This window comes from Ammospiza nelsoni, chromosome 3 (genome assembly GCF_027579445.1).
Source record: "Ammospiza nelsoni isolate bAmmNel1 chromosome 3, bAmmNel1.pri, whole genome shotgun sequence".
Classification (NCBI taxonomy): domain Eukaryota; kingdom Metazoa; phylum Chordata; class Aves; order Passeriformes; family Passerellidae; genus Ammospiza; species Ammospiza nelsoni.
In genome coordinates, this window is record NC_080635.1 from 60,786,795 (window position 1) to 60,901,012 (window position 114,218).

At 39.5% G+C, this 114,218-nt stretch overlaps 2 protein-coding genes across 4 annotated transcripts in view; one reads left to right on the forward strand and one right to left on the reverse strand.

Moving 5' to 3' along the window:
• Nucleotides 1–16,739: 16,739 nt before the first annotated feature.
• Nucleotides 16,740–85,086, forward strand: ARHGAP18 (Rho GTPase activating protein 18). Of its 3 annotated transcripts, none has more exons than XM_059469092.1 (15): nt 16,740–16,869; nt 46,308–46,507; nt 48,746–48,981; nt 51,718–51,790; nt 57,645–57,823; nt 60,015–60,180; nt 62,880–62,971; nt 65,214–65,291; nt 68,043–68,202; nt 70,830–70,912; nt 72,135–72,341; nt 73,110–73,256; nt 78,688–78,812; nt 80,041–80,102; nt 82,728–85,086. In XM_059469092.1, exons 1-15 carry the CDS (start codon nt 16,790–16,792, stop codon nt 82,817–82,819), a joined length of 1,980 nt encoding a protein of 659 aa, XP_059325075.1. In that variant the 5' UTR covers nt 16,740–16,789; the 3' UTR covers nt 82,820–85,086. The 3 variants fall into 3 exon arrangements, with proteins under 3 accessions (XP_059325075.1, XP_059325076.1, XP_059325077.1); XM_059469093.1 differs by lacking the exon at nt 16,740–16,869 and adding an exon at nt 26,476–26,650; XM_059469094.1 differs by lacking the exon at nt 16,740–16,869 and adding an exon at nt 46,847–46,907 and having other exon boundaries at nt 46,409–46,507.
• Nucleotides 85,087–114,016: 28,930 nt separating this feature from the next.
• Nucleotides 114,017–114,218, reverse strand: part of LAMA2 (laminin subunit alpha 2) — a 335,803-nt gene continuing 335,601 nt past the window's right edge. Inside the window, exon 63 of the mRNA XM_059468183.1 lies at nt 114,017–114,218. This exon is cut by the window's right edge and continues 61 nt beyond it. Within this exon, the coding sequence (XP_059324166.1) occupies nt 114,122–114,218 (97 nt within the window). The 3' untranslated portion in view covers nt 114,017–114,121.

The following is a 114,218-nucleotide window of genomic DNA, read 5'->3' on the forward strand; positions in this document are numbered from 1 at the left end:
CACCATTACAAACTCAGTTGTTCCATCTTACGTTTTATTAAATACAAATAGCATTTCATAATAAAACCCTGTTTAACCCTCTTTAATGTATCCATGTGTTACATATAGTATAGTCTTGTTTATTTTTGCTTCAGTAAGTACCCAAAGAGCTGACAGACATTGTTCTGCACCAGCATTTTACTTTCAATTCTGTAGTTAGGAACAGCAAGATCCAAAACTTGTCATGAGGAAAAAACCCAGGCATTTGGGGCACGTAAGAAAAATGAGTAAGCACTGCATGTTATGACACTCTGTAATCACCACTCTTGGCAGAAGGCCAAGCATGGAGTTCATAGAGGCTTTTGAAGCTACTGGAGCTGGAGAGTCCTGCCTTGGAGCTGGATATCAGGCTGACATCTCTGCATTTCCTTACAGCTGCTACTTTCAAGACACAAAAATACATTTTCCTCACCTTTTCCCTGAGTTTCAAATTGTGGCGGTGCTTAGGTGAATCTTGGAGTTCCAAAACTCATCCGTGAGAATCAGATTTGAACACTTCTGGATCACAGTCCCATCATAGGTGCTGGTTTGACTGACAGCTACTGGTATGCCCACATATATTGAATACATTTGGTATTGGAGATAAAAGCTTGCTAAATGACAAAGTATTCCTTGGAAGCAGAAGGCTGAGCTTTTTTTTTTTAAACACAAAAAACTCATTTTGGGCTGGTGATACACAGAGTAGTGACCGCTGTTGGTTGTGAAGCTGGAGAATTTAACTGATGATCTTGTCCTTTATGTGTTTTCTGAGTTTAGCTTGGGAACACAGTGGAATTCAGACATGGATGAAGGGGACAAAAAAAAGGGACACACTAAAAATCAGGCAAAATTAGGCAAATAATTCTCTACCTTTCAAAATTATGAACTTTATTTTAATTTCAGGTGAAATCCTTTGGATAGAAAACACAGATGTCAATATTTACAAGAACAATGGAAGCTACAGAAGACACCTGGTTTGCACCTACCATTACCCAGCACTGTGTGTACGTGTGCTGTAGATCACCCCAAGGGTACAAATCTCTCTGATACACAGGAAAGGGGGAAAGGATTATGTGATTGTCGGATTAGGAACTATTTTTCTCTGATCCAGACAGTTATTGTGAACAATTCTAATTATTGGTGGCAGAAATACTCAGAGTCATCCCAGAACTTCCAGCAGCAGAAATCCCAGCTTCTGGAGAAAATGGACTTTGGTTCAAAGTCTCCTAAAATTCACCACCTCTAGCCCAGTAGCTGTTGAAAGGAAGGTGGTGTCTGTTTTGCAAAACACAAAATATTGTGACTAGCAGGGTAGAAAGGAAAAATGGTCCTGCTCTTCTGTCTGCTCTTCCTATCAGATATGCCCTCTGAGAAACAGAGTTCCTTAATGTTTGCAGTTGATGGTTCCTCAGGCTGGAACACCCACCCTGTGAACTGGCTGCACAGAGACTGAGCTTCTCACTCCTTTCTCTGGAATTGGTGCTACTCTTAATTTGTAATTCAGAGGGTCTTTGAACCTACTCTTGTATTAGCTAGGAGCCATGCTGAGATTGTTAACTTAGCAAATCACTTGGTTCTGCAGTTCTCCTTTGTATTATTAGCTGCTTCCCGTGATGAGACTTCGCATGCAAATACAAATAGTTGGAGCAAAATGAAAAACTCTAAGCCCTAATAGATAAAGTTAAATATTGCAAGTATTTTCATGACACTGCAGAATGTATGAATAATGATCAAGTGTTCAGGAATGAAATGGAAGGAAACAAAATATGGAATCCTTTGCTAATATTAAAGATCTGCTATGTAAATTGTATTTAATACCATCTTCAAAGAGGTGAGCTCTTGGGAGTATTCTCAAGGGAATTTGTTTTATTTGCTCCATCTACCTTGGTTTAATCTGAAGTAAATAAAGTTTATTTAAAATATGTTCTTAGTTTTCAGTCCTACTGACTCAAACATAACACCAAAATGAAACAATCAGCAGGACAGTCTTTGGGCACCAGTATGAGCTGGATTATGAGCTCTAGAAATGCCTCCAAATGTAATTTTTTGAAGGATGTGGATTGATAATATATACTGACATTTTACAGATTTCAGTGAGAACAGATTTTTTTTAAGGAAGTTTTCTAATCCAGATGTGTTCTAAATATTTTTACTTTTAGCCATAGCAAAATGCATTTGACAGTTTTAATTCATTATCTTAAAATACTACTTAGAAATTCAGAGTGATGCAGATGTCTTTCTCTTTGTCCACTGACATTTTTGATATTTACATTTCCAGTCAGGGCGTAAACACAACAGTTTCGCTGACTAAAGTGCACTGTTAAAATTTAAATGCATGTTTATTTTGTGAATACATAATTCACTGAATTAAGATAACACTGAACATCCACTATGAGCAGGGAACTTGGCTTGCAATTTAGAAAGGGGCCTGTGTTCTGCAGATAAGTACACTGTCAGTGTTAGTCTGTGTTTAAAATGTTTCAGCTACAGGGCTTAGAGTTGAAGAATTGCTTCATTTCTGCAAAGCTGGAGCAGGCTTCACAAGATCCACGATTGGGAATGAGTTCCTGAGAACTGCTTGTGACAACTGCATGTTAAATGTGATCCCGATTTCCTTGAAAGGTGATGGTTTTAAACCTAATCAGGAAGTTGTATCCTCAGAAAGTTCAATAAATTCAATCATAAATTAAATAGGATGTGTTACCTTTAAAAGAAAAAATAAATAATGCAGTATAATAAAGATATTTTTTCTAGTGTCTTATAGTGAATAATAATTTCTATTTTTTGTCATTTGCATGCATTTACATTACTCTCATTGTAGCAAGGAACAAGAATTATTTTAAATTCTGGCCTATTTGAACATAAAAGTAGTTCTACTGGTTTGGACAGAAAGTCCATCTCCCTGGTATCCTACTTGTTTAAAAGACACGCATAAAAGAGTTTTAAGGAAGGGGCAATATTCCCAATGCTCTCACCAGCTTGCAGCCATATGCTGCCAGGCAATTCCTGAGCCAGATGTTCTTTCTGTGTGTTTAGCAATAGTCCCTGGATAAATCTTCCACAAACATGTCTGGTCTTGCCCAGAACTCGTGTAAGCTTTCAGCTTCACCAGCATCCTGCAGCCAGCAATACCACTGTGCAATGACACATGACGTGGAATGCCACCCCCTCCAGTTTGTTTTGAGTCAGTTTCTTCATTGTAATTACTGTCAATTCCCCTTAGTGCTGCTGCTGGGAGAGACAGTGAATGATCCATTGATACAACTCCTTTTTTCTCCCTTGAGGTTTGTGTCTCAGTAATTTAGTTCCCTGTGTTTACCTGTACACCACCTTCTCTGCCCTCTGTAAGTGTTTGGTGGCTTTTAAAAATTGATCCTATAATTACAGTAGCCTGCAGTCAAATCACTAGGATTGCTTGTTTTATGAGCCAGGTATATTCAACTAAGTCCTGAATTAGAAATGGTATTTAATATAGTTTAAATCTGAATATTGTTTAAACATAAACACAGCTTCCATTATATTGTGTTTGGATGTTAGGGAAAATCAACCTCTTAACAGAAAACGTGATCTGACTGTACAATTTAGGCCAATACTTATTTTATTATTAATGCACATTGTTTGCTTCTGTAAGAATACGTTATGCCAGAAGAGTTTGCCATGTTAAAAGTCTTTCTGATATACATCAAGCATAGTATAGTAAATGCTACTGGGAGATTAGTAAATATATTCCCAGTATTCTTCTGTACTTTGCAATATATCTATAATTTAGGAATGGTGCTCAATCATCTATCCCAACACTTCTGCGCTTTCAGACCCTAAATGTGAATAATACAAAATCAAGTACACGTAGTGGGTCCTTGCAAAGCAACTGTGATGAAGCTTTATTTAAAATTTTGTTCATGCTTTTCATTAAAGTACTTATCTGCAGCCAAGAGAATAGGAAATTAGGTTGACTAAAATAGCTACAGTAGTCTACACTGAATAGTTAAAAGTAGGGAATTCTACTGATTAAAACAGGGTACTTGAAACATGGCAACATCCTAAAGTTATAACTATTTCACAGCTTGTTGGCAGCTACAAAATTATGTACCTGCTTCAGGGAGAAAATCAACATTTCAGTTTTGCCCATGTGAATAGTATATTAGGCAGCACTTAAGACATTTTAAACTATTATGGTTATATATTGTAATATATATTTCTTCATAATGTTGCAGCACACATTATACATTGGGCTGAATCCTTGTAAAAATATCTTTCTGTGATTTCTGTAATGAAATGCACTTTGGATAGATAATAACCTGATGCTTCCACAAATAGATAACTCTGAAACTGGGGCTAGGAAAAAGCAAAATATTCAGTTTGAAAACTGCTCCTATGAGCATCTGCTCTTAGAGTAGCAATAATCTTTTATAGCAATTCTGGCTTAATTTTTAGTGATGATCCAAAGCAACTAAAGGGAAAAAAAACAGGCTAAGGAAAAAATTAGAAAAAGAATTATTTTGGTGGGCATGCAGCTTTTTTCCCCTTAACTGTTCATTCATGGCCAGGATCCCCAAAACCATCAGAGAGATGTGGTGTTTGTGCTGTTGCTTTGATAAAACTAAAACTAAGATGTCTACAGACTAATTTTTCTAATTTTTGGAAGTGCTTTTTGGGCTTTTGTACTCTTGAAAACCAGCCTATTTCAGTGAGAAATGTGGATTTTTAGAAATAATAGTTATACTAGGAAAAGCCCTACTGTGGTTACAATAGAAAAGCACTTTACACTACCACAGCCACCTAAATACCTGAACAGGTATTAAAGGTTACAAGTACTCTTATATTGATAAAATTTATCAACACTAGTATGTTTTCTCTGTACCCATTCTGGAAGAGTCTGGCTGGCCAAATTAAAGTGTAGAAGGCCATAGTGATAAAGCTTCCATTCCAAAATTCTCCTAATTCCTTTGGGATGTGCACAAAACTTGGGTGCTGTTGACAAGTGCCCAGCCTGAACTGTAGATATCTTTCTGAACATGAAAGGGAGAGGGAGCTGACACCTGGTCATCCCATCATTTTGGTGGGAGCTGTGCAGGGAATGATTGTACACAAATTCTTGTGGAATTTCACACTGCTGTTTCATTCTCCTGTCTGTTCTGGGATTTTTTACCTGAAAGAAAGAGTGCTCTAATTTTTTGCCATAGTGCTATTTCCTAAAAGACCTCTCTGATACTAAGAATGATGTTGAAAAAAATCAGAAAGCGATCTAAGCAAAAAATGCAAAAAGAAAGCAGAATGAGGGAATAGGAATAGGTTGTCCTATAATTATCCCCCAATGAAAAACAACTCCAACAAGCAAACAAACCACAAGCAAAAAGCAATTTAAATACTTAAAACTGAGAATGTTTTATGAATCCAAAACGCAGACAGCAAACAATTCACTCATGGATCTATTTATTTGTTCCTCAGAAGAGAATTTACAAGCCCAAAGCCAGGCTGGTGGATCATCCAGTTCAGGCAGCACTGGGCCAGGGGCCTGAAGGCTTGGTAGCAGCTACCCTGGTGCCCAGCTCTCCTGCATCACTTCAGAGATGAGTGTAAAGGAGCCCAAGTGCTGCAGCAGGCGCTGAACTCACAGGACAGGAACTAGGGCTGAAATATTAGTCCAGGAAAATCAGAAGAGGCTTAGTCTCTGACTTTGGTGGGGTCATAATTTTGCTTCATGTGCTCTGGCAGCAGAAAAACTTCAGTATTCTACTGCCCTGTCATTTATAACCTCATTTGCCAAGTCTTTTTCAGGCTTTGATGAAGTAAGGCTACCTTCTTCACAAACACTGATGATCTCAGCTATGGAATGATAAATTTCTTGTTCTACAATGCAGGCATTTACCTTATAATTTATCCATTTGACTTTTGTCTATTGACATCAATCCTTATCATCCATTGCCTTAAGAAGATGGCACTCCTATTAGACATCTAGAAAATTTGGAGCACTGGTCATTGTATTCTGCATATATGGGGAATGAAGGAGAAAAAACCATATTTGTATAATAGTTGAAGTTTTCTTGTTTGTGGCCTGTGTGTGGGTTTTGCCATGCTTCTGGTTTGTCCTTCACCTTGCAGCTTGTGAAAAGCAAAACACAAACAGGATTTTCATATGAGTACTACTTGATTGTTCCTAACCTGTTCCTGTTAGCTAAGCTAACAGAAATGTGATTTTATTATATTTATCAATAACACTTATAATTCTGAGAAAATTGTAGAGACTTCTGGAGTGGAGGTACTTATGTATAGCTGAAGCTTTTGTACATCAGCCAGCAGGTGATGAAAAATCCTACAGATTATTATCCTCTTGTACTTCTGTAAGATGTTCCAAAACATAGGTAAAATAATTAGGTTCTAAATCCCCTCAAGAACAGAAGAACTCATGGTATTACATCTTATTTGTAATATTTTCCACCAAATTTTGTTGTTATTCACGCTTACATACAAGGTGAGTCCTCTTCTCAATGAAAATTTGTGAAATACTCAAATTACTCTAAGTGCTCACTTCCTGTATTTCAGTTTTAAAGATGGTAGAAAAGGTGCTTGGAAAAAGTGGTGAAACCAGAAGTTTATGCAGCTGATTTATTATACTGGGAGTGTTAAACTGCATAATTTCTGATAAAGAGATGCTAGCCTGGCTGGAAATTATGTGGTCCTTTAAAAATGTTACTTTTCATTAACACAAAATGCAATCCTCATCTCTTTGCTTCTGCCCGTCTCTCATTCACAGTATATAAAGTAGCACAGCACTGTCTTTAATGGTCAGGAAAGAATAGAAAAGAGATGATGATGATTCTTAGATATTTTAAGTAATTTGTCCCATGATAAGAGATTGATGGGGTCATCTAAATTCTGAGATGGAAATATTACTGACCAGATTATGGTGCCTTCTGCCAATTTGTTTTTATATTTAGTAAAAAATACTCTGCTCAGAGGAGGTAGTTGTCCCGCTCTGCTCTGCACTGGTGAGGCCTCATCTTGAACACTGTGTATAGTTTTGGGCACCACAATATAAAAAAAGATCTTAAGCTATTAGAGAGCATCCAAAGGAGAGCCATGAGGACGGTGAGGGGAAGCTGTATGAGGAAGGCTGAGGTCACTTGGTCCATTCAGCCTGGAGAAAAGGAGACTGAGGGAAGACCTCACTGTAGTCTGCAGCATCTTCATGAGGGGAAGAGGAGGGGCAGGCACTGTGGTGGTCAGTGACAGGACCTGAGAGAATGGCCTGAAGCTGAATCAGCAAAGGGTATGGTTAGGTATCAGGAAAGGTTTTTCACCCAGAATGTGTTTGAGCACTAAACAGGCTCCCCAGGGAAAGGGGGAGATAGTGTATAAGGGACAGTGTGTTGCCTGATTCTGAGAACTGCTTTCTGTCCCTGAGAGAAATGCATTCTTCCACTGATGCAAGTTAGTAGCACTGCTCCCACTGATTTTTCAAGTGCCAAGATGAAATCAAGGGCAGCCAAGAGCTGCAGATGGTCTTTCTCATCAAAGACCCAACACCAATGCAGCTGTACGTTGTTAGTGCTCACTCTGACCCCAGTTCCCTATGGCAGCCATATGGCTTGGAACCATTCCCTGCTGCTCTTCCCTCTTGCAGGACGCACGTGTGTATCCTACTCTGCACACCAGCCCCACTTCCCGGGACAGTTTTGTCTCATCCGCTACTGTTCTGATTTTGCTTGTGACTCTATTAATTTATCCCAGTGAATCTATAATTATCTTTGTTAGATTAAAATTTCAGGAGACTTGGTCATAGATGTCTCCATAATGTTTATGTTTACATATATGTAAATTTGCATTACTTTCCACATATGCATCCTCATTGAAAAGTTAATTCAGCTTCCCTCTTTTTTTTCCTATTTGGACATACGGTGAACAGTATTGTACATAGTGTAAGTTATTAAATAGTAAGATACTACAGTAAATCAAAGTAAATCTAACCACTATAAAATAAATACGTTTTTTTGGGGGTGAATATCTTCCAAGTGAACTGCAAATGTTATGTTTTTCCTGCAGAAACTACACTGTAATATCTTGATGTAGGCAAATGTTCAAGTTTAGCCTTCTGTAATTCCAGCAACTGCTTCCAAAATACACAGCAGTGGTAGAATATTCTTGCCTTTTAATTCTGCAGCTCTGTCTGAACCTTGCTCTAAAAACCTATCACAATTTCTTTGCAATCAAAGATGAGCAAATTAGTGCAAATATATTAAATCTAGTCACTTGTTTCTGTAACAACTGTACCCTTAGAGGACTGAAGCCCTGAAGGCTACAGATTTGACACTTTGTTTAAAATTATTTGTGACTTGCATGTGTGGCTATGCATCAGCCTAGAGATAATAATGAACTTTACAGTTATTGCTTGGTACATGGTTCTACAGGATAGCTGTAATAGTGCTGTGAGTTTTTATTGGTGTATGACTGGTATTTTTTTAGCTTTCTAACTGGCTTTCAGCCAAAAAGAAACAAAACCTCAAATATTAATTTATTGTACAAATTTTTGCACAGGTATTCATGCTAATTTTAATTTTAGTTGTTATTCATCAGAGTTACTTTTGAATACCTATGAAGAGTAAATAAAAAGCATCAGAAGGACTATCATAAAGAATATTTTTTCTCGCAGCTTACATTTGTAAATTTTTTGGCTCAAAATTTGTCCAATCCTTGTTACAATAATGTTTCCAATCCCAAATATCATATACTTACATTCATTTTAAAAAAAATTGCAAGTGCTAAATGTCATTGTCAGAGCTATTTGCATAAAACATGTCAAAAAATTGTTTGTATGAAATGCATGAAACCTCATTAAATAGATAAGACAAGCAAGAATGTGAGAACTTCCATTCCTTCTTTCTGATTTGTCTATGATATTTGCAGACATGGTTTTAAAAGGTATTGTCTCATTAAGATGGTATATCTTGGACTGTAGTCGGGACCTGACATCTGGTTAAAGTATGGTGGCCTTCTTTTGGATTTAGTATTTCTGGTAAATGCTGTTCTGAGTTGATATGAACCATTTTTAAAATCCATATTGAAGTTAGAAGATTTTTTCCATTCAAAATAGCAAAAATAAGACTGACATTTTGAAATATTCTGTATTAAGAATGGCTGGATTTGATTGCAGTGTAAAATGTGAGAGAAAGAAACACTTTTCAAATATTTGTTTGGGATGAAAGAAGATGATGCAAAATGAATATTTTTGTCAGTAAGAAAGAACTAAGAATATTTTGCATTGTGTTAACTTTAAGTTTTACTGGGTATTCTTCAACCCTTAAAGACAAGTGGTTTTCTTTCTCAGAGCCCATGACTCATACAATTGTTCCTTTCTTTGTTCTGAAGCATTTTTCCTCAGTGCATAATGACATTTCTGGATAGCTCTGGCTTGCTCAGCTTAGGATTGTGTCACAATTTTCATGAGCTTTTCTGACTGACTAAACTCTCCTCCTTTGTGGCTGTTCTGTTTTATTTCACCAGATGTTTTAGTGCTACAACTTCAGCTGTGATCAAATCTGCAGGCAACAGCAAAATTAGAAGGGTAAGGAAGAGAAGAGCTCCCAGTCAATGTGCTGACTGACTTAGTTAACACGTGTGGGAGAGAGCATGGTTTCAACTTCCTAGCCAGATTCAGACTGAAGAAAACTATCCCAAACCCTACTGAAGCCTGGGCTAAGATGGGGGGCGGGGATGGTGGCACAGAACCTGAACCCAAGCCATGGACACAGCCTGTCTGGGAAGTAACAAATATATTTATTTCCAAGTACGTTCTGTGCACTTGCTAGCCCCCCTAATCTTTCTTGATGAAACTGTAGCTGATGAGTTCATCAGTTGTTACATCCCAAATACTGGATAGAGGGGTCTATTTCCTGACCTAAAGAACAAAGGGGGGGGGAGAGTGTTAGCTACTGGAGTCTTCATCGCTCCTGCCTCTTCAGAGGGTTTGGTGTTGGATGCAGTGTCCAAGAGAAGAGACAAACCCAGGATTTCTGGCCTTCATGACAGCAGCCTCTCAACAAGAGAGTAAATGCCCCCTTCCATTCAGAAGCATAGCACATTTCTCTGAGGAGACCTTTCAGAAGGAGCTTCCTCTGTGTGCTTGGATGTGCAAGCCAGTCAGCAGGTCTGCTCCAAGTGTATCAGACAGTGCATGATGTTCAGATCAGTCTCACCAGTGTCAGAAGCCATGTGAAAAGTTGATGCTTTCCACAATACTGTGCCTGTGATACAGTCACAGAAAGTATCTGTGATGTACAAGGTCCCAGTTGCTCTACAGAGTTCAGGGTGCTTCATGCTCAAGAAAGATCAGTTCAAATTGAAACAGATGCAGAGTCAACAAGGACTCAGGAGGATGGAAGATCTCCCTCTGAAAGAAAACCAAAGTGTGTTTAACCAAGAAAAAAATCTTTTTTAAGGGTTATACAGCTGTCTTGTATAAATGTCAAACATGATTGAACAGAAAAATGAGATACCAGTCTCAAAACTTTTTTTTTTAACCCATCTTTATTTCAATTTCATATGCTAGTAGAGTGTATCTACTGCAGTGAATCCATTCAGTGTGCACCACATTTAGGTAGTACTTTGGGAGAATTAAGAAGGGGCAAGGTGATTATATTTGGGAAACACAACCACCATTTCATAATTAGTGATGTATGTGAAGTCATTATTTATAAAATCAAAGTTGTGTCAGAAGTAGTTAAAGAAAAAGAGGTCATTCAGAGTTACCAATGAAAATCTTAGTCTCCAACACTCATGCTGACTTCCCCTTTCCCAAAGTGGCATGAAACATCAGTTATGGCACTTAGTTTTCTCCAAAAGTCCTACACCTCATGTGGAGATTCTATAAAGTGCACTAGATTTATCATCTGTTTTCTATGCCTATGGATGCAAAAATCCATGCCATTTTATCCCTATTAAATCATGCACCAAATGAAAGTAAATCTAGTGATGTAACGGGAAATAATTTTCTGCATTTTTTGGTACCTTTCAATGTAATTGAACATATGGTCAATGCTCCTCATAAATAGCTAGATATTATTAGCCCTCTTATATGGATTCCCTGTTACAGGGAAAGGGAAGCAAGAATTGATATGAGGGCTTGTGCAAGGTCACACTACAAATAGATGTGGATAAATTACTTCTACAGAAACAGATATACCTCTGTGAGTAAAATTCAGCAGCTGTCTGACCATGAGTAAAAACATAAGGCAGATGAGAACCTCAGCCGCTCAATCCCTGCGCTGTGATTTACATAAGGTAAGCAGATGGGCAGCAACGGGCAAGATCTAAATTTCTCCAGAGAAAGCATTCAAGAAAAACCAAACAGGATAAAATAGAATAAATGCACGTGCTCATTAGTCTTCATATGGATAATCTCAAAAGCAGCACTGGTAGTTACTGTTTCACCTTTTGCGAAGTCATGGAATTAAAAATTACCGAGGCAGCCACCAGAGTGCACCAGATACATTTTAGAGCAACTCACAAGAAAAGTGAACAACCTAAGAACTGTTACTCCCTTTTCTTGCAGTCTTCTTTTTTTTTTGTTGTTGTTGTTATGTGAAACGAATCATCAGCTCTTTAAATATGCATGCAGAGGGCAGCGAGGAAGAAGGTGAAGACTCAGAAAGTCAGGAAAGCATCACTGCTTTCTGCGTACACGTGTGACTTCATCCCCACCTTTGCCATTTGGGGATGTGTAAGATGATCTGAAACACCTCCTACAATCAGTACTGTACATTTTGAACTACTGACTGCTCCACGCTGTGTATGCCATATGGTGCACGTTGTAACTGAACATTGCTTCTTCCATATTTTGAAGGGCAACATAAAAGCATTAAAGGTGAAGTTTACCAGACAGTTGTGCACATCTGCATGTGACCTACTCATGTAGTCAGTCTTTCTAGTCAGTGGAAATAAACGGACAATTTTGGCTCAGGATTTGTCTTTATGTGCTAAGGTGGAGGTCTAACATAGGTAAGAGCATTTTACCCTCTAAAAGATAATTTCTTTCACGGACTTCTAATGGAATGTAAAATCAGTTATATAGCTCTAGGCATTAAGAGTTAAGTACCTGTAATCTACATTTTGTATTATTCCTAGCATTGATTATTAACAGCTGCAGAACACTCTTCACACATGTTGTTCTTTAGGTAGTGGAGCAGAGTAATACATGAAATGTGAAACGCAGTAAGGGTTAGATTTCATCTTACAGTACACAAACAATGTTCCATTTAATGTATTTTCTGGCTTCTGGCTGGAACCCTGGAAATATGATTTGGATAATGGAAGTGCTGCCATTTTATTTCAATGTGAATTAGGTGAGTGAGCTGGTGAGACATTTTCTGCTCAGTTTAAAACCCATCTGAGCAAATGCTGGAATAGATAATAGAAGGGAAAGGTTGAAACTCCCCTGCATTAAAAATATGCTTTAAAATCCAATTGTACTTCTACTTTAGCACTACAGTAGTTGTCAAAATGCTCTTGGACATGGGGATTTCTAGATCTCAGCAGGAACAAATCCATCTACTGCCAAGTCAGCCTGTGAATTTAAATTTGTCAGCTGACCTGTTACTATTTCCTCTAGCCAATTCTTCTCAGTGGGTTGCATTTTTATCTGCTGATAATTAACATATCATTAGGAACCGGAATGTGAAAAATCACTTAGCACATTTTTAAAAAGAATAATCATATATTTATACAAAATATGAAAAACAGTGTGATTTATTTTTTATTTGGGAAAATTTTAAAAATGAAAATAAATAGCTTTGCAGTGAAGCATCAAAAGCACATGTTGAACACATGCCTATTCCAACCCTGTAAAGCAGTGATGAAGAATGGCAGTGCTGAGAAGTTCTCTTTTTAGCAGTTGTTTTGCAAAGAGAGCACTAAGCATGAGAACCCTGCATGGTCTGCTTAGCTTTGGTGAGTGAGTATGTTGAGTATAAAGGCAGTGCATGACGTCTTAATCTAAATATTTAAACTCCTTCAAAGAGTCTTGGATTCTGTAGCAAGATAGACTGATTTGTAATGTCCTTTCTCAATGATACCCTCCTTTTAGCACATAAACCTGTAAGCCTCAAATGGTGCATTCTTACCTAGTTGATTATAGGGCTGTAGAACAGTTTGAGTTGGAAGTGACCTTAAAGATGATGTAATTCCAAACCTCCTGCCACCAACAGAGATGCCACTCACTAGATCAAGTCCCTCAGGGCCCCATCCAATCTGACCTTAAACAATTCCAGAGATGGGGCATCTACAAACTCTCTGGGCAACCTATTCACCACTCTCTGAGTAATGATTTTCTTCTTAACATCTAATCTAAACCTGCCTGCTGTCTCTCATTGTCCTTTGTCCTGTCTCTATCTGCCTATATAAAAAGTCCCTCTCCCTGTTTTTAAAAAGCTTCTTTAAGGTACTGAAAGGCCTCAATGAGGTCTCCCCAAAGCTTTCTCTTCTCAATGAACAACCTTACTTTCCAAATAAGTATGCCTGGACCTTATTAAGAACAAAAATATTAATGACCATTAATATATTAAAGAAGTTAATGACTATTTAGTCAGAGTTAAGCAGAAGATATACCAGTGAGAGAGAGTAATGATATTTCTGTCAATTTACAGCAATGATACATCTGTAGGTCAAAATTATCTGTCTGTGTCTAGTGTAACCTAGGAATCATTTAATCAAAGAAAACCTTGCTGGTGGGTTTGATCCTACCAAGTAGAGAAAAAAGTGTCTAGAGTTAGCTCCTAAATTCACTTCTATGTTTGAAGTGCATCATAATAAAGACAGATGTGAGAAGGGAATCAATATCTCTTGGTGGTTTTATCACTAATTTCATCCCTAGTCTCATTTTTTAATAGGACCTTTTTTTCTTTCTAACTCCTTTTCTCATTTTCCTTGTTACATGCTTATAAAAGCCTTTTTAAGCTTTCTTACTTCTTGCTGTCCAGTTGACTGGTACAAACTCATTCTGGGTTTTGCCTCTCTTAAACTCACCCCCACCCCCAAACAAGGTAGGTTCTTCCCCTTCTCCATTTGCAGCAAGATTGTCTCTTGAGCAGCCCCTGGTGACACCATAATGACTACATCTTGTTTCTGCACTCTTCTTTTTCACATCGTGGCTGCAGCTTTGTTGTGAGCTTTAATGATGTGTTTTAAGATGCTTATCAAAGAAAAAGCAGTTTACATTTTTGTTCTTATAGCACATAATAGATATAGTTTGGGCAAAGGGCTTTGGAAAGCACTCATTAGACATGGAATTCTCTAAATATTTTACTTTTATTTCTATTTTATTTTAGTTATATTTTAAAGGAAGTTTTATAGCTAACTGTTTGGCATGCAACCAGTTAGCTGAAGCTTTAGACAAGGCCAGGACCTAAGGACCCTGGTATTTATGTTTGGTTTTTCTGGTTTAGTTTAAAAGGAAAGAAACGGGTCCTTCTGAAAGTAATTTTGCATTCTGCCTATGCTGTTTAACAATTGAGCACGTGTGCATTTAAAGAAAGAGACAAATGCACCAGCAGATAGGAGTGCTAACATACGTTAATAGGATGTTTTCTCACCTCATGCTGATGTATTTCTAACTTGAGCTGTGAAAACAGAAGTCTTGTTTGCATGCTTGTGTGAGAAGTTAGGCTAATTTTTGCCTTTGGGACACAGCATGAGATGCAGAGAGAGTGCAATACCTTTGCAATGGGAGTACAGCAAAATCTTTTCACAGTCCTAAGTTTTGCAGTGGTTTCATGTCCTTGTTTTTGTGTGTAGGTACATGCAGACAATTTGTCTCGGTGCTTTTGGTGCATACTGCTAGTTAAACTGTTGTAACCATGGTATTAAGCTATTGCTGAAGCTGCACTGAAGCTGTGCCTTCTCTTTTACCCATTCCGTTTGCAGAAGGAGAACATCTGTGGAGGTGAGGCAGCCTCTTTCCTATGCATTGTAAATATTAAAAATTTAAGGAATCACATACTTAAAAATTGACCTATTCCTTTTTCTAATTTATATGCAAGTTTATTTGTTGGTACTAATGTCATTGCAATAAATTGGGTTTTTTAGATTACATGTGAAAATTTTGATTAAAAAATAACAATACAAAAGATATTTTAACCAAAACATTTTGGCTAGCTGCCTACACATAAAGCATCCAAGAAACCACAGAAGATGCAGGCTTTATCAAAACCCACCCCCCTTTCAATAGTTCATATGGTTTTAAAACTAAGGCAGCACGTGACCCTCAGGTGTGTGAGAAATTAAAAGGGAACTCTGTAATGGTTGGCCTATTTAATGACATCCAAGTTTTCCTGTGCTTGTAATGTTGGGACTCTTCTCAAAATTTAATGGTGACTTTACCCTTTTTAAAGGAATCGGGGCTTCCTGTTTGGCGCTCTGTAGAAGTCCATCATCAATGGCAAAATTCTGTTTCTCTGACTATTGTCTCTCCAAAGTCACCAGCTGTAAATATCAAGGACTCAAGAGGACAAACTGATCTTGCTCAAACATGACCACTGTTTGCTTCTCTGCTGGGACCAACTTCACAGTGGCCGTAGGACACTTTGTGACACTTTAGGATTTCTGTGCTGCTCCTGCATGGCAGCTCTGCACTGCGGAACAGCTGCACAGAAAACTGCGTGGTCCATCCACAACCTTGCATGCGGCGTTCCAATTTAGGTACAGGGTTAAAAGAGCGAAGGTTCAGAACTTGATGCCCACGCACTTCAGAATACCTCACAGAGCTCAGCACCAAGCTTGGCAGATTTTAACTGCAAGCAAAGCAGTTGCATGATTTGTTTGTTTTGAAAGGAAAAAAAGTAAACACAATGCAAATTACACTCATCTCAAGTGAAGCTGACCCATTCACTTGTAGAACAAACTGATAATAATTCAGACAAATCATGTGCATATGTGAACGAGGGCACAAATTACAAACATAAATAGCGTATGTGCATTTACATGTTGCCATGGAAAAAACCAAACAGGTTTTGGGTGTTGCGTTAGAGGTCTTGCCTACCAATTCAAAACTAATACCAAGGCAGTGAGTCCCATCTCATCAGAGCCTGTGCTGAGGCACAGAAAAGAATTTGCCCACCAAAAAGGCCGACTCAATGCAATTGTGGAGCTAACATTGTCTTATTTAAGGCCTAGAAGGTCTGAGGCAACTCAGTCAGCAGTGTCCTTGCTTGACATTATCCCTTGTTGTGATTTTTATTATGAGAACCTGTTATTTAAAAAAAAACAACCTTTTTTTTTTTGTGTGCGTATGAAAACTTAAAGCAATCACCAGATACTCTTGCGATTCAGTAAAATAGATCATGCACAAAGCAAACGCTGAACACATTCTTTTATTTTTCTTATTGCCGCACACGGCAGCCTCGAGGCGCGGCAGTTCTGCCGTGGCAGCTGACCCAGGCCGAAAGGGCAGCGACTCTTCATTAATTGACGGATGTCTGAGCGACACCTTCACACCATCCCCAGCCTGCCCGGAGCACGCTGGTTCCCCACAGCCCGCGGCGTGAGGGAGCGCACAGAGCCATGAGGCGGCCCCGGTTCCCGGCGGCCGCTCGCTCCCGCCGCCCTCTCCCGCGGGGTTCCCGGGCCGGGAGGAGGCGCACGGCCCCGCCGGGCCGCAGGAAGCGCTGCCGTCACCCGGCCCTGCCCCGCCGCGCTGCCGGCTGGAGGCTGGGCCGCGCCGGGCCGCAGCCGAGCCGCCCCGCTCCGCCTCGGTGTCTGCAGAAGGGATGCGGCGGCGAGCGCCATGAGCTGGCGGTCCGGCTCCCGCGCCGTGGTCCTCACCGCCTACCACCCCAGCAGCGGGGCCGGCGACGCCCCCGGCGGGTGAGTGGAGGCTCGGGCGGGCGGCGAGGAGGGCAGGAGGGCGCTGCCCGCGGCAGGTGCGCTCGGCGGGGGCGGCTCCGGCTGCCGCGCCGCGGAGGAGGAGCGCGGCCGGCTCAGCGCGAACCTGTTGCGCGGGAGAAGGTGTTTTCTCCGGCCCCGGGGATAAAGGGTTTCCCCGGGTCTGCGCTGTCCCGCAGCTCCCAAAGGGTTTTTCCTTTGTTGGTTAGTTGGTTTGGGTTTTTTGTCACCCGTTTCTGTAATAAGCTCCGCGCGTCGAGGAGACCCCAGGAGTTGTGCTGGTGTGCCGAGAGCCGAGTGCAAACAGCGGCCGCCGGCTGTTGTTAAGGCGTTTGTGTCCAAGAAAATCCCGTGGCCGCCCGGCTGCGTGGTCGGTGTTAAACCCGAGCTGTTCTGGCCGGAGCGGTTTAAGGCTCGGAGCGGGGAGCGTTTGGGGCTGTCCCGTGGCCTCGGCGCGCTGGACGTCAGTGGTTTTGGGATCTGGGTGTCCGTGGGACGCTGTGCGTAGATTTTCCTATCATCTACTTGTGGTTTACTACTTTGTGTCTTTGTAACTTGCCTTTTTTTTTTTAATTTAAAAAAATTAATGTGATAAACGGGACGAAGGTGTAGGCAATAATGAGACAAACTTTTAAAAGCATTTGTCATTGAAACTGATAACGGACAAGAAGCCGGTTTCACATACACGAGGGCTGAGGACCTACTAGGAGGTGACTCACAGCACGTGTGATATAGGCAGAAGTCACTGCTGGCTTTTCCATGGCAATGACCAGAGGAACTTCTGTGTAAAGGACTGACTTTTGTCCTTATGGCCCATTCAGTCTTGCCTCTTCTTTGCTGAAATTGTCAACAAAGGTCCCATTGATAAAGATGGGACTTTTAATAATGCTGAGAAGCCAGCTGAAACTGGGAAGGTATTGAAACTGGCATACTGTTTCCATGTGTGCATAGGAAGAGCATGTGTCATCAAAGAGATTCTAGTCTGATTAAAAGAAGGTAGCAGGCAGTACAGTGGGTCACCCTGGAGAAAAGATAAAATGCACTGTGACCTGTCACACCAAGAGTCCACAACAGGAGCAAGGAGTGAACTGAAAAATTCCTCCTACCCATTGTTAGAACCACAAAGTTCTCTTTTGGTTGAGGTACTTCCTTCTCCATGACTAATGTTATTTATCAGCCTCACTTGAAGTCCTGATGTCACCTTAGCTACACCTGTAGGGCGCTGCAGACCTGGCCATTTTCAATGGAATACAAAATAATGAATATTTTTTCAAAAAGTCACAGAATCCAAAAACTTCTCTGTTATTGTTTGTGGTGTTTCTTTGCTTCAGATAACTCCCATCGAACTCCCCATGGATGTGGAGAGATAAGTTAAAAAAATGCTTTCCCTGCTCCTTGGGATCACTTTTGAGTAAAGATCTGTGTATCTGTTATTATTGGTTCCCCTTTTTTTACATGTAGCTTTCTGGACACATGGCTCTAAGCAGCAGACTCTTGTCCCTAGAGGCCTGAGATACATGAGCACAGTCCCTCTCTGTGTGTTAGGAAACCTGTCTCCTGTGCTAATGCCACACCATTAGGAGCAGCAATCTCGTGAGATTCCAGCTCCTCTGCAGCTGCTTCTGCTGATGGCCTCCTGGGTAAGCTGGGACATTGCCAAACGAGTATAGCAATCCTTCACAAATTCTTCTGGTTTGGGATTAAGAGAAGGGGAAATGAATGGGAAAAGTGGTCTCATTTCTGTAATTATAGCAAACAAATGGGCATGTTTCAGCTGTGCAGAGCAGAGGATTCCCACAGTTAGTTTGCCCATGTTCCACCACAGCAGTAGTACAGCTTTCCAGCCCATGTGCATTTGCCACTTAGCTCATTAAACTAAAATCGTGGAATACCTCACTGCCTTTCTGCTGTGCCACTCTAAATTTGAACCTTAGGTCTGTTTCTCCTGTTTTTATTAACCAGAATCTGAACTCCATGCTCCTGGTTGACCCACTCCGTCCTGCTGTGCATCCCCAGCGTCTTCCCACTTCTGAAGCGAGGGAGATTGGGAGTATTTTCATGGGAACAGAGAAAGAGGGGAGTGGCCACTTCTGGTTCTCTTTTGGTCTTTTTAGAAACAAACAAACAAAACTTTCCTGAAATGTTGTAAGGTTTCTGTGGGATTTCTCTCCCATCCACTCCCTCCAGTTATTCTAACTACATTCTTTCTTTGTCAACATTCCCAAGATTTGCAGAGTTGCATGATACTAATAATGCCCAAACCCATATAATTCTGAAATATTTAATGGAAATAAGTTCTTCTATTAGGCTTTTCATAGTGTGCAAGTGGATCAGTTCTGCAGTCCAGATTTTGTATTTTGCTGTTGATGTGAAATTTAGCTTATTTTGCCTTTTAAAAAAATAACAAAATTAGAACAACTTTCAATATCTAGGTTAGCATCTCACTACTAATTTGAAAATTCTATAAATTTTACCAGGGATCAGAATATTAGGAAGCCAATGTAATACGGTACCAGCTGAAATGAAGCAGCCCTTTTGGAAAGAATAATAGAGAAACTATGCTGAATTATTTTTTTCATAGGCATTTAAGACAGTGTGTGTTAGAAATTGCTTTATCTTTGTAGGGAAGCATGACACTGGTTCCTCTTGGAAAAAGCAGTATGTTGGCAGTGTTCCAGACAAAGTGACATCGTAGGAAAGAAAGAGCTATTCTTCCTACTCGTTTTTTTCCTTTGGGCATATGAGAACTCTTGCTTCATAAGACTTAAAATTTTACTGATTTAATAGATTGTTGAGCTACTTGTCTATTCTGGATTTTTTTGGCCCTTTAAAGGCACAATAAGTCTATGAAATACTTTTTTGTAAAGGCTTACCGTACCATTGGTTCAGTAGGCTAAAATCTACAACAGCCTCAGAGTGATTACTTCCAAGTTTGTCAGTTTAGGAATATTGTCTTAACAGTAATGATGCATAAAATAGGATCAGAAGTGCTGTCTTTGCCGTAGAGAAGTTTATTTTGCTGTAACATAGCAGTTAAAGGATTATCTTTATATGGTGTAGATATTGGTTGTGTGTGATTTCTGTGGTCTACCTAAATATTTATTAATATTTATTAAGTTTAAAAACTTTCTTGGAAAAATCAAAAGGCACGATACACAGTATCAAATTCAAGTTTAATAACAGCTCTCTTTTCCGTATTTCCTTAATTCACTTACTTTGAAGTTTTAACCTGTTAGATTCAGCAATGCCCTATTGGCTGTCATGCTACTTGCATTTTGGTTACATCTCCTTTTCTTCATGGTTTCCATGCACAAAGTTTTAAATAATTTCTGTCTTTTTATGGGTTTCTATTACATGGGCTGGGGAAACCAAGAGTGAATCAGACAGGTTTCAGTCCAAAACTGTTTCAGTGACTGAGTGTAAGCATGTCACCCTTGTACATGAAACATGCAAACCTGTAAGCATAGGTTTGCAGTGCCATTTAGGTTCCTCTGGCATTTTACCCCGTCTGCTATGGCAGAAGGCACCACAGGTCTGTGTCATATTTGCCAGCCACATGTAGCTGTTTTCGATAACATTCTCTTCATATGGCTGCGTGGGCTTATCCTCAGGAATCAAATGCCATCCAGAGAGTCTTCTACAGGACTGTTTCTGTCCTAAGGAGTGAGTGGATGTGTGTGTGTGTGTAAACATATGTACGTCAAAATGTTTTTTGAATGTGATTATAAGGCTGAGACCAAGCCTGGAGTATTCAGTGCATGAGGAGTAGATTTATAAAATCTACTTCTGCAATGTGCATGCAGAAGTAACTGAGCTGCACCAACACACCAGTGCATGAGGCAAATAAACTTCTGCTGCGTGCCAAGCCTCAATTGCAAAGTGAGTAATAGATAAAGGATTCTGAAGGTGTTGGCCACTGAAGGCAGAGTTGCTTTCTCTCCATGCCTCTCTCCTGTTTGGGATGCTGCTGTTCCGTGATGTCTCCTGTGCTGCACCAGCCTGTCATGTGAGAGCCTCCCTGTATCTGTTTCCAGTGAGTCACCCAGCTTGCTCACCAGCATGAGTGCTTCTGCTGCCGCTTCAGTGCACTGCATTAACTTTCACTGGAGGACCGGTTTCAGTTTGGGAGCTTTGCAAGCCAGTGCCTGTTTGACTTCCTATGTTTCCAAAGAGCTTGAAAATCTTCATATTGCTGATAATTTAAGAAAAAGTCCAATGTTTCACAGATCCTAGGACATGGCTGCTCTTCCTCAGAGGCTCTGCAGTTCTGTGCCTTCTCCCTTCTTTGCCTTTTTTAAATCTTGCCTTTGGTTTGCTGGTACTCACTTGCAAAATGAGAACAAGTTGAGTTTCCCTGAGATGGAACTAAACCCTGGGCCAGTTCTGGAAAAGAGTGTTGTAAGAGAGGAGATTGCTGCCGCCTCAGGTCTCCTCTCTTCAGTGGCACCTGCTATTCAGGGCCTGCAGCCCTTGAATTTCACTATCCTGCTTTTGTTTCTGAATCCACCTGATTCTGGGAGACACCAGCTGAAGCTTGGGTCTGTATAGCAGTGAAACCAGGCAGACTCAGTTGGGTTTTGTTGTAGTGAAGTGCCTCTTTTTGTGGGTTACTGTATAAGTCTGCATAAACAAAAGTATTAATTTTATATATCTTTGTAAATATGGGCTTTACAGACTTAGTAGTGGTAGCATGCATTCAATTTTGGGGATGAGCAAGGGACATAAAATATTTGATGTTTTCTACAGACAGCCGTGGTCTAAATACCTCATTTGCTGTTTGATCTCTTAGTGAGAAACTCAAATTACAGATGTCCTTTGAGCATGAAAAAATAACAGACTTCTGCTGTGAACTGCCCACAAGATAGGCTTTTTCGAACATTGACCATAATAGACATTACAGATCAACCATGCAAGTGGAGTTTATTCTTTCCTTACTGGAATAATCTGCCTGATTTTTTGTTCAAATGTTTACTCAGTTTAATCTGAAGTCTAATAGTTGGTATCTTAAGCCAACAAGAAATCTAGTAGTAAGCACAAAATCATGCTTTTTTCCAAGGTCATTTTCCATCTCCTTTATTTCAGAGAAAAGTTTTCATTCTTTTCCCCTTCTTTTCCTACCAGTGACTCACTCTTGGAATTGAAAACCAGTGAAATTCAGTATAAAGGAGTAAAGTACTCTGAGGGATACATATAATGCTCAGTGTACAAGCAGCAAACTCACAAGCTGATTACTCACAACTGCCTTGAGTTGGTGGAGCATTTTACAATTTCATTTGCAATCTGCTTGTACAGAAGGGATTCCAGGTCCCTGCCCCTCTCATCACAGCAATTGTTGTTCCTAACCCCTGTAACCTTTTGTGATGCTAGTATCTGGATGGCCCTGACTGTACCTTCCATCTGTTGCTTTGCTTCTTAAAAGCAGAAGGAACTATCTGCAGGGCAGAGATCTGTCCCATTACAGCTGACTTTACAAAACCATCGCAGTCTTTTTATCTGCTACAGGTTTTGCGTAAGCACAGTCTTCATCTGAATGCATTAGAAAAACCTTTCCTGCCTTGGGTTTGCCTGCTAATTTGAACAGAGTTCGTTGTCCAGGGCTTACCAACATCTTCAGGTAGAGCTGACAGGCAACAAGGCACGAAGTTGCTTTATTTGGAATTGCTTTTGTGTCTTTTGTACTTCATGCATATTCTGCCATATAGTCCACTTCATGTGTAAGTATGGATAGTATGGCAGACCCTTAATGTGTTGCTTGGTTACTGATGTATTAATCCCAGTAACTGGATCTACTGACCACAAAATGTGGTATCCCAACATTTCCTGCTTCCTTGATTCTGGATTCCTGCTTCATGGGGTTCTCCATCTTCCAGTTTGCTCCTTATTTCTGCTTTGAATTTATCTTGCTCCTACCTTTGGTACTTGCTATGTCTTGCCAACCCATTAGAAAGCTGTCCTAGTGCCTGTTACCTATAGTCAGCTTTCCACTCAATTTTATCTTGGTGTGTGGAGCAAACAATTCTCTTTGAGCCTTTGTTTCTTCAGGCTGAAGGTCTTTTTTGTGACACTTTTCTTCATCATTTTAGCACCCATCTTTACATTTGCCCTCCTACTTTGCTTGTCCTCCCCCCAGCCCCCAGCAGGAATTATATGCAGTAGTACTTCAGTGTCAGTCTTGTGAGTGTCACCAATACAAGTAAAATCACTTCTTTGCTGCAGATTACCACTTTAGCCAGTTCTGTATACTGCAGTCATGTCATCTTGTTTTTCGAAGAATCTTGGTGAATTCAATTTCCATGTCATTTTTGAGTCCTAGATCTGCTGAAGCTCTTTCAGTGCAGTCCTCATTGTGCAGACATGGTAACTGTGTCTTGCACTGAGACATCCATTCAGCAGCTGTCAGGGTGATAAAACGTTATTTCAACAAGCCCAGTTCTACAGGTGACTTAGATTATTTTATGTTGTGGGTGTAGATTTGATTTAATGTCCTTCACTATCAGGGCAAACAATCTATTGAGTTCTATTTTGTGTTAGACAGACCCTTAGATACAAACAAGAGTAACTCTGCTCAATCAATAGAGCGACATACCATAAAAGAGGGAATCAGGGCCTGTATACAGCCTTTCTTTTTTATTTATATTATCTCATACAGAATATGAGATGTCATGGTTTTCTAACTATTAGGAATGGGAAACAAAGCCTTTTGTATATTTTTATTATGTGCCTTCTCTTTTTTTGCTTGAGTGTGTGCAAATATTGATGATACTGAGCATAATGCAATATAGTACTAGTCTGCTGTTATAAACATGCAGACTTTATGCAAAACTGGAATGGAACTGGTCAGCAAAGTGGCAGAAGAGCTGTGTAAATCTGAACTCCAGTGTTCTAAGAGTGACATAGTAGAATAGTTAATTGTTCTCTAAATTCTTTCTCTTTGACGAGCAGAATTGTTAAATTTGTTTTTGAATAAGACTAATGGTATTTTGAGTCTGCTGATATTGGCACTAGATAAACAATGTTATAAACTATTACTATTGCCAATATTTTACTCTTGTTTTGTAACTGGCACTAGTGAAGCAGGAGCTGAAAGCTGTAAGGCTTTGAAAGGTTACTCCTACATGTTTGGGTAACATTTGTAGTGCCGGCACCCATCTCTATTGTGGGTGCTTTTTTTCTTTGGAATTACTAAAAGTGCACCTTAGGTTTTTTTTGGTCTCTGAAAGGCTCCAGCTGAAGGGAGGCTGTAATTACAATAAGTGAGTGATACTGCGAGCTCCCCGCTGTGAGTGGTGTTGCAGATTTGGCTGTGCATGACTCACTGACTGTCATTCCAGACTCCTCAGTAAATCTGCTTTGCCAGGGGAAGAAAAATACCCTGCTCATAAGCTTTGAGTACTCGCAGTGTGCCAACAGGCTATTTTGTGAGGGCTGCTGGTTTTGCAGTGAACCTGCCTTAGAGTCGTGGTTTCAAAATAATGATATTCAGGCAGAGAATTTAAATACTTAGAGCCAAATAAATAGGCAAAAAAAAAAAAAAAGGGAGGGGGTGTTGTTTTTTAGGGATGTGTAAAAAATAGACAGCTTTGATTAATTCCTTAAGTACAATTTTAGCCATCATTTTTCATGAGCAGCTTATGGGATGGGCACTTCTGCACTCCCAAAAAAGTTGAAGCTATGAACTTATTCCTTGGTTATTGTTTTGGGCTAGCTGTCTTGTATTACAGCAGAATAAAAGCATGCACAGATAGAGTATGTACCTGCATTTTCACATGAGGGTAGGCTGCTCATTATTCTCTCTTGTTCTGTGACTGTTCCCTGCCTTCCCTGATACAGCATCCCAGTCCTGTTAGACTAGAAATGATTTTTTGATAATTTCAGATATTTTATCTGTCATCTTTCTTCAACAGACTTCCTTCCTAGGGAGGCTTCTTAGGCCAAAGGATGACAATAAAAATATGTTAAAAATGTTTCCTTCATAGGGCCCCCAGTATGCTTGGGAAACTTAAAACCATTTGGGGTGAAGTATTTGCAATGAAGTATTTGAGTAGGAGCAAATCTGAATGTTTTTAGCATACTTAGAATAGTGGTTGAAGGTACAGCATACTCGAGAAAGCAACAAAGTAAGAATAGCGTTGTCTTCAACAAATAAATAAATAAAGACCTTGTCATGCACACTCACTGCCCAACTGCAGCAGAACAGTTAGCACTTTTGCTTGATTTAGCACCAATAAGAATTTCAATTTATCACTCCTCCAACTCCTTTTTCTTCCAGTCCAGCAGTCCCTAAACCACCCTGACAGGTTTTACTCTGGCTTTGGGAAGTCAGATATTTTGAATTCATATCCCTAATTGCAAAAAAGGAAAATAATTAGGATGAAGTGTGAGGATTGCTTGGTCAATGTTCAGCAGTATGTGTTTAGTAAGGTACATTGCCCAGTTTTTAGTGTTTTTACTCAGTTGATGGTTTTTAGCAGATTTTTATGTAGTTGTTAGAACTACATAATGTTGGGACTCAAGGGTACTGATGAAGTATCATCTGTCAGAAATTCTTTACCTTTAATATAGTACAACAGCAAGGTCCAGGAGTATACTGTATCTAGAGGTAACAGGGAGCTTTGCTCTGGATTAAGAAAATGCAAGGTTAAATTTTTAGCTGCACAAATAAAGCAAAAGTTCTTGTAGGCTTGAGGTAGCCCAAGAATTCATGTAGTAATTATGGTTATAGCTGTAGTTGAGTCTGTGATTCCAAGTACAAAGCAAGAGGCTTGGAACAAGAAGCTTTGGCTACTGAACAGAGAGGAAGCTCTGTCACTGCTGTCACACACACAGAGCTGTGTCTCAGAGGCCAGTCACAGCAGGACAGGACACCAGAGCTATGGTTACCACTTGCCAGTGGAAGATGCTTTCTGTTTCTGCAGTTGCTAAGAGGGTGAGAGGTCCTACAGATCTGTAGTGTAGCTTCTGGAGCCTCTCAACCTGCTTGTCCTTGCCACAGCCAGATAAGGAAATGCTGATAATGGTGTTATCATTATGGGAGTGGTCACCAGCATCATTATAACTCCATCCCGAGGGTGGGTTTTAATGTCCTGCTAAACTCATTTGGGTGGCTTGCCTGTGTTATCTTCTCCTGAGAAGCCTGCATTTCAGGTAGACTTGAGGAAGGTCTTCATGTTCGGTTGAAAAGAGATAGTATGTGACGAAACTTTTGCTTTCCTCTCAGAGTGTTTCCTAGGGTTTGTTCTGAACACTGCACTGTTTGATGTGCAGTGATGGTGGCTGCAAGTCATGGTCATTGTAGGTTGAGATAAATGGGTGCTGAAATGCATTGTCATTATATGCCAAGAGTTCTAGTGCCATTACATTGCAAGGGTTCCATACTGCTAGAGTTTCATGCCTCCTTGATGTTTCTCATAGGCAGCTTCTCAAGGTACTGACTCTTCCTTGTCCTTGCAGCAGCCAAGTGACTCCAGTTCCCACCAATCCACTCTTTTATAACACTCTGCTGATTGGCTACAGCTGTGGCCTGTTAAAGTCAGGCCTGCTCCCAATCCTTAATAATTGGCTCCGCTGCAACTCTTTAGGGGTAAGAGTGTATTCTATAACATCTTCATTTACCCATACTGTATCACCCCTACAGAAAAGATTGGGGAATGCCCCTGGAAGTAGAGTTTCTTTTCGTCTCTCACTTGGAACTTCCTAATATTTTTATTACCCTGACTGGCATTTCTGAGTTGGCTGAAGTAGGTTGAGCTGGATTAACAAAAAGGTAAACTAAAAGCAGTAATTTTTGCAAGTTGTTTCTGGACAGTTTAGTCCAAATCTAACTCAGCAAGTTACTTCATCAGTGATAGTGTTGGCACAAGGGGAGTGAAGGAAATTCCCAGGAAAGGAGGGTTTGCCAGAATTCTCTGGCAGTAGCCTACATCTGTGCCAGCTTCATGTGCTCTCTGTGGGGCTGTGATTTGATAAGTTAACTCATTTTTGTGAGTCCTGGTAGTGGCTATGGCCACATCCTGTGAGATGCTTGTCTGAAATAATTTAGCTCCATTGGTTCAGTTTCGTTGAGAAGATACTTGATGTCTTAACTTTGTACTGGCAGGTTTTTAGTCAGTTCAGGTACAACTTGTCCTTAAACAACCACTCTAAAGCTGGTGCTAGATTCATCTCCAGCTCATTTAGTCCTGGCTCAGGCTGTTCAGTGTTCAGTTGTGCACGGCCTTTGCCTGCAAAAGGCAGGCTGTGATGTGAGAACAGATCCTTGGAGTCCAGGTGCATTGCACTGGAGGGAGCACCTGCTCTCCTGCTGCAGAGCTGCTGATAACCTGCCTTTCCCTCGCTGCCTGCACGTGTCACATGCAGCCTGCCTCACCAGAAAAAAAAACAAAAAAAAACAAAAGCCCAGCCTGGATTCGCACAGACTCTAATGAGGTAAATAAAAATGCAGTTTCTAAATTAGGGTTGGTCATCCACTGATAAGCTCTTAAAAGCTTGCTGATCTGTGCTTTGTTTAAACACACCTTTCTTTGCTCTGAACTTTGCACTAGAGAGATTGCTTTGGTTTCTTAGTGCCCAAAGTAGTGCATGAAAACTGTATTGGGAATGTCTCATTCCCAGGATAATCAGAATAGCTTGCATGATTATCTATAGGAAACACAACCTAACTTTCAACTTCAGCAATATTTTCTGGTTTAAGAGTAAAAAAGACTAAGATATTAAATATCCAGGACATTTTACAAATACAAATAATTGATAATACTATGTACTAATGAAAATATCCAGGCATCTGTCCAGTGCCTGCCTTCCCTTTTCTGAAAAGGGTATTTGCATGGTGATTGTTCTCCTTTGAGGTGAAAGCTAAGCAAGGGACTGTATTTGTTTAAAATCCTTACTGTGGATGGATTTACATCTTCCTTACAAGAACAAACTAACACAGAGTCTTTTTTTTTCTCCTAGTAAGTAGGAGCTGCTTATGAAAGTTTATGGGGAACGATGAGCTTCATGCTGTGAAAGCTGCTATTTGGTACTTTGGACTTGAAATTAGAAAACAGCTTATGAAGATGTATGGTATTAAAATTCATGTGATTTGTCACAGTGTTTAGGTTTTTTTGGTCTTACTTGAGTTTTTGAAGCGATCATTTCAGAAAGGTTTGTCATCCTCTATTAGGGAATATAAGGAAAACATTAACGTACATATTTTTGCTCATGTCTGTTTGCAGAACTATTTGATATGGATCTCAGTAAACACAGACCTCAATATGCTTGTTGAAAATTCTTTTTATTTCAAATATATGTGTCAACTTAATCTCTGGCATTCAGATCAGGCATAAATTGAGTTTTGGTTGTATGATTTTGCAGAAGTTAGCAGGTGAGAGTTAGCTAGGATGAAAAAATGCATCTGGAGCCAGACTGTTGTGGTCAGCACAGGGCTGTGCCAGTGAGAAGTGGGGCATGGGGCAGGATGGAACAAGATGAAGTGGGGTGACAAAGCACCCAACATAAACAACCTTAAATGACAGTTTTTTCAAACCTTTCAAACTGTGTACTGTAGTCTGAGCTTGTGTGTAAATGTTTGTAGGCGCCTGGAACCAGGTTCTTGGCTATCTTTTAGCCACAGCAGTGCTCCTTGCTTATGAGTGCTGGGTTTCCTCCTGGGAGACAGGTTACTGGGCTGTGCTGAGTGGTGGCACATCTCCCCTGCACTGTGCTCAGACTGTAGCCCAGCACCAGCATCACCCCATCAGACAGCTGTGTAGCTGTACTCATATGAATTTGAGCCTAGGCTGACAAACCTTTCCTTGATCCTGCCTTGGTGTTCAGCCTTCTGATTTCATTTTTTCCCCCTGTGTGTGGGAGGGTGTGGGCACAGCCTCCGATTCTGGACAAGGTTGGTGCCTTTTGTATTGTGCTCTGTTATGTTAGTCTCCTGAGGTTTTTTCGAGCACCTATTTCTTTCTCACCCTCCAAGTTGTCACATAAATATAAAAATGTATAAAGTATAAAAAAATATAAAAAACATAAAAATGTAATTCAGGTTTGATCCAGAGGAGCTTCAATATTTAATAAGTATTTCTTCAGGTAGACTATCTTGCACGAATCACTAGGAAGAGATACTGTTCTTATTAAATGGAAGAATCAAGGTTACATCTGCTGTCCTGGTTTCAGCAGGGAGAGGGTTAATTTTCCTTTTAGTGGCTGGCACAGTGCTGTGTTTAGAATCAGTACAAGAATAATGTCAATAACACACTGATATTTCAGTTGTTGCTCAGTAGAGCTTACTGTAAGTCAAGGGCTTTTCAGTTTCCCGTGCTCTGCCAGCGAGCAGGTGAGTAAGAAGCTGGGAGAGGGCAAGGCCGGGACAGCTGACCTGAGCTGGACAAAGGGATATTCCACAGCACAGTGTCATGTTCAGTAAATAAACTGGGAGGAGCTGGCCAGGAGGGGCTGATCACTGCTCAGGCATGGGCTGGGCGTTGGTCAGTGGGGGGTGATCAGCTGTATTGTGCAGCACTTGTGTTTTCCATTGTATTTTTGCTCCATTATACCACCGCACTGTTGACATGAGAAAGTATTCTCTGTTTCTATTTCAGTTGACATTACCTTACTTTTGAAGGACTCTGGAATCGCTAAACATGTTTCATACTTATCCTTCTTTTTTTTTTTTTTTTGTGCATTACTTTTTTTTTAATTGAAAGATGCATTTATGCCAGTATAGTCTTTGCATCCTTATGGAATGATTTTCTGTTTGGTGTTAAGAACTTTTAGTCACTTGCTTGTGATTTAAATTATAGCAAGATTCCTCTGAGGACTGATGAAATTGATCTGAGTCAAAATATTAGTATGAAGTTAGATTTTTTTACTTAAGGTGGAAAATTGAAACTTTTTGGGTAAACATATCCCGAAAGCATAAGATACTTTTGCAAGTAGAATGAATACTTTGCCCAGTAACTAGTAAGGGAATTGTAGTATTTTAAAGCTTTGATTTTTATTGTTAACTATTACTTTGATTGTGTGCCTTGTTGTTAGCTAGCCAGAGATGAACCTTTGTCCCATTTCAAGCTGCTGCTTTCACAAGAAACCATTGCTAGTACTTTAAACAAGGAAATGACTTAAAATAAGTCCCAACCTGCCTTGTCATCTTCAAGAAAAAGACTTTAATTTAGTGATATGTGAGCTGCCCTGTGGCTGACCTCACTAGCTCTGGAGGTGTAGAGCATGAGTTTCCCAGGTCTTTTTCCTGATCCCTTGGTACGATGTATCCATCACTGATAGCAGTCTGCCTGGGTCAAACAATAGCTTGGCAGTTTTACCTCAGGAAGTCCACCATCACCAAAAGCTTTTCTAGCTTTGTGAGTCCATGTGTCATCCAGTTGGCTTCCAGCTGGCTGCCATCAGAGAAGAATGTGAGAGTGGGACTACAGTGAGTTGTCATGGTATGTTCAGCTGTTCCATGCTGCTAACAGGAGATTCATATCTATTTAGTTTCTTAGTGAGGAAGCTTGTGACCCTAAGAGCAGAGGAGGATATTGCTTTGTGTTTTTCCATTACTGAGGATCCCTCGTGCCACAGGTTTTGCTTTCTCAGAGCATCTGCTTTGCAAGTTTGTCACCAGCCTGCTGCTGCTGTTACGAGATCTTCATAACACTGAGGAAATTGTTAAAGAGATATGAGGAACATTGTTAAAGTTAAGGAGATATGAGGACCATGTCTTGCATGTTCCTTCAGCCAGGTACACCAGGGTCTGCTGGCCGCTGATTTCCTGGCTTGATAGTTTGGAAGAAGGGCAAGGTGCCTGGCATATCCAGTTATGGCAGGCTAGTGGACAGATGTGACCCCATATACTGTTGTTCCTTTAAAGGATGCCTTGCAATAGGATGTATTAGAATAATAATTACCTCTGGGATTAAATGGGATTAAGGAAAAACTAATTACAAGGTTCATCCCAAGATCTTTGAACAGTTCTGGGAACTCGAGTCTTCTACTATGTCAAGATTATTGAGCACTGATTTTTGGGAAGTAAATTACTCGAAAAATGACTGTGTTACTTTGCATGTCTGCTGGGGGATGAAAACCTAGCCATTGGCTGGAGGCACAGTGCTGAGGTGGTGCTGATGCTCTTTCCATGGATGTAGACCTCTCACTGTCTCTGAATAAAGAATTGTTCTCTGCTGTGGCCTCAGAGAGTTAACTTTTGTGCTGGGCTGGTGGCATGATTCAGTTGTGCGTCTAGTTGGCTCTGCTCAGTGTTACCACATGATCCTCTGCGAGTCCTGGTAGCAATTTCCCATTTAATCTCCTAGTAGAGAGACACCTTTGCCCTTCCCCGGGATTGGAGTGGATGTACAGCAGGCTGGCTGCCTTACTGCTTGTGCTGACTTGGAGGAGCCTGCCGGTAAGGATGGGGAGATCCCAGGGTCTGGCGTGTGGTTGGTTGGGGTGTGGATTTAGGCTGCTCAGAGAAGTGTTGGCCTTATGTGAGGTGACATGGCCTGGAGGTGTTGTGCTTGGGAGCACCCCTGGGGCACTCTGAGGTTGCACAGGAGTGAAGCTTGTGTGACAAAGGAGGAACTGGAACTAAAGCACTGCTTTGGCACTCTTGATGAAGAGGCAGCTTCATTACTTCATTATGTCATTGTTTAAAACAGTAGGGTACGTACTGGTAGTAAAGGTCATATTTATTCTGAGAGGGCATTGTACAAATAATTCTGATTTACTTCCCAGGAGGTGCCATGAGACAACAAAAAAGGGAAAATTTAGTCAGTTGCCTAGAGGGCACAGTCAATGAAAATATCCCAAAGTTCTTCACTGGACCTTCCTGACCTTCAAAGATGGAGAAGATTAGAGCGTGTCTGGTGCAAGCACTCAACAAGGGTGGCAGAAGCTGTACAGTACACACACAAGTTTTGCATTTAGGGAACTGAGAATTGAGAAAATAGTATAATTTAGGTATATGGGCGTTTGTTCTTCTTTGAAAGTCTCCTTCTCATCTTTATGTTAAAATGTGTTGTAAATTTCCTGTTACAGAATTTCTACACCGATTGCTATTGCTCTGTTGACTTTCATTGTATGTTTTAAACTACTTTCATGATGACAAGTGTGTGATTCCATTTCTGTGTCAGTCTGTCAACACTTCTATAGTTCTTTACAAATGACTTTGTCCAGGTGCTTTATTTTGGCAAAGGAATTATTCTTTATCCTGCAAGATAGAATTGGCTACTTATATGATCAAATATTTCTTGTATCCACATAAAATTTTAAGGCTGCAAGTGTGCATTTTCAGTGCAGGCAGTATTAAAAGGAGTTTACTTTAATACCTCTGGTAGGAAGGGACTCAGCTGTGTCACCCTGTCTGAGCTTGGAGGATGTATTTGTCCCTGAGCTGTGGCCTGGAGATGTTCAGTCCCCTCATCACCTCCCTTCGCTGTTGCTATGGACTGATTCCCTAATTTTTAGGGTGTATGGGTGCTCACTTCAGTGCTGGAAAGCCAGCAGGGTGCTGCCCAGGGCTGAGGACAGGACAGAGTGGTCAGGCAGTGCAGCTGGGAAGCAGGGAGTGAAGGACTCAGGGTCACCCTGCAGCTCCTGCTCTGGTTGGCCCCACACCTGGTTCCCTTTGCTGCCTGGAAATGTCTCTGCTCTGTGCACCAGGGTCAGGCCCATTCAGGCTGCCTTCCCTTCCTCCACCCACTCACTCCCTGCCCTTTCCCCAGATTACAGGCTTAGGTCACTGTCATAATACGCTATTTTCAATTTAATTGAAATGGAGTTTTCATATATGACTTAATATTGCAGGCAGCAAATGCTTTATTTCCCTGTGTATGTATTGTATCATATAAGAGCATATGGGATTCATTTGTAGATGTGTCTCATAATGGGAAGTGCAGCTATCTAGCATGAGGAGCTTGGTCCTGTAACTAAAAATCATGGATAGCAATACTCATGAGTGCTTTAACATTGCCCTTGTTTTTCTGTACACAGTGGCAAAAGAAAATATGAATTTGTGTTTATAGAAGCATCTAAGCATCTGCATATGGACTGTGCCTTACTTCAGGTTTAATGTGCTAGATGTGAAGTATTGTATTTCATTTTCCTTGATTATTACTGAGATCTGTAATTGTAGCTACTTAGTATTACAAATAGGTGCTATTTTTGCCCTCTTTATGCAAAGGAATATGTCTGAAGTTAAAGGTGGGGATAGAACCTCTAGATTCATGGGGAATGTAATTTTTACTTGCATTTTTTGCTGGCAGTTAGCCCTCCACTGAAGTATTTTGTTTGGGAATGCACAGTAAGAGTTATGGCTGATATTAATGATGCAATGATGTTGAAAAGCCAGATTCATGGTGTCTCACACAATGGATCAATTTCTTTCAAAATAGACTGATATCTCTTTAGAACAGTCATCATGGAAAATGTTATCAGCTGAAAAACCACGTAGGGCACCGCATGTTAACTTAGAAACCAATATCTTCATGTTTTTAAGATGCTGGTAAATAAAGGGATGTTGGTTAGGGAGGAAAACAAAGAATTTTCCTAAATAATTTGTATTAAGAGACATCAACTAGATAATTTGCAAAACTAAACATGGACTTTTTTTTTATTACTACCTGTATTTAATATCGAAATACCAGAATTCTTGCAGATTCCATCTGCATCCTCTTTGATGAGTGTAATTTAAAGTAAAGTTGGTAAAAGCTCTTTTGGTTTGTTTGGGGGTTTTTTTCCCTTTTTTTGTCATTTTACTAGCAGCACTTTTTCTTTTCAGCTGCAGAGCAAGTAGCGACTGTCACATTTCTCTTTCTGACCAGACTTATACAATCCCTCTTGCTGCCTTAAAATATGACAGCAGTCTTCCCTAACTGTGTTAAGTTTTGATGCACTTTCTACCTAGGTACCCACCTGGAATGGAGGCTGCTTATACTAAAAAAAAAATCACATTTAAGAGTAAAGATTAAAAAAATGGAATGCTGGTAGTGGAAATGAGAAACAAGGACTACATGTGTGAAACTGTGATCAAATAATAATTACATACACATGAGATGGGTTTTTTAGGGTTTGTTTTTTTTTATTTTGAATGGTTGTTTCAGTTAAATGATCAATATTTAATTTGGATGTTTTGTGTATTTTTCTCTTAATTTCCAGTGTTCGTTTCATGTCTGTTTTCCCTCTGTTATTTGGTTTCTATTATGTTCTCTTTCCCTCCTTGCCCCTCTCCTGGAACAAAACCAAAGTTCTTTCAGATCCTTTTTGTTGAAGTTTTGGTTTTGTATTCAAGCCCTGGAGCTCACAGCTTGTGGGCAGGTATAACAGCAGTGAGCCCTGTGGTAGGCTGCCTTCCACATTTGCCCACAAACACATCTGTGTATCCAGACTGGTAGCTCTGCATCTGTATTTGTAATTTGTAGGTGAAGGGACATAGCTATGCATACAAGTACCAGCAAAGCTTTGCAGGGGCCTTGGTTGAAAAAAAATACACATTTTTATGTCTTTCTGCTGATGTTGAGAAAACAGATGTAGCAACAGAGGGTGACAGAGAGAAAGAAAATCTGTGATTCCGAGCTGCTTCCTGCTTGCTTGGCTACCTACTGCCATTTAACAACTACCCAAGAAAAATTAGGAGGAAAGGAGTATATTAATGTAATTTTGGTTTGTTTAATGAGTTCCTTGCTTGTTCATAGGATGAGAAGCCTTTAGAAGTGCTCATTAGCAGAGGTAACAGAGCACAGGTTGGCATGGGTCTGCAGTACCCTTCTGCAGACAGTTCAGCTGTTGCAAATCTGGAACAGGTATTTCCCAGGAATATTTGCTTAGAAGAAGGAATTTGATAGGGAAGGAGACGTTCCAGAGACTCACAGCTTTAGCCGTTGCCCTGAAAGATAAAAAGTCAAAATTGCCACTGGATGCACTTTTCAGCCTCTTTTCTTTTGCTGAGGTGGGAATGGGCTTCTCCACTGCCCTCTTTGTGCAGTGGGTCTGTGGGGAGGGTGTGGAGGAAACAGCTGGATCAGGGCACATCTGCATTGCCCTTTGCTCCTGCTGTGGCACACCCTACCTGCCTGCTATTAAAGGAATTTCTCAGAGCAGGTTTGCCTCATGTGCAGAGGCGTGTGCAGCATTGTGTGTTAGCTCCTCTGGCAGTAGGTGAAATCCCAGCCACCACTTTTGAAGCTGTTGGCAAATGCCACTTTCCATATGCTGAGCCTGAACTAAACCCAGATGGTCCATTCCTTGCAGCATCCTTGAGGCCTCCCTCTCTCCTACCCCTTTGCTGTTAAGCATCTCTTTTATTTTTTGCGTCTGAACAGACCTGTATCCCTCAGAATCCTTGAGTGCTGCCCCACCTTGCTCATGCTGCTCTCCTCAGCCCTTGCTGCATCCTCCTCTCCCTCCCTTGTCCAGCTTCTCTGAGACCAGTTTTATCTGCTTTGTCTTACTAGGTCTTTGTTGGTGATTTGTTTGGACAATGAAAGAGGTTTCCTTACAAAACCTCTTTAGATTCCTTCATGAATTTCCTCCTTTGGGATTGCTCATAAAAATTCATTTACAATTTATTCTGAATGTAAGGATTATATTGTAATAAATTGCTTGTGAATGCGTGCCAATTCCCTTCAAGCATAAACAAAATTACTGAGTGGTGCTGTAAGCCTTATATTGGCAAGTAACAGGGTTATAGGCCTAACTAAGAGGTCCTTTAAAATGGTAAGAGCTAATGATTTTAGAGAACTAATTGCTTTTAAGGGCACAAAAGTAACTCCAGTATAATTTCATGGCTGTAATGGTACTTTACTAAATGGTCTTCGTATTTGCCAGGATATCTTAAATTGGGCTTTGTTGCCATGCTTATTTTTTCCAGCGTGAAAAGAAAAATAAATTATTTAAATCTTTCCTCTCTGCCTCTCAATAATGGAATTACAAATACTGTATCTGTTTCACTTCCTAGTTTATTCTCTTTGATATTGGTGGAGCTTGAAGTGGTCTCACACAGGCTTTATTCTCTTCTTTGGGGTAAGATTAGTTCCAGTGGTTTTCTTGGAAGATTACAGAAAAAAGTGTAGTTTTAAAATGTGTATTTTACGCTTGAGTATTTTCCCAATAAGCAGCATGAGGGTGGTTACAGGGAACGTATTTTGCCCACATTTTTGTCATTGATATAGATTGTAGAGAATTAAAAGAATCAAAATTACAAATGAAAACAGCTGTGCCCATATGAAGCCAGGTGATATAGAAGGCATTTGGAAGGAATGAGAAAGGTAGGTCAGTTGACCATGGGACAGAGCCAAACATGTGACAAAGGAGATTCATATGAGGCCCTTCTTGTTCTTATTTTCCTAGCTGTAGGCAGTTTTTCTTTTATTTAAACTATAGGTTTAAACACAATAAGGGTTGACTATAAGGGAAATATAATGAGCGTTTGTTGAGTTTGGAAATTGACTTCTGTTTTCATTCAGTGGGACTTGGGACAGGGTGAGCCGTCCCAGCTTTTCCAAAGGTGTGTGTGACTTGAAAACCAGATCCTATTGTGGTGCCACTTTTGTGATTTTACCTAAACAGGTTATCCACATTCCATTGTCCCCTTGTTTTCCCTTCTGGATTTTGCTCTCCGGGAATAGCTGATTTTCTGAAATACATGATTTGGAGCAGAAATGGATAAGTATGTGCAAAAAATAGGAATGTGAATCCTAAGCCTCTAAGAGTTTTCATTCAAATGAGAATTAAGAGGGTCAGAATGTCAGGACCTGAGACAATTCAGTTGACTTCATTTTGTACAGAAGTAAAGCCAAAACCAATTTCTCCTCTTCTCAGTTTAGCTAGATTATGATAATTTCATTGTAAGTCTGATAATACATTATGTCGTAATGTTTTGGGGTTTTAAATAATCTCCAAATCTGAGTCCTTGAGAATCACCTTTTTCTAAAAGAAACAAGCAGACTTCTGCATATTATGGTTGTAGAATAAAGATAAAAGCATGCATTGAGTTGAACAGCTTGGATGCTGGAATGCAGCAGTACCCCCAAAACCAAGGAAACACAGCTGATGCAGTCATTTTGTGGGGAGAGGCTTTATGGCTGTACTTGTCTGTCCTGAATTCTTTCTCGCTTTGTGTAGAGTGGAACAAGGTCATGTTTTCCCTGAAACAGCCTGAGATGGCTTAGTGAATAACTCCTTTGGCAACTGTCCAGATGTGTGGCTGTTATAGTTCTAGCACCTCTTTTCATTCACATCTTACTTGGGGTGCCAGTGATCTGTAACAGAACCACAGAATCACAGGATGTGCTGAGTTGGAAGGGTCCCACAAGGATCATTGAGTCCAACTCCTGGCCCTGCACAGAACATCCCCAAGAGTCACACCATATGCCTGAGAGCATTGTCCAGACATTTCTTGAACTCTGTCAGGCTGGTGCTGTGATCACTTCCCAGGGGAGCCTGTTCCAGTGCCCAAACACCCTCTCCGCCCTGGGTGAAAAACCTTTTCCTGATATGCAAACTAAATCCCCCTGACACAACTTCAGGCCATTTCCTCAGGTCGTGTCACTGGTCACCCCAAAAAAGAGATCAGTGTCTGCTCTTGTTCTTCCCCCCACAAGGAAGTTCTAACTGGAATGAGGTCTCCCTTCAGTCTCCTCCAGGATGAGCAGACCAAGTGACCTGAGCAGCTCCTCATGCAGCTTCCCCTCAAGCCCCCTCACCATCTTTGTTGCCCTCCTTTGGATGCCCTCTAATAATTTAATATCATCCTTATATTCTGACTGTGAATATATTCTGATTGTGGCTGAAAATGCATACAATATTCAAGGTGAGTTTATTATTCATTTTAAATAGAGTATGTAAATTTATTAGCTTACCATAATTATAATTTATGTCATCGGAAGTGGAAAACAGAGCCCCAGTGTAGGAACATGAGGTCCTGTCAAAGGAAATGTCTTGAAATATTTTAATCTTCTTAGAAGTGCTGCATATAGTTCAGGCAGATTAAGTTTTGGCATTGTACCTGGAATCTGCCATTTCTGGTGCAGTGGATTAGAATGTTAAGTGTAATAGCCTGTGCCATTGCCACAGTTTCTTTCCTATTTTCTTCAGCAAGCGGGTGGGATTAGGAAAGTAGTAAGGTTATGTGCATGAAGGTAAAAAAAAATCTTATATAAATAGTAATGAGGATGTGGCTGGAAGCAATATGGTATGTATGTATACATATATATATATATATATATATATATATATATATATATATATATATATATATATATATATATATATATTAAACTTAGAGTCTGGCAACCCTAACTTTGGCCTGCTTTGTATTTATTATTCATGGAGAGGTTTAAAATGCCAGTTGGTGGGGTTTTCTGGATTTTTGGTTTTGTTTGGTTTTGGTTTTCTTTGTTGGATTTTTTTTGTTGTTGTTGTTGCTAATCTCCAGAGCAGTTTTGAGCAGGTATTAACAGCAGCTGATGGTATTACAAAAAATCCTGAGAGACCTGATTCTCTTTGCTCAGCCTTTTTTTATGTTAATTTAGAAACTGAGTGCTGTTTTATACCTTCTCTGCAATCACTTTGTACTCTTTGGAAAAACAGAGCTTTGCCTCAGTTCCTACTTCTCTGGCTTTTCTTTGGAGCTTAAGGGGGATTTTGGGCAAGTTTGATTGCATTTGACATTCAAAATGTTCCATAAGGTTACAGAGTAGCCAAAATGAAATTATTTAATGTGGGAGAGAAGGAATGCTATGTATCGCTTCATGAAAAATACTGTTAAATTATGTTGCTTCCTTACTGTTATTTCTCCATGCTCTGTATGATTCTCTTGAAAAGAATGAATTGCAGTAGAGTTTGCAGTCAGTCATGGAAAGAGCATATGTCACAAAAGGTAGAAAAGAAAGGATGCAGCTGTTCCAATACGTGACAAGATTTAGGAGGTAGAATGAAAAGCAGCCATACAAGCCCAGACTGAGGTTTCTCTAATGCTTGTAAAAGCCGTGAAGCACTTTAAGGGTGGTAAGAAGTATTTTTACATTGTTCTGGACACCAAGAGTCCAGACTTGGTCTTGCTCAAGGTTTACCTGTTTTTTATGAAAGGTTATGATACCAGCTTTTGTTTGCAACGGGAGGTTTTAACGATCAATTAAATTTTAAAACTCCTTTTTTAATATATCAATTCTTGTAAAAAGATGACATTTTCATTTTCAGAAAACAATTTATTTTAATTTAGATAGTGTCACTACTCTCTGGCTTTATGTAAAATTCAGTTGTTGTAGGACAACCTGCTTTGGTAGCCGCACCAGTTCCAATTTGATTTGTTTTTTTAACAGAAGAAGGCTTTGAAAAATGTTAAAAACTCCACTGCAAAATGGTAGATATTGTGTGAAGGGGTGGTGTGTCAGAAGTGTCTGAAACATTGGGTTGAAACCACTAGGATAAGTGATTTGGTAACAAAAACACTCTGCAGCTTTTCCTAGAAATCATGAAAAATCAGGATGCCCTTCTGGTAGGTGCCATGGCTGTAGGAAAGTCTGGCAATCACTTCCCAGGTCAGCGATCCAGCCAAGAATGGGGGAGCTGCAGCCACAGGTAGCCATTGGATTAGAGCTTTCTTGATTAATTCAGTTAAGAAGTTTTTGCATCTTGTGGTGCTGCTTGGGTTCTTGAAAGGAGGGGAGGGATGGGGAGAGCTTTGGGTTTAGGAGCTTGACTTATTCCCACACTTCTTGTAGCTCAGCATTCAGAATGAGAAGTGAGACAGGAGAGCACACAGTTTTCCTCTCCTTGTCTGCTTAGTTGTTTAGATTAGACAGGACTTAAGAAGTCCTGTATTTATGTTTAAGGGCACAGCGTCTCATGGGTGTGATTGCTCAGTAAATAGTTTTCAGAATGAACCAGTACTAGTACTCAAAGGCATTTTTTTGGTTGTTTCAATTTAGCTAGCCTTTGTGCTATCCAAACTTAAAATTACTTACACAGATTACTGTACTTTGTAACTCCTATGTCAACAAGATTATTGTTCTTTGAGAGTGCTGTTTTATTTATAGCCACAGTGCTGGAGTCGATCACAAACCCACAAAAGCAATGCTTCCTTTTATCTGTCTTGCAGTATGCCATGGGGTCAGATCTCAATCTTTAACACTCAGTGGTCCAGTGGTGAAAGGCTCCAGAGATCTGAGAATTCTGCTTGTTTCTGTCCCTGTTTACACCATGAGTTTGAGCAGCTGGCTTCACCTCTCTTTGTGCCTTGTTTATCAGGTTAACACATGTGTGTGTTGGTGTGATGTCCAGAAACAGTGAGCCTCATTATCAGCTCAATTTGTGGCTGCAGTAATACTGCTAAATAGCTTTTTTGACTCTCTTTGTATGGACATTTCAGAAGTTGCTGCAGTAATGTAGCTGTACTCAGATATGTTTTTGTTGTTTTGTGTACCTCTTAAGTAAAGTGGTAGTTTGTTGCAGTGCCAGTAAATGTGTGTGAAGGGCAGCAGTGCTCAAGATATTGCCTGTACAAGAATTCCAACCACAATGGTTAATGGCTAGGATTTAAAGACACTTTTAAGGCCAAACATTGTATTTTCAGTGTACAGTTTAAGGATATGTAATAGTTCAGTTTGACAAATAATTACTTGATGTTGTGGTTTATGACCAGCCAGCAATCAAGCACCACTCAGTCACTCCCTGACCAACAGGACTGGGGAGAGAATTGGAAGCATAAAAGCTAGAAAACTCATGGGTTTGAGAGAGACACAGTTTAATGGGGAAAGCAAAAGCCATGCGCACAAGCAAATAAAAACAAGGCATTAATTCCCTTCTTCCTATGGGCAGGTGTTCAGCCACCTGCAGGAGGGCAGGGCCCCATCATCTGCAATGGTTACTTGGGGAGACAAACTCCAAACTATCTTGAAAGGTTATATTCAGATGCAAAATTAGTGGTTACCACTACAAAAATGATGAAGATTATATTTTTTCTTGTTACTCACTCTTTTAGAACACAACATAGTCCTTCAAGTAGAAAAATGGGATTAAGGACGAAATTAGCTTTCTGCAAAGTGAATTTATCTGAAATGCCAGTGGAAGTGCACCTTAAAAACTTAGATTCATCTCTAGCTGTTGTAGTTTACACATGACAAATGTCAATTATGAACTGCTAAAAAGGCAGTGGAACAGACGGGAAATACAGTTTTCACAGGGAAGAAGATAAGGAATAAAGACAGCTGCACTGTTATAAAATGATTATTGAGGAAATCAAAATCTGGGTGACAGAACTGGAAAAAAAAGCACAATTTTATCATGGCATAAATCAATGATCAATGTAAAGAGTCATATTTTCTTAAAGGCCGAGAAAGGACACAGTTGGTTACAAAAGGAAAGGCTGTAAAGAAAACATATGGAAATAAATCCCCATAGACTGATGTCTGCAGAGCAGGTATTTGTTTCTTGCAGCCCTGATGGTGAGGGGGATATCTCCTCTTAGCTCACCCACCCCTGTCAAGTGCTGTGGTATATTTATAGAGTAAGTATTGCTTAGTATTGCTGTGTCACTGCAGCATCATCTCATATGTGTCAGAAGTAATTTACATAGTGTGGTATGTAAATTACTCATGGTTATTAGAGTGTTCTTTTGCGCTGCTTGCATCTCCCCAATTTGGGGTTGTTGGGGATCTTTGAATGCTTCCAAGGTCTTCTTCACATCTGAACTTTTCATCTTTGTCTTTGGAGCATGCCCGGCTATGATGTTCCTTGGTCTGTCTGGTCTTAACCAGCCTAAATTCTTTGTTTTGTGGCAAATTGGCTTTGCCCTTGCCAGTTGTTCATTAGTACTATACTTACCTATCTCTAAAGCTATCCATCTGGTGAGTTTTTTCTTATTTTCTTGTCTATTCAGCATTAAGAAACTAGTTAACCTAGCCATTACATTGTATAGTAAGTTACTTATATCAGGTTATATAGGTATTAGGTTGTATATATATATAAAGAGTCATGATTTTGGTTATATTGATATCAGGTTATAAAGATATATTAGGTTATACTGATATCTTATAACTCAAACTATATAAGCACTTTGATCTAAGTTATATAAGCATCAATTTGTGCACAGGTCTTCTCCTTTAAGTGCTTGCCACAACATGAAGCACATCAGTACTTAGTAAAGTAACCCAAATCTGTTTTTTTCCCTTGTAAATGTAGTGACTGGTGTTCGTTACAAGAATTGTTTTTAATGGCTTCCTTCTGGAGGACCTGCAGTGCTTTGTCTTGCATCCTTGATGTTTCCAATAAAAAAAGTATCTCTGGTGGGTGGGAAAAGAATATTAAATCTGGTAAAAGACTTCAATAACTATATTGAAGAATGAGTTTTATGCCTGAGGGCTCTATTTTGTACTGAGATAAACAGGCAAAAATCTCATCGGCTGCAAAGGTCAATGTCTGAGTATCAGAGGTCAGAACTGACTGTGCCGTCTGGAAATAAGAGTATTGCACTGCTCCCTGTAAAGCTGTTTGAAGAGTAAACTATTTTACAAGTAAGTGGAAATAGATGTTAATAAGGTTTTAATGGAGTTTGAGTGTGTTGTTAGTTACGACCTTAATAAAAATACGAGTTTTCTGGGGGTGATGAAACTGCTGGTGAGTAAGCTTGCTATTTAGTAATCTGAAATGCTTAAAAATTGCTTCAAGTGACTGTGTGCATTAACAGTACCTTACATTTTCTAGAGGGAGAAAAGGAGATCTCCTTTAAGGTCCTTGTGAAAAGCAGCTGCTTTTTTCAAATTTTAAGTACATAAACTGGACACCTGAAAACAACAATGTACTGGAGAAGTAGCCTATTTTCTCCCACTGCAGTAAAAGCTTTTTTTTTTCATGAGCCGTATTTGTTTCCTACTGATGGTTTTTTGGAAATCACTTTTCTACAAAATTTCAAAGTTTGTACCATGGGGCGTTTGAAATACTTCTAAAATAATTTTTTATGAGCCTGTACATGTGACATTAATTATATTTTAAAAGATCTCTCAGATTCTTATATTATTACTAAGACTGATTACTTTTTCCCTTCTCTGTGTTCTTCTTGTCCTTAACTTTCCACCTCTGCATTGCTATTGTGCAATATACAACAAATGCTTGCTGAGGATAAGTTTGGAGAAGGATTGAATTTTATGGAAGGTCACAGCAGAAAACCCATATTCTTCCTCTTGTCAACAGATGTCTAAAAATAAAAATATTAATTGGCAGCCTATTTTCCCATATGCTGTGAAATTTTAAAATTATTTTTCTCATCTACACCAAGGTAGATCAAGTATGAAGACTGTCCTCATTATCTTCAAAAGGTTCTGTTCGTACCTTTTTGTACCCCTGGGAAGATTCATAGGAGAGACAGAGATGAAGATGCCTGGAGCCATGGCTGTGTAGATTATGCACCAAATACTGCTTCACCAATATCTTTTCTCTGGGGCAGTACGCAAGGCAAGAAACCTTGAACCAAGTGAAGTGAAAAAAGGATCTGATCCAGCTCTGTCCGCTGGAGCTTTAGCAGTTGTTCACTCTGAACCTGAGCCTCTGTCTGTCCCAGCCCACAGACATGTACTTGTGTCTATGAGCAAGTGCAGATGTCTTTGAAAAGGTTTGCAGTCTGGATAGATACTGGGGATAGGGAGTTGGTTGAGTCTGATGAGGGAAGACAAGGAATCGGTGAGTGGAGTGGGAGTGGTGTGGCACTTGGCTCGTGAGGAACTCAAGCTTTGCTGGAGCTGGGGTTGAGGCTGGCAGCTGAGAATGAGCCTAAAGCAACACAGATATTGAAGGAGAGATTCCAAGTTCACAGCAGAGTGGTGAGGTTTTTGTATGAATATTTCTCATCAGGATCCCCTGGTCATTGATGTTAAGCCTCAGAGGGCTTTCACAAGAAGGCAGTACTTCCTGCTCAAAATTAGGAGTTGCTGTATTGGTTTGTTGATGAGGGGTGGAAAGGTCCGGCCAGGAGGAGCCTTGCTAGAAAAGCTGCTTACATTTGGTGGAGCAGAGGAGCCCTGTGACCAGAGCCTGAAGGGCAGGATGGTGTCTCTGAGAGTTAATGGAGTGTTTGTGATGTACAGCAAATGTTCATAGAACCCTGAAAATGGCCTTGAGTGCTCTGTGCTGAGTGTCAGCTCTGCATTTCAGGACACAGGCGTCTTTGTTAGAGACAGAGCTTAGTCTGGAGAAGGTGACAAGCCTGGCTTTTATAGAAGGACTGGAGTAGCTCTGCCCTGTCAATGTGGCACAGAGCCACAGCATGTTGGAGTCTATCCCACCTCAGCCTGCCAGAGCTCCTCAAAGTGCATGCTTGTAATGCATTAGTCTGTTAAGTTTTATTTTCTCATGGTGTGTGGTGGTGGTTAAATTTCAGCTGAGGTGGATCAGTAAGAGCAGGTTGTTCCAAAGGTAAAAGGCCACCCAAGAGCTGCTGAGCAGCTCCACAGGGTTAAACTGAGTGACAATAAGCTGCAATTTGACGTCCTTCAGACAGCAGTTTGAGTGTCCAGAGTGTATTTTTGAGAGAGACTCAGTCTGCTGTGAGCACCTCCAGCTGAAGGAGAAAGGACAGCTGGTCAGAGGCTGGGACATCTGTCCTGCTTTGACCTCACTCAGCACCCCAGCTGCCTACTGGGGACACTTCTGTGACTCCATGAACATCTTTCTGCAATGATGAGGGCTGAGTTCACAGCAGCACAGGTCACACACAGGACACGCCTGGCAGGAGAAGTTTAAGAACTGAGGTAGCTGCGCAGAGAAGTTGTCTTTCTTGGGTAACGTGCACTGTGAGCATGGTGGTGTTATTGCCATTGATGCAAAAGCGGAACAGTCCTTAATGGTTTTGTTTGTTTTCCCCTCAGCTTTCAAGTAAGGACAGGTTAAGCAGTGGTGTTGAGGTGCACATTAGCTTGGTGATTAATTGTCATTTATTAACTTGCACTCGGATCAGAGACACAGGGTGTGTAGAAACTCGGAGTTCTTCCATAAGGCTCTTTACTTTTAAAGGCAAAGTCCATATGGTTAGTATTATCAGAGAATCAAGCATGTCTGGTGTGAAAGGATTTGTGGCTTGGACACACAAGGAGCTTATCTTCAGAGAGAAAGGCATGGCTGTTTTACCTAGGGGCAGCTGACAAGCCTCAGTTGTCCTGAGATAAAATGTAAGGACAAGAAACTTTCATTTTAATACTACATAAACTTGCCAAGTCAGTTAGATAGGAAGGTAGGATTTAATTTACTATGTTTACATTGTGATAAATCCACATTGCTTGGTCTTTGATATGTTTTTTTCTCTAAGAATGAGTAGTATTTATTACTTAACCTCAAACCGTGTCTTCTTTTTTAGAATGAGGAGACAAATTCAGACATATAAGACTCTGAAGCTCTTCCTGAAATACAAAGCAATTATTTTTTAATAAAAGGAAGAATTTTGGTACACATTTTGATACTACGGCAGTAGTTTAGAAAAAAAATTACTGAAAATCATCAATGTCCAGTCTTACCTCTACAAAAAGTAGGGATAACTCTGAAGTTAAATCAGATACTACTCATGTAATCAACTGCTAATCTGAATCAGTTTGTGGCTTTTGATTTGGTATATTTAACTGTAAGGGTGACCTGTAACTTCAATGACATCATTGCAACCTGTGTCCTTTTTTAGCTGAATTCTTTACTAGGTCACTGATCATTTTTGCCAGTGACTTAATGAGGTCAAAATGACACCTAGAAGTTTCAGCTTGTTGGTTTCTTTTTTGTAGCTGCAGCTATATTTAAGGTGAAAGATCCTTTTGGGAGCCTTTGCATTGTACATTTTGCAGGGTGAACCAAAAACCACTAACTTCAAACTGTAAAAATGGTAAGCTTTCAGCCAAAGAGGCAGCAAGATAGAAACAAATAGTTTCTATGTTCTTTATTAAACATTTGGGCTCACCAGTTTACTTCACAAACTGTAACTGCAGTAATTCTACATTGTCCTTTCTAAGCTGTAATTAAGGTCATAGATAAAAGAGTAAGTATTAACAAAAAAAAAAAGCAGAATAGCAAAGGGAGACAGTAATTGTACTGTTAGGGTGTAAGAATTTACTCAGGCGGAAATGCACTTTTGAAAATTTCTTTAAGTGATGATTCTGGGAAGACATGTGCCATGAATTTTGTGGACTTGACTGTTGAAGAGTTGAAGGTATATGTAATGAGGATTACTAGAACTTGGATTCATTTTTTCCTTTTTAAGACGGACTCCCGTACTGTTCCAGATGGGGAGATAGAGCAGAAATATTAGATTGAAAATATATTCCAGATACTAAAAGTAATTTTTAATATCTTGGTTTGCTTGTTGACAGTGGTTTGTTTTGATACTTTGACACAACTCATTGTGCCTTTACACATATTAATACATCCTGTATCTTAAGATGTTACAAAAATTTCTTCTTGATTTACATTTATAGCCGTCGGTCTGGACAGTATACAATGAACCATGACCATTCCAAGAAGATCCCTGATGGAGCATCGTTTGACCGCTCAGGATCCCAGGACTCCTTGGATGAACTGTCTATGGATGACTACTGGAAAGAACTTGAAAACATCCATGAAACCAGAGGAAATAATCACGAGGAACGAGTAGCACTTGTAGTGAAAGAGCCAGATGGTAATGAAATCTGTTCTGTCAATGTTCATCAGTTTGCTGATTTAGGGATTTTTCTTCAAGTCTTATTTCAAGAGATGGCACCTACCTAAGGCAGATCAAAAAAGGAGGTCACTTTCCTGAACATCTGCTTTGAAAATTCTGTTGCTTCTGCAGAAACAGACAGTGCCCTGACAGACAGTTTTATTAGAGACAAGTAAAAGGCTGATTTTTCTTTGAATGGTACTTGCAGAATATCAGAAAGGTGCCTGTGCTTGCAAATCACAACAGCTGAACTATTTGCAGTTTACTGTTGGACTAACTTACCCTTTTACTCTTTGTGTATGTTGTTCGTTATTGTAGCTATTGGGATAGAAACCTCACGCTTTAGAAGACAAGCCAATGATTAACTGATTTAAGTTTAGTGAGTAACTTTCTATGCTTGTAACTATTGTGATTGTTCAGTTGTACTATTTGTGTTTCTCAGAAGCGTGAATTATGGGCCACTCCTTGGGGCATGGTCTTAGAGGTTGGGCATTTTTTTTTCTTATTTTGTTTTTGTGTCCTCTCAGATAAATGAGGAGTAATGTCCTTAATTTAAGTTTTCTCTCAAAAATTATTTTTTAACAATGCAGTAGCTGCCTCTCTCCCATTCTTACAAGACCCACGTTATGTAAATTAAAATGGTGAATTTTGTGTTTTGATATGGACTCCACATGAGTGAGAAGAATAAACTTTCAAAGGGATTTGCTCTTCTGCCTCCCTAAGCACTTTGAAAAGTCACTGCTCTGAGGAGCATAACAACGTGGCCCCTGGGGAAAGCAGCAAGGCTGCCAACCCTTGTGACTGGGGAGCTGTGGGCTTTTCTTATGGAGCCATGGGGCTTTGTCCAGAGCAGCAGAGCCCATTGTTCTGCAGTACACGAACCTCTTCTCTTGCTGCAGCTCACTGGTGTGGCTGTGCCTTTAGGCTCTGCACCCCCAGCCCCACCACTTCCACTGGGTTTATATGGAGCCTTCTTCCTCCTGGTTACTGCAGGTGACTTTGGCATGAAGCCCAAGTGAGTCAGCCCAGCTGAGTTACCATCTCAAGCACATCTTACCGTGCCCACACCTTGCCTAATGTGCAGCCCCTCTCTTGGGCACAAGTACTCCTGAGCCTGTGGGATGCTGCAGCTGGCTGATGGACCTGCCTCAAACTGGCCAGGCAAAGGCAAGGCAGGGGAGAGAGGTTGCTCACAGCTGCTCTGGAGCATGGGTGTAACCCTTTTTTCCAGCCCTGATAGCAAAACCTGAGAGTTTTGTCAGAGGCTCAGGATGTGGCTGCACACCACAGCAAAATTCATACTTAAATTTTGGTGTCTGTTTTCTGGATGCTGTTAATATTAAGGTGCCCGCTTGAACGTGCTCTGGGCACAGTGGTAAAATGCAATCAATAGTGAAGCTGACATGCCAACTTTGGAGTATTTTTAGATATCTGATAAATGGTGAAATAGTGCTTGAAGGTTTGAGAGATCTGTTGGCATTCAGCACAACCTCAGCTGCTACAGACAGAACTTAGTGTTTTATAGAAAATATCATTAGCGTGATACAGATTTCAGAAGCAGAAGTTTTGCCATTGGTGACAATATTTAATAGCTTTCTCTTCTTTCATGTGCAGTGATCTGTCAATAAAGGATACCTTATCAGCTCTAAGACTAAAGCAAAAATTGTTCTGTGGGCTGTCATCAGGCTGGAGACCATGTCATAAGAACTGATGAAAAAATAGCATTAAGGTGACTTGTGTAGGCTGGTTTGTCCTTCATTAAATTGAGCTAGTGGAAGGCTGTAGGATTAATGTATCAAGAAAAGTGGGCAGAACCATGTCAGTAGGAGAGCTAAAAAGATTGAGTATTGAACTAAAAATCAGTGGAGCAGCAATGATCTGGCTTTCAGGCTTCCCCATACACATTTTTATTTAGGTAGATTTATAAAATGGTATATGATTTTAATGGAAGTGCTGTAGATTATTGTAAAGATTGCCACATAGCAATCTGTATTGGATTAACTACTTTAAAGCTTTGATATCATATATTAAGCCTTTTGAGGCTCTTTAGAAACAATAGCTTTTTTCTGAGTCATGACAGTGTAAGTAATTCTTAATTGTGTATCCCCTTGGTACTTTTCTGTGAATTATATTAAGTGTGTTGTGTCATTAAAATCCAATGTGCTTGGCAGTAATAAAAAGCCAACGTTTATGCCTTTTTCTCTTCAAATTGCTCAGAGGGAGAACTGGAAGAAGAATGGCTGAAGGAGGCAGGTTTGTCAAATCTGTTTGGAGAGAGCTCTGGCGACTCCCTGGAAAGCATGGTGTTTTTATCCACGCTGACCCGAACCCAGAAAGCTGCCGTGGAAAAGCGAGTGGAGACCGTTACACAAACCATGAGGAAAAGAAACAAACAGCACCAGATTCCTGATGTCAGAGATATCTTCAGGCTACAGAATGACTCAAAGGGAAAAGTGAGTTCCTGTCGGTTGTTTTGTTTGATTCTGGCAGGGAGAAGAGAGAGACACGTACAGATGGGGGGGAGAGCAGAGTGGCACATGAAAGGGATATTTCCAGAAGATTTGGGTCTAACTTCACTGATTCCCAAGGGAATTTTTCACTAAATTTTCAGGGATGGTGGTTGTCCAGATTCAACATTGCTTTAAGCAATTTTAGTATTTATAAAGAAGTGTGTAATTTGCCTCACCTTAAAGGTGATGAATAAAGGAATCACTCATTTTAATTGGAATTATTTTTCACATGGATGTGAAACTCATCACAACAATCATCCAAAGAGCTACCACAAGCCTACTTTTACCTTTGGGTGATTACCTCTTACTTACAGGTGCTTTTGTTTGTTTGTTTGTTTGTTTATTTATAAAAAAGGGTGGAAAATGGAGCATTAGCCTAACCTTCTTGGTTTTGGCTAGGTCTTTATGCCTATCAGCTGGGGGTGTAAACCCCATACTAACTGCCAGGGCCTATGTATGTGTTAAACTGTGTATGGGATGCTACTCTGACAGGCCCTGAAGGGTCCCTGTTTCCCATCATGGGATATTGAAGAGAATTCCTTTCCCATATGCAGGAAAAGGGAAGGAGGGAAATGGAGACTATGATTAGAATCCCTTTTCCATGGAGAGGGGTGTGTGTCCTCTCTGCTCCCTCAGAGCACTGAGATCTTCAGCCATAAGAATGAGACTTTATGGCATGACTGGGTTACGTGTCCTCAGCTCTGTCCCATGTTCTCACTGCTGATGTTGTCTTTCAGTGCAGTGTTGTGGTGATGGAAAGCATGGTGAATTTTGAGGGCATTTAATTTCCTCCTTCCCTCAGCAGCTTCCTCTCCTTCAGCAACTCTTTCTAAACTCAGTTGAAGTGTAGTGGAGGAAGTGGTGTGTTCTGGAGGCTCAACTTCCCTTTCACTGTTCTGCTTTGCCTGTGGTTGCAAAAGAGATATTAACTCCATAAAAGCTCTCTGAGATCTGATTTGTAATTGACTCTACCTAAAAATTACAAGATCTAATAGCAGAGCAATTTAGGTAAAATATCATGTAGCTTAAAGCAGTATAATTTCTCTTTTTTTTTTCTTTTATTTCAGTAAAGCACAAGAAATATTCATGTCCCTGTATGTAAGCTACATACTGTAATGTTTGAAAATCCTATGTCGCAGTGTTCAATAGATTTTTCTTCTCTTAAACTACATGTTTTGATATTGAAGACACCACTGAGAAGAGAAATTATTTTAGGCATTTAAGGTGTATAAAACAAATGGTTGTTTATTAAATACAGAAATACTGGGGGGGAAAACATCCTTCTAAACTTGTCTCCTTGACAGAAACAAATAATACAAGTATAGGTCCTCAAACGTGTACTTCATTCCTTTCTCCAAAGCAAGATCATTGTTCAGACATCATTGCTTGTGGCTATTCACCAAATCTGTCACCAAAAGGCTGTGGGAAGTAGCTTCCACTACCTCCCTAGGTAACTAGTCTCACTGCTTTGTTACTCACCCATCATTAGAAAGCTTTTTATATAACAAAAGAGGACTGAAGCCACCTGCAGCTGTATGAAGTCATTCCAGTTTAATAATAGCCTTTGAAAATCCTGTAGCTTCCCTTCATCTGGAGGAAAGCAGGAGGAAAGGTAAAACAATAGTGTTGATGTTTTGCATCAACACAACAATTGTGTTAATGTTTCTCCTGAATTTCCTGCCCTATTCCCAAAGAGAAGCTAGACTTTTGGTACCCTGACAGCTTCCCATTCTGCTTCTGCTGCTTTGTGAAACAGAGATTTTTTTTTTGGGCAATCACGCTAACTTCTTCCTCCTATCAAGATACCTGATTAAAAAAAAAAAAAAAGAAGAGAGAAGTGAAAATACAGATTGTGCTAGTAGGATAAGTCTTTAAAACTTGCATTTGTCTTCTCAGTAAGTATGGAGTTACAAATTACTTGAGTAAAATACTATTTGAAATACAGTGTGCTAAACATTAATTGTTAATTTGAATAGCCAAAAAGTAAAAATGGTATCTGGGTAAAAATGTATATGAATCTATGTGTACCCATATATATATGGGCATAGATTTTCTACATGTTCTGAAATACTTTGTCTATCGTTGGTGTCATCCAGTTCACAAAATGTCACATCTTGACACTGGGAAGGGCAGCATTACAGAAAGGAGAGGATGGTTCAAATCCCTTCCTGTTCTTCATCTCTTCAAAGTGTCCTGGTTTTGTTGCTGGAAATCTAAGCTGTAAGCACAGATAATGTCAGGCTGCCCTGCAAAAGGGATGGGATTGCTCTCTAGGGGAGGTAACCATGTAAGCTTTTTCAAGAGAAAGGAATTTGGTCTGAGTCAGTCAAAACATCATCTCCAGATTCCCTTTCCATATCCTTTCTAGTGCAAACTACAGCTTCAGGTCAGACTGCATTTGCTTATTCTTTGCCACTCTGGAAAATAAAGTCATTCACCCATGCAGCCTTCTAGGAAGAAGAAGAATTGATTTAATTACTTCTTTTTTTAATTTCCTAGGTTTCAGATCCCCTTAGACTTTGGCAAGGGGTTTTCTTTTGAAACACAGAGATGTGCTTTTGCACGTCCCTGAATTGCAGGAGTGTGTGTTTGTGTTTTAATCCTGCACAGAGTCAAAGGAGTTTCTACACCCATGCACTAGGTTTTTATAGGCATGCATATTTATTGTTCCTTTCTTAGGTCTGTGATGGAAGTGAACCTTCAGCTGTGAGAACAAGTGAAAACAAAAATGAAACACATGATGGAACAAAAGGTAATGTCAAATTGCTCTCTATTTTATTTGTTTTTCTTTTGGTTTGTAGATGTTCAGCTACACAGGATAGTAAATGGAGCCATATTATAAGTAACTTTTCAGCAAAATAAAATGAATTTATAATGAGAAACCTTTTCTGGACTGAATTGTTGATGTGTAAAATTTTAAGTGTGCCTGTAGGTCGTGTCCTTTGAGCCACTGCGAAACCCAGTTTATTGTCAGGGATCAGCTTATGATCAAGCTGTCTGGGAGAAATCTTGTCTTGCAGCTTATGCTCAGGTTGTTTCTGATCCTTAATTTATTGCTTCTGGTCTGTCTCTGCTGTACAGTACAGGAAGTGAAGGTCTATGCATAAACTCATCAGTGCATACAAAAGAATAAAACCGAATTGACTATAAGCAAAAAAAAAAAAAAAAGAGAACTGTGTGGACTCAAGCATCAAAAAAACCTATAAGAGCTAGCTATATACCTGTAGCTCAAATTAAAGGAAAAACAGGAATTAAAGAAAAAAGGTTCTTTACCTTTTCAAGTAATATGGAAATGAAATAATGTTCTATATGCCTAGGTTGTGTCCAGTGGTGTGTGCTTACAAATGAGAGGTGCAGTACCCATGGAAGACCCTTTCCTCTCACTGTCAGGATAGTGCATCACAGAAGTCCTTAGCTGACTCCGTAGTTTGTATTTTGAGCGTATGATTTCCGATGAAAGACTTCGACAGAGCTTTCTGCTGTTCTTCAGCTCCAGTAGTAAAAGGATGGCTGTCCTGCATCATGATGGGTTTCTTCAAAGTAAGGGTTGCACTGTGTCTATTGTACCACCCTACACACCTCTGTATCAGGTTATTTAAGTTTTAAGATGCATATATTTAAGTTTTAAGCTGGCATCTATTTAAGTTTTAAGATGCTGCACTGTTACTCTGCTTTGTTTATATGTTGGGGTTTTTGCTTCTTCTGGAGGACTGGATAGCACATGGATGCTACACTGAACCCTATACCCACACTAAGCAGGAAGATCAAGTTACCTATTTCAAGTTAGTTAGCTGTAATTAAGCCACCAAATAAAGTTCTGCTTCAGTTCTAGAATACAGACCAGCAGCATTTTGGAAAAATTGCTACTTTAGAATTAGACTTGGAAGACAGCAGTGGACAATACAAAATGTGCATGGCAGTTGAATTGGGAGACATGAATATAAACCAGTCCTGAATAACACTGAATCTGTGTGTTTCCAGAACTGTATATTTCCCTCCTGCCCTCTCAGCAAACCTCACTCTAATAAGAACAGTAAAAAAATTGGGAGGACTGCCAGACTGCTGGTTCAGCACAGGGGAAGGAAGAGATGCCTGGTGCTTGTGTCAATAAACTTCTCTGTAGGATTCAGAGCTGGAAAATTACCAAGCAATTATTACAGAGTTTTTTATCACATCTGGTTCTTTCTTTCCCTGTGGCCCTGATGAACCCTTCAGAAATGGGAAGTTCTGAAAGGCAAGTCCCATATGCTACTCTCCTCAGCACAGATGGTGATGTGGATGGCAAATGCAGCCTGCTGACATCCTGATACTCTCCTGCTCCAGTCACTGTGCTACAGTGGGCTCTGCTCCCAAGGATGGAGCAGGAAGGAAAACTCAGTTCCATCTGCAGTCCAACCATGCAAGTTTGGTGGTGTTAAAAGCATGCATCTGGTTCAGTGCTGTGGTATGATCTGTCCTCCAGAGTAGCCAGTTAGTGTTTTACAAACAGTGAATGAATTTAAGGCAAAAAGTAAACAGTGCCTGATATTTCAGAGGTACTAAATATTTATGAAATAAATCCAAGGGCATTATTTAAAATGGAAACCCTCTTTGACACAGAAGTAGTCCCAGTTTTACCTGAAAAAATATGAACATTATCTCAGACATTAAAGACAAAAAGCCTAAATTGAGACATCTTAAAATTGCTATGGTAAAAAACTCTTTTTGGCCATACTCCCAAGGTGATACCTGTTCCTAATGAGATATTTGAATGCTGCATTCCCAAGTGCTTCTGCCAGACTGAAGTTGTTAATTATTTGCCTTTAGAGCATGCCTGGGCTATGTGAACCCGTTCTCATTTCTCCTTTCTTCTCCTTTCTTCTTCTTTCTGTGTCCAACACACCTTGTTTCTTGACTAAATAATATATGCAAACTCACAGAATAATAAGTGCCTTTGTTTCATGTAGGTATGGAGTGTGTCTACAGGAAACAAAAAGAAAATTCGGAATAATGTTCTAAGCTCTCAAAAGGCATTATCATTTTAACAATCCATGACACTCACTAAAGGCCTGCAAAGCTAGGAATACGTTCAATAGATATAAAAGAAAAGAAGTAATTTTCTTTGGAATCCTTTGAAAAGGAGTAAATAACTGTGTTGGTTGAGACCTCTGAAGAAATAAAAAGAAAATAATAAAACATATGAAAAGCTAAATACTTATTAGCTGAAGTAGGGGAGTAGCAAAAGTCAGTTTACTATGACTGCAGTTGTTTTTCTGAACTTAGAATTTGCTACAGGGGAAGAATAATAGATAAAACCTCTGTATAAGGGCAGCTTGAAAGCATAACAATCTACAGAATGGATGAACAAATTGTGTGTACCATGTGTAATACAAGGGTAAAGACCAGTAATGTTTGCTTGGGAAAAAGTCTGTAATCTGATGGTTTTTAATTAAAGAGGTTGGTTTTGCTTTTCATTTTACATGATAAATGAGGATCCTATAGCCAAAGTAAGGTTGTCAGTGAAATGATTACAAGTTTTTTTATTTTCAATTTATAACCATCTATGAACTAACATGTTAGAAAAATGCTTCGTCAGTCAAAGAAAAACATCATTCTACCTCTCCAGTTGTAAATTAAGGTCTGTCAGCTTAGCTTCGTTGGTGTATACTCAAGATGCCCTTGCAAAATTGGGATATAGCACAGTTGATACTTGCAATGTTTCCTTGTTTTATTCTTGAAGAATTCCCATCATTTTATGTAATCGTTAAATAGCTCTGTGAACTAAGGAAGGAGTACAGAACTCATGTAAAATATGGTTTCCACATCCTCATAGACAATATTTGCATTTTTTTGCATCACACTTGCATTTCTCTCATTAAATATAGCATGTGGTTGGCAGGTTGGCAGAGCACCAAGGCTGCTTCCTCTTACAGCTGCTGCCTAGTTCAGGGATGTACTACAATGGGAGCAAGGCTATACAACCAAGAAAAGACTCCCCACAACAGCAGCACTTGCAGATCTTTAAAATGTGCAGAGCACTCCTGAGACATCTGCTTTACATGACACCTTGGTAGGACCAGAGGACTGAAATAGGAGCTACTGCTTTTTGTTTGTTAACATCAGATCCCTCCTAGGCTGGTGGGAAGTATGTAGGTCAGGTATAGGCCACATTAGCATGACAAAAGTTTTGGGGGGGGCAGGAAACTCTTTTCATTCAGTATGGATGCATTGAACAGTTTACATAATATATAGGGATATAGGCAGGGATGCCAAGGAGCAGAGTCAGGGATGAATTTGACCTTGGGTATGTTTGGTTACTGAGGACTCAGATATCTCTTTACCAAAAGGAGCAGCTCTAGTTTCAAGATCAGCTTAATCTTTAGCGTATGCCCTAGGCATTTTGGGGTCTGTGGAAAGTGAGCAGAAGCCACTCTGGAAAAAACAAGTGATGAGTAACACACACAACTGGCAGAATACGAATATGTTCTGTTATGCTTCTCACAACATTGGTTGGTTGTAAGTAGAGTCAAAGTATTAACTCAAATCCACCTTTTCTCCCTGAAAGTGTCTCAGTTCAGGTAAGTTCTTTGACGTGGGAGTGGTTGTGTAAAGCACTGTGCCTTACCAGAAAGTGGCTGTGGTGGCTTCAGCCATTTGCCTGTCAGGTCCCCTGAGTCTCGCCCTGGCTGACTGAGGTTATTTTCAGGACTTGATCTAAATAATGTAGGCAATAGTTTGGTGTTTTTAAATAAGATGCAAATATAATTTAGAGAAATAGCGAATTGCTGTAATTTTTTTTTAACTTCCTGATTCATATGTTGTTTGAATTGTGTGCTTGCAGCTCAGTTCTTTTACAGACCACTGATACCATCAGTGTATTTCTTCCCTGACTCCTCTTAATCAGCCTCTCTGCAGGCTTTTCCCTTCTTCAGAATTAGCTTTTGCTGTACCTGTAACTGTTTTCTGGGAACCTTTTTCTGTCTTGGCTTAGGGTAGTTACTCTTGGCCATACAAAAATTTCCCACAGCGGTGTAAAAAAATTAGTTTATTACGTTGCACAACGTTCTTACACCAAAACATATGCATTGCTCGTGGTTCTCCTTCACAACTCATGCCCATTTCCATCCACTTTTCTTCCACTTGTGGTGCATTAGCTTTGAACAGGCTGCAGTCTCGTGTGAGTAGGAGCCAGTGGCTGAATCATGGTCCCAGGTCTAGGGAAGTGATTCTTCCTCTGTACTCAGCACTGGAGAGGCTGCACATCAGTTTCTGTGTCCAGTTCTGAACCCCTTGATTCAGGAAGAACACTGAGGGGCTGGAGCATGGCCAGAGGAAGGTAACAGAGCTGGTGAAGGGTCTGGAGCGCAAGTCCTATGAGGAGAGGCTGAGGGAGCTGGGGGTGTTTAGCCTGGAGAAAAGCAGGCTCAGGGGAATCTTACCTCTCTACAACTGCCTGACAGAGAGCTGTAGCCTGGTTCGGGTTGGTCTTTTCTCCCAGGCAGCAACAGGACAAAAGGACAAGCCTCAAGCTGTGCTAGGAGAAATTTAGGTTGGACATTAGGGAGAAGTTCTTCACAAAAGGCTGATTAGATATTGGAGTGGACTGCTCAGGGAGGTTGTGGTGTGGAGTCCCTGGAGGTGTTTAAGGAAAGACTGGACGCACCGCTTAGTGCCATGATACAGTTGACATGAGGGCGTTTGGTCATAGATTGGACTCCGTGATTGCAAAGGTCTTTTTAAACCTTATTTATTCTGTGACTTTACTCAGAGAACGATGGTGGAGAGACTGAAAGCTTTCTTAGACTTCTATGCTTTTTATTAAATGCTGTTTTTTTACTGTATAATTTTCTTCTTGCTTCTTTCACAATATGTTTTAACTTCAGACCAAAAGCAGTGGTTGCTTTACTGTGAAATTGGGAAGCTTCTTTTTCTAAAGCAGAACAACCTCTCCCTTTTTTGATTCTTCATTCCTTTAACAAAAAATGTTTAAAATTTGTCTAGCGTTTGATTCCTCTAAGGAACAAAGACAAGTAAGGCTATTGTTGTGTACTTAGTCCTTCCCTGTATCATGGAAACATGTCCAAACTGTTTTGAGGAATCTAGACTCTTAAGATTGAGGTGAGAACAGGAATAATGGAACAAAGATGATCTGTGTACTCTCTGTTATTCTCAGATGTTAATGCTTTGGGTCATGGATGACAAATTCTCTATTGCTTTTGAAATTTTAACAGCAGAAACATTTGCTGATTTGTTTGCAGGGTGTTGCAGTCTTTGAGGCTAGAAAGTGTTTCATGGCAAGAAACTTCTGATGCCAAAGCTCTTTGGCTTTGCTAGATTGTAGGAGTCTGCGGTTTGTTTGAGGTGGATTCCTCTATCTTTTCATAACAGATAAATAGGAGAGAAAACCCCATGCCTTGGCAAAATCATTGAAGAAAACCTACAAAAGTTGTACCCTTGTCAATAGCTAAATTTTCAACTGGCATAAAAAATACAGGAACAGTGACTTTGCATTCAGAATGTCCATTGCTCGTACAGCATTAATTTCTGCTTGGTTTAAAACTTACTCTCATGCACTGAATGGTGCTCAATTGTGCTGCTGTTGATTTTTAGCTTTTTTTTTTTTATAGTGTTTTCAGGTCCAAATTTCAGTCTTGGAACAGATGAGCCGAAGAGCCTGCTTGAAGACATGCCATCTTCAGACACTGACATCAATTTGGAGATATCATTTGCAGAACAGGCAGCTAATCTGAAGGACAGCTCAGTAGGCAAAATGTACAAAGGTGGAGGGGGTGACACTCTTCTCCCGGTAGGTTTTCTTATTTATTCCTCTTTATTTTTAGCTAGAGGTACTGAATAGGTGATATTTATCTGTGATTGAGTGAATTAGATTTAGATTAATGTTGTCAAATTTAGCTTTGTAGAGATAGAGGTTCTTAAGGTAACTAATTTTTGGGAATAGTATGCTTAATAACATGAAAATGACTACATTTATGCCTGTTTATGTACTTGTGTGTCTGGAAAAATGCACTTTATATGTAAGCAAAAATGAACTTCTAATATTAAGCTGGAATAGGGCTTAGTGTTGGTTGTACCACTCTATCCTTGCTTCATTTGTTTACATCCCCTTTTACTGTTACCTGAGGTGAGATGCTTTACCTCTAATAAAAAGCTCTGCTGTAATATGAAAAGGGTTGGTGGATGCCTGTAGAAACCTTATGCAGTTGTCTGATGCGGGTAGGTGAGGGATGAGAATGAAGAACAGAACTGTCTGTAGAAGTTAAAGGTCTGAAGTCAAATGGCAGGAAAATAAAGATTAATTTTAACTCAGTTTTTCTTTCCAACTCCTAATAAAAAAAGGCTCTTTCGGAATGAATCCATATAAAATCAAAAGAAAATCCTCCAAGGGATTTTGTTGTCGATTCTCAGAAATCTCTTTTCAGATCTCTCTCTACCTACCAGTTCATGAACATGTAACATGTACATATAACCTGTAAACTAATGACTGGTGTGAAAACTGTCTTAGTGGTTTTTTCTTTTTTCCCTAACACTGTATGCAAACATGTCTGAGTAAACACAATTTCTGAAATAATGTTTCCCAGTTCTTCAAACACTTAATTTAGATAAGGACTTCTGCAGTTCTTCAAGTAGTAATTACCCCATGTATCCTAATTTAAACATTATAAACCAGGCACTAATGGATATTTAGAGATGGATTCTAAAGTATTTGAGTCATGTTTCTCTAATGCAGCCTATAACAAGGAGATAAAAGCTATGTTCTAACTTCTGTATATATGCATAATACATACATTAGCTCTACTTCTGGCCAGGCTTGTGAAGGATTGCTTAAAGACATGGCTAAGGAATTTCTTCTTCAGTTACAAAAGGAGCTGTAAAATTATAGGAAAAGGAAGGGAGTTACCTATTTAAATCTACAATATATTGGTTGCTCCTCATCATTGGCTGCTATTTTTAAGCAGACATGTTTGTGCAAGTCAGTGAAAGCTCAAGGTGGGGAACTGGCTACTCATCTACATTTTGTAAATTATGTTTTGTTTTGGTATGTGCCCTTGTAGTCATGTACCATAACTAGCAATTCAGCTCTGCTATTGCTGGGTTTGCACAGGGTAAGAAAATAATTCATGAGTATATGTCTTTCCAAGTGGAAGAAAGTCTTGTCAAGCTTCCTGCTCTGAGTCATGCATACTTAGAAGCCTGCTGGTGAGAGATGGAGTTAGAAATTTCAGTGAGCTGGGAAGTCCCTCACCCTTTCAACTCGATTCCTTATATTGCTCTCTGACTGCAGTATCTAGTATCTCTGAGTATCTCATGCAGTAGAAAGGAGCCATGATCAAGTATTCCTGTTTTCTAAGAAGATAACTCCTTTATTATTATTTATATGGCAGCCAAATGTTTTGGTTTGTGTGCACAAATGCAGAAGGATTTCTATCCTATTGCATAGGATTGATTGTTCATGGACAGCCATTTCCACCACTATAAACTGGAAAAAGGTGCAGAAGGTGGAGAGGGAGTGTGTGGTTGCAAGCAGGAAAAATGACAAATCCAGACTCTTCTTGGTGGTGCCAAGTAAAAGAATATCAGTTAATGGACACAAGTGACTAATGGTGAAATTTTTTTTTGCATGGTAAAGAACGTCCCCATGAGAGCATGCCACACTGAAATAGGTTCCCACAGGGGTTATTGGAAATTTTCAAAGTTCATTTGAACAACAACAAGAAGCAATCCAGTCAAACTTTGAATTTAGCCTTGCTTTGAGTAGCAATTGAATTAGATGACCTCCAGAAGTCACTGGGAACCTAAATCTTCCTATCATTTTAAGATCATCTGCTTTTTAACCTATTTGTGGGATTCTCCTTTGATTTAGTCAGTAACAGCAGGCTTCATGATGAAAGGTTGTACCCTGAAGGAAGTACAGCCTTTGAGCTAAGTAATTTGTCATGACTTGGATTATTTATCATGCTGCAATTCTCTGCTTTTAGAATTTCAGACTGCCGAAGGACAAAACAGGTACCACAAAGATCGGTGACCTAGCCCCTCAGGACATGAAGAAAGTCTATTCTTTAGCACTGATTGAATTAACTGCTCTCTATGACATACTTGGGACAGAATTCAAACAGCAAAAAGCTGTAAAAATCAAAACCAAAGGTAAGTTGGAGTTTTGTATTCTGAACCAATTGCATCTGTTTAATGCAATGAAACAAATGCACCAGTTTATTTATGATCTTCCAGCAGAAAATTTTTATATAATACATAGGCAGTAACATAGGCCCTGAGCAATATTTAATTTTTCACCTTAACTCAAGGCAAGCTTTAAACAAGTTCACTGACATAAGTGAAAAATTCCAGCTCTTTGACTAAAATTAAAACTCAAAACAGTCATGGAGCAGATAATCTAAGGAGTGAAGGGTAGCTATCTTAGTAGTATGCCATGCAGCAAGAATTGCTGCGCAGAAGTTTCTATGTGCTGATTTGTTCCCAAAGAGCATAAGCATGTGGTCTTTGTGGGTATTCTTTTCCTGATTTCCTGAAGGTAGGCACTACTCTACTTTCAAAATTGGACTCAGTGGTTCTCAAAGGTCTTTTTCAGCCTTTGCAATTCTGTAATTCAGGTGAGTCTATCTGACTTGTGCTTTTGTTGCTGTAGGTGGGAGGTGCTGGGAGCCTTTGTCACCTGTTTCCTGTTCTGTCTGGCACAAACGTTCCTGTGTCATCTAAGCCTTGCCCATCCAGTGTTTACTTAGGCTCTAATACAGTTGTTATGATGAATAACACCATATAAAGTGGAAGATTTAAACTGTTGCGGCAGAGACAGCTGCACCAAGTCGCTTTCCTCTGCAAGCCATTGGAGCATATGTGTAATCACAGTGCTTTCCTTGGGAGTATAGAAAGCATGGAAACCAATTTCTTGATGCTAGAGATTTTCAGTGCTTTGTTTGGTTTTTGTATTTTTGGCTTTTGCCAAATGCTTTACAAGAGCTTGAGATGTGTTACCGGTTAATCACAAGCCTGCTTTGGCCAAAACTCTGTTGTCAAGGTTCGGTGAATGTTGACAGTGCATAGCTCACTTTAAATAATTGAAAGCAACAGAGAGCATAGAGAGATACACAGCAAGGTACAATAGATTCTTCAGAATATGTTCTTCACTTTACAGTAGTAGTAAACAGCTTTTTTAATGCAAAAGGCACACACGGAAACATGAACAAGACCTTGATCGCTTGAATGCATTTTCTTCTTGCAGAAGTACTTGTGCTGTCACTAATAAACACAGACAAAGCACTTTCTTATCTTGTATTTTGGGTCTTACTTATAACTGTTTCTTCTTACAAAGTTAATTGTTAATTGAATTTCACTCTCAACATTATTATCTGAATGGCAGGCATTCATAAAATCAATTCATAAATGAATTGATTAAAAACTTCTTTAAAAGGTAAAAAAGAGAGGCCAGATTCATGGCAATGTGTAGGAAATGGACAATGACATCAGCTTTTCTGCCAAGCTAATGTGCTTTTGCAATGTGCTGCCTTCAGTGCCTTTTTGGTCTGTCTGACCCTTACCTCTTCACCCCTAATTGATTCATACAGCGGTGGGTCTAATAATTTTCTCCTTTGTGCTTGAGTATGTAAAGATGATGAAAACATCGTTCTTGTGGGGAATGCCGTGCTGTGCCCAGCACAGCTTTTTTTATTGACCTCCTGGATTTTGTTTTTTCAACTACATTTCAATGGAAACTTTTATTATTGACAAGAACTTCAAGATAATAAAGCTATGGGGTATGGATATTGCCTGTATGGATGAGTCCCTTGTATTTTATAGGTAGAGTTTTTATGCTGACAGAGATACAAGAACTTCTTGTTTGGCACTGAAATTGATCTTTCTTTGATGTATATCATGTTTTCTCAAGGGCTGACAGTTTTTTTTAGTAAGCGCATCTGTTCTGTGTTCAGTATTGGCATGGCATCATACCAAGCAGCAGATTTTGACTACTTGTATTGTTATATGCTGCTCCAGAAAACTTGCACATACAGCAATTATCAGTACTTCTTGCAGAGAAGTTCTGTCTCAGCAACTTTGGGTTAGTCATTATTAGCATAGCTCTCTTTAAATGGTTATTCACTTCTGTTCAACTGGACCATAACACATAAGTCCCATTTACATAAAGACTAGGGTTAGTTTGTCATAAGGGCTAAATTAACTGCAACTGAATTCCTTTTCAAAAAAATATTAATTGGCCCTATTGTAAAAGTTGTTTTTTAACCAAGAATTAACTGTACTTTTGCTGTTTTTAAAAATGAGCCTTCTGTGAGTTGATTGTCTTGCTGTTCTGCTGGTGCTGTATAATTCAAAAGCACAGGAGTTGAAAAGCTGTTATTTCCAAACCCTCGTAGAGAGGAGTGTTCAGAGCAGCTCTGGGTGATAATTGTGTTTGTCTCATTTTAGTGACCAAGTTCTGGATATGTTACTCATGCCATTTCCATCTCAGCTATAATAACTTGCATTGAGTGGTGAAGATCTGCATTGCAGGGTCATTATCACATCCATTCTGCAAACCAGAACTATGCAGATGGTTCATTTATGCAGTTTGCTTTACTGTGCTCCAGAATAGGTCGATGGCAATTTGAAGTCAAAACAGAAGGCTCCTGAAGAAGAGGTGATGAATCCTTTTAGCGAGAATGTTTTGTGTAATAACTTGACTGGCAAAGACATTAAAACACTTTAAACAAAAGGTCAATAGCTCTGAACCATTGAATAGACTTGCTGCTTCAGAAATGTGGGTTTATGCCAGTATCACATGTACTGAAAAAATATGTGGATAATATCTCAGGTTTTTTTGCTTTATGCTTCAGACTCTGGCTTGTTTGGTGTCCCACTGTCGCTTTTACTGGAACAGGATCAGAAGAAGGTCCCAGGAACCAAGATCCCACTGATTTTTCAGAAGGTAAATAGGCATGAAGAAGTTAACTTTTTACATACATGCCAAATGACAAAAACATAACATTTTGTCCTGGATTTATTTGCTTCATGTAGCAGTTTTCAGTATAATACTCTAATCTATCCAAGTTATTGTAACTTTTAATTGCAACTTTACTTACTAATTCAGTAAATGTGATATTTTGCATTGCATCAGACCTATTTTGAAGAAGTAAACTCACAAGGCAGGTGCTTTTCCAGAAGACTTGTTACTTTAGTTAAAAAGGATATTCCTTTGCCCATATCGTGTCATGGTAATGGGGGAGATAATTGGAAAGAAGATGGAGAACCTTGATTTGTTGCCTATGCGTAGCACATCTCATTTCATGAGAAGAAAGTAAGCCACTGTGTGTGGACCTGTCCTAACACCAACAGAAACTCAGTGCTCTATCATCACCATTTCAGTCTGTTTGTAGAGATACTTGTTACTTTTTAAGAAACAGAAATCTCAAAGTGGTTTTGCATCACCATCTGAAAGCTACCACTTTGTCATTCATGCCAAAAATTGCTTTCTCAGGATCATGAAAACATTTCTGGAAAAGATGCTATCTATAAACTGGGAAATCAAATTGCAAACAGTAATTGATAGCTCTGCTATCCAAGCAACATCGAAAATTCTATATAAACATTAATATCTTATAGATGTGATTTGTTTTGCAAGGTGCAGACGTCATTTGGAATACAGTTTTACTTCAAATGAGAATAGGAAAATAAACATTTCCCATTTCTTCTGCTTGTTCTCAGCAGCACGTACTTTCCAAGAACTGGGTATTTATATAAAGTATAAGAGAACAATTTTGTTCATTCTTTTAAATGTATCTTGTTTATCACTGAAATGAAACAAAGCAAGCTAACAGGAAGGCTGCTTAATTAAAAATAAAAATACACCAAGTTTTTATTTCACTGAGGAATTTAAATTAAAAATAAAGACACAATTTTGTCAGGGTTTTGCAACTGGAAAATCTGACAGTAATAGTGATTCGTGTGTTGTCATCAGAAGTTTCTGCTGACAGTAAGTCCAGTCTCTGGCCTGCTAATAAAGCCATTCCAGGCAGCCATGATAGAGATGAAGAGGGGATTTCTCACAGGCAGGAGGTTGGTGGTGGCCAAGGGGAGTGAGTGTTTGTGAAGGAGTTGTGGCCACCAGTTGTGCCACCAGGCCTTGCCTTCCCCAGAAGTGGTGCTGGTGGCAGGTCACACACTGCCCACAGCATCTTTGTGCCCAGCAGATGTGAGCGGCAGGCACTGATCTGGTGTAAGCTGAGTACAGGGTGAGCTGGATGGGGCCAGTTAGCACTTTTTTTTTTTTTTAAACCATGGAAAATGCACTTCTAGTGCTGTTCTCTAAATTTGTGGGGTTTTCTGTCCAATCTTTTTTATGGCATTTATCTGTTACATAAATGCAGGTAAACTCCCTTTAATTTCTGTAACTGGAAAAAACTCTGTTGCATAATTTTTCTTACTCAAGCACTGGTGCAGGAAGGCATGTAAAAAAGGCACTGCCCTAGTTAAACATGGTGGGAACTATTTGTGCTAAAATTATGTCATCAGCTTTTGACGTTTACAGATTTGTTTTAAATACTCTTAATTCCATCCTTTGGTGAATATTTCTAGGCATATTATTTAGAGGAAAAAATATTATATGGGTTTTAAGTACTTTCATGGAATTTTCTGCAAATTTATCCATGTGAAGGATTGCAGACTTTTGAGTCTGTTTGGAGAATGTCAGAATTTGCAAATCTGAGACTTCTTTAAAGCCTAGAAGTTCTTAGTTCTCCTCTTGTAAAGTCCTAGAGTATTCATGAGAATGTTACCTTAATTATTTTGATTTATTTTGATTTGGAGACATTTTAACCAGGATAGTTATTGGGATATAATTTTGAAACCACAGTAATTTTTGAAAATAATTCTTCAGTCTTCAGAGGAGGCTTGGGTAAAAACCATACAGGCTTCTTTTTTAATAAAAGAAACAAACTCCTCTTTAACAGGACTCATTAAAAAGGATAAGAACCACACTGAAGTTTTCTTCTACAAGAACTGTAATCCATTTGCAAACTGTGTTTGAAACTCTGCTTGTTACAAAACTGATGAACAAATGCATATGCATAGAGAGAGAAGCAGAAGCATAAAGGCTTCAGTATATCAGAACTGTCTGCGAGTAATTTTTAATTGACATCTTTGCTCATGCCAGTTTGGTTTGTGTTTGACAGCTGATTGCCCAGATAGAAGAGACAACTCTGGAAACAGAGGGACTTCTTAGAATACCCGGAGTTGCAACAAGAGTAAAGGTAAAACATTGCACAGGTTATTAATATCCCCCAAAATGTATGTATGGTTGCTGAATTTATTTTGTCATACAAATTGTATTTTAGCATCCCATTGTTATCAAAATCTTCAAAAACAGAAAGCAAAATCTCTTTACAAAGAAAGCTGAATTATATTAGCCTGAGAAATGATGCTTTCACTCACTGTAGTTTTGGGGAAAGGCTGGAGTTTAAGTTCTAAGGAGAGTCAAAGCTACTTTTCGAATTCAATTGTGCCAAAATCTCATTAATTCTTGGCATGAGTTTTCCAGCCTTTTGCTTTTTCTTCGTAGCAGTTTAATCATCTGAACAGTTCACACACAGTCTTTCTACCCCAGGAGGAAGCTTTTCCCTGGCATTGTGAGCCTTTCTTAATAGCTAGACTTAACCTGTGTTAGATGGCAAGGCAGGCAGTGTGCACTGAAGGAGCTCTCACATTTATTTTTATGAACAGCAATATAAGTGCTCGGCTCGCCGAGTGCAATCTTGTTGGGCACGTCTGTGCACAGTGACACTTCCCAGGGTGAGTGCCAGTTACATCCAGCAGGCTCTTCCCAGTATTTGCCTTGATGCAGGGAGCTAAATACACACTGTGATTCATGCCAAGGCTCAATGTGTTAAAAAGACGGTCTGAACTGGCCTTAAATTCTAAACAGAAAGGACCATTTAAGTGGACTCAGCTGTCCAAAGATGTCTGCCAACCTCTGTTGTGTAGAACTTGGTCCAGCTGCTGGTTCATTAGAAACAACCAAAAGAAGGGAATATTGTGGAAGTTGGGTTTGTTTATTTACCGGTAACTAAGATACTAATTTTTTTTTTCAATTTTTCTCCATTCTTTATTTTCCACTTGGCATTGGTTCTGCAAACTGGAGTGATTCCTTAGTGATTTTGTTTATTTGTTTGTTCTTTGATTTTATTAGCTTAATACAATTTCTCAGACAGTGGATCATTCACTATTCAGCTTTGATTTATTTTTAATCTCTCTATTTGCATGAACTACTTCTTTAAATTAAGCAATAGTTTTGCTAGCAAATATTTTAAGTTCTTTTACTTATTCTAATAGAAAACTTTTTAAAAAGGAAGAATTTATCATACTAAATTACTGAAGTTTTCCCTTAATTTTCTTAAACAAAAAAAAAAAATTATTTTCCTCATTATATAGTTTTATAGAAAGACACAGAAAAATACTTTGCTATCATATTCTGTAGATTTTAGGGTTATTATTAAAGTGCATTGGATATACCACATAGTCAAATACATTTACTTTAAAATGTAGGCACTGGAGCACTAGGACACATAGTTGAAATTTCTGCCTTTACCTCTCATAAAATAATTGTATCTATACATTTAATACTGCATTTATTGCAGTGATTTGGTCTGAATGTGGATAGAGAAGGTGATGAGTCTCTGAGGGAGAATTTTCATCTCTCTTTCTAAAGCTTGCTCTTTTTGATGATCAGGAAATCATACCCACTTGACTTTAGACATCTGAATTATTACTGTTGCACATTTGAACCTCCAATACAGTCAGTGGAGACAGAAGATCTCTCTAGAGGACAGTTGAGAATATCCAACTTTTATACAAAAAATAAGTGTCCGCATTTTCTTTGTAAATAGATCCGTTTTCCATTTGGACAAAGTTAAATTTATTGAGAAGGGTATCCTAAAAATGTATGTAATATCCTCTGTTCTATGTGCCCTTCTTGTCCAGATAAATAATTATGGCCATATTTTTCCACAGCACATTTTACAAAACAAGCCAGTGTCTCTCCTCCTTTTCTGTCCAGGATAACTGAGCTAGAAGAAGGGACGGACCTGTGAGAGGTGCCTCAGGGCCTCTGGCCCTGTACTGAGGTTACTTTTCACTCTGCCAGACTAGGAAATAAATGAAGTGCATGTGAGATCAAGCCTGATACTTAGCAATGGACTAAGAAGGACTTGGTCTTTGCAGTGTGTTCCCATTTGTGCATCTGTGAAATGCCTGTCATGGCAGCAGGGCAGGGGTATGGTAATGTCTGCTGCCAACAGTATCCCATCCTTTCCCAGCCCCAGAGTTGTGACCTTCCACTGAGACTTTCAGAGCTCTTTACTCTTCCACATAACCTCGTGGTTTGTGGGACAGGCCGCTTCCACACAGGGCGTGTTTGACACCCTGTGCTAGGCAAAGCTGTGTGTGCCCAGCAACATGGAATTCCCTGTGGATGACAAGACATTCAGCTATTCAGTTACACAAATCATGCCCTGTGTTTTAAAAAGAGAACCAGCCTCACCTTAGTGTATATTTTGATAAGAAGCTGTGTGTCAACACTCATAATTGCCTTATTTGTTTATGAAAATGGCCATGTATGCAGTATAGCAACACCCTTGGGTAACAGTTTCAGAATTGCTCTGTATATCAGACAGTCTTAATATTTGGGTAGAGGGGAAGCCATGGCCCTTATGTTCTTGAGTATGATATCTGTTTCTTACTGTGTATTTATTCCATATGGCCCTGGCTCAGGCCCATGGGACTTTTTCCCATATGATTTGACTGCTGCCTATTAATGTGTGTTTACTTGCAGTACTTCTGGTCCCACATTTATCTGTTTTGTAGCAAAAGACTAGCAGCAACTGGAGTTAAGTGATATTTCAGATGTCCTTGCCCCCCTTTCAGAGTGTGGAAAGTATTGCTGTGTGTATAACGCATGACTTCCAGCAGCCAAATTACTGGTGCTCTCTGTATCCATTGCATTTCAGGGTCTTTGCCAAGAACTGGAAGCAAAATTTTATGAAGGGACTTTCAACTGGGAAAATGTGAAGCAACATGATGCAGCAAGTCTTTTAAAACTCTTCATCCGTGAACTGCCTCAGCCACTCCTCACTGTAGAATATCTCAAAGCTTTCCAAGATGTACAGAGTGAGTAGTGTCCTTTTTGTCTCTGCTGAAAGAATTGATACCCGTGCAGAGAAGTGCCTCTTTGCTGAGAAACAAATTGAATAGCAACAATATGAGTTCTCCTGAGAAAAGATGGGCACAATTTTGCTACTGTGCAAATGCCATCTTTCATGTAACAGCTATTTTAATAGCTTACACATGCAATGAAAGCACATTTTCACTTCCTAATGCTTCTGATAGTAGTTAGGAGGTATACAAGGGTTACACAGAAAATGTATATGACAGTATCAGTTTATGAATAGCGTTTGCTTCAAAAGAAAACCACAACAAAGATAAGCAGTTCCTCAGGAAATACAACAAATGATAATTTATACTGGTTAGGGTATTTTATCCGTTTATAAGAGGAGAAGTTAGAGCAGAATAGTCAGAACTGCTGATAGTCCGTGGTCCCTTGAGATCAGCAAGTTCTTGTGAAAATGTCCTCTTTGCCAACTGGTTACAATACAGCAAATATACCAGCTGCAACTGGAAGAGAGTGGGTTGGTGATAATGAATCTGGAGTGAGAACCCGCATACATTTACTCCCCAGTCAACAAGAGACTGCAAGTTCTATTTCCCTTGCCTGCAGGCAGAGCAATGGCTCATTTCTAAGAGGAGCTTTCATAGAATCACAGAATATTTTGGGTTGGAAGGAATCCACAAAGATTATCAAGTCCAACTTTTTGAATGGTCCACATGGGGATCAAACCATCAGCCTTGGCATTATTAGCACCTTGCTCCAATCAACTCAGCTAAACTCGGCATCAGAGAATTCACATGGACAGGCAAACTGACAAATATCCTGAAAAATTCTTGACTTCTATGTCAAGTCTCCCAGGTCTGAGCTGTCTTTCAATGCTGTCAGGTTGGTTAGAGTAGGGGGTTGGTGCTTTGGCCTGCTACACAGTGTTGTTGATTTTGCAGTACTGACTGTCAAGTTAAAACTGGCCAGAACACTTCAGATGGTGCTGGCAGCAAAGAGCTCCACAAGGTTGTTTCATTTACTGGATAGTGATTGGAGCCAGGAAGGTTTCTGCTTGTGCTCCTGAGCTGTCTGAAGGCTTATGTGGTTTTACTTACCCAGAAGTGCTCAGGTGCCAGGATCCAGACCACTTCCTATATTGAACCGAAGGATTTACTTCAAAGCAGGCACAGCACTTCATGGACTCCCATTGTTTAAATAGTTTTTTTGTTGGTTACATGCAATAAGATTAGTTGGTAGAAAAAAAGGACCATCTTTGTGACAGTAGTCAGTGTTTTTCATGATACTGTGACTAAGTAGTGTGGTTAGAATTAAATATTTAAAGAACAATTTGAACAATTTAATTTGCTAATTTAAATAATGTAAGCAGCTAAAATTCAATTGTTGCAGGCAGAAACTCTTCATTTAAGTAATGAATTTTAATTGTTTTGTAATTGTTTTTTTGCTTACTTTCCTAGGAAAAGATTGATTCTCATTTTTTTTAACATTGTGACATATGGTGTTTTGAAGCTAAATTTAAGCCTCACTTTTAATGTGTGTCTTTCTAAAGCAGGTAGATAATATTGCTTTCACTACTTGATGTTTTAAATTATTATACAATTTGCCACTCATTTATTCAGAGCCTTCATTTTTGGTATGGTGGAAGGTAATCATCAAGGTGGGGGTTTTTTTATTTCATCAATGAACTTTTATTTTTGTTTGGTGGTGTCTCCTGAGTTGATTTGGATGAAATGTATTTGAAATAGCAATTCAGTTGGAATCCCAGCAGGATGCATGGGAACAACCCTATTGAATTTTGAAATCATGCGATAAAACTATGTTGTGCAGGTATCCCCTTTTTCACTTGTTTTATGTATGGCCTGATTCATTAGGAGTCTACTGAGAAGACTTGCCAGAGCATGTCCTCTAAAGCATGACAGGAGGAAGTTTATGACAAGTGACAAATGTGGGACTTTCTGCACTGCCAAAACCTAGAAGCTCTTCTAGGAGCTGTAGGAGTGTAGGGATGCATTCATTGTGCAGCTTGGGTGAAGGATGCACCGCTGAGCAATTGGTAAAAGACAGAAGCAACGTTGCTTTTCTTTAATTGCCTCTTTTGGTACAGCACTGTCTGCTGTAGATACGTGTTAAGCTTCTCTGCTCTTGTTTTCATCCCTGCTGGTTTGCACTTGCAGCTCCTGTTGGTTATGTGGCTGAAGACCCGCCTTCCTCAGTTACACGTGGTGCTCATTCTGTGTGGTGACTTGGGAGATCGTGCCACTGTGAAGGCAGCCAGAGAAACTGTGAAAGCGGTGTTGGATATACCCTTTGGTGTGTTGGGGCACAGGCTCAGGAAGGGAAGAACCATTAGCTATTCCTTCTTGTAGCATTGCAAAATAAAGAAGGAATCACAAGGCATCTAGAAAACAGTGCCAAAAGACTGCTGAGTCACTCCAACTGAATCCTAAAAGAACATTTGGAAATGTGTATCGGAAAACCAGGATCTGCCAGTCCTTTGTCATACTATGATAATTAGCCATGTGTATGCATTCAGCATTTTGCAAGAAGTTTGAACTTAGAAATCATGCTTTTTGAAGAGTATAAATAACTATTTCAAAATACTGAGCTTTGTGTGCTTTATTGGCAGATCTCCCAACGAGGAAACAGCAACTGCAAGCTTTGAATCTTTTGGTTATCCTTCTACCTGAAGCAAACAGAGACACCCTGAAGGTTAGAATTATTAATAGTATTTTCCTGCATAAATGTTTTGACTGTTTCTGTGAATTCACTGTAATGAATGCTGTTGTCTTTTGAACATTCTTTTTTTTTCAGTTCAAAGTTAATGCTGAAATGATTGACTCTTTTTATTCTCCCATATTTCACATGACTTTGGGGGGAAAAAAACCAAACAAACAACTTAGGACCCTAACTCCTCGCAAATTACTCTTTAAAGAATGTGACTTGACATTTTTCCAGGATTGCAATAGTAATCTCCCAGTAAGCAACCTTTTCTCTCAGAAGTTTTGTTCTTTTTTTTTTTTTGTATCAGTCATTATTTTCAGTGCAAAAAATAAATACTGTTAGAATACAATGAATGTGAGTTTCCTTATATGAAGTGGGTTTAACTCTTCATTTTTATTCCTCACTTTTCTCTGTGCTGTTTTTTCTACTCTCAATAAACTAGAAATTTACACTTCATGTTGCTGTTTGTAGCATGTTGCATGGATTCTTCCAATTTGTGCTTGTCCTTTTGTAGCAAAGCTATTAATGCTTTTTTCAGAATATGCTTACCATTAAAGCTGTTACAATCAAGAATGAATGCAGGATTTGTGTAGGATGCAGAACATCATCTATTACAGGCAAAAAATCCTACCAGGTCTTACTGTTCAAGCAAGACTTTCTTTGTGAGTTTATTTATTGTGTGGAGGCAGTCAAGAAGGCTCTTGAGTTGAGCTACAAATATCTGGAACCAAATTAATTGAAAATTGCCAGTTTCTAACTGGCTACCTGTCATTCACAATGCAGTGCTTTACTTGTGAATTGCTTACCTTACAGAATTAGCCACTCCATGTTTCCATAACCATGACAGCTGGCACTATTGTGTTCACTTTCAATTTAACAAATGCCAACAGTAATGTCTTCACAAGCATCTGTGGGATGCTGCTTATACACCTACATAACAAAGGTTTTGAAACAAATCTTACTCTGTAGGGCCTCAAAGTCACATGAATGCTTTTGAAAATGCTAGCCACAAAAACAGGAATGTTTTACTTCATTATTTGAAGGAAACAAAACTCTCATTACTGTTCTGTGAATAAATATATTCACACTTCTATTATTGATTGCTTTTAATGTGGTTTTCTTAGGATTTAAGAGCTTTTTCAGAAAAATATGCAACATCATGTTTCTTTTCACATGCACAGCTGAGCTGAAAGTTCTGCTCTTATTTCAGGTACTGCTTGAATTCCTCCAAAGGGTAATTGATCACCGAGACAAAAACAAGATGACACTGAAAAATGTTGCGATGGTGATGGCCCCAAACCTTTTCACGTTTCATGGGTTTGGCTCAAAGACTATTGAACAACGCGAGTTTGTCATGGCAGCTGGGACAGCAAACGTCATGCGCTTTATGATTCAGTACCAAAAACTTCTCTGGACAGTAAGTGTGGTTTTAAGGGGGGATGATGATAAATTTCACAACAGGGTATCTGAATAGAGAAGTCATGTGAAGTTCCATGATTTAGAAAAGGATCAGACTGATCCAGCTGGGTTCTTGGTCATGGATAACTCTTATGGGAGCAAAACAAAAATATTACATCTAATGTTAAGCTCTGGTGGTCAGAGTTTTAATATTTTATGTACTATAGGTGAACTCAAAAATAAGTCCTTGGGGAGTATGTATTTGGTCTATCAGTATATATTGCTTTGGTCAATTCTTTTTGGCTTAGAGATACCAGCAGGAAACACAGTGTTTAAACTCATTGTCCTTTTGGGCCAAATTTAATATTATATAAAACACGTTGTATCCTGGTCTTAAGCAAAGCTCTAGCTTAGATAAACTGGACAAGTTGGAGGTGTGTTGTCCGTCAGCAACTTGAAACAGTTTTGACCTTTGCTGCATGTGAGGAAAAGTAATTAGTACCATTTTACACACTAAGGATGTGTTTTTGGCTGACAAAAGTAAAAATGCTGTATGATTCCACGTCTCTTCCCCTGAGAAGTTACTGAATGGAATATTTTATCACAAATTTAGTGGTTTTAAAACTGTTTCACAATTTTATATTATTTTAATCTATGTTTATTTTTTATAGTTATATTATAATCTATACTGGAAAGAAATACTGGTTTTGAGTTCTACCTGATAATCTGGCCACTTACAGTATTTTGGTAAGGAAATTACATAGTTATTCACGCTTTTACTATCTAGATTCCGAAGTTTATTGTTAACCAAGTGAGAAAACAAAACACTGAAAGCCAGAAGAAGGAGAAAAAGGACAAAGCTATGAAGAAACTTCTGAAAAAGATGGCATATGACCGGGAAAAGCACGAGAAACAGGAGAAGACTCCTAATGATGTAAGGAAACATGTATCTGAAATGCTTTATAATGGGATCATAGTTTTTAGTGAAAAAGTGGATAGAGCAGAGGGGATATATACATTTTTTTAATTGATAATTTCAATAGATAGCGAGTCAGTGTGGATTTCACAGTTTGTGGGTTACTGGCAGGACACATTTAGAGGATTGTACTTTTTTTAGTTTGTTTTCACAGATTTTTCAGAATATTTCTAAAAAAGTATTCTAAAAAATGCTAAGCACTGAGCTCTTTGTCCCAGTCTTTAGCTAGAACATGCACAACCTGCCCAACCCAAGAAATCCCAAAGGATGAAACAGACATGAAAAACTGATGAACTGCTTCTTATGCAGCTACTGTCCAAGTGGCTACTTACTGCCAGCCTACCCAGTGTATATAACCCACAGTTCAGTATCTCTCCTTTAGATAATTGGCTTCTGCCATACCCATCAGTGATACCAAGGCATAAGTTTCAGCAGAACACTCTTCACACACACTCTTTAAAATACAAAAATCCTGTGGCAATTGTAGTGTTAATTTTTCCTGTAGTTCAGAAAGTTTTTAGTTGAGCTATTCCCACTTACATAAAAACTTTAAAAATACAGCTTGTGCATGTTGAAATTGTTGATAATTTTTATAGTTACAATTTTTTGAAACTTTTTTAGCCTATACAATATACTACCTTAATTATAAAGCATTTGAAGTACATTATTCCAAAGTTGGTTTAAATACACGAACAGATAATACCAAATATGTGTATTCTGATACCATAATGAAAACATATCAGATTTGGGTGGTGTGAGAATCTCTCATTTGGGTGGTGTGAAAGTACCCCCTTGTGGGTTGAAGTCACAGTGAAGATTCTGGTGAGGTAGAGTCATCTTGTGGTCGCTGGTAGAAATGCAGTATGCTCTGAGCAGTCTGGTTTTATTACCAAATGTGTATATGTCAGGCTGTTACAAAAAAAAGGGTTGTCATATTCTTATAAAGGCATTTTTTAAGCTTTTAAGCCGAAGCAAATAGAATGTGGTAAATTAATATGCTATATGTCCAGAATCAGCTGGAGACTTATATTTCAGTGTTCCTATCTCATTTTTTATACAGTATTTGACACATATCTTAATGTCAAAATTAATTAATTCCCCAGGCATCACTTTGCATTACTTTAATTTCTGTCTGTATGCAGGAATCTTTACACAGAATGACTTACATATGATTTTAAAATAAAGCTAATTAAACATTGGAATTTGTTTTCCCTGGTCTAATAAGAAAAGAATTCTTTGAATTGAATTCACTTGAGTTGATGTGATTCACTTAATGCTGCCATCCTGTGTTCAACACTGAAATAACAGAAAATGCATTGAAAAAATAAATGCTGTTTCAAGTTCAGATATTAGATTTTTTTATAGTTCAGTGCAAAGATACGTCTTTTTAATCCACTGGGGAGTTAGGGCTGAGGTCTTTTAGAGTGAATTATGCCTTTCTAATCCACTGGGGAGATAGAACTGAAGCCTCGTGTAATATTCTTATTCAAATGTAAATGTAAAGTTACTATTCAATGATTTTCTTTAAGCCGTAGTTTTCTGTGGAGATTTTTGTCAAAATTAAATGGTACAATTTTTTACAAATCCTTCATGCTTATTGCAAGCATTCAGTAATTTTGGGTGCTTGAGAACATGTTAGTCTTAAAATCATATTCACGAATTGATAAGGCTTCATTGTGAATGACAATTTATACATTTTTCAATTACAAATGTCTCATTCTTTCAGGAAAATTTATTGGTTTGGGTTTTCCTTCTCCCTAGTTTTCAATTCATACTGCTTTAATTTACAAATGAGGTAAATTTCCTGTGCAGTTTTTGAACTATATTTAACTGTCAGGTGGTAAGTGAGGTACCCAGACATGGTGAATTTCCCACTCCAGTGAAACCTGTTTGGAACTTTCACAGAATCACTAGGTTGGAAGAGACCTTAAAGATCATTGAGTCCAACCCATGCCCGAACACCTCAGCTAAACCATGGCACTGACTGCCACATCCAGTCTTTTTTTAAGCACAATTCCTAATTACCTTGTGTGCTGCTGAATAATAGCTGAGGAAAAATTTCTGTTTTCTAACACTTGCTGTGGCACCCTACGTGATTAGACAGAGATGGACAGAACCTGAGTCACCTCCACATTCTCCAGAAATTACTCCGTATCCGCATTCTTATTAGCAGCTCATTGGGATAAAATTTCATCTTAGCTCTGGTGAGGCCTCTCTATCAATCACATTTTCCCTTTTCAGACAGAGGTTAAAAAGCATTTACTGCAAATTCCAGGTGAGATCTCTGTACAGTGTTGAGAGTGGTTAATATTAGAGGGCTTGTGAGGGTTAATTGCTTTTTGGGATACCTATGCATACCTATGGCCCCAAGTCAGTGTGTTGGGGATTAAGTCTTTGTGTTGGTGTTGGGTTGAATAATGCTCTAGACAGACAAAGAAAGATGCCCTCAGGACTGAAAATTTACCTATTGCCTTTAGCCACATTTCTACCATCTGTCATTGTATTCCTCTGTATGGTGCAGTTGTTCCAAAAAGGGAGATATCATGTGAGCAGCACAACGCAATGCACTGGGCTGAGCTGCTGCAGGTTGTAAAACCCATTGTGTCCCATGGCCCTTCTGTTTGCATGATCTGATTGAATTTACAGAGTAACCTTTCTGACTCCAGCTGAATATGTCACTCATTGCAGTGTCAGATCATTTACTAAAAAAATTATTACCTGCTAAATCATTCCTCTGTGTATGGTTTTCTAGTTTTTTGTCCCAAACTAAGTGCAATATTTTGCAGCCCAAAGAGAAGAGCTGCTTTGCATTTCTTTCAGCCTTTGCCTTCCATATAGCAAGATCCTTTTGAAAATCAGTTTTGTTCTTCATAATGTTCATGCCCCGTACCTGCTTGGTATGCTTTGCACCTTGAATAACTATGCATAATATTCCTTCATTATGAAAATATTGCATAGTCACATTTCTCTCTGCACCTAGAAAAATATTTAAGTGGATCAGGAAAATGGATTAGAAGAAACTGGAAGAGACCTACCCCAGATCCTATAGCCAGGCAGCTGCTCTTCTCTGTGTTATATAGATTCTAAGCCCCTCTGAAAAGGAAGGGTTTGAAGAAGATGAGTACCTCACAGGTGACTGCTCTGCCTGCTGCAGACTAAATGTTATAGGCCAATGTATTTTCCATGAAGTAAGGATGTGCTGTCTTCAGTTTTTTTAATAATGCATGTTCCTATTTCAGCCAGAGGTTGCAGTGGTTTAAATCTGACCTGAGAGGACCTGTGAGGCAGGGAAGGGAACTTGCAAACTGAATAGCATTGGTGACCCACTCTTCAGTGTGTTGCCAGTCCTCTCATAGGTTCATAGCTTAATATGTTGTGATATGGAGCCAGCCCCTCACTTGGGTATTTTGGGCTGTGCTGTTCAGAGAATAGGTCCTGTCATTCAGCTCTTAGAGGTTTTAGGCCACGTTTTCTTTCCCACTAACCTGTACAGTGTATGGGCTAGGGGATGCTCAGGTTCTGTTCTCTCTGTAGTTTGGCAGCATGAATATATTGTGCAGCTGAGCATGATTTCTCCTGGAAATGCAGGTGGTGAAAGTGGCAAAATGCATTAATTAGCTGAGCTAATAATGATTCTTTGTGAATAAACAAAGTAATTATTCTGTTTGATCTGTGACCATAATGTTAGAGCTCTGTGGACATTTCTTGTTCTTTTTTTCATATACTCAAAGTAGACTGCTTTTTAAATAATTTATCATGTACCTGCTGTGTAGGAAAAAAAAAAGTCGTCCAGCTGAAGTTGGAGACACTCCATTAAAATCAACTAAGACAAAATGATCGAGATCAAGAACTGTATACAAAAATGAAAGCTAGTTTAAATTGACCAATTTGAATTTGATGGAAGACCAGATAGGTCTATAAACAATAATTTCATCCTTAAAAATGTAATTTCCTTTTGCCAGAATCCCAGAAGTTTGGAAAGGGGCAAAAAAATTTTTAGCAAGATTTACTACCTAGCAGATGGCTATAGACACTGTTCCTGTAGGTGGAGGAGGCCTTAAAGAACAGATGTGACAAGTTTAGAGTTAGTCTAGGGGAAATCTCATGGACATCTCTTGCAATCTTGCAAGTCTTTGATTCCACAATTACTACATAGCAATTTCTCAGTGTGATGATTCTTGCTGCTTTTGACAGAAGTAGTTATGGTGTCTAGGATTTTTAAATTGATAAATAATAAGACTGGACAAAAAGGATAGTTTGGTTAAAATTGCTTACCATAACTCATCATTTGTATAGTAATGAACCTTCAGCTTTCTCAGGAAACTGTTCTTCCAATTCTGCTCACGTTTGTACTTGTTCTGTACTCATTTAACTCTGATGGTTTCAGAGAAGCTATTTTAGATTCACAGGTGCCTGGATTTATTAATTGATTATGGAAGAAAAAACGTTCAACTTTGCAGTTGGGTAAATTGGGGTGGGAAAGGAGACAATGAACTGCCATAATCAACCTTGAGTACAGAGACTCTTAGTTTATTTTCCTGTCAAAAGGAGTAGGTTTGGGTAAATGATAATGTAATAGGAATAAAAATATTTCCAGGAACAGAAATTAGGACCTTATTCACAAATAAATTATATATTTTGTAACTTGTAAATGTCATGTACCTACAAGTGGGACAGAAAAGCTGTCTTTTCTCCTCCTTCTCTTTAGCTAATATGATCAATATTCATCATCAAGGACTTGTGGTTTGAAATCAAATACATATTCATTATATAGTCAGACTATTATATAGGGCAGATTGCCTAGCTGAACAATAAGAAATAGGGAGAAAAACCTGCAGTATTGAATATATGTTTTTAAAAAATAAAGTTTACAAAAAGGAAAGAAGAATCCTTTAAAGTAGACTGATCCATGAGTGCTTTTTGTTTTCTTTTTTTGGGGGGGTTTTTTGGGTTTTTTTGGGCAGGAAGTTCAGATTAAATGGAACTGGACAGGTTTCTTCCAGAAGTTTTGGTAGAGGGTTGGTGTGGGGGCACTGCCTGGTTTTCATGCCTGCAGCAAGAATTTTTCATATCAGTGTCACATGCTCCTTATCAAACCAAAGTGTGCTCTTAATGTAGCATAATTGTTATTGTTATTCTTAACATCTTTGACAAATAATTAAACGCTACTGTTCCTTTGTTCTGAAGTTCTCTCTGTTGTTAAAAAGAGCTTTGAAGGTCGGATGTAATTTACTGAACTGCGGCATAGTTATTGTATGTTTGTAGAGAAGTGTAGTAGATAGTGAAGTGCAGAGCACTGTACGTACTTACTTATTCCATACTGTATTTTGAGAAGCTCATCAAAGCCAGCTGCTAGCAGCTTTGTTCCACCACTCTTATTGCTTTGCAGACTGATGTTCCTCAGGGAGTGATACGGGTGCAGGCGCCTCATCTTTCCAAAGTTTCCATGGCAATACAGCTGACAGAAGAGCTGAAAGCCGGTGATATAGTAGCCAGGTTTCTCAGCCAGAAAAGGTATAAACACATCTTTGTTTTGTTGTCATGTCGGGAGAAGTGTCTCTTCATTTATTATATCAGGAAAAAAGTTTTAAAATACTCAAAGTCCAGGTCAGTTCATGAACTGTTTGGCTGAATTTAGCCATCAAAATACACGCTTGAGGAATTAATGCTTTTAAATGTTATTAAAGCCCAGGAAACCTTTAGGAATATATAAATGCTGTTAGTAAAAAATTAATTGCTGTTTAATCTGATGGGTCAGGAATAGTTTGGTAATTTTGTGGGGTAATTTTGTGGGGATGAGAAGGGAACTCCAAGAAAACAGAGGAATGAGGAAAGAAGAGATTTTTTTTTATTATTTTAAATAATGCATTTATTATGTAAATATATAATACATTTATATATAAAAATCTATTTAAAATACAAGCATCACAAAGGCACCCCAGGACATGCATTTCTATGTAACAGCATAATAGGTACTGGAGTATAATGATGTGAAAATGTCATGTACATTAAATTATTTTAAACAAAAAGCTACATTTTAGTCATTCAAATCCATTTAGAAAGGGAGAAACTTTAATGAACCTTTTGAAAAAAATAAAATTAATGCACGTGTTTATTATATCTAGCTATTCATCTAAAGCAATAATATGGTACACTAGTTGAGATTTAGAAGCTCCTTTTTCCTAAATGCTGTTTTTAGAGTTTTACACCATTGTCAGAAAGTTATTTTCTCCCTGGGCTTTAGCATATATTATTACAATTAAGCAGTGAGAATAATAGAATCCCTTTATAATACAGGGACTTTATTTTTCCACTGTCTGTTTTTTACTTCTTTCAATTGCAGTACAATTAAATCCAGCAAGAAAGCGGTTTTTCCTATCCAACCATAAAGTTTTTTTCTGAAATATGGCATATTTGAGGGAAATATTTATTTTTGCAGCATCAGTAAAAGAAAAATCAGAGGGTAAATATCAAGCTTCTTGCTAATAACAATGAAATTCTTTCCTAAAACCTGCAGTTTCTTCATATTTGTCTTATTTTACCTTTTCTAGTGTACTGTTCATTTGCAGGACTGTTCATTTGCACTAGCATGCAAGGGTATTCTTGGTCACTGATTGTGTCAGTAAGGATTTGTGACGGGTGCAGTGCTGATTTTACTTAGCATTAACTTCTCCTAGACATGTCTAGGTGGCTGGTCCACAAGCACCTTTGTAATATCATCATTATGTTTTGTTCCCCACAGTGGAAATGTCCAAACACTCAAGAAAGAAGAGGTCTTTCTTTATGAAATAGGAGGAAATATTGGTAAGGATGGCTTTGGAACAACTTATTTTGCTAGAATAGGATTCCTTGGCACATTGTCTGTGGGCTTCACTGTGGTTGCATTTTTATTCATGTCCCTTGTTCTCCCTGACACTAAGGCAGACAGTTAACCTTGTGGAGAAGGCAGCAGAGATGTTGGTGTAATCATTATACTAGTGGTATCTTACCATCTGTCCCTGAGAAAGTTGGCAGCTGTAACAGATGTTCCTGATATGTAGGTACAGTGAATAAGCACAGAAAAGTTGGATACAAAGGTGCTTGGAGTTCATCTTATTCATCTCTTCATATTGAGGCATAATAAGTGAACTCTCATTCCTTCATGTTCTGCATTTGAGTGTCACTTTGGGGGGAGTGTTCTTCTGGGGGGAAGAAAATGCTCAGCCAGAAAGATGACCATGTGATAAAATTTTCCGACAGCTAGTCTTTCCTACTCTGCTTATTCCAGATCCTTTTGATTAAAGTAAATAGCAGATAAGCAAAGTTAATGCCAAGGATAATTCTGAGCCCAGTTCTAAAGTTTTCTTCCATGAATGCAAGAGTATTTTTGCATTAGAAATCAGTTACTAATCAGAGTATTTTTCATATGTTCAGGAAAACAAAAGGAGAACTAGAAAGCAGTAGTAGATTGGATTTACATTTACTTTTTTCCTTAACTGTGTCCTGTTAAACTTACTTGGCATTATAAAATCACATGCAGTACTTCTTTCCTTTGCAAATTTCAATTCCATATGTAAATTGCTACTTATAGCATTTTTCGTTTTTTCTAATCACTATTATAAATCATGATTTTTGCATGTTTGTCTAAACCAAAAGACCTAATTAAAAATGGCACTTACTTATGTTTCCTGCAAGAGGTATGTTTTAGTGTTTTTACTAAGTCTGATAAATAAGTTGCCGAGATGGTTGGATGCCAGATGAATGTATTATATGTTCCCTTGCAAATCCAGTATCTACATACATTTCCTATGCCTGTTAAAGCAGGTTGCAATCCCAGATGTAAAACTTTTTTGAAGGAAAGGAATATCTTTTTTATTCTACAGAGGTGTAATCATTGCAGGAAAAAAGGTTTTGTAGCATAATTCCAATGAAAGTTGAACAACTGTTACTGTTACTTTAAATTTGTGACAGAAATTTTATTTCTCTTAGATAAAGAGCAGATTTATTTTGTTTTGTTGCAACATAGGTTAGAAAGCTTAGATGTTTTTTCTGTCTGAATGGTTTACTTCCAGAGGATTTCAACTTTAATCAGTCCTTATTAGTCCTTATTAATACTCTCAGTTGAAGTAAGAGAAACTCCCTGCCTTTAACCTGCCGTACAGGTTTAAGTAAACCAGCTGTCTGACCTTTGCCATCTGTCTCTCTTCCCAGTGTGCCTGACTCATGTAGAGGGAGCCCAAAACAAGACTTGAGGGGCTCGTGCCACTCTCATGTCCTTACACTTGTACTTACACTTGTACTTAAAATTGTACTTAAAATTGTCCTTACACTTGTACTTAAAATTGTAACAAGCACAACACTGTGATCTTGTCCTCTAGCAGATGCAGCTGCTGAAGTCTGCACACATTTCTTTAGTAGTCAGTACACTGTAGGATTTAAGGGCACTGAATGGGACTTCTGCTACAGATTTATGCCCAGGACTGGATGGATAGGGACATAGCAAAGTGCTGTCCCCATGCTCTCACTGCCTGAACATGCTGCACTGTGCAGAGGAGAAGACCTAGCTCAGCAACATGGGCAGTACTGGTCACAGAGGTTCGGATTAAAATCCTAGAGAGAGCAGATGGAGACTGTGCCTGGTTGAGCAGGGAGGCCAAAGAGCTGGCAGACAAACTCAGCTGGACCATTCTACCTGTGTTTGCCTCCTGTCTCAGGAGTGCAAGTACTGGAAATGTCTTTCTGGCACGAGTCATCCACCCCAAATAATTGCATAGCAGAGTAGAAGAGGAGCTGTGATGTAGAGCTGCAAATGCATGAGATAATGCTTTGCCTGTAGGGGAATGGGAAGAATGAGCAGATATTGATGGATCAGCATATGTTATTTTCATCATTGCTACTAGACATAAATTAATTGCCTGTAGTGCACCAAGAACAATGTACTACTTTTCTCTCCTAGGACAGCAGCTATTACAAGTGCTGTACAGAACAGCTGGTTTAGGAGGAGGAGGATAGGGAGTAACACCTTCTTAGCAAGCAAAAACCTTGGACAAACTTAGCATTTAAAAAGGAGAAAATAACCTGAAATTTTAATGGGTTTCCATGCAAATGTCAGTGTAGTTTTTGGATATAATCATGAGAGGATCAGGACATTACTCCATTTTTACTTGCAGGGGGGAGTTCCCATCTGCATGATCTGTGTGAGGAATCTGACCTAGAACATGTCGCAGAGGCAGAGCAGCCTTTCTGTCCTTCCTTCTTCCACTTCTCCCCTTCCTCCTCAAGGCAGACAGGAAGGGTAGGAGCACCTCCAACTTTTATGTGCATTGTCCTTTGTTAAACACCACAGAGAGACTGTGAAAATGTCATGGGGTAAAACAGTAACAGGAACTTTGGAAATTGTTTAGTTTCTCTGTTGGTACTGGTGTAACCACGTGGCTTTTCTGTTTCCAGGAGAACGCTGCCTTGATGATGATACCTACATGAAGGACCTATACCAGCTCAACCCAAATGCTGAGTGGGTTATAAAACCTAAGCAGAGCTAAGATCACAGCTAATGGCAAAACCTCCAACCTGTGGACTTACGTTCTACGGCTGAATGTTTCAAAGGGAGAGTGTGTCCTCTCAACATTCAACCATTGTGTATATTGATAGAACTTTATCCAATGTAAAAAAAAAAAAAGGCAATAGTGACCCAACAGTTATAACAAGTGAACTTTCAGTTTTACTTGCAGCAAAATTTTGGAGATAGCACAATTTTCCCACTCATGTTTGAAACGAGCATAAGTACCTTATATATTTTATATATAAGTACCTTAAATATTTTAATGGCACTAAGCTACCTCCCATCTGGTTGGTCTTGTTTAAGAATTTATTTTTTAAGCAGGTGTTTAAACTCTTTGTATTAGTGACCTACAAACTCTGTGTAGCATTTTGTGTTCATATAGGGCTTTTCAGTGCTAATGCAATAGAGAACCAAATCCTGATTAGCACTTCTGAATGGTACAGTATTAAAAATACCTGACCGAGTCATATGAATTTCCCAAATAAGTGTGAATTTCACTGGAAAAAACTGCAATGCAATGTATTTTGTCTTTGGAAGTCCTAATTTAAAGTTTGATGAAAACTATTTAAAAACAACTGTGAAGATGCTTTCTATGCAGCTTTTTTGCTAGGTCTTTTAAGTAATTTTATTTTTACTCCAGTTGATTGTGCACTTGAGATTATTACAAAACAAAAGAAAGAAAAAAAAACAAAGAAAGGATCACATGACAAGGTGAGTCTTTTTAAAGCTCACTACTCTTGGCATTGTCCTTTCTGGCATATTGTCATGCACTAGAAAAACCTTTTAGGTATTTCAGCAGTGATTGCAGCCATGTTACATACACTGATTTCAGGTTTTTTGGACCTCTGATAGATTTTTATGAACTGCCAAAACTTTTAAGTTACTAACATAATAAAAACTTTCAGGAAAAACAAAATAACTGTGGAAGGAAACTGTAGTCTCAGTTTCATAGGTAGCAAACCACTAAACCTTTCACTCAAAACCAGTGTAAGGGTCTGCTGTGGGTATTACTTACCATTGGCTATATATCTGGTATATCCTGGACAAGGTTAGAAATCAAGTTCTGATTGCACTGATGCTGATAGGTGCTGTCTAAACCACTTCAAAAATTAGTGCTCCAACAGAGAGCTATTGAAAATCCATCCCTTTTCAGGAAAGGACTGAAAGCTCCCCATGGAATTCACTGATAATGAATTGTAGACTGAGGAGGCTTGTTGCAACACAAAGAGCTGTGGCCTGGAGCTCCAGAGCCCCAGTTCCACAGCGACACTTTGGGCTCACTAGCTTGTATAACACTTCACAGTTTATTTGTAAACTAGCTCTGCTGTTCTCAAGTGCTTTCATCTGCGTGCTGACTACCTGAAGTAACTACTGTGAAATTGTATCCTTGGAATGAAATACTTTCTCTCAGTGCACACAGAGATTTATATTGACCTCATAGGGAGTATTCTACTTGCAATCAAGGACTGAATTACATTTTTTACATGATCAAAGCTGATTAAAGGAATAAAGGACATTTCTGCTGAGCTTTGGACATGAGCCCTGTGTTGACATTAACCACTGGAACTCTCCCTTTTATGTACAAGCAATGAAATAGAACTCTGAAAGGTCATAGAAAAATTAGACATCTGCTGATTACTTATCCACAGCATATGAACAATTTTGGGGCCATGTGTATTTATTGTTTCTTAAAATCTGTCTTCATATGAAGAGGAAGCACTGCACTGGTTGGTTCTGAAAAGCAGGATGAGTAAAAGAGGAAATTGTTCTAATGTGACTGTGCTGCCCTCGATGCTCCATCTAGCTGGGTATTCCCGCGTGGTATAGCACTGTGCCACTGTGGGCAAATCCTCTTAAGACAAATTACTTTTGTCTGTAGAGCAAACTCCCTGTTCTTCAAATGGAAGGAATAGAGTAGCAAAGCAGTACAATGCTTAGGTAAACAGGTATGAACCTAGTGTAATAAATATAAAGGGGTTTTTTTGACATGTAATACAAAAGTGATGTGTGTTTTCGTAATACATTATAGTTCTGTAGAAGATTACTTGTTACTGGAACTCTAGGTGTTATTTTAATCAGGAGTAAAGTGCAAATGATGGGAACAGCTGTTCCTAAGAGTTTCAGTATAAAATTGCAACCAACCTGTGGTTATGATCCCTTAAATAACTTTACTTTTGGTTTAGTGCCATTGTTGTTTTTTTTTAATTTAAAAAAGTTCTTTTGTAATTAAATGATGTTTGTTTCTGACTTTTTCTGACTTTCTCATTCAAGTTCTTATATTTGTGCATAAAACATACCCAGATGACACTAAGCAATAATTATTTTGTGATTTCATACTTTACATCTTTATAGAGAGCTAGTGGTGTTGTGTATGACAAGAGACATTAATAAGTTAAAGTCCTGCAAAACGAACACCTGCTGGAAAAAGAAGTAACAGGCTAGAAGTTTAGAACTTTGCTGCAATTGCAATACACCTTTGCTAAATCTGTAATGTGACAATCACTGGGTACATGCAAAGGAACAGGAGGCTTCTCAGTGCTCATTGAAAGTACCGGCTCTTAATTCTTCATAATTAAGTAATTAAATTAGGGCACAAGTGGGAAGTCCAGAACACATTCAGGTAAGCTGATAAGAATCTTTTATCATTAAAAAGACAGTGCCGCATTAATTGTTTATTTGGGGTGATTTGGTAAGCGACCATTGTTTGTTTGAGTGGTGACTTGGGAAACACGTCTGCAGGAGGTTTTTCACCTGTTGACAGATTAATGCTGTGTGCAACCCTGTATGGGCAGAGCAGCCAGGACTGGGGAGAGGAGGGAGTGGGGAAGCAGGTGATGGTCCCTCTTACCACTGCCTGGATGTTGTGGAGCATGTAAAGATGGCTTTGTGCTCAAAAGCCCTCTTGTGAAGGAAGGAGAAGGAGAGGAAAGGTCCCCAATGCTTGTATGAGGTGTAGACACCTTTCTCACACTGCCTGTTCTTCAAAGACCTCAGAGTTTGCACTCATTTTCCATAGCCTTGTGTTCTTCCCCACCTTGTGCAAAGCTCATGGACTATCCCTGGATATCTGTGGGTGCCAGGAGGAAAGGTGTCATCCCAACCAAGTGTCCCATGTATGAGCAGCAGTGAGACAGATCTATCTCATGTTGCAAGTCAACAAGCCCCATCTCTGTGTTCCACTGAGGTTTCAAGAAGACAATAGGGAGCAGGAAGATGAATGGATCTGGATGTCTTGGAAATATTGACTGAATTTCTGTCAGTGACATGACTGAGATGAATGCAAGGATAAGGAGATCTACTTTTTGGCAGTGAGCACCAACAAAGAAGGAAATGTTTGAGAAAGGCGTGCTTGAAACTTTCCCCAGCCCATTACTTCTTTGTCAGACATTCTGAAAAGCAATGTAACTCTCCAATAAAACACACTATCTTCCTAAGTATTGAGTTAAATTGCAGCAGCAAGCTAACTTGGTGAAAGATTGCTAAAGAAATTGTTTCCTTGGTATCATATCTAAATGCATCTTAGAAGCACAGCAGAGAACTAATCATATCTTTAAGAGGTTGCAGCCATTCAAAAAGTATAAAATTCGTATGTGCTAATCTTACAGCAATATTTATAATATTTTTTTATGTAGAACAATGCTTTAAAGATATTTATATCACTGTTTGTGTACCACTGTGGTCTGTTGCACACAGTCCACATCTGAAGTAGGTAAGTACCTATTATCCCCATTTAACAGATAGGAAGTGTTCATAAATGGCTGGCTTCTGGCTAGAAGAGATGAAATTAATCTGATTTGTAGAAGCCAAATAATGATCCTCCAACAATTGCCTTAAAAATCTGCTGTATTGCCAGTAACAGCGGTATAGCAATCACAAGTATGGCTTCAGGGGATTCTTTTAATAAATACAATGCTGTAATTTTTAGCCTGGGTTCCAAAGGAAATTTATCTGGGGTAATCTTGCTACCTTGTGTGCGTCTTCCCCTAATTACTTTTCAGTCTGTTGGCAGACTTTAGTAATTTTTGGCAAATGCAGTGGGAGGAAAGGCGTGTGTCAGGAAAAAAATTAAGCTTCTACGAGCTTCATAAAACTAGGTAGTAGGAGTCCTTTGTTCAATGGGGAGATGACAGCATAAGTTTCAGTTTTATTTAGGCACCAGAACAAAAGTGTGAGACAAATTGTACACATGCTCTGGCCATGGAGGAAGGCTGTGCTCGGAGCTCTCAGCCAGCCATCAGGATTTGGCATCAGGCCTTTGGAGGCCTGAGAAAGCACTTGCTTTTGTTGCTGCCTGCTTTCTGAATCTTCTTTGTCGACTTGATGTGAGTGATTCTTGCTGAAGCTGCAGTTGTTCTCCTGAGCTGGCTTTTGGGGTGCAGCCTCTCTGGTTAGTGCAACTTATGCCCATACCCTACTGTGGACTGAGCACCTTTCCAGCCTGAGCTGAAGGCGTTGATGCTGGTGAGGAGGTGGGTAGAAAGATCTCTCCTCTCTCTGCTTGTAGGGCTGTTGGGAATTACCTTCAGCCTGGGGAATAATCGGATCTAAAACTGGGCAGTATCAAAGGACAGCCTTCACTTGCAGGTTTTAAACCATCGTGGGAATACAACTTGCCGTTCATGAATCACAGGGAGTGGTGGTGGTTCAAAAGATACGATTACTCCTTGGTAGTCCATTCTGGGGTGACTGAAAGGGTTCTTCCTTCCCCCTGTGGCCCTGTAAAACCAATAACTAGTGCTCATTTGCCTTGAGAGCCACAGTCACTGTATTTCACCTATGGAATGAGCTTTGCCCTCTGTGTTACCATTGTGCCTCTGTAATGCGGTTACTCTTGAGAACAAATTGTCTTGTTTCCCGTGAGCAGTCTGCTCACATGCTGTGTCGCTAGATCAGCTCCTGCAGGGCAGCCAGTCCTGTGCTCCTTTCCCCTGGGATTCCCTGTGCCTTCCGAGCGGTGACCCCGCCACCTGTTATGCACACGCGGGGATGTGCCTTCGCCATCCGCTGTCATTCCCCGCCTGCCGGGGATAAACAGAGGGACATTCCTGCGGCACTCGCTCCTCTATTCCGTGTGTGGGGGTCAGAAATCCCGGGGAGCTGCCCGGGCGGCTGTGTCTCGGTGTCCCGGCCGGCCCCGCCGGGCTCCGTCCGTGCTCTCGCTGCCGGGCGGGGCGGCGGCAGGTGGCGGTGCGGGGCCGCGCTTCCCTCCGCTCCCTCCGCTCTGCTCTGCGGCCGGGCCACAGCGTGAGCGCCCTCTCATCTCGGCTCCAGAGCGAAACGGGAGGGAGACACCGTGCCCGTGCTCTGGCCGGCCGGGGAGGAAAGCTGCGCCTGGAGCTCGCAGCCAGCCGGAGGGATTTTGGTGTCAGGGCGTTTGGAGAAGTGGTCACCTTGTGTGCCTGTCCGCTTTCATGCCATCCATCCTAGCAGCTGCACCATGCCATGTATTTAGTTGAACGCATTTTTCTCATGTCTGCTGGCTGGTGATGCAGTGCATAACTCATGTGTCTGAGATAGTGCATCAAGGCAGGGACAGCTTCGATGTCCAGTGCTCTGGACACAGCGAAACTGAGAGTAGACAAAGCTTTGCACAGCAGAAAATCACAGGCTTGAGTGTTTTACTGGAGTGTTTTACTTGCTGATTGTCAAGATGCAGATGTACAACACACTGCAAATTATCCAGAATAAATGCAGGAGCACAATTTCTTGGAAACATCTGAGGTGCCAAACCCTGAGCTGTGTTGGATTAGCAACTAGAAACTGGTTTTTTGCTTATTAGCTTTTTCCCCTAGTCTCAGAAGAATATTTTTATTAAAATCTTGCCGCCTTCAGATTTTTGGCTTATTGAAATTTATACTGTGTATTACCTGATTTAGTTGTCTTGATGATATTCTAATATGTTCCCACGTTTTGCTCTGTTAGTTGTAAGGCAAATGAGCTTCTGGGCCCTTGTGCTGGATGCTCCTCCTCTGCTACAGTCTGCCAAAAGCTGTCTTTATTCATAACTCTCCTTCAGCCTGCACAGAGAGAGTTTCCTCCAGCAGGAACCTGAGTAGGTGAAGTGGTGCTGAGGCTGTCGTGGGTCTTTGCATGGCTGTGAAAGACAGAGCAGAGAGGTGTCCATTGCAGCATTCCTGTCTGCTTGCTGTGCATCGGCCTCATTCAGTGCAGTGTTTTGCTTCCATGGCAGCAAAATCTTACAATGCAGCCAGGTGATATCTATTTGGATTACTGTTGATCTTGAAATAAGCAGCATTTCTTGGGTTATGATAAGGCTGAAACTTTATTGTGCAACCTTGGAGTACTGGCAAAAATGCCTGCTGGTGCTTTTAATGTGCCATTGTGAACTGAAAAAAAATTTTCTTCTCATGGTGTTTAGCAATGAAAGAACAGACAATTCTGACACAGTTAGAAGTTCAGTTATGTTTTTGAAAAAAAGTAGCTCAGAAAATATATTATGCAGTTACCTTTTAAATGGTTCAATTTTTTCCACCAAGATGATGTGTTCTCATTTTTTATAGATCTTTGCTGAGAGGTTATCCTGATTTTCCTTACATTTTTTGCCTTGGCTAGGTGGTAGAAGGAAATGTGAGAGAATTACTCTGTTGATATTTGGAGTTCTTACTTAATGAAAACCTTACTGTTTAAGTATTGTTAAGATAATGATAGGCCAGTGTGTGAACATGAAATGGAATCCTTCAGAAGAGGATTTTTATTTATTCCAGTTCGCTACAAGTTGAGAAAACGTGGCAGTCTGTAGACCAAATATGTCTTTCATTCTGTGCAGACAAATGTGTCTGTCATTCTATCCCATTCCTGTTTCACCACGGGTCTTTTAGGAAGAATCAGAAGAAAATACCCACATACCCCACCCTGGAATGAGGAGATGATCTGTAGGTGGTGTTAGCAGTACTTAAAGGCAGGGAGAACAGCATGAAGCTGAGCAGGTGTTTTTCTCTTCCTTTTTTTTCTTTTTAAATTGGCTAATTTTTTCTCTTTGAATGCTGCTGTTGTTGGGAATAATGAAAGTTATTGTGAAAGCTCAGCATAAATAGTTTTTCCTGTACAACTGCAATGTGGGTGTTTGGGGTTTATGAATAGAATACACAGGATTGCAATACTCTGCTCTGAATTTTTTCCAAAGAATTTCTAAGTTGCTTATAATAAATCCTCTTGGATCATTATAAAGAGGAATGTAGCAAGAACAGAAATACTTTCTCAACCAGTGATAAACCATTGGTAATGCTAGGAACAAATAATTTTTTTCTGCCAATGCACCTGTGGCTGTGGTGCAGTAAATTCTAAAAATGCTTGGTTCTAGGAAAAAATAATTAGTGCATAAACTGCACTACTAAACTGCATAATTAGGTATACTGATGATGACAGCACTGGGATCCCAGGTCTGTCTATTAGGCACTGTCTTACAATAAATCTGTGTACTGGCGAGATGTCCTTAAGCTTACAAAATAACTTCCTGCAAGTTCCTTGCAGAATGTGAGCAACCCTGTTTAGAATAGCTGTTCTTAGCTTATCTATACTCTTACTTTTGGGTAATTTTAGCTCTCATACTCTTTTATAAAGCCCTTTAGCATTATTTGAGCTGTCAGTATAAAAAGTCCATCCTTATGGTGTTTCTATCTGTGCCAGCGTGCTTCACCTACATTATGTACAGAGGAAAAGGCCAGAAATACTATTCATCCATGTAACCCCAGAAGGCATAGCTGTTCCAAATAAGTATGCTTTAAGAGGACCTGATGTTCTCAAGGGATGCTCCAAAAGGCATTCCTGAGCACAGGAAGTCTCAATCTGTGTGTAGAAGTGTTTGCTGCTGGAAGTGTGTCTGTACGCTGTGTTGAAGGGTGACCCGCTGCTTCTCCAGCATTGTTGAGTGTGAAGTGACTGCCTGTTTTTGGAGAGAAATGACCTCATCCATGCCATTAGCAGAATTGGCAGAGTGATCAGTGCTGACTGCTTCAGCATGATGTCATTGGACTTGGAAAGCTTTGCTGAAGTTTCAACTTGTGTTTAAGCATGCGCTTTTGCTTGCCATCTCACCCTCTCATCTCTGGATCAAAGTTGGGGTTTTTCAGCTAAGCGTGTGGGCTTTGAGAGAGACTGTCTTTGGCCAGTTTGAAAGTCTGATTAGTTTTGTTTCCTGCGTCTCTATGATAGTCGTCATCAGTGAATGCTTGAGGAAGGACTGAAACGTGGAACAAGAACCTGATTGTAATTCCCCACTATGCTTTCTCAGTTAGCTTGTCACTTCCCTGTGTTCCATAGCCATCACAGAATCACAGAAAATCCTGACTAGGAAGGGATCCACTAGGACCATCAAAGTCCAACTCCTGGCACTGTACAGGCCAGCCCCAGGAGTCATACAACATGCCTGAGGTTTACTGAGGTAATGAGGTTTAATGAGATTTACTTCCACTAATTTTCTTAATTGCTTTTGGATCCCTATAAATTCATGGCATTCACTACATCCTATGGGAGTAGGTTTCACAGTGTAACTGAATTGTCCCCTTGGCCGGGATTCCTTTGCTCAAGGAACAACCCTACATGTTTACCTTTGCCATGCTACTTGTGGTTTCACAGATCTTCTTGATTGTCCTCGCCTCTGGTCAAAGAGTAACGTGTTTGAAAGCCATTGCTGAACCTTGGTCATTTTTGTTGCCCTTCTTAAACCTTTTCTTACTCTATCTTCTCAGGTAAGAGAAGATCAGAAACATACCTTGCACGCACATCTTACCAGGAGGTGAGACAGTAATTTTTTTTTCTTTGTATCTTGATGACTTCTGATACTTGTTTGGTTTTGGGGATTTTTTCTGGTGGTTTTTTGTGTTTGTTTATTTGTTTTGGGATTTTTGTTTTGGTTTGTTTGGTTGGTTTTGTTTTTCTTCTGTTTTAATCACTGAGTCAACATTTTCATTGTTATTAATGCAGTGATCTTTAATATCCAGTGGTAGTTCAGATTCAGTGACTGCGAATGCAGTACGAGACTTTTTCTCATTTTCTCGGTTGCTGTGTACTTAACACTGAATTTAATCTGCCATTTTTTCACCCGTCATGAGGTCACCAGTATCATGAGGTCCCTCTGAAGCTCTCTGCAGTTTGTTTCTTTAAAGCCTTCAATAATTCAGTGTCAGTAACCTATCTTATAAATTCTTTGAGATCACTTGAGATCAGGAGTATATTGAACAGCATGGGCTGGGGACCTGCCTGCAATGCAACTGCATTCTTTCCTTTTTTTCTTGTCTTTTAAACTTGTTTATCCATATGAACATATTTTTAAATGATTTCCTTTTTTCTTCTCTCTCACAGCAAGTTAATTTTAAAAATTGATGTTTATTTCTATTGCTTGTGTCTTCCTTATGCACATGCTTATAAAATTCCTCAGAAACTCTCCAATAGGTTCATGAGTCATGACTTTTATAAAAGAATTATGTTTTCTTCTGTAACGGGTTACTACAGTTAACATTTCAGCTGTGTCATACTTGAGCTCTGTTTTATTTGTGGGTAAAGACCATCTGGTGCTGGTAATTAGCCAGTGTTATCTTCTTAAATTTGTGTTACAATGTTTTACTGAAATTCAACGTGAGATAACTCCTCTAGAGTCACTCCTGTAAATCCTAAAGAGGTAATATATAATCATGGAATGGCTTGGGTCAGAAGGGACCTCAAAGGTCATCTAGTTCCAACCCTCCTGCCAAGGGCAGGGATGTCACTCATTAGACCAGGTTGCTCTGAGCCCCCATCAGCCTGGTCTCGAACATTTCCAGCGATGGGGCTTCTCTAACTTCTCTGGTTAATTTGTTCTGGTGTGTAACCACCCTTACAGTAAAGAATTTGTTCCTAACATCTAATCAAAACCTGCTCTCTTTCCATTTAAAGCCATTACCCTTTGTCCTATCACTATCTGTGCTTATAAAAAGTTCCTCTATCTCCTTTTTGTAAGCCCCCTCAGGTATCGGAAGGTCTCAATAAGGTCTCCCTGGAGCCCCCTCTTCTTCAAGCAGAACAGCCCCAGCTCTCTCAGCTTACCTTCATCAGAGAGGTGCTCCAGCCCTCTGATCATTGGTGTCACTCCTCTGGACTCACTCCAACAGGTCCACGCCCTGCTGCCCACGCTGCTTTTGATGCAGCCCAGGACACAATTGGCTTTCTGGGCTGCAAGTGCACACTGTTGTAGATGATGCAACAGTGTGAAAGATAGATGCAGAAAATTAATTTCATTTTTCTGTGGTGTCTTCACTGTCACTGCATTTACATGTTAATTATCGATCCTATGAATTTGGCAGACCTACTATTTTTGAGAAAAGAGTAACTTGGTTTTATGCCAGTGTAACAAGTTGTTCCTCAAAAGCCTTTCCTGGGCCACTGTGTGCTCACTGTAGTCTTACATCAAATATGACTTGGTGGGCTTGGTTTGATTTTTTTTTAAATGTATTTCCTAGGTAGACATGTCTTTAAATTGTCAAGGAACTCATTATTTTGTTAGAATGATTGAATAAAAAAAGGGTTTAATATATTAATTAGTTTAGCCTTTATTACAGTGTTTTTGTCTCTTGCAAACACTTTAACTGTTGACTTATATCTTTGAAGCTTATTTTTTAAAATAGCTGGTTTCCTTCCCCTTTACATTTAGTCTCAAAGAAAATGCAGTTGTATGATATGTTGGAAGGTACTGTTGCTGCTCCTGCAGTTTGGCATATCGGGGGAATAGCAGAATGATCTCTGCAGCGTTTGGAACCAGATCCTGCACATTCCTCAGAACCAAGTCAGCTTTTCTTGTGCATTTTCTGAGTTACTGCTATGCAAGGCAATCATTTATGTGTTTCATGTGTAGCTTCATATCTTACACAATGCATAAGCTTAGGAATAGTTGGTATCCTGATTGTTCAGCTTGCAGCCTCTGACCTCCATTCCTCTTTCAGGATGTGACTCTTGCTCTTCTGCTCATGGCTGGTCCCATGTACCACAATCTACTTCTCTCTCTGCCTAGAACTCGAGTCCAATGGAATCTGTGGATTTTATATGGAATCTGTTGTTTCTCAGTGCATGCAAGTCTCACTCCCTTGTGCATGCAATTTTTATCCATTACTGTTCTGCCGCCTATTGGTCCCTACTTCCAGGTGTTCAATATACCTGTCATAGGAATATCCTTCATCAAATCCGTGTGTGTGCATGTGTGTACATGTTAGGACTTCTAGTCATCTTTACAGAGTGCATCTCTATCCTGTTTTCCTCTCAGACTGGTCAAGAGATTGTCTGTTTTGTCTCTGTGCACGTCTCACTTGGCCACAGGGCAGAAAATTGCATGAGTAACAGTCCTGCAGTAAGGGAAAACTTTTACCTCTGGCCAACTTCCATCTTCATTTTGTTTTGTGAGATATCCAGCAGATGTATTCAGTTTCTTCCTTTCTTTCACTGTTTTGTGACTGTGGCTTATTCATGATGACTGTGGCTGCAATCATGGTGACTTCCTGTATTGCTGTTAGCATCCAGCTGAAGAACTCTCTGAGCACATCAAGTGGATTCTCAGTTTCTAGCACATGGATAAAGCTGCTGTGACACACAGGCTGCTGCTGCTTATCTAATTTTTTTTGGTCTTGGGCAAGTTGAGCCAGGGAAGTCGCTGGTGCTAAAACTGTTGGATTGCCCTGGAGCCCAGCCTCGACAGAGTCCTGTTGCCCTTGAGGAACCACTGTTAATTCAGGCCTCTGAGCTGTGCCTCAGCTGCCTTTCTCTCTTTTTGCATTATAGGGGGTAGGTATTTGTTTCGAGGCTGATGCCATGATTGGCATTTTGGATATTGTTTGTAGGATGAGCAGACCTGGCTTTTCCTTTACACTGTTACAGCACATAGCACACAGTGAAGGGAGTTAAAGAATGTCCAGATCCCTGTCGAGTTTGCCTTTGAATGCAAATGTCTCTATTGCTACTAAAAATATATATATGTAAATTTTGCTTCAGCAGTATCAGTGCAGCTTTAAGACCTTTCTATTCTCTTCTGATACCTTCCCTGTACTGTGCTACTCAAAGGATCTGATTGCCACATGTGGGCATCTCTGCTTTTCTTTGCCTTTTAACTATTTTGCTTTTTAGCTTTGCTGCCAGTCTCTGTTGGGTTCCCTGATGCAGTAGCTCCCACTTCACAAAAGCACATCAATTCTCTCTTGGAATTCAGATAAAGAGAAAGTGTCTGGGGCTCTGACACCGTTGCATCCTGACAGTTTAATGTCATGGTGTGCTTTGGTAAACCAAGGCAGGAGTGTCTGTGCTCTCTAGATAGCATTTCATAACCATTTATCATGGTTAGCAAAGGACATTTTTTGGTTTTATTTCCCTTCCCCTAGTTGTGCAGTTACAGTCACTCTGGAAGTGGAGGATTTTCTGGCTGAAAGGCTGTGTTGGAAGAGCCAGTGTGAGTTCTGAAGCGCTGACTCCTCTCACTCCAGTTCACATTCAGGGCCCCAGGTCACATTTGAGACTGCAGAGAAGCTTCCCACCATCCCTTCCCCCACCAAGAGGTTGCCCCAAACCAAGAGGTTGCCCCAAGCACTGTTGCATAAGATCCAAAAGGTGCATGAGAGAAGCAAATGTCTGGTTTCTGACGGAGCTTTTAGGAAGAGCGAGTGTCTGTGGAGGGCAATGGTGTTCCCAGGAGGCTCAGTACTGTCTCCCTCCAGGGTGTGTGTTTTGATGGGGTACATCAGTGCCGCATTTGAGAAGCTGAGTCTCATTGGACTGCTGGCTTTCTTGTCAAGGTTTTGCACTGACACTGGTCCTCTGCTTCTTCACAATTTAATTATTAATTACTACGTAAAGCAAAACTGTCTAGGTGGAATGCAGCACTCTCTCTTGAACTGTTTGAAACCTCACGTAGTATTCCTTTGTATCCCTCCCAAAATACACAGAGTGTATTTTCTGTTTTGTGTCTTTCTTATCTTTCCACCCCTTTTGTTGCGTTCCAGTCCATCATGCTGTTTCAGCATCCCTGTGACCCTGAAGGCAGCCAGACGATGTGAGAGGAGGAAGGGCAGCTGTTGTAATTCCTGATTTAAGCTGCTACAGACATTCAGTATACAGCAAAGACTGCAAACCATCAGCAGTCCTTTGCCTTTAAGCTTTGTCTCTTCATTCTCCTAAATGATCATCCAAAGAGCTGCTTAGAAATGTTAAACAACTGCTGTAATTACCCAGTCTTTCTTAAATCCTTTTTCCTCTGTGTCCAGCTTCCCACAGATGCCATTCATTTCTGAATGAAACAGCATAGGCACAAATGATCTGTCCTTGAGCTATTAATTTATTTCTCCTCTGACCTTCTGTACCACTTTTAAGTATTTACGGTGTCAGGAATGCCTAAGCTCACTGGTTTCAGTGTAGCTTTTCTCTGCTTTTGGCTTCGCTTGGTTTAATAGGTCCCTTATCAATGCACCTCCTGTCTACCCTCTGGCAAGGGCGTGTGAGAACAAGGAAAAAGTAGTTTCTAGTGCTGCATACAGACACTAATCTCAGAAGTTATGGTAATGGCCAGGTCTTCAATACAGTTTTACCCATTGGTTTAGTGTGGAAATCTGGTTTAACTGGGAGGTATGCAGCAATTCCAGAAGACTGAGGGCAATTTGATGCAAAGTCCGAAGAGAACGATTAAATCTATTTTAAATACTCTTTCTAAAGTAGAGACCTCTGCAAATTTGCCCTAATAGAGCAAATCCTTGGGTCCTTTATCCTAGGAACAGGCTGTTCTTACTCCCCTTCAGAATGTCCTCAGAGTGTAGCCGGCTGCCTTTGAAAAAAAACCCACCAAAAAAAAAAAAAAAAAAAAAGGCAAAACAAAACCAAAACTAAAAAATAATAGCCAGAAAAAGTTGACTAATCTTATATCAGAAGAACAATAAACATGAAGTAAGCAGAACTATTCAACCTAGCTGTCCCTGGGACTTTACTGAAGTTTATGAAGGAAGAGAAGGGCCAGTTCTAACTTTTATGAGTCAAATTTTCTGAAAAGTTTAGTGTATTACTAGCTGTTTTCTTAATACTGGATGTGTCACATTGGCAACTTGGTTCTGACTGTGGTTTGTCCCTGTTTTCCCTAAAACTGTGATCCTACACAGTCATTACAGTGACATCTAAACAGTGAGAGACCGGTTGGTAATCAGTCAATCAATGATCCTTTGTCATCATGAACATATAGTAAATAGCATCTTTTCTTTTTCTTTCCTTGTATTTAGCAAATCATTTGACATAATTTTCTATACTATTTTCATGAAAAAGGTTCAAAATTTTTGTTAATTTGTTTTCATAGTTTTCATGTGGAAAATACTTCATTTTTGTATTGTATTGGAGTGTCTTTGGGAGCTGGAGACAACTAACTGGTCAAGCAATTTCTAAACAGAGACACTTGAGCACATTTTAAAATGGTTACTTTTTCAAAATCTCTGTGCCCTTGTTTGAACTTCACATTTTAGCAGAATCTATAAAAAGCAAATCAAAACAAAACCACCCACCTGTATTGAACAAATATCAACCCTGCAGTCCCAAAATGTGCACTTTGAATAGCATGCATGGCAGACTAAGCTTCTTGTTTTCTTTCCTCAGCATTGTAGAAAATGAGATTGTCTCAGTTCTCTAAATCCAAATAAGGTTTAAAGAAAGATTTATGCTGTGAAATGTAATCCACAATGAAATAACCCCATTCCTTGTTTTATTACATGGGCAGAAGGAAACATCCAGTGAAACTGAACACTGTGAAATCAATATCAATCAAAATGAGAATTTGAATGTTTCTAGAAATAACAAGGCTCTTATAATGTAGCAAAGGAAGGAAAATTTGAACTTTCTTATTACATGGCTTGGACTGAATGTTGGTTTGTTCAGCTGGAAGTGACAGCAGGCTGACATTGGACCTTGTTTGCTTTGAGGTGGACAAGATCAGCTTCTCTACACATCTCTGGAGAGCTGGAGATTTAGTGTAGTTCTGTTCAGAAGGGACTCTCTCTGCTCTCTCTGGGCCCCACAGACATCCAAGGTGCACCAGGCTGGCAGAAACAAGTAAGAAGGAAGTGGTTTTGGACAAAAGCTTTGGGCATAATGAAAAGAGCTGGGAAAGGTGCATATAGGTTTTCCTCTGTTTTTATTAACTCTCTTGTGTTATATGTGTGTCCCAATGAGAAGAATCCTTTCCCTGAAAGACAGAGATTTTATTTTTACATAATTTCCATATCTTAGGAAATTGTGGGAGCAAGGCCAGTCCGTGAGAAATTCTACTGTGTTGAAAGCATGCTGTGTTGAAGCTTCAGAAGAGAGCTCCTTCCTTCTCCTTGCCCAGCTGATATGGCCATCCTGCAGTTGCCAGAGGCAGGGCTGAGTCGGGTCATCCATGGGGACCCACGAGTCCTTGTCAGCTTTGTGCAGTGTCCTTAAACCTAACACGGATATGTCAGCAGTTGCCTTCTGCATCGTCTGTAGATGGAGCCTGACTGAAAGTGACAATTCCTCTCTCCTAATGAGCTGCTGATGTCTCACAGGCCAAGGAGCTGATAGAAATTACAGACTGTATTGGCAGCGGTGACAGGAGAAGGATTAGACCTTTTGGAGTAACATGACCTAGGTACAGCCTTTGTGGGGCTCCTGGGCTGTTGGTCTTGGAGGAGTTGCAGAGGGATGGTGGAGGCAGGAACTGCCAAAGTCTCACCATTATGGTAGAGATGGACTCAGCATCTACCACTCAGCACACTGTAGGACATGCAGCTTAGGGGGAAGCATTCTGCTCCCCATCTCCTGCTCTGCCAATGGTGGAGCAGTGCCATTTATCCAAATACCTCGGAAGGGAAAGTCGTTCAAGCCCTCCAACAATAAAAGTATCTTTTACCAACATAATCAGTCACTTCTTACTTGTGCAGACAGGAGCAGCAATATGCATGAAAGAAGGGAGATTTATGAAATGCACACTATATGTGTGCATTTGTTGAATGTTGAACTATGAATTCAATGTATTCAACTATGTTGAATATTAGTAACACTTCCAGATCTTCTTCATTAGGCTGGATCAAGCAGCAATAATGCAGATGATGCCATCAATAACATCCTTTCTACCAGTGACACATGGTCTTGCTGCAATTGTAGTTCAGGGTGGGTTGAATTACAGATTTCTCATCATGAAAGGGTTGAAATGCAGATTGAAACTCAAAATCTCTTTCTGTCAAGATTCAGAGACATCAGCTTGCTTAAAAATGAGTACAAAAGAGTCAGAGAGTTGCATTTATCCAGGCCTTTAACATTTTTCTCATGAATAGAATATTTGCCGATGTCTGCCAACTCTGTACCCTTCATGGCCCTTTCAGATCCTTAGGAAAAAAGGTTTTCTTAGGAAAGTAAGAAAAAAAAATCCTGTTCAAGTATTTGGAACTCATTCACACAAGGGTTTGCCGTTGCTTTAAAGAGATAAAAGATGTGCTAGCCTTTAATTCTGCATCTGAGATGCCCTGACTTTCAGCAGGGAACAGAGAGACTGTATAGATCCAGTTTTTTTGTTAATATGGAGATTCTCACCCAATACCACTGAACACCAGACTGAAAATCAACCATGGAAAACCTTAAAGAAGCAGTGTCAGTAAAAGATATTTCTGATATGATATTAAGGGGAATTACTTAAATTTAAAAGTATACGGTAAGTCAAAGGCACTAAGGGGGCTTTACAGCATTCAAATTGTTTTCTGTTTCTTCTTGATGTAGTCAATACTATCTTGTCAGTCTCTGTGGGTGTGGATCTGTAGATATCTTTGTCATAATTCTTACTTCCAGCTGACAATCTGGTGTGTTTATGGTACAACACTGAAGAGAGACAGAAAACCTTATTTGCTGCTCTGTATGTTAATTCTATTTTAGCAATTAAATATGCAGTGTACAAGTAGGAAAAGATTTCTAGTAACATCTGGCAGTTTCCAAAAATTGGGTAGGGAGACAGTAGGAAAAGAGTATAATCAAAATGTTTGTACATCTGGAGCATTTAACCATTTTTTTACTCCACAAAAGCGTTCCTGTCCTTCTTATCCTGTCACACAGTTATTTCTGTAGTTAGAAATAAAGAGTAGAAATATATAGTATAATGAAGTGAGTTTTCTTTCAGTAGTATCTGACCACTCTGATTTTTCATACATTTGTAATGCAACTCTTTCCACAGTATCTTTATGTGCTTTCATGGTCAAGTGGCAAGAAGGTTTTAACTTCTTTCCACCATTCAAATTAAGTTTGCAATGTATAAAAAAAATATTTTCACTTGCTCTTAGTCACTTCTAGACAAAAAGTATTAGAACATATAAAAGAAACATTGAGAAGATACTGCTTGCAGACTACTTGTTAATTTGTTTTCTGCTAGTGAAAGAGATGGATCTTACTTGGTTTTTTAAAATGCATTTATATTGCTTTAGCAGCAGCAGCAGTAAAAAAAAAAACCACTACTCATTACTACCTTGTCAAAGAGAACAACTTTCTTTCTTGTTAGAAAATAATTTAATTCTCTTTTACCTAAAATAACTGTGTGTGAGGAGTAATGAATTGTTCAAAACTTTCACTCATGCACATTTGTAATCCAGAAAACAGTTTCTTATTTTTAACTATTATTTTCTTGATTCTAAGTACCCCTTCCGCTGGGCTTGTGAGTCTGTTTGCAGAAATATTGGAGAAATATAGCTAATATGATGATCTTAATGCAAACTGACATGCACAGAAATTTATGTCAGAAAAATGAAGCAGGGGACCTTGCTGTAGGATTATATGGCAAGCAAATCCATCTTTCAAACTATGGCTGAATTTGCGAAGTGTGACTGGTAATTAAAGTTGGCTGACTTGGTCCCCAAAGCAGGGCACCTCAGAAGGACGTGGGTCCAGGTGAGTGTGTTTTTTCACTGTTTTTTAATTGACACCTCTTTCTGAGCATCTAGAGGCAGTCACAGTCATTAGTTATTTATGAAAAGCCTTACACAGTCTTGGATCCATGAATGAAACTGCTGTAGATGTGCTGAACTGTGTTTCTTTGGTGACAGAGTAGGTGGAAACAGAAATGTCAATTATTTTGATGCTGAAAGATGCATCTTCTCCATAATATACTGGAATAAAGAAGTTTAATATATTCAGAACACTGAACCATTCCCATATTCCCATTTTATCTCCTTCTTCTTCTAACCAACCAGGCTAGATTTCCAGGTGATCAGCCCAGGCTTTGGGAAAGGACAGAAATGTGCCTGTGGTAGCACCAGTAAAGGCTCTCCGGGGGAAAGTCAATAGAAGGACCTGTTCCCCATCTTCTTCTTACACTGCTACCACCCAGTTACAAATTAGAAGAAAAAGCCTGGTCCTGAGAATCTGTGGGATGGAGAAAATGAAGTTTCAGTTCATCTTGTTTGCTGTGGCTTCAGCTTTGTTGCAGTGCACTTGGAGCAGTGCCAGCACTTCGCCTACCCCCTTTGCCTACCCTTGCTCCAAGCCTGAGCAAGTTCAGACAGGCAGACAAAGCCGGCATTCTGTGCGTCAGACACAAGGTAAATTACCTTCTCCTTCTGAGGGGGCCAAACAGTGTTTGATTTTTTATTAATAACTAAGAAGGAGAGATTGATCTAGCAATCTCCCTTGGCAGGGGAGGGAGAAACCAGGCTGCGCTTCTCTCAGGTGGGTAAGACCAAGCTGTGCAGTGCCTGTCTGCACAGCTCCATCCTAATCCAGCCTCTGATGGTTCCAGAGAAAGAAGTGCTATGACAAGCTTAACATGTGCTGTACATACAGTAATTGTGCTTTAGTCAGCTGGCATTGCTTTAAACAAACAGAGCAAAATAGGGGGATTGAATAGAGTGTCTGTTAGGGCACTGCAAGAGGACAATTTAGAAAGGCAGTAATACAATGGTTGCTACTGACTGGAGTCTTGCTCACAGTGAATTAATTCTAATATATTTGCCTCTTTATTTGATTCCACAGTGTTTCCTCTAATTGCATCATTGCCTTGGAGGGACAGTAGTTCTTCATCAGCTCCTTCAAATTGGGTCTGGAGACAATGTGAAAAAACACGGTCTCCTTTACAGTGAAAGAAGCCAACTAGAAAAACCACCAGTCCCTTAATGCTGTTGCTCATTAGCCGTGAAGAGAATGATTGTAGCTCTGTTCTGCAGTGGCTGACTCCTCCATGTCCCTGCCTCTCCAGTCACACTAAATGGGCTTCAAGGCAAGGGAGTGAGTGATGAATATTTATTCTGTTTATTACTTTGAAACAGCACTAACCATAAGCACATCAGCAAGAGACAGGCTGACAGTGTGTGTATGTGTAACTGCTGTGAAAAATGAAGAACATGCACCGTGGCTAAATAAGTTTGTTCTTGTTTGTTGCTGTAGACACGGATGTCTGATTTTGAGGGACGTCACATGGGGAAAGAGAGGGGCTGAATTGGATTTAATTAATTTTATTTTTTAAGCTGACATCACTATGTACTGTACATAAGAGGGTTGGCAGGGTATGTAAGCCTTCTCTAGAGTCACAGCTCTCTTCCCACAACTGGAGAGGGGAACGTGAGGTTGCATTTAATTTTTGTGTCATATGAGGTTACATTTTTATGTGATGTCTATGTGCTTGAAGAGCCTGTGCAGCTGATGACAGCATGGAAATTGTGGTGTTGGCAGCAGTCCAGAAGGAAGAAACAGTAATCCACACACGCACACACACACACATACCACTCACTCACTCTCCCCTCACTCCCACACACCCTCCCTGGTTTCAACCTCCTGAAATCTGCAGCTATGTCATCTCTTTGATGAGATGGTGATTTTTGAAGATGTACTTGAGTGTCTTGTCTGATAGAGGCATCTCAGCTACAGAATATGCTCCTTTAGCAATTTCCAGCCTCTTGATGTGCTCGTAGATCACACAGCACTTTAGCCTCTAATAGGCAAGGTAATGCCAGTGGCATGCACTCTCGAGGAGAAAAGGAAGTGATTAGAACACTACAGCTCATTTCTGTTTTCACCTTTGGGCTTTAGGTGAGCTGGTTTTGGACAGGGGATTTCTGAGAGTGGTAACTGGTTTTCCATACAGGACAGAACAACAGCTGATGGATTTTGATAAACCTCTGTCTGCACTGGAATTAAGGCAGTAGCACTGCTCTGGCTTTCTTTATGGCTTTGCTAGTTCTTTACATCACTTATTTCCTTAGGATACAGCAACTTGATGCATGAAATTCCCCTAATGAAATTCCCGTAATGCCCAAGCTATCCTAATTGCAAATAGCACATATCCAGAATTTAAAGTCTTTGAGATGTGGGTCCATGAAAGATGTGATTAATCCTGGATCTATTCCAATGGATATATTCTGGTATACTATTTACTGGACTATGATTTCCATACAAAGACAATGAAAAATAAAGGGAAAGTTCAGTATAGAAAAATAGTACAAATTCCTAAGAAATCTTAAGTGACTGATGATACCAGGACCTAGACCCAGAAACTTCTATTCACATTATTTAGAAACCCTGTCCTCCCTCATTTACTATGAAGAATCTTTCTGAGTAGCCTGATTGGGATTTGTGTGATTTTTACGCAGGGCAGACATAGCAGTAATTAACTGCAAACTTAATAAACAAAATAAATGAGGAGATACGCTCAAACTTCCTCATTTTAGTGTTTAGCTATCTACAATTTCAGTCCAGCAGACAGAATTCCCTCAGTGGCTGCAGTTTGAAGAGATACTTTCGTGAATCTTTCTCTGCTGTCACTCAAAGTTTCCTCCCCCGTTACCTCCTGCTCCCTCACCCTCCTGCCTTTGCAGTGTCCCTTTCCTCCCTTTTATATCTCAGTTGTTGGGCAAGGACCTGCCATACAAAATATTGGCCACATACACAAATCTTTATAAGAAGTTTTGCCTTTTGGCAATTTTTTTCTACTACCAAGGAAGGATGTGCATTAATCCTAAACAGAAATGTTTTAGAAAGTAATAGTAGTTATAAAGCACTGGTAATTCCCAGAGCCTTCATGTTTTTGTCAGCTGCACTAGAGAGAGTGGAGAACCCAAGCAGTATCGAATAATTTCTGTTACAGGACACTCTTTATTATTGCTCTTTATTATTGCTGTCCAGGTCCAATCCATATGCAGCTGCAGCAGAGCTACTCAGGCGTGTTTGAGGAACATCTGTCTTTGGTAGATCTGTACATAATTCTTTGACATGTTATATTGGAAACCACAAAAGAGTCTTGCTTTTTGCTTTTTTGATGGAAATTAGCAGACAGGGAACTGAAGGGAGAAGTTTCAAAGGACAAACAAATAAAATGGAATGGTGTTGTTATTGCATTGGGTAATTAAATTTCTTGGTTTTATGGGTTTGCCATAGGGTCTTTGTAGTAAGTCCAAATTATGACATTTGTTTATTAATAGAAAAACAGATGAGTTAATATTCCTAAAGCATCTTAAAGACAAGTACTTAATAAATACTGTGACTTGTTACTATGTTTGTGTTAAAAACTTCATTTTTAAAGTTGTTACCAAAGTTAGTCTGCATGTTTAAGACTTTCAGTTCTGGCTATATATTTATTTTACACATATCAGCAAACAAATGTTTCATTGTCTTACTAATTTTGGTCATACTTTTTTTCTTCATGACAACTAGATACACAAAGTTTGAATTTTAGCTCAGAATGAACTTGGATGTTTAACTTCCCTTGCATCATAGCCTGAAGGTGTGATCATGGCAGTAACTTCTGGTGAGACTACTCAGTCTAGCTCCTACTGCCCTGCAGGAATGATTCCCCATATCAGAACAGCCATTGGTACGTGAGGTGTACTATCTGCCACCCGGTTCTCATTCCCAATACTCACAAAACTTAAAATACTTTTAATCCAACAGATATTTTCTCAATTTGATGTAAAGTACTAGATGCTGGCTTCCATTATGTTCACCACCATTATATTTAAATTGCAAAGCCACCGAATAAATTTAAAATAGTGAAATACTGGAGGTAGGCTCTGGTGCAGTAGATCAGAGCCTTCAAACCCTTTTGGGGGGTTCCTGGTTTGGGCACCCTTCATAAAGAGGCTGAGTGCCTTCCTGCCTGACACCAGTGTGTTATTTTTTTAAATTTTGCAATTACAAATCAATATTCCTTTCTAAGTACCAAGTCAAGGGCAAGTCAGTTTGACTCAGCTGTATTTGCACTGCTGTATAAAACGTGTGGTGACACAATGATTTAATGACCTTTTCTGCAAATGGATCCTGTGTGCTAGGTGGTTGAGATCTTTATGGTTGAGACCTTTGAGGCTGAGATTTCTGTCCTAGCTAATGTACACATTAACAGGGATATTCAAATGTATCTTTCTTCACTGGTGCCTTTTCATTACACTGGAAAATGAGCTTTAGTTGCTTTGGTTGCAGTGCTTGATAAAGCTATGAATGCCTCTTGCCCTTCCATTTAGAGGGGAAAAAACATTAGAGCCCTCAGACTGGCTAATGAAATAGAGGGAGAAACTCAGTCATTAGCTGAAGTGGTGGTTGGCTCCTGAGCCAACTCTTCCACTGTAAGGAAGCATTTGATGCTCTTAGGAGACTTGCTTATGTCAGTGGATAATGGTTCTGCTTATTGAGTTTGCGCAAATGCATTTGATTTAGTCAATTTGGGCTCTGCATTTAAGCAAATTACAACTTAGGACTCGATCAGCAAGAGGTAAATTAGTTTGAACGCATATAAAAGGATCTTGCTGAGGGTAAATTTACAGTCAAACCATTACATGGAAATCAAAATGTGCAGTACACGTCAGCTTTGATAAATGAAGCAGGACTGTAAAATTGCCCTTATCTTGAAGTGCGCTTGCATTTAGCCAGCTGCAGAGTTCAAGTGCTTGTTATGTCTGCTGACTTGAACTGGCTCAGAAGAGGGAAATCTCTCCAAAGTTGGAATTACGAAATTATAAAAAAGAGGAAAAGAATCCTTGCGTACCCAGCTCTTCTTCCTCTGTTCCTTGGTCTCCTGCTCACTGGAGCACTTGCCAAGTATGGGCATGGGGTGCTGATGCCTGTTACAGAAAGACTTTATCATGGGAGAAACCTTGTGCACAAATAAAAATGGGGAATTATTGCCTAGACCATCGCTCTGCAAACATGAGAGAGTGAACTGGGCACCCTCTTCGAGCTCTTTCTGCTGTGAGGTGGAGAATTTTGATGGTTTGGGTTTTCTTTGCTGTGAGATTGTTTACCCTAGAACTAGGGCCATCCACACATCTTTCAAGAGTATCTCCCATAGTACAGGAAAAGAATTATTTTGCTTCCTTAATTGCCCCAAATCAGCCACATAATACATGGTAAAAAAATCAGGTAGACAAACAGTTTTTGATTTGTAATTAAGATTTTTTTTTTAAATTTTGAAAATATACTATATCTGTAAAGTAAGAAACCTCTTGATATTCTTAAGGTCACTGATTATCTGATTATCAGTGCAAAATGCTAGCAGATAAAACTTAATTTTTATATTCCAAAAAGCAGGATATTACATAGAAAAATTGTTTATTAAAAACACCACGGAAAAGAGAAAGGCCAACTAAACAATAAAAATTTTTAGTTTCATAAACAGGGAACAGAAGACCATCCATGAACTAGGCAGCTAAATGGTAAACTTAATTCTCCATCTGTTCTAGTACTTTTAACAGTTTCTAAGCAGCAGCAACATCCAATGTCTTTTACGGAATCACATTTTAGAGACTTCACAACCCAACATGCCACTGCCAGCTGGTGTTTGAAAGCACACTCCTGCTGCGCTTCAGTTTATAAAACTGCTTGGAGGCTTAAAATAACAGATATCTTATGGACAATGTGTACAAGGGTGTGCTTGTGCACTGTGGCCAGGCCTGCCTCAGTCTTGCACTGAATGTATTAGCTCCTCACAAACTTGGCCTTAGAGTTAGGGTATGGGTGAACATTGAGGTTACTGTATCACTTCAAACCATATTTGTCAGGTTTAACGTGGGTATGTTGGACTTTCATCAGTGATGACTGCTTAATCCTTCTTTAACTAAACTAAAAAGCAACACTGCTGTCTTTACTTTGTATTTTCAAGTGTAATGTCTGGATATAGGGTTTTTTTTCCCCCTCTCTGTTTTCCCTTTTTAGGGTGGCCAATAAGTAACTCAAGAGCACAGGAAGCAACCTTGAATTTTCTGGCCCACAGTAATTTAGAAACACTGTTGAAAACCTACCTAGACCTATAACCATTAACTGCTTGTTGAATAGCTGTAATCTTCAGGAGACTAAACTGTCAAAAGTATACAGACACAATGAGGAGAACTTTTTTGGGGTTTTTTACCTTCTTTCATTTACATGAGAAAAGCCAGAGGAAAACCACAGTGAGCTATTTTGTGTCTGGCCCTGGTGCAGATTTGCAGATGAATTACTCCTATCTGTAGCAACCTTTTTCTCTGCTCTGCTGTTGTGACATTGCTGACCTGCTCGTTTAGCTGCTGTCCCTTTGGCTGCATGAATACTACTCTTGTATGGAGATGTGATTTCAGTGTTTTGCACGTTGTAATCTTTTCCTTCAATGTGCACCAGCTGGATGCAGCATCAGGTGAAATCTGGGTTTTATAATTTAGGGCAACCCTGTTGCAAGTAGATTTTGTCTGGGGATTTCACTTTTCTGCCCAGCTGTCCATGGCCTGGAGGAGATGCAGTAGAGTATTAACAACACCCTGGCCCTTTTGACCTTGAGACTTTGCACAAGGCAGTGGTTTTTTGAGAGCAGTCAAGAAGTTATTAGATTTCCCTGCTTGCCTCAGTGTCAGTGAATTCTCAACCAATCTAATCAGTTATTCAAGCCAAGTTCACCTCCTTTGTCAAACTTCTATTACTTTATGGGGAAACTTGTTCAGATTGTCAAAACTGACTGAATAGTAGCAATAATGCAGCCATTAACAGAAAGAAATGGGCTTAAGGGAATACACATGCAAGGTTTATTTTTCACTTTCTAAATGCTGTAGCTCTGTGAGAAAGATGTGAGAGACTGTGCTTGCAGCTTGGGTTTAGTGAGTCTGGGTGTTGGGGGTTCTTTCCTTGGTCGTTGTGGGAGGTTTTTTTTTTTTTTTTTTTTTTTTTTGGGAAAAGGAAGGTAGCTAGTAATGTTTGATTTACCTACGTCTGGAAGTTTTTCCCTAAGCTGGGATTCTGCTGTATTCAATCAAGAGTAACTCTAATGCTGGATGCTGTAGTGGATTGCAGCAGAGCTACCAAGTCTAATTGGGAAGAAAGGTTTCAGCAGTCACATTAAGTGAAACAAAGCACCCAGGGTGGCTCAGGCCTGTCTGCAGCTTCTGCAGTGAGCAAAGTTTGCTGCTTGCTTGTAGCTGCTGCAGTCAGCCCATGCTGCCCTGCTGTTCAGTTGATGGATCAGGTTTATAATTTGGATTTTGGGCCAGAAGAGCTCTGGAGGTGGCATTTGCAGACACAGTGAAGGACAGCCTGTAGCTTCCTCTGGTCATTTGAAGTAGAAACTCTAGTCTGATAGGTGTCTCAGTAACAGTTTGACACAACATCATTTGTTTCTAAGCAGCAAATTTTTTTTACAGCTGAAGGTTTACTCCCCTCTCAACATAATTGTCCACAACACAGACAAAGAACAAGCCAAGAAAAAAATATAAGAGGAGTGATGGCTTTCCCTTAAGCAAACGTAGCATAAACCCAGAATCTTTAAATAAGGAATAAAATAGAGCTGTTGCTTGAACAGGTGCTAAATAAGTAATACTAGAATAACCTGTAATATTTGCATATTTCCTGGATCTTCAAGTGGTCTGAAACTGTAGAGGTATCATTCTTTGCTGTCTTAGGCCAGTCTATGCCTCCAGACACTTCAGTGCTTAAGATGACTCTAACTTCATATAATTCAAAGTTGTGGAGAAAAGGGCTCTGGTTTTTTCCACCCAACCCTCTGCCTCTGGGGTCATAGGAGTCCATGTCACCCTAAGTGCTTCATTCCCTCATTTCAGAAGGATGGGTAGTTTTTCATCTCCCAGAGAGCTATTCTGTTGACATGGAACTCAGCGAAGGAGTGAGGCCTTTGGCTGTTTAAATCAAATTCACGTTGCACTGCAGTGCAGAATCATAATGAAGAAAACCACAGGAAATGTAGCTACTCTAGGGCTTCAACTGCCAGTCATTCTTCCTTGCTCATGCCAACTAGAAGAACCAAAGTTGTCAAAATAAATTATGTTTGAAAGGGTGGATGTCATCGCAGATTATTCAGCCTTGCAGAATTTTTCGTAATACTGAATATCATAAAAAATAGTCTTTGAAATTCTAGACACCTACTTTCATTATTGTCCTCATTACAGAGTGATAAGATAAATGCTGGGCAGGCAGGAAGCATCAGTTTAATTTTGTACTCAAATGTACTTTTAAAAAAAGCTGCGGTAAAAGGAGGGGACTCTAGGATTAGGAGAGTTTTGTGCAGTTCTCTTCAAAATAAGTGAAGAGTCAAGTCCATAGTCAAGTGAGAACTGGGAGATGGGTGTTAGATTTGGGCTAAAGAATGATGTTGCTCCTGTGGGAGAATTAATCACGTATGAGAGCACTGACTGCTGGAGATTTTTCCCTACGGTTTTCTTTCTTTCCTTAAATTAGATATTTTCCTTTCTGAAGTGCTGTCATTTTATGCTATGTTGCCCACTAAATTTGAACAGGAAAGGAATTTTTTTTGAGTTAAAACAGATGGATCATATTTGGAATTATCTGGGACTTTTGGAAGAAATTATTTGTACTCTTGAGTATGAAGAATAACATCACAGAAATATATAACCTGAATAATTTGGGGTTTTGTTTCAATTTCATGACATGATACATTAACAGTGTATTTAAGAAATTATTTTCAAGAAAGTTCTCTATGGTTTTGTGTCCAGGTATGAAACATGAAATGGTAAAAATGATAATCCTTTCTACATATTTGCAGCATAACTTCAGCCCATGTGTATGCTCTCAGACTTGATGGTTGACTGAAGAACTGGCAGACTTTTGTTATTAGGAAATGCAGATGATAAAAAGAAGAAAAAAAGGTTAAAAAACCATTGAGGATATTTTCAGAAGAGTTTTATTTGCTTTCATAAAATCTTAGCTGAAAACTGCAAGGTCTTCTTAAAAGTTTAAAACTGGTGTGTGTTTGGGGATTGGGAACTTTTGGTGGTCCTTCAATGAATGTGTTCTTATGAAGGGTATGGAGTGCCCTTTCCTTGTTGGTCAGAAACAAGCCAATGAAAAGTTTTACTTTTAGGTACTGAGAAACCCTTTCAGTGGGTATCTCAGACTGCCTAGAAGCTGAACAAGGGAAGGCCTAGAACAAACATTTCTGGTCTATTACAGCGTCCTGAGTGGGTCGCTGGAGGTGAGAGAGAGACGAGAATCTTGTTTCTTGATCAGAAGGCTGGATTTATTGATATATGATATATAATACATTATAACTATACTAATAGGAATAAAGAGAGAAGTTGCAGAGCTGCTAGCTAAGCTAAGAATAGAAAAAAAGAATCTATAACAAAGTTGTGTCCAGGGACTCTGTCCCTAGCTTGCACCCCTGATTGGCCCTTAATTATAAACATGGGAACATGAGCCAATCAAGGTGCTCCTGTTGCATTCCACAGCAGCTGATAATAATTGTTTACATTCTCTTCTGAGGCCTCTGCCTTCCAGAAGACGCAGAAATCTGAAAGAAAGGATTTCTGTGAAAAAATGTCTGCGACACTGGTCGTCACTGTGATAAAAGAGAGATGGGAGAAATGGTTTGGGTTTTTTGGCATTTTAACTTTTTCTTGTGCATTCTAAAGAAAAATACTAAGCCAGAAACATATTCTCTTTATAAGCTTCTATAAAGAGCTGAAAGTGTGATTGAATAGAATGAAAAAGGAAATTATTCTTTGCAAAGAGTTTAAGAACTACTTGCATTTAAAATTGAAAACACAACCTTTTTGAACGTAGCAGTTGGCCTAAATGATGAGGGATTTGTCTTGTTCAGAGTAACTGTCTGTCATAAATGTCTAAAAGTGAAAACACTCAACAAGATCAATTTTAAAACAATCTAAAACCACCTGGATGTGAGTTTTTTGTTTAGAAGTTTAGCAGCAGAGTATTTAAAGTCTGAGGGGGAAAAAATGGCAGTAAAAACATCTGTATGCAAAATATCTACCAAAATAAGGTTTTAAATACTTGTGGCTTGTAAATATGTATTAAAAGTTTGCAGTTTTGGATTGAAAATGTATTGCATTGTTCCCAGCACAATCAGCAGTGGCATAATCTCCAGCTGCATATGGCTCTGAAGCTCACAACCTGCTGGTTTCAGGCAATTTTAATCTTTATCTGGAATCTGACAATCTATTAATCTCTTGTATGGCAAAAGGGAGTAACAGGGAGCTGGGATCATTCCCAGATGCTCTGCTGAATCTTCAAAGGCAGAAACTTTACTGACAGTACTTGGTGCATCCACTCACTGATCTATGAAAACAAATTAGTCAGGTTTTTCTGTTTCCTTTTAGCTGATTTGCTGAAGTAGCTGTTGTTTCAGCCTACTGAGTGTATTTCCTTTAGCAGAGGACAGCAGATGGTTGATTTTTTTCCACTTGAAAGTTCAAGAAATGTAATAACGTGCATTGTTTCATTGTTTCTGCTGTGTCCCACACATTCCTGGAAGGTCACCCAAGAAAGAAATAATTCAACAGAGCTAAGAACATAAAGGCCTCTCTTTTTCTTTTTTCCCATTCCACTTCTTTTATATAGAAACTCCAGTAATTGTTTTGAAGGCAAAGACATATTTATGTGAGAGATCATTACTGATGCAGCACTGGGCAGGGCAGTGGCAATTTCCTGCCTCTGAGGCTGGGCATGGTTTAACTTATGGAGCTCTAGGCTCAGTTGTTCAAATTTCCCTTCTGTCTTCAAGTCTGCCCTCAAAAAAAGCCCCAAAACCAGCTCCAAAACCTTTGCAAGCATGTTTGGGTTAAAAAAGAATTGAACATGCTGAATTGACTCTAGAGGCTAGGAAATGTGCCTGGGTAGTGTAGTGGGCCAACAATTGGCTGTTGTGTGTTGTGAGCCATCCACAACAATAACGTTGTCTTGGGGCTTCCTTTGCTTACATTTTAAAGACTTTTTGAAATACTAAACTGTTTGAAGTATTATGGCCTGCTTTTCTTGGGCTGCTCAAACTACCCTGAAATATTATTGGCATGAGAATAGGTAAATACATGAGGCATAAAGAATAACACAGAAACACATGAATATTTTACAGTGTGCTTGTTAAAAGCACAACCATGTAAAAGCTGAAGACAGTACATGTCCAATAATTAGGCTTTTTCGGAGACAAATGCATGCTTTACTAATTCTTAGCACTTTGAACACTGAGCAGCCATTAACTGTTCCTTAACATTAAAGGCCAGTTGCAACTAAAACTAGAATACTTGCTGAAGGCAATTACTTCAAGACTTCACAGTAGTTAGGTAATTTTTTCTTCAGGTGTATCTGATTGATGTAGACTCCCCGTTAGAGTGCCAATATACATATTTATTACCATCCCTTTAATGCATTTTGCCAGTGTAAAAAATTGGTGTTTTTTTTCTCCCACGGCAGTTTAAAGAAACATTGTATGCCAAAAAGGCCTTTTGTAAAATACAAAGCACTCCTGCAGGAGTGCTCACTGGCAAGCACAAATTTTGCAGCTAGCCTATGCACAAATTTTGCAGCTGCCTTTCTTTTAGTAATGTCAAAGTTTCTGAAAATGTGTGTTCAAGGTTCTTTGTGGGCAGAGGAAAATAATTTTAAAAACCTTTTCCCCTTTTTCATTTAATTGCATGGTTGTGCTACCTTACTGCCAGGGGTTTTTATCTTGTTTTTTATTTTGCATAGGTAGGTTTTTTTATGTTCCTACAGCAGCTGCTCTGAAGGTTGAATCACAACCTTTGCAAAACTACAGTTTAACAACTTGAAACAATCCACAGAAAACATAACCCACATTTCAGTGCAGATTTCACAGCCCTCTAAAACATACAAAGCATGAGGAAAATCACTAGGATTTGGCATTTTAGTGAGAATCTAGGAAGCAACTTTCTTGTCTCCATCTATAGTTAAATTGCTATCCACATAGCATTATCAATTTTATTTAAGGAAGATTTGGAGTGGCTTCTGCATTCAGTATTTCTTACAAACTGACAACATCAGGCAGAAGCAGCAGAGTTGAACTTTGGAACCTGCTTTTGTGGTAAGAATTTCATTAATAGATAAGAGCAGAGAGCAGTAGTAGGTGTTGCACTAATAATCTCTGGAATGTTCTTGCTTCACCCCTATTCTGCTCCAAGTGTCAAGATTTCATCTTCCTTCAGAAAACTGGTTTGTGATTTTTTGCTATGTGTAACTTCAGTATCATGTGGGAGAGAGCAGCAATGTCAAACTTTATTTAAGGATCACTTAAAACTGTATTTCAAGGTAAGTAATAGAACCCAGTTCTACTCCCTCGATTAGAGACCCTGTGTCCCAACACCAAACAATGTAACCTCTGTTAAAATTCAATGCTGTTCAAGTGATATAGCAGGGATTTTAGGGGCAGCATACTTTCATCAATAATCCCAAATAAATTAAGCACCAACATTTTCCTTCCTGCACTTGGTTCCACAGCTGTAGCATGACAGCAGCCATATAGACCACATTCAATTTCTCAGTGAAACTTCATGGGAAATACTATGATCAGAAAGATTTAATAAAAGCTCTTGGGTGTGACCAAAGCATAATTTTTTGAAGCAAGTTAATATGCTTGTGAAGGATAAGGTTGTGCATGCCCACAAGTGCATGGTATTTAGACTTGTAAAGGAATACAAGTTTAGTGATCTACCTCACTAAAAGCATTTAGTGAGCATTTCAGAGAGTTGGACTTGGTGATCCTTATGCTTCCCTTCAAACTTGAGATATTTTGTGATCCTGTGTTCCATAGAAAAGGAACAACCTGTATAACATATGGTTTCACTCATCACAAGAAAGATGAAATATTTCCATTTCAAGCTATAAGGAAAGAGATAGGTAAAAATTACTGTGTTACTCTCTTAATGAAGGAGATGGGGGAAGGGAATAGTTCATGCATTCCTGGGAGATACATTGAAAGAGCCACTGGAATATACCACAAACACTACTCAAATACTTGCATAAAGACATTTTATTATTAATGCAATGTAGATACAGATTTATTTTTTTTGTAATCTGAGGTGCTTATATAAACAGACCCATACTGGCTGAGTGACCATCAGTCTGCAGGGCATGACAGTGGCTGGACACCCTTCAGCTCCAAAGCTTTGCTAAAGTTAATCTCTTGAGGTTTTGCAGTACCCTTGGTGAGCTTT

Bases quoted from the DNA above. Each gene is read 5' to 3' on its own strand.
- ARHGAP18 (XM_059469092.1), top strand. From the start codon at position 16,790: ATGAGCTGGCGGTCCGGCTCCCGCGCCGTGGTCCTCACCGCCTACCAC. The intron at 57,824-60,014 runs GTAGGTTTTCTT...CTCTGCTTTTAG, and splicing joins GGGGTGACACTCTTCTCCCG to AATTTCAGACTGCCGAAGGA. The intron at 73,257-78,687 runs GTAAGGAAACAT...ATTGCTTTGCAG, and splicing joins AGGAGAAGACTCCTAATGAT to ACTGATGTTCCTCAGGGAGT.